The sequence below is a fragment of the Agelaius phoeniceus genome, chromosome Z, assembly GCF_051311805.1.
Source record: "Agelaius phoeniceus isolate bAgePho1 chromosome Z, bAgePho1.hap1, whole genome shotgun sequence".
NCBI classification, from domain to species: Eukaryota; Metazoa; Chordata; class Aves; order Passeriformes; family Icteridae; genus Agelaius; species Agelaius phoeniceus.
Window position 1 is genome coordinate 29,513,047 of NC_135303.1, and position 144,179 is coordinate 29,657,225.

The 144,179-nt window shown below is 39.2% G+C and overlaps 2 protein-coding genes across 6 annotated transcripts; both read right to left on the reverse strand.

The window, feature by feature from the left end:
* Positions 1-3,883: 3,883 nt before the first annotated feature.
* Positions 3,884-92,023, reverse strand: SNCAIP (synuclein alpha interacting protein). Of its 5 annotated transcripts, none has more exons than XM_077171033.1 (13): positions 91,883-92,023; positions 90,560-90,676; positions 56,100-56,202; positions 46,172-46,244; positions 34,986-35,848; positions 33,165-33,344; positions 31,610-31,723; positions 26,066-26,191; positions 20,597-20,766; positions 14,027-14,119; positions 10,527-11,595; positions 8,675-8,742; positions 3,884-4,452 (listed from the first exon to the last, which is right to left on the reverse strand). In XM_077171033.1, the coding sequence occupies exons 3-13, from the start codon at positions 56,154-56,156 to the stop codon at positions 4,368-4,370; spliced, it is 2,898 nt and encodes a 965-aa protein (XP_077027148.1). In that variant the 5' UTR covers positions 56,157-56,202; positions 90,560-90,676; positions 91,883-92,023; the 3' UTR covers positions 3,884-4,367. The 5 variants fall into 5 exon arrangements, with proteins under 5 accessions (XP_077027148.1, XP_077027149.1, XP_054508080.2 ...); XM_077171034.1 differs by lacking the exon at positions 91,883-92,023 and adding an exon at positions 91,423-91,654; XM_054652105.2 differs by lacking the exon at positions 90,560-90,676 and having other exon boundaries at positions 91,883-92,021.
* A 36,906-nt stretch (positions 92,024-128,929) lies between these two features.
* On the reverse strand, positions 128,930-142,232 carry ZNF475 (zinc finger protein 475). The gene is made up of 3 exons (XM_054652840.2): positions 141,352-142,232; positions 134,502-134,682; positions 128,930-131,191 (listed from the first exon to the last, which is right to left on the reverse strand). Exons 1-3 carry the CDS (start codon positions 141,805-141,807, stop codon positions 131,040-131,042), a joined length of 789 nt encoding a protein of 262 aa, XP_054508815.2. The 5' UTR covers positions 141,808-142,232; the 3' UTR covers positions 128,930-131,039.
* Positions 142,233-144,179: the final 1,947 nt, after the last annotated feature.

Sequence of the window (144,179 nt, forward strand, 5' to 3'; positions counted from 1 at the left end):
AGGGTAATCCCCTGCATGGGCTTTTACACTTGGGCGTGGGGTGCTCACCATAGTTCTATGTCTGAAAGATATTTTGGTTACAGAGCATGTGCTGTACTTTTCCTGCACAACTGTTTGCTTACTTGCAACCTCAAAATGCAGAGAAAAAAAAGTTATACAAAAGCTAACTAAGTAACAGCCCATACTTGAGCACAGCTGTACAGCGGGAAAGACATTTCAGAACATAGAATAGGAAATGAAATATATTTTGAGAAATTATTCCTACTATGTCATTGAAAAACCATTTCACGACAGACAATTAAGCCTTGTAGTTTGATGCTACAAATGCAGGGACTACTTTTAAAACAAATCTTTCTGTTGATTTTTTATTAAGTAGGTTTTTAAAAGGCTAAGAAATATTTCAAGCCTATGAGGAGGTGAATTTTAGTCTACATCCAAAGTTGTCTCACCTTTGAGATCCCTTCTCTAATCCATTAATTCATACCTGGCATATGATGTGCTGACATTTTTACTTTAGTTTTGATTGTGTTGCATGATCATATTCTGATGTTTCTTGTGATGGTAGGTGATGAAACATGCAACAAATCAGCTCTCAGCATATTTCTGAGACAGTTACCATCTTGTTATAATAAATGGATGTTGGAGTGTTTTTTTTACTGTTATGCTGTCAGTCATATTTTGTTATGCCATTGATCTTTTGCCAGCTAGATGTTACAAAAAGGTTTCTGAGTGACAGTTACAGTGAAGCAAACATTAAATCTGAACTGTCTAACTAATCCCTTCCATCCACTTCATACAACTATGCTGACTATAGTTTATTTATTAATACCTTACTAAACCAATAAATTTGACCTCTCAATTGGACACTGAAAGGCAGACAAATGGAGTATTATGAAAATGCTCCTTTGCTAATGCAGAACAAAGCACAGCCTACCATTCTGTTGATGAAATTAAAGCACCATTCCTGCAGTTTTGATGCTGCATGTGTGTCCATATGCTGCTTGTCTCAAGTACCAGAACCAAAGAAATCAGTCAACCATGAAAAAATCACAAGGCTCTTAGCAAATTATTTTCATTTTTCCAAAAAGGAGTCAGAGATTACCTGAAATTGGGAATTCACTACAGCTCTCTGGCACTCTGTTTATCACCTTTGGTACAGAACTGCAGGATAAACACCAGGAGGTTTATTTTGACATCTTCTGGGTGAAGTTATTCTTTGTATCTGTGGTGTCCACAGGTACAGTTTTACTAGGACACACATTGGTTCATTAGCAAATCACTGACTTCTTGGTTCAAAAACTTCTGGGTGGGTGGAGGAGGATCTTTTATGTAAGAGTTGTAATCATAAGGGGTTTATGTTCCTGCTAAAAGCTTTGGTAGGTGATATTTTCTGAAGATGTTTGATGGAAATTCCCTGATCGTCTCTTCTGCCTCTAGGAAATGCTTATGCTTTGCTGACAGAAGCCTGACTTAGACTCATGCCAGAAGGGATATGCTTAGAGGATTATAAACTAAACAGGAGAAGTAAAAGCACCTGGATTTTATAGCTACTCAGGATACAAATACACAAAGCACACAGGCATCAGCCAGTTGAAGACCATAGAATAAGCATTTCTCTATAAGGCATGACATCAGATGTACCATGTGCAGGCTTTGGGGCCCTGGGTAGGAAAGAGACTAGAAATAAGGAACAATAAAATCAGCAGTTTATACAACACAAGTTCACCTTAAGCCTTCCAGACACTACTTTTCATGCTTACATCAAGCTGGCCTCTCTTCTGCACCAGCTTGCCCCAAAATATCTTTCTGTTGCAATGTGCTCAGGAGCCACGGATATCTTTAACCACACATCCCAAACAGCTCCTGGCATCATATTGTCTCTTGCAGTAATCTGCATTGCCCTAGCATACTTGCATTATACAGCAGATTCTCCACATGGTGTATAAGAATACACTTTGTAAATTGCTACATTGCAGAGAGCGGATAACTTTTAAATCCTCAAGACTCTAGAGTAAGCAGTTTCTTATTTCCAGGATTTGACAATATTTACATCTTGATCTGCTTCAAATCCTTTCACTGAAATTCAGTTTTATCCCCTGTTTCAGCTAGGAACAACAGACTGTGGCAGACTTCACACATCTCCAGTCAGTCAAGATCATTCAGCAGGACTGCTGCTTCTGCCATTCACATGAACACGGTCAACTCTCTTCACATTCTCAAAAATGCACATTGCCAGTTGGTTTTAAGCCCCTCCACCAGACACAGAATTTCTCTTTTTTAACTCTCTTTCACCTCTCTGGCAATTGTAGCACATATGTCTCTTCTTATTCTGCTTTCAGATTTTTCATATGCACACAGATGACAGGAGGCCCAGTTAGAGGTATTGCTGTTCCTGACTCACAGATATTTTTGGAGGTTTGGTTGTTTCTTTAAACAGGTCAGCTAGCGTGCGAGGTTTATCACTTTAGCTAAAAAATCAGAGTGCTGCCAAGTGGCAGATAAGAACTGTGGAAAGAATTTCTGAGTTTCATTTCTGCAAGTACAGGCTTTTATTTTTTAATATTGGCTTTGGGGTGGGTTTTTTGTGTGTAGTGTGGTTTTGTTTGTTTTGGTTATGTTTGGGGGGGGTTGTTTGTTTGGGGTTTGTTTGTTTGTTTTCCTGATGTCTCAGGCCCTGTATTTCCTGTATTTATCCAGCAGTATTCTGTGCTTACCCAAGGTGCCTGAGGCATTCAGGCATCCTGGCCCATGCAAGCTGTGTGGCCAAATGTGACATCGCCCTGAAGACTGACACAAAAAAAGACATTTATCACACCTAATTAAAGGCATCCAAATAGTAAGTAACTATTCCTATAGCTTTACTATCGCAGCTCCCCTGTAGTAAGTAGGAAGGGATTAGCTAATTCTCTGGGCAAATACGACATATCTAATAGGCAGAATGAATCCTAATCAGGAAGTTTTTCTCTCCTCACTGACCATAAATGAAGCCCTATAGTCAAGAAAAACACCAAAAAAAGGCAAGAGAAACTGCACAGAAATCCACTGCATTGTACTTAATCAAAATCCTCACATGCCCACATTTTTTTTAGTTACTAGTTCTGCATTTGCAGGAATTTAATTATCACAAGATCATAATTTTTATGTCCCTGCCCACTACTGGGAGATTGGAGCTCAATGATCTATAAAAGTCCTGTCCAGCCCAAACCACTTCATGATTCTATGACTGTCTTCGTGACAAAGAAAAAATTTCCTTGGCAAACTTTTTTTGACTTCCCTGTGTTATATTAGAACAGTCAGCAAAACAAAACCTCATGACTTTGAATCTTTCTCAGAAAATTGTAGCAGTCTTCAAATGGAAATAAATCAACATAATCAAAACAAAATAAAGCAAATGTATACACACATATTTGCTATAAATAAATGTGACAAGGAAAGATTGCCTAGCAGTCAGCTTTTGGATGTTGTGCTGTAGGATACATTTGAAGAATGTACTCATAGTTTACCATAAACAAAGTGAATTAATTCATTTTCTCTGAAAAGTTAAAAGAACATTCAATAAAGGGATCATGACAGCTTTGAGAGAATGTGGATTAGAGTTTCAGCAGATTATGCAGTAACTTCAGCAAAGCTGAGCACACTGCCAGTGCTTGGCAAGAAGCAGTAATTGGTAACTTAAAACTGCATTTACACTTTTTTTTTTTTTTTCTACATGTTTTAAAGCTGATAAAGGACTACTAAATATTAAAGCAACTTTTGACACAACTAATTGACTGAAATCCAGAAACTGGATGTTGTCTAATTATCAAATGAACATCAAAAAGAACAAAAAAACCTTACCGCTCAAAAGAGGAAATGAATTACAGGACTATCTGCACTCAGTGTATCCTATTAACACCGTCTTTATTTCCTTTTTACAAAAAATAGAAATAGCAACAGACAAAACATACTAAAAAGAAAAATCAATGCTTTTGCCTTGATCTCACTGAGGAGCTGCTCAGGCAGAGTCCTGGATGAAACTTTGACAGTATATGCTGTTGACAAAGGGAAATAAAGATATATGACAATATATCTATGCAAGACACAAAGTACAAAACGTGTTCCGTGGCCTAACAAACATTTTGGAGGTTGCAAGTGTCATAACAATTTTCAAATTGTTACTTCTGCTCACCCATGCCTTTACACAGCACAGCTTACAAACAAGTTACATATACACATATATAATAAAAAAGATTTGTATATGGTATAACTGATACAAATTAAGGCATCCTAACAGCTGCTGTTTTGCTGGTGAGGGGTATGTCTCATAAAAGTGTTTCAAAAGGCTATATTTCAGGTATTTCAAACAAAGTGAGACATCATGACATGTTTTAGAGGAAGAATTCCTGCAGCTCTGGCTCTTCAATACTCTTTTGACTGTCAGATTTCTGGATTTTCCAGTTGATGTCATCATGCCTGGAGAAAAAAACGGAGAAAATTACTCAGTGGTAACATTAAAAATATAAAGGGGTTGGCAATGTGTTTATTTACCCTGTTTTGTTCCACTTGTATGTATTCAAATCTGAATTAATCTTTCTGTCTGTACTCATTTTCTAGACACATGCTAAACATTGTGGATTTTTTCTGAGTTATAACTTCATTCTGAAATCAAACCTGAAAACCAATGAGATGATGAGAAGCTTTTTAAGTCACAGCACTAACTAGTGTGCTGTTGTCATGTTCTGGTAATAATGCGAAGAATATAAAAAAAAATTCCTTGTACTTTAGAGGATGGTATCACAGTGACAGAAGGATCCACCACAATCAACATTAGTCATATCCTATTGGTTTCTGACTCTGTGTGAAATAGGATTATCTTATCACTGTTAATAATCATCAGAGAGAAATGAACCTCTCTATCTATTGTGTAGGAGATTTGAATGAAGCTTGCCAATAAGAGTAGAAAAATGAAGCACAACATATCTGTAGCACTCATTTTTTTCACTTCCTTTCATATGCTCTTGCTCTGAATTCCCAGTATGTTCACCTTCTCTTCAATTAATCCTTCTAACTGACTGTTCACTAAACATGTAATCCACAGCAATTTTCAAACCTGTTAAGACCCTCACTTTTAGTTATTAGTACTGAAGAGCAAAACTCCTACAATACAACCATGACTAGCTGGTTTGCTGCTGCAAAGGACAGACACTAGAGTGAGACCAAGAGTGTGCATGAAGGAGTTTGCCTTTAACTCAAACTCATAAGCCTGACTCTTGTAAGCTAGAATAGCTTTATTTCAATCTACAACCATCACAAAGAATCAATATTCCCAATAAACTTACACTTAGGATGGTTAGTTAACCTGGTGGTTACTTCAGGGTTTAAGAAGCTGAGCTCATGGTTTTGGGTCCTAATAAGAAACGCATGAGGGATCATTCTATTTTAAACCCCTCTTTATTCATCTAAATTACAGCTGTCACATACCCAAGGCAAGATCAAAAGGCACAGAATTGAGCCAGACCAGACAGATTTTGCAGAACTGAGTCTGAGGAGATAAAAGAGGAGCTTAACTCTTTGCCATACCTACATGTTGGCATTTCAGGTGCATTGCTGTTATCATAGCATTACCTGTGTACCTTTACTAAAGGATGCTTTATAAGGCTAAGACTAACCTGCTGCATTGGCCCAGGCTTGCAGGGTTGAAAGACTCTGTGGGTGAGTTCCCCATGTAGAGGCTCACTAGGCGCACCAAAGAGCCCTTTGGCAGCTCTACAGTTGCAGTGTGACCTCAAAGAAAATTTTTGGCTAATGCAGATGTCTCTAGGTGACAATACTGAACAGATATGCTTTTTACAACTGGAAAAAATGTATCACTAATATTGCTAATTAGTAACCAAATTTCTAATTAAATTTCTAACAGATTCCAGTGCCCATATCGCCACTGATACATCCTCTCATGCAACAAGCAGCGACACATGATCACAACAGATCACCACAGAACAAATGTAAATCTTCTGTGACAAAGTTACTTTCACATTCATGTTACACTCTTCTAGTATAGTTACTAGCTACTGGTTAGTAATTAGTTAATGGTTACTATTTTGTTGGACACAGAGATAAGCATTCTTTTCCTGGAGAATATATTTGAAGTTGTAATTTATCCATATTAGGCCTAGCAGTGGGATATGTATTAGGTTAGACCCACTTGCTGTTTTAGAAGCATGCCCATTTTACTATCTGACAGACATGATGATGGATTCTGCTGAGTGCCCCCATGTAGGAAGCAATTTTTGCTGTTCATAGCTGTACCTATGTACAGGGTTTTATATTGATATGGTGAGTTACTGTTCATTTTAAGTAATGCAGATCTCAGTTGACTTAAAGTGTGGGAAGGAACTGTTCATTGGCATACAGGTAAGATGGAAAAAGACTACAAATATCTGCTTGGAGTTGTAATATGCAAAAATAATCCTTCCAAAAGAGGAAAAAATATTCCAAACCATCTTGCACATCCAAAATTTCCTCCAAGACTTTTAAGAAAAATAGGGTGTGCCAAATTTAAATAGGCCACTAAAAATTTAGCACAGTCTTCTACTATTAAGCTGTGACCAACCAGAAAAAGTAAACTACAAGCCCTTAGTGTACTTTGGGGTATTTTGAATGAAAACAAAAATAAAAAAAAAACAAATCAAAAGAACAGAAGCTGAAGAAAAAGCGCTGGAAACTAGCTGGCAGGAATGCAATCTCACTGAAAGCAGATTTTGTATAATAACTTCAGATTTCAGAAAATGCTAATGAAATCCCCTATTATAAGGCTGCAGTGTCACAATGGGCTTGGGACAGTGTTTAGAAATATAACTTCCCAATGTAAAAATCTGTGAAGTTTTTAACCACCAAAGACTGTCCTGTTTTCCAAAAAAGTTCTTTATTTTTTTCAAAATAGTTCTGAAATGCTAATTATGTAGTGTGCCCAGACTATCCAGGTAAAATTCAAATAGTGTCCAGGAGGTTGTAATGCATAAAATGGTGATTTTTTTTAAGATTTAAATGTCACTACTGGGCATCATGTAGCTGACAAATGACAGGCACCCATTTTGCTATTCAAAAATCACAACATATGCTATAGGTCATTACAAAGGCTAACTTAGAAGTTCTGAGAACCTTCAGTCTGTGTTCTGATTTCTGAAAAGCAAAATACAACTCCCATTCTTTTGTGATGTTTGGAAATCTCATGCCACAGACTTGCGCACACAGTTTGCCCACCTCCTGATTTCTGGGCACTGTAACACCTCCTCAGGCTGTGCCAGTCGTGCATTCTGCTCCTTGCTTCCCACTCCCTGGTTGTCCAAGTGTCTGTGGTAACGGGGGCTTTAGGACATGCTGCCTGGACCAGCAGTGCCTGGAGCAATAGCCAGGAGTTCGTGCCCAACCATCACCCTCCCAGCAAGGGACTCCACAGCCCTGCAGTGGCTGCCAGACATTCCCTGTCTCTCATTTCTGGGAAAATGCCACATTGCCATTCTCACAAGAGCAGTACACAAGGAAAGTGACAAATTACAACAACTGCCTACACCTAGGAGATGGCTCTAACATAAGAATAAATTAATCATTTTGTACTCCTCTACAAGCAGCTGGATGTTTTGACTGGAAGCTTCACATTGATGCTCCCTCAGACTGCTGCTATCCAGTTTTCTGCACAAAAGTTTCCCTCTTTGTTTTCAGGAGAGAATGAAACCTCTTGGAAATCTTACAGTTTCTGGTTTCACATACACTGTGCCAGTGGCTTCTGAACAAGACTCACATTTCCGTTACAGAAACTGAGTTTTTAAGTATGGGAAGGTCCTGGCAATAGAAAAATAGTGAATGGACCCCCCTTCCTCCATGTATTAGATATTTAGAAAACACTAACTTTAAAGTTAGGAAACTTAGGGTCTTGAACTGCAGAATAACTAATATAACTAATATCAAACTAACTTTACATCTCATTTTAACAGAAAAAGAAAAAAGGAATTTGTGAGTGTTAAGAGTTAAGTGAAAATGACAGGTCATTTTTAGAGAGCATTTGCTTATAAAATAAACATTTTATCAAGTATTGTTTCTTCCAACATATCTTTATGTAATTGAGGGACTGGTTTCTATCTGCCCGAATAATCTTGAGGGAACGGAACTAAATTAAGGAGTTTGAATACAGTCAGAGTTAATCTGATATTAAAAAGAGTTAAAAAACAGATTTAACTTCAAAGTCTAAGGGAAAGTAAGGAAAATGTGTGAAAATAGAAGAGCACATATTCTTAGAGTAAAGCATTCTGCTTCATGTTCTCTGTATTCTCTTTAGAGATGAACTGTGGTCTTTTTGCTCTTCTCATGAGGGGAAATTTAATTTCCATTCTCATCTGGTACTTGACTTTTATTCAACAGAGGTAGAATACTCAGCCAAAGTCTGCTATATACCCTGCTGGATTTATGAGCATGAATACTTTCTGTACTTGCTTGGAACTGAAATCCTGTAGCCAGTTCAATGGTGACATCAGCAGAAATCCATCATAAATTTTTGCTTTTCTAGGAATTTATATGTTCGTCTACTTCCTCTCTTGTGAATCAATCAGTTGAGTGCTTCAGTTCCAATGTTAAAAAACACACACAATTTGAGAAAAGAAGGCAACAGAGATGCTAAACATTACCATGCAAAAGCACATACCAAGCATAATTACCCAGCTCTTCATTCAACGTGCTAGAAGAAAGACTGGTGTAGCTGAAGTAAGGATCCTAAAGAAGTATAACATCATAACAATTAAGAGCATGCACAGAGCTTCCCACATGCATAACATGGAAATCAACTAAAACATGCAGTCAGATAGCCACAGTAACAATTTAACAGATTTTTTTTTTGTACCTGAATCTGTTACCTCTTTGAGATATGTGCTGTTGCTCTTTGGGTTGGTATAAAAATTTATTCTTTCCACAGTTCTGATGCTGGCAGCAGTAACATGCAAACATGCTCTCTTCACAGAACAAGCATTTTATATTGCAAGCATCAATACTGTTACAATTACCTCATACAATCCTTCAAATTTCTTAGGGAACTACAAAAAATGCTCATGGACCTGCAACCTATCAGAACATCTTTGAAAACAGACTGTCTTTTCTCCTGTCACTATGAAATCTGAATCACCCATTAAAAAAAAGGCATTGTGTTGTAAAACTACTTTGTTAAACTGGCTGTTCAATGAGATGGTGGATGTCTTTAAAGACTCAAATCAGTAGTTCATACTGTGATTCTAAGTAGACTAAGAAATGCAGTCCCACTTTTATTAAGCCCTTTAGGTCTCCTTTGAATTTTTCCATTCAGTTTCATTTAATTTGATTTCAGTTTGCAATAGCAATAGCTATGAATGGTCTAATAGCACCCACTAATATGGACTATTCACTATTTCCCAGTTCTCTCTTTCCATTCTTTCTTTTGCCTCCTCTTTGCCTAAGATTTCCCTGTATTTTTCTCCCATTAACTTGTCATACTTTTTACAGTACATAATTCACTACTGCCCCTCCTCCTATTAGCCTGCTTTATGTATTTTTTTATTTTGAAATTATTGTTTCGCCTGATGTCTTTCTATCTACTGCTTCCCTCCCTGCTTGTCTTCCACAGTGGATTAAGTCATCTACAATTCCCTCTCATTCATCTCTATTGTATCTCCAGATGCTCGCCCTGCACTCCAAAAACATACTGCACCCACAGTATTTCCTACATCTGTCTCTTCTATTCAGTACAAAATCACAGAATCACACAAGTAACTAGGCTGGAAAAGATCTTTGAGATCATCAAGTTCAACCTACGACCTAAAACCTTGAAAGATGCATTTGCTCCAAGTATTTTCTCCTTATCTTTTAAACAAGAGGACCAGTCTTTAAAGTGCACACATCCCTCTTTCCCTTAGGTTCCCAGAAAAGGCACTCTGTTTGCTGTAGAGAGGGAAAGATCTGAACCAGTATGTTTTCTGACAGGCCAACCATATGCTCTGACACAAGAAGACTCTGTGCTATAAGAAGAAGGTGGCCAAGGAAGACTTGCTGCTGACAGCTTCAACACCTAGGGTTGGCTGTAGCTCCCAGAAGCATGAAGGACCATTTCTGCAATATTTCCTGTTATTTTTCTTATTTGGTTGGCTCATCAGTCTTTACAGGACAGGACAGGGCTAGTCCTTCATTATTTACTCCTAAGAAAATGCATGGTTTCAAGACTGGCATTCTCATTGTATGTTTTGTCACTCACTGAAGCACCAAACATCATTTCCATGTGAATTACATCTCTGTGGAAAGCTTTCAACACAGAACATGGGAATCATGTGCCCTAAGAGCATAGACTCTATACATAAGCAATACCTGCCACTCCTTGGAAAATTCTTCCAAAACTGAAAAGTGGATGGGCTTTCTGTAGGTCAAATACAAAAAAGTATTTTTGTGTATTGTTTTGCAATAGAAAGGCAGAAGGAAGAAGTATTACTTAATGAGACAAGAAAAAAAAAGGCCCCTCCTTCTTTCAGTGTACTCACTGGCTTGTTTCTTCCTTTTGAGACAACTGCTGGATTTCCCTTGCTTTCTGTGGTCTTTCTTCCTAGTGAGGTAAAAGGTAGCGTTGAGGAGGTTTTGATGAGGTTTGCTGTTTGACAGTTGTTGTTGTTATTTTGGTTGCCACTCAGTGTCTCCATTATGGACCGAAAGGCTCCAAAAGGCCTTTTCAGCTGCTCCCCTGCATGCTCCCCAGAGCTGGCTGGAGCCCGCACGACTCCTTTGCTCCGGTCTTTATCCTTTTCCTCATTCAGTTCTGATTCTGCTAGCTCCACCTGCACCACAGGCTCCTCGAAAGTTACTCGAAGTTTCAAATTTTGAGAGGTTCTGCGCTTTGAGGATGGAGACTTGAGAGCACTCTTTGGGCTGGTGGCAACCTTCTGGGCAGCAGCACTGTCGGTGCTAGATGGAGAGCTGTCTGCACAGAACTGGTTCTGAGGGACGGTACCAGACTGATATGGGGCTTCATTATCCGCATCGCTGCTCTCCGAAGTAGGGGAAGGACTGTGGCCGTCCACAGACTTAGAGACCCTGATGCCAAAAGGAAAACGCCGTCCTGCTGTGGAAGTGTGCTTCTTAAGCATCATGTTCAAACTCTCTGCACTCTCAACACTCTCCACTATAGGCTGAGGCCTTGGTTTGTCAGTTCTTTTCACAGGGGTGTTCTTGTGGTCCTCAGAATTAGCTGAATCTGTATCAGACTCGCTGAGAGACCGCTGCATCAGCTGCCTCAGTCGGGCTAACTTCAACTCCCTTTTCTCTGGCAAAATCTTCTTCACATTCTTGGAGGATGCATGAGCATCCTGAAATTCCAAAGTCAGCTTTTCCTGCATACAGACATTTTCAGAGATTTCCTTCCCCAGCAACTGGCGCAAGATTTTATCGGAGTCCTCATCTTTTATCTTAGCTCGAGCACGACAAGATGTACTCGTTCCCAAGCTGCCAAGAATCTGAATCCCATCTTGGGTGTTCAATTTACTTTTTGGGGGAGACAATTCATCTGCTTCAGATGGTTTCCACTGGGGTTTGCCAGAAGCAGGAGATGACGGCAAGCTTAAAGAAAAAAAAGAGGAAATGTCACAGCAAAATTAAGGCATATCTAAAATGTGAAAGTGGCATTTCCAATATATGTGTCTGTCTCAGTTTATTGTTACTTATCCTTTTCATTGCTACTCATATGGAATTCATTACTGTGATGCCACAGCAAAGATTCCATAGAGAAGGATGTAATACTGTTTTTACTCCTATGTAGAGTTTGAGTGCCTTCATTTTCTCTTACCAAAAAAAAAAAAAAAAACCAAACCAACAAAACCAAAACCTCCTTAAAATCAAAACTTAGAATGGCTAATCAGACATCAAATATGACTTTGAGGAAAACTCTAGAGAAATTACACCTATTTGTGAGAGCTGACAGGCAAAAAATCTCCACAAGGCCAAATGCCTGCTATTCAAGTCACATCATAATACAAAACTAGCTTATTTAAGGTCCTATTTAAGTACCACCTCTCTGCATAGCATTGATTTCATAAATCTAAACTGCATCTGGTATTAATAATAATAACCATTCAAGAGCTCATAAAAAATCAGGGCAATTTTCACTGAAAACCTTTTCAGATATGAAATATTGAAAAGCAAGAGAAAGGTGACATGAATGTATTTCATACTAATAGAATAATAAATTAAATTTAGAACTCCAACTCTTTTACAGAAAGAAACAGCAATTTCAACAATGTCTGATTTGTGAAGAATGTAAATTGCAGAGACCTTTTCTTTTCCCGTGACATATGCTAGAGCTCATAACACTTCACATTCTGACTTTAAACCACTTTTCCTCTAAGCAAGGATAAGGTGACAAAATTTAGGTCTTGTGAGGTTGGTAAGCACATCCTGCTTTGATGAGTCCGTAGTTCTCACAATGTAAAAAATTCACATGCCTATACTAAACACCTAATTTTCAATTAATTTTATGCCTTTTTTTTTTCTTGAGGCAAACCTACACACTCTGAAGAACATGCATTTATCTACAGTGCACATTCCTAATAAAAGGGATATGTTCTCTTAGATCTGCTACTTCCTCCTTGGATGATGAAAATATCTACAAGTGAGTTCCAACTAGAAGGAAAAGTAGTAGCCAACTATGAAATAAAATAAATAGAGTGTAATTTTCAGACTTGGTGACTTAACCAAAATGAAGTTGAAGCCTACCCTTTTACAGGAATAACGAATGATGAGGGATTTGCTTTCACCTGATCTTATCTGGTGCTGAAAGTAAAACAGTCCTGGTGCGCACTAGAACTCAGATGAGAGACCACTTGGAAAGATCAGGCAGCAAAAATCACAGAAACCAAATGAGCTGGAAAATGGCTTTTGGTCCCATTGTCCCTGTTGAGCTGGCAGACAGGGAAGACAAAGATTCCTAAAAAAAAGGCAAACCCCCCTTTTTCTAGTGTATTTTTCTACTTCAGCAGGAGTTCAGAGCTTACAACCCTTTCCTAGCTGAAGTTCCTTTACACAAGTGCATCTCCAAACCTAATGTCTTTGTTATCTACAACTGCAATTGTTTGCACATTGTCTGAAATAGTGACACATGAAATTCAGGACCTTGGAGCATTGGTACAGGAAAATGCTCAGGATTCTATGAGAATTGAAAAAAAGCAGTCACTGACTCTACAAGTTCATACTTGATGGCCACAGCTCTGAATGTCAGTGGCTGCAGAAGCTTTTATGCCAGCTTTACATTTTCACATACATGTCGCCCCCTAACAACTCTGAAATAGGGAAAGCACTATATATGGCTTCCAGAGAGGAAAATACATTAAAAAATAAGGATAAACCAAGCTCTATTTGCATGTTTTATTTCTTTCAAAATCATCTTCAGATTGCTGTGAGAGTGAAGTCATGCTTGCTTCATGTGCTTCCATGCAGACCTCTCACTGTCAGAGAGACAGTTCTCTGTCTCCCTCTTTAATGTCTGAAACTTGTGTTTCTTTCTGTGACTTCTGACAGGATACATAAACAATAGCTTCCAGAGATTTGACTTTTTACACAATCTAGAGCAGGTAGAAGATTTAATGAGTATAAGGAACTGTATTAATAAGAAAGCAGCGTTTTTTGGTGACTTTTTATAACTTCCTGATAAAAGTAATGTATGATAGACCAAGAAAACATCAACCTTTACATCTTTCCTAGAGTTTCTAGGCCCTTCTGCTGTTCATCTAATTTAAAACATACTACATTCCACTGTAAAATTGGCTTTCTCTCTATTGGAAAGCAGGGACTATTTAGTTTATACTCAGAAATTTCCAATATTTACCAGTATTACTTACTGTCAAACTCTAGAAGCTCAGTTTGAAGTCCACGAGGTGGCCCCACATTTTCTTTACAGAACACATCTACTATTTAGCCAGATCACAGCTTCTCCTGATAACTGGTATATTATGAAAATATGCAAATCCAGGCTGCAGTACAGTTCCAGTCACCTTACCTTGGGGATGTGGGCAGTGACTTGCCCTCTGACCGCTGGGCTTCTAAAAGCTGCTGGAGCTGGTTCTGTAACGTCACACGTTCCACAGTCTGCCTGCAAGAAAATGCAAGACTGTTTACCTCAAATTGTAAAACTGACTAACTTACATAAGTAAGTTACAGGAAAACTGATACTACCCTTTGAATTAAAGAAAGAAGTCCCCTTCACCAGTACTTTATATAATAAATAGAGAACTTATAAATAAGAACATAGAGAGTTTGTGCTTCTGTCTGAATTTCTGCTGACATTTTGGGATCACTGTAAAAGAACAACTGAGAAAAACTTATTTGTCAGATCCAATTATTATACTTCATATAAGGACAAGTGTATGATTATAAACACCAGTGAATTTAAACTGACTCACAGACACAAAAATATGGTAAACTTAGGGCATTTGTTTCTTACTTGTTTATGGAAAAGAACAGAAAGCACACAGATTAAGCAGTCACTTCGTATGTTTGGTGGATGGCCTTCATCATCTGAGCAACAGCTCAGGAAACTGCTCTCTCCCTTCCTATTTGCAAATGAGCTCAGAGAAAAGTTTCTGACCACTGGAAAGGATTGGTCCAAACTACAGCTGTAGGATGGAGTTGGCTGTTTGATGTTTGTACCACATCAGCTTGTTGTGCAAACTTTTCAAAGGTCCTACCTGAGCTCTGCATCCACCTTATTCCCTGTACTATACCTACCCAAGTGTATCACTTTCAGTGTGGTGTTCTGATCTACACTGTTTTCCAGATAACTTTAGAGACCAGCACTTAAAAATTGCAATAGTACCTAAAAATTGTTAATGAGAGTGATATCCACAGTACAAACTCCATTTTCCATTTGTTACCTGTAATCACATCTGTTTGTCCTGCAACATACCTATTTTTCTGGGATGGTCTCAGTTGAGCATTATAACCTGCAAACCCTCAAGTACAAGAATGGCAGATTAATTTGCACAAAAAGATAATCTTTTTCCTGCTTCCATACAATTCAGACATTCCATTCTTACATCAGAATACCCCTTTTTGTTGACCACCACAGGTAACATCTGTTTAGTCGTCTCTAATTTACAATGCATCTAAACACTGCACAGAGAGAATTATTTGAAAACTTATAGAAAATTAGAGATTTGGAGGTTTTTATTCCATGGTCCTGACCAAATAACCATGGGAAAATCACTTTTTATCATGTTCCCCTAGGCTCTGCTTCTGTTCCTGTCTATGTTTTTAGTACTTTTATTCTTATTGGATTTGCAGAACTAAGGCAGTTCTCTACCAACGAGCTAGACCCTTTCCTAGCTCACATGCCATCAGCAAAAGATTTAGCTGTGTTCCAAATGCAGTCCTTATAACTGGCCATGTTAAGGTCAGAAAGAATCCAGATCACTTTTTAGAGGTTGTACTTACAGGGCTGGCAGAAAAAAAAATATGTTTTACTTTTAATATATCAATGTCAAAGAATTTGAAAAGTGAAATAGAAATAAAGGTGTGATCTTGACATACTGCCTTGCATTTTACAACACAGCCATGCTTTATGTAGATCCTTTCTTCCTTTAATTTTCCATCTTTCTTCCTCTGGCCTACACACTTCCTTAGACTATTTTAAAATTACTTCTACCGTCTGTCAACATTAGCTTATATTGCAGATCACCAGATACTCTCCTACAAGAGCCAGTGAAATTCTTTTTAGGTTGTGATGCAATTCATCTGTTTTCTTTTCCTTTTATTATTCCTTCAATTTCTTTTTCTAAATAATGCAGCTAACAGTTTTTTAAGTTTTTAGTTTCAGTGGAGATCTATGACATGTCTACCTCTTGAGGTAATGCTCATTCCCCTTTAACAAAATATTGTGCTAAAAGAGTTGAAGTTTACTCCATTTTCACAGTTTAACTAGTTAGTACATAAGTCACAGACACCCACACTTCTTGCCAGCACTATCCCTAAAGACAAATAACATGCACATATATATTCCAAGGTAACAATGGAAACGAGATCACAACTTTTTGGAATAGCAATAGTGCAAAGTATTAAAGCCAGACTGATTTAGGAGACAAGACCACTGTAGCTTCAGAGGTAAGAGGATATACTCATTTTATTATAATTGATGGCCAAATTCTGGGGATCTTAGCTTAGCCAATGCTCCCAGTGAGTAATATGTAAGGACTCTTCAGTGTCAAGTTAGACATCTGGGGACCCCAGATAGGTCCTTAGGGAATCAGAGAGCTCAGTAACTGCAGAAGGAATAGGCTGAGGCACTGGGCTCTGTAAGAGTATCTCTCATAGCATGTTTTTTTTAAATTTCTTTTTATTTCTCAGTTTTTAGGGTTTTTTTTTTTTTCAAATAACACAAGAATGACTATGCTACAAAGCAGAACACAAATGGCTTAACTAAGTGAAAAAGATGAACATTTAAAAGTTTATATTCGGTTTCTTACTATATGTCTAGATACCATGATCTACCCCAGAAAAAAACCCACGCAATGAAAAACCACACCAACCTGCACACACTTTACCATACCACTATGGAAATTTTTTATTCAGTTATTTTTACAGCTGCTCCTAAGATGTTCCAGAAAATAATGGATTTCTTTCATACAACACAGAAAAGTGCCTACAAAAGAGAATATTAAATTATCCTCTCAACTTCATCTTTTGACTCATGGTTTGTTTTGATCTTTTGCTTGACAGCATATTAGAAGAATCCGTAGGTGTCTCACTCATTAATTGACTTGCCCATGCAGGTCCATAAATGTAGGACAGTACCATCTGGAAATGCAGGTCCATTTTCAGGCAGCATTGCAAAAGAAGTCTATAGAAGGACTCACTTTATGTCATTAATTCTGACATGGTCTTCAGACCAGGAAAGCCCAAATAATACAAGTTATACTGCAAGTAGGAATTTTTTACATTGCAACTACGGATTTTTTTGGGCAGGTGAAGTCAGTGAGAGAATAACTAATATTGTAAGACCTGTGAAGACCTCAGGAAGTAAAATGAAAGCAAATTACTTTGTAGAGCCTCTACAGGAAACTTTTGTGACTGTCCTAAGTATTGTGTTTAGCTCAGAAAGTCATACTGGATTGAAAAAAATTCTGTAATTAGCAAGAGATTTAAAGCAAAACTTGCATTTTGAAGCCAGTAACACCAGGTCTTTGTGGGCCACTTTCCTTTCTACCTATGGAAAGAATTGCTTGATTTTTTCCCTTTTAGGGGAAACCCTCAGCTAATCCTCTTGTGAAGATTTGATGGAACATTTGTAATTTCCACTTATTTCCTTCTTCCAAAAATATACAGGCTTTTGCCCCTGAATGGAGAATATTTTTCTTTACTCCTCTGAATTTGTCATCTGAGCTGCTTTGGTTCAAAGAGCTGCAAGATGTGAAAACTAGAAAAAAAATGATGCTATTATTTTGATTTTATGTCTTCTGTTAATAAATAGCTCCAAACAGTATGATGGTTTGGAATAACTTCTCCCTGGAACTCCTCTTTGTTGTCTGATGACTGGAAGAACTCATAACAAGAGAATGGAAGATGACACATCTTTCTTTGGGTTAAAATCTTTGAAGATTTAGGTCTTGATAAGTACTTGTCTAAGAGAGTTTCTGCACTGTTTTTCTTCTTGCAGAATATCAAGAAGATATATCAAGAAAAATATCAAGAACCTTTCTTAGGTTGGGGGAATAGTATTACCAGATGAGGCTCCTTTATTTCATCAATAAAGCACTCAAAAAAAAGAAGATTGCATGATCAGCTCATGCTTATGGAAGCTTAGGGAAGGCTGGGAAACACATAAGAGCCCTCAGTGTTTTGACCCTTCAGGTATTCCATCATGATACAGTCATACCTCTTCTGTCTCTAGAGCAATGTTTTCATTAACCCTGGGAGAAGTACTGGTGAAAATCCAGGAAAGCCAGCTCAGGTTGCAGTTATTCCTACGTAACAGCTATGTTACGTACATTTCAAAGAATGAGATAGCAAACTTGACTCCCATCTGTTGACATCTAATGTCTTCAGGATATTCTTAACTTCTTTCAGGATCTTCAGAGGTGTTGCAGACAGCGAATTATCCTGCCATGAATAAGGCCCCCTTGTCAAGGTGTTCCATGGATACACTTTGTACTGTCCTTGGATTTTTCAGAAGGATGACAACTGCAAAACAGGGCAAGTGTCTTCTTCCATCATCCCTTCTGGCTCCTGAGCATGAGCCTCTGAACATGGTCCATTGCATTTATCAAAACCTCCTGTGGCCTAAGGCCTGCAGCCCAAATAGCCATGCAGAAGCTGCTCCTTCAAGCAGAAAACAGATTATTTCACTGCCTCAGTAAACTGCAACAGGGTTCCACAAGAGAAATATCTCTGTAGAAGAGGGAGAAAAGGCTGCTGCTGCACTTACTGAAACTAATCTGAAGCCTGAAAAAGAGGCTGCTTTAGGGAAGGAGATTTAACTCCAGCTGAAACAAGCAAAGAAACTCCTCAGGACCCAGATAAGAATAATTTCAATTATTTCCTAGGGATGCAGTCTGTGAGACAACAGGGATACTTGGTAAAGTATTAATGCTTTTGTCATGAAAGTCACAACTAGAGTATTTCTGTGGGAGTAAGCAGCCTGCTGACTCACATAACAACTCGTTTCTTTCCAAACGAGATGCAAAACTTTTATCAAGGACTGGGTGAGAACAGAGACATGGGTATTCTGTGGCTGCTACCTCTACTTCCTGGTATGTGTGTGTTTGTGTGGTTTTTTTTTTCCTACTGAATTATGGAGAAAATATATTCCATCATATTACTCGTGACAGGAGTCAGCTGCTAATTCTGTCTTCTAGAGAAATGCCTTATGTTTATTTTTTTCCTTTATGTTAGATTATAGTATTTTTCAGCAAATGGACCAAGTGCAACCAGGTACATTGAAATATCCAGGGGACATTTTCAGGTTACAAAATGATGGAAATGGTAAATATTATAATGATCCTCAGATCAATGTTTGTATTTTTGACAGTATAAATGTAATAGCATGAAAATATTGCAAAGGGAAAATGTAAACATAAAGACAGAGTTCACTTCCCTGTTACTGTCATGGACAAAAGAGATTCAACATCAGGGATTTAACTTAATTCATGGTTTATTAGCATAAATATTTCACTACTGGTTCAGGTACTAGGAAACAAAGAAGGAAGACATTTAAAACATCTATCCTCCCCTTTTCCAAGCTCAACTTCTCTCCCAGATTCACCTGCACACCTAGCTCCTCTTCACCATTCCCAGGCTTTACTCCAGACACCTCTCTTCCCCTCTTGTCATTGCTGGAGGTTACCCCCAGTCTTTTCAGTAAGCCAACATGCAGCACCGGTCAGGGTTCATGTGCAGCACTTTCTCTCTGTTACTCCCTTCCTCCCACCCTTTCCTGTTCTCTAGTGTAGGTCTTTGACAGGTTGCATTCCAATCAGGATATCACTGGCTCTGGGCTTGTCCATGGGCTGCAGCCCTTTCTACCTGTTCTATCACAGGTACTCCAGGGACCACTTGGGGGTATGCCTTCTCCACTCCAGCTCCTCTGGCCTTGCTGTTCCCTCTGATTGTCACTCTTCTGTTTCCTTCATCTCTCTGGCATTTCCTGCTCTTTTTTAGGTATGTTTATGACCAGTGGGGCTTAGCTGTGTCCTGCATTGGGTCTGTTTCAGAGAGTTCTGTCTACCAAAGGGAAAACCCTCACTCATTCTCACTGAGGCCACTCTGCAGCTCCCCTGCTAGCTCCCCTGTAATTCATACCCAATGCAATTAGCTACATTTATCACCACAGAATTATATGGTCTCCTTGAAACATGGGGTTATTAGAAGTCATTTTCATGGACTGTGATAGCTGACATCTTGATCACATATCTGTGCTGGAACAATGTCACATCAGTGCTGATGGTTTCTAAGAGTCTTATGAGGATACTGACATGTTAAGCCACAGTAACTGTACCCACAATTAAATCAAGCAACTAGAATTGTTTGTGTTACAAAATAATAGGCTCTTTACAGAATATTTAATAAAAAACATACCAAAATATTAAAACCAGTTCATATGAAGAAATATAGAACAGAAGATATTTCCTGAGTAGCTATTGTAAGTTTTGGTGACTTTTCAAGACCAAAAAAAAATCCTTGCATTTATTGTCTCTACTATTCCTCCCAACATCAACACCCAGCACTGTAACCTGTAGATAAAAGCATGCTATATGAGCAGAAACAATGATCTGTAATGATGTGATTGCCAGATATGCAAAGGGAAAAGGGACTGGATTTCTTCATACATACCCTTTTTAGCTTCCACTCTTTTAATGTATGTCCACACCAAACTGCCACAAAAAGAACAGCTGAAAAACTAAGGTGCTAAAGGTGAAGGGACAAATACTCGAGAGCAGAAAAGAGTGGAGAAATAAGGTAGAAATCCAACTTTAAAATGTCATATATAGGAAGAAGAAAATAGACACTGCTAATAAACTGAAGGCGAATTAGAGTATTGTTTTGAGATAACCCCTCTTGCTAACAATGAAACACTTACTCCTTCAGCTGCTTAGTCAGCTTGACAACCTGAGAGGCCAGTGACATACATGTCTCCACAACAACTAAGTAGCGGGAACACATGGTGTGCCCATGTCGCTCAGCACTTTGAGAGGGTTTCTCTCCCACATGGTTTTGCATGGTGACATTTGCTCCATATTCAACCAATGTCTGTAAAAACATAAAAGGGAACAGTGACATCTGTAAGTGTAAATCTCTGCTATGACTTCTGATCAGCACAAGAATGGTTGGACAAAAAGCACTCCTGAATAAAATGTTTGAAAAACATTAATCTAAGCCAGTAATTTTTAAAATTCAGTCACTGACAAATCTGTTTGCAGCTTGAATTCATGCCACATACCAATAAAATCTACCACTCAGGTGCAACAGTAACACAGAAGAGTGAGAGCTGCAGTTCCGAAGAGCTATAAAGAGACTATGTTTTATATGTCCTTCCTTCCTCTCCCCTCGAAGTTCTACTAAATGAATTTTTTTCTGTTCATTCATTTTCATGTTCATTCATTTCATCCTGAATGTACTTGTAGCATTCATACAGGTGAGTGGGACTACCAAATGAGAACAGAGGACTTTTGTTTGGCCACCTATTGATTCTCTCCTGCACCACAGTAACAAACTTTTGCAGATGCACCTATCTATGCATTACAGAACATTGTGATAACTTTACACATGGCAGACCTAGAAAAAAAGACACAGGACACCTGTTCTTGATGGCATCTGGGTCCAGAGCAGCAGCAGAATGAACACATTGCTAGCCAGTTTATAGTGGGTAGTGATGAGCTGTAATAGCTTACCAGGTCTTTTCTTAGGATCTCCACAGTGCAAGGTATTGTAACACACCCTTAGAATCTCATTTTAGTAATGTCTTTGCTACAATATTTGCTGACTCCTTTTGTTGTTTAATTCTCCATTTTCTACCACAGCAGAATCCCTATGTTTAAAACACTCCTTAGGGAAGTCTCAGTGTCCTGACTCCTTAACTAAGTAATGCTTAGATATGAAAGACATGGCAGATGCTTTAGGTCAGATAGGCACAAATTTCTTATTGCACATAAAGAACTGTACAATGACTATACCAATCTAGTTGGAATTTTGGTGGGGGGGTTAGATCACTGTGGCTTTTTAATGCTGAGAGAATCTCATTGCTTTGTACTTGCTTGGTTAGTCACTATTTTCTTTTGAAGACATACTGAAATATGTGTCAGCTTTTAATCTTCAAGAAAAATAAGATCTTAGACTCTGATGTATATCCCTGTGTTACTCACGGCACCAGCAGAGTGCTGATGGTTTCTAAGAGTTGGTTCTAGATGGTTCTAGCTTGCTGCTGGAGAACTATCCATGTTGTAAGCATGACATTTGAGTTATTCTGAGACTAGAGTAAAGAGTGTTCTATGTGCAAAAAAGCTCCGTCTGGCTGACTTCAAGACATCCAATAACTGAAGCAAGATTTGAGACCAAATCTTCCCTCTTTACGATCTGTTTGTGATAATCAGAGTTAGGAGCTATTTGCATAGATGGAGTAGGTAAAATAGGACCTAAATATTCTCAGCAATGCTTTGACACGCATTGATACCAACCCCTAGGAAAACCTGTGATCCTGTACAGCCAGAAACTACAGCATCATTAACTTTATGCATACACATGCAGAAGAGGAATTGCAAGCAGAGCTGGTAAACCACTGAGGGCTGGAGTGACTTGGCTGACGACAAACAGCACATACAGAGAGCTCAGCATCTGCTGGGAGAGAAGTGGAATGGGTGGTCTGTCTGATCTGCTAAAACCATACAGAAAGGAAAGTTACACACTCTTGCACTGCATCTCCTATCAATAGGTTGGGCTTAATTTGTCAAGAAAGAAAACAAAGGAGAGTTATAACCTTGCAGAAAGTAATCATATAGTTTGAAACATAATAGGAGCATCATATGCTCATAAACACAGTGAGTAAGCGGGCCAGGGAATCACTGACAGCCTGTGATTCTTCATTTTTTATGCTGCTGCCTATAATTTCTCTGCTTTCTTTATCACTTCTTTCTTCTTACCAGATTATTCATAGTACTTTATTTTAAATTAGACTCCAAGTTACTGGGCACAGAGCTTATTTTGTTTCACAGCCCAAAATATCAACTACATGTAAGACTGTGAGGTGTTAGTGAAGTGACATTACTGACATTGCGTATTTTTATCACCACTAGATATTTTCATAACTTACTTCTCATGGCCTCACTTCAACAAAAAGCACTTGTTGAATTGCATATTTACCTAAAATAAAATAATCTTTAAAATTCTAAGCCATTTATTAAGGTTTGTTCTTAACAGGGAAAGCAGGGCTAGTTTCTTCTTTGTTTAGTTTTATCCATGAGAACAGCCTGCAGATGTCACCACTCTGTCCAAAGTAATCCATACCCATTTCTCCTTCAAATGCACTGCACATCTTGATGAGGCACTGTTGAGATAGCAACCCTAAACACACACTCCATAGGAACCCTAAGCACACCCTCTACCACAACAGTGCCCCCCACCAACAAATCATAAACATTTCTTCTATCCATTTTTTCCAACTGATCATAGCAATTGGCTACAATACAATAGTAAACCCACCAGATTCAGCATGGATGTGATGGTTTGTTTATTTTATTGTCATATGAGTTTTTACAGGATCCATTCCTCAAGTCTTTAAGAAAAAAGACATGTTCCCTCAGCAAGAAAATGCAGAGATGGTCATGTCCGCCAAATCTATTTGACTGTCTCCTTTTCAAGTCTATTCACTCAGGTCAACCTGTTTTTGTTTTTTTTTTATGCGATACTCTCAAACTGGCTTTTTTACAGAAGTATGTATTCTGGGTGACCAAATATATAAATAGACTGTAATAATAACAACAATAATAATGATAATAATAATAATAATAATATTAATAATAATAGTAGCAGCAGCAGCTCTGCAGCTGTAGATCCAACATAATAGTGTGCACAAATATACTTAGCTCTCTGGAGAGGTTAGCTAATGAAAATTAACTCTCCTATTTCTTTTAGGGTTGGAGTAATGCAAATGTTCTGTATTTGCAGTGGCCTGAAGAGTGGATTGGTTCATGTGTGGTTGCAGGAATAACATGTTTACTGATTACTGATAAATATCTGAGTCCTCAGAGAATTACTGCTCCTTCTTAGACTTTCCTCCCTAACTTGACTTAATAACTTTAATTTTTATTTCTTGTCTTTCTGCCAAGAGATTATTTATTTTTTTATCTGTTCTTCTGCAATGACTTGTTTATTTATCAAATATCTCTCTGCAATTTCCTGGAATAATTTTATTATTATTTTTTCTTCTCCAAAAAATTTTTGCTCAAAGTGCCGACAACACAAACACTGAAATGTACTCCTATGACTAATGGTTCTAGCAAATTTGATGGACAGAGGGTACATCTGCAATTAACACGTTAGTTGCTTCACCTTCAATAATTTACCAGAAGTGCTGATCAACCAGGGAGGCTCCAGTGACTGGAAGCTGCCAGACTTGGCACCCATGTATAACAAGGGCTTGAAGAAGGAAGGATTTAGGGAAAAACAGGCCTGTCAGCCTGATCTCAGTGCCAGGCAGGTTCATAGAGCAGATTATCTTGACCATCCTCATGCAACTATACAGGACAACCAGGGGATCTCACCTGTACCATGGGTTTATGAAAGGCAGGTTCTGCTTGACCAACCTGACCTCATTCTATGACAAAGTGATCTGCCTAATGGATGAGGAAAAGGTTGTGGATGTGTTTATCTGGATTTTAACAAAGCCTATGATATGGTTTCCCACAGTATTCTCCTGGAGACTCTGGCTGCCTATGGTGTTCACTGAGAAAAAAACTGGCTGGATGGCAGAGCTCTGAGAGCAGTGGTGAGTGTATTTACCTCCAGATTGTGGCTGGTCAGTGGTGGTGTTCCCCAGGGCTCAGGGCTGGGGCCAGTCCTGTTTAATGTAATCAACAATATGGACAAGGGGATCAAGTGCATCATCAGTAAATTCACAGATATATCAAGTTGGGCAGGAGAGTTGATCTGCTGGAAGGCAGGAAAGCTCTGCAGAGGGATCTGCACAGACTGGATCGAAAGGCTGAGGCCAACTGGATGAGATCCAACTGCACTTGAAGGCCCAGGGCATCCTGGCCTGTGTCCATAGTGTGGCCAGCAGGACGAGGGCAGTGACCGTACCCCTGTACTGGGCACTGGTGAAGCCACACCTCAAGCCCTGTGACCAGTTCTGGGCCCCTCACAACAAAAAAGACATTTTGATGCTGGAGCAAATCCAGGGAAGGGCAGCAGAGCTGGGAAAGGGTGTGGGACAAAAGTCCTGTGAGGCTGAGGGAGCTGGGGTTGTTTAGCCTGGAGAAAAGGACACTGAGGAGGGACATTGCTCTCTACAATTGCCTGATGAGAGATTGTAGACATGTAGGAATTGGCCTCTTCTCACAGGTAAAAGTTAACAGGATGAGAGGAAATAGCCTCAAGTTGTGCCAGGAGAAGTTTAGAACAGTTATTAGGAAAAAAAATTTCACAGAAAGGGTTGTTAAGCACTGGAACAGACTGACCATTGAAGTGGTGGAGTCATTGTCCCTGGAAGTGGACAAAAAAACCGGTGTGGATGTGGCATTTGAAGACATATGCTTTAATGGTGAACATGATGGTAGTGCTAGTTTGATCAGACTTGATGATCTTTGTGGTCATTTCCAGCCTTAATGGTCCAATGGTTCTATGACTCTGTGACCAGCCATCCAGTTCAACTCCATGACTTTTTTGGTATATCTAACTGAACACAGGTATTGGATGGAGGTATCCAAACTGGTTTATTCTGGCTCCTGTAAGTACTGTAGATGTGTAAGCCTTTGCAGCTGGACAAATTACCATTTTTAGCACCTCTATAAACAGAACTATATTGTTTTCAGTGGCCAAGATGATTTACTGAAACTTAGTTAGAAGTCAGCATCACTCTTCATTGTATAGCACAGATTCATTTCAGGATGATAAGTCTCAGAAGGATTGTTTTTTCAAGTGTAAATTGTTCAACAAACCTATATTTTATACTTCCCCTGAGCTGGATAGCTAAAAAGATCCTTTTTCAATGGAAAAAGAAACAGAAGGAAAATATCAGAGTAATGAGAAAAGTATGCATATCTGCACTGGCTGCCCTTTTGTAACACAAAAACATACACACTAGCTGCTTATATGTAAACAATATAATCATGCTTTCATCTTGCAATACAAGTTAGTTTAGGCTTACAACAGGATACTCGAGAATAGAATCAAAACCCAGAGATTTTCAGTATTTCAGTCTGACTCCTACTGGTTTAAAAAGTTCTTCCTTCTGATATATTTTAATGTATCAATAATTTTTCCCACTTAGATTTCTAATATTTTTTTGTCATTCAAGCTTGAAGTTTAGAGGTTTCTGCTATTGCTATCACTCTACCTGTATGCATCCCAGATAGCCATGTTGAGCAGCTATGTGAACAGCAGTATTTCCATCCTGGTCAACTTCATCCAGCGAAATCCCTTGTTCTTGCATAAACTGAAGAAGCCACAGAAGGATTTTCTCCTAAGGGCAAAGAAATGTCACAAAAGATAAGAAATAATGAAAAGGAATACTGGTGCTGTCATCCATTACTAATACTATCCAATAATTCCTTGTTTTCAGTCTTTCTTAACTTTGTAGGCTTAGTACACCATGGAACTCTGGTTTGTCTTTTTGGGGGTTTTGGGTTTCTTTTTTTCCCCCAAGGAAAAAAGCTGAAATACTTTATTTTATAAAAAGAAATAAAAAATATGAGTACTGTAACACATTCTGAGAAATTGTACATGAAGATTGTGCGAGCCTCTGGGTTGGTGATGAAACCTGAAGAAGAATAACCCATATATAAAGCTGAAAATCAGGTTGAGAAATTTGGTCAGACTTCACAAAAGCCTCTCTGGAAAATCAAAATAGGATTATGCTCAGATGACAGAGCTGAGCAGTTAGATTCTTCAAATCTATAATCATTCCCCATCTCTGTGTGGTTGTGCTAAAGACAAAGCAGCACAACTAAAAGCAGAAAATAAAGCTACCCTAAGAACTCAATACATTGACTCATGGACCATTTGTATGCCCTGCATGTTGGGAAGGAGGGGGAGACTTGGACTGCAAAAACTTGTCACTGGAGGTCTGGAAGCCAAAACTGAAGCAGAAGCTTTTTTTTTCAACATCACTTTTTTTGTGTGTATGTAGGTGCATTGTACACTTATTTGGGTATTCTTTTCTAACAATGGAGAGCTACATATGTGCACTAAGCTTTTTTGACTTCTTATTTTCCCCAGGGAGTTTATTTGGAAAAAAAATTCTTCTCTCTAGGAACTTCCAATGCCACTCCAGATTAAATTTCATTTCGTCATACTGAATATGATACATATTGAAAATCTAGAATAAATCTATAGATTGTATAGAAAAGTGGGTTCCATGAAAGCAGACTACAGCTGCTTTCCCAGTTTTTCTACCTGAAAAGGTGAAAAGACTAAAATTAAATTACTTCCTAGCATACAGTTTTTTATTTAAATGTGTATTTTTTAATACCTTGTGTTGATACCTATCATGTTATACTGGCTCTGAGCTCCAGTTCAAAGGGGCTTTGTGGATTCTAGCGTTGCTGAGGCAAAAGCTGATCCACAGACTTGACCTGCAGCACCTCAGTAGCTTCAGTGACACATAAATACGTAATCATCCAAAATTAGAAATGTGGAAAACTAAAGTAGACCTAAATAAAAAAGTACCAAGAGCACATATAGGACTGTGACCAGTAATTAGTAGAAAAGAGAAAGAATAAAAACTAAGAAAGAAAAGTCTAAAAAGGTTGAATATAAACTTGCAGTTTTTGTGTAAAAGTACTACAGAAATTTTAATCTCAATGAAAAGAAGAGGACCCTTCTAGAGCTACTCCAGGATGATTCTGCCTTTCATGTGTCTGGGTCTCTGCTTACTGCTTCAGAGGGCTACTCTGTATGATGCTTATCTTCTTCATATCTTCACTTTAGCAGCAATTTTGTTCTTACTACAGGGTGAAGGCATAGGTATTTTGACTTCTCCTTGGCTGAATGCCCAACACAGCCGACAGCCAGCATGGAGAGATGACTACAGATCACATATCTCTTTAAAAATACTTTTGAGCATTTCTCAATATGCCAGTGGTGTTGGCCAGCAAGGAAGAAGGATTATAGTACTCCTAGGAATTGCCCCTATGTTTTGATAATTAAAAGAAAAATATTTTAGCAAAACATATCTGCAGAATTGGAAGACAACTATAGCTTTGAAATCATATATTTCTTTGGAACATATTAGGGACCAGAATGTTAAGCATGTTCTGTAATTTTATGATCACAATCAGCATGGAGCAAATGATGCTTTCTAGTCATTTATCTTATCAACGAGGAAATCAAGTGGCTGGGTGGCCCTATTCAGTCATCTGTACTTAGGACTACCTGTGCACTGAGTGATCACAGGCACAACATCATAGTTCTACTCAAACAGTTTGTGTTTCAACAAATTTATCCTTGATCAAAAAACCCAAGAAAACAAGTATTTTTTTTCACTTAAAACTAGGGAAAACAAAACCATCATATATCAAAATAAGCCACATTTCTGTTTATTAACACTCATATTTAAAGGAAATACATATTTAAAGGAAAAATGTATTCAGGAATAGATTTATAGTCTTCAATTTGTTCAGAACCAAAGGAAAGATAACAAGAAAATTCATCAGATGAAGGCAATGAAAAATAATCACTTTTTTTGTGAAGTAATAGGAACTGATAAATGCTGATAAATTATTCAGTATATCTGTTACCTTAAGACCTACAATGCTTATGCTCTAGCAGTTATTAACACCTCCCTGGCATATTCTAGATCTACAATAATTCAAATCTCTCTACAAGTAGATTTCAGGAAAATTTGGGACAGCTGACTTTGGTTCCATCAGATGACTTTTGGGGAAGAAACTAGAACTAACATGGACCACTTAAATGATTACATGGTCTACAAAAGGAAGAGTTAGCATGCTGAAGAGTACTGACTCTACAGCTAATACTAGATCCATCACTTGATATTAATTAAATAAGCTGGCCTTCCCAGTATCCCTTCACAGTAGAGGAGTAGGAGTGCATGAAAACAACACATTGCCTTTGTAATAATGACATTAGACAGGAAGGCAAATATCCTGAGGTGTAAAACACAGGTGTTTTGTTAGCTATCTGCATATCTGAATGTCATACACCCTTCCCACTGTGCTCTCTAGAACTGTACCACCATCAAGGCGTGCACAGGATCCCCTCTAGATAACCAGCATGCTTCAGGCTGGTTGACCAAAGTCTCCCTAGATTCTCCAAAGTTCAGAAACCACAAATCCTTGACATTCCCCACCCTCTGCACCCACCTGTGCAGTCCATACTACCACAACATCCCTGACAGAAAGATATGCCAGCCCCATGAAGCTCTAAGTCAGGACTAGGACAATGTGCATCCAGGACTGCACCACCACCTTCCTGTGACTGGTGACTAGACACAGCTAGCAGCCCTGTATTCATGACTTATGCCCAGTGTGAAAAGGCCTGCCAGCCAGCATGGTTTCTCTTGCATAATATCATGCTTAAAGAAACCCTTGCTAGGAGCTATGCTGACCAGGCTATATGTTGACTTTGAGCTTTTGTTCTCTTCAATCAGATTACCTTATGCGGTCCCCTCTCCCACTGGAAAAATAAAATGTTGTTGACATGTCCTTGGAGGCAGATCATGACTGTAGTTTGATGACCTTTAACATAGGAACTTTGCTATGAACTCCCTTCTGCTGCCCATTCTAAATTATAATTCTTGAAGAAAAACATGGCGTGCATGTTTAATGCCTGGAGAAACAATGGATGGACTGACTCTTTTAGTAAGGATTCAATAATAGGTCTTCCTTGTAAAAATATTACTCTTGTAATTCTGCCAAGACCAGTGTTTACATGGATTATCTCTTGTGTAAGTAATGGTAAAATAAATTAAAGCTTCCAGGACAGTGCCAAGTAAGCATTTAAATTTCTCAAAGGTTTTTTTTTTCTTAACACAATTAGGTAAGATAGTCTGGCACCTCTTCAGCCTCAATATTCCCTCACGTTTGAAGGTTGTTTATGGATTATTAAAAAAAAGATAATCGGCATTACATATGAACTTTGCTTGGCATTCAGCTAAGAAAATTTGGCAGCAATTTATATATCACCTTTTCAAATTTCATGGGTGGCTGACTGTGGCTGGTGTTTCTTAAGTGGTAGAGCTTCCGTTCTGCTTTGAAAAGAATCTAGATAAAGTGTGCCAGATCTGTTTCTGGCAGTAGATAGCATAGCTCACAGAAAAAACTCCAAAACTTCATTGGCTTTAGTTTATATAAATATCTTTAGAGATGAGGACAAAATCAGATTAATCAAGTGAAGATATGAATTTAAGTTCACATGCAACTTTCTCTTCCAAACTTTGTCTTCCTAGTAGAAAGTACTCTTTTCTCTGTTCCAGTTCTGATCTGGCTCACATATTCTCTATCCTCAGTGCTGGGTTTACAGCAAGCTTGCTAACACCAGCAATCTATATATCCAGCAGGGTCCTGTCTCACACCAGTAACATCTGTATAGTAGGAAAGTGCAGAAAAAAGGAGATCTTTGCACAGCATGAAAACAAGGGCGTCTCTGTGCCTATGGACACAGCAGGAGAAAAAGTAGACTCCCAGCTCCATAGCTGTCCAAACCTGCCTCGTCTCCTTCCCTACCCTTACAATAAATTCATGCTTGGACAGAAGCAGTTAGCAGCAGAATTATGCCACAATAATTGTATGGCATTTAATGAGACAACCACACACAGCAAAGACTACTGATTTTCTTAGTGGTTATATTTTGTTTGCTGTCTCTTAAGAAGAGTAAAAAGCATTAGCACAAAATCAGTAAGGTTTGGTGTCTGTGCCAATGTCTGGGGAGTTGGAACTGGATGATCTTTAAGGTCCCAACCAAAACCAGACTATGATTCTGTGATTCCATTATTTATCTTAAATGTCTGTCAAAGAAACTGTGGGATAAAACGATCCATCTGCCAAAGAGGTTAGAGAAGAATAACTGATCACAATTTCTTTCACAGTAGATCCTGGAGAAGGTCCCTTGAACATGGGTAATTGCAAGATCTACTTAGGAGAAAACAGACATTGTGGGAAGAGAATGTAGTGTAAGTAAGTGGCATATATGTTCCTCCAGATATTAGCAAAGCACTAGAATGCTATACTTCTGTGCTGTCTCACTGTAATATTAATAGCCAAGTTAGATGTGAAACAGGATTGATTTACAATTGGTTCAGCTGGCTAGAGCAAGCTTATGGGATCAAGCCCTGTATGGGCCATTTATTTAAGAGCTCAACTAGATGATCCTTGTGGGTCCCTTCCAAATCAGAATATTCCGTGAATCTACAGATATTCTGTGAATCTACAGAATCTACTACCTACTTTTGTATGTAGTTTTCAACTAAAGTGGCTAAAGCTAGACAGATGATGTTCAAGTTCTACCATACTTCACTGCCAATACAATGAATTCTTAAATTGCAGAATTTTGTTGCTCTTCTGATGTATCCTATGAGTCCTCTAGACAACAGCTAATTTCTGTAGACATTCTTAGGATTTACTGGTTGACCTAATATGCCAGCTAATCTTCTCCTTGCCATTATTCAAACCTTATAAAACAAAACCCAAAGAACCAAAAAATGAAACCCAAACAACCAAAAAACAAACAAACAAACAAACAAACAAATTTATAGGGGAAAATGCTGAAAAAATTTTGCAGGTTAAGTTAGGAAAGATTTTGCTATACTTCAACTAATTCAGAACACCTTAATTAAAAGCCACAAAATGACATACACACTGTAATTCAAATTCTTGTACAAGCATCTAAATAATCTATTTGAAAAAGAAAAAGTAAGTCATACCTGGCCATAGCAACCTGCATAATGAATAAGGCTTGGGTGGTCTTTCGAGCAGCTGAGTTCTGCAATAGCTTCTGTTTCGCTCACCATCCACCGAACACACTCCAGCTGACCATTCTAAACAAGCAAAAAAAACCAGTCTAGATTCCATTCTAAAGTCTAGCTGTTTCCATTCTAAACACATTTGCTAGAGAGCAAAAAGTTTATCAGAATTATTAGAACTTTCCAGTTTGTTTAAGAATTTAAAGAATAAGCCAATAACACCTTTTGTCTTTTTCTGCAGAAAGGCCGGTTTATTTAACAATTGGTTCCTTTACTTCCAATAATACTTGAACATTCTTTGTCATTTACAGAAAACAGTATGAATGTGTTGGAGTTCTTCCTGCAAGTGAGGGTGCCCCAGCACAAGTATTTCTACTGATGACTTACATAACTGGACATGTCCTGGGTCATTGCAAAATTCTGTAAGAGCCTTTAAGTCATCTGGCTTAACTAAACCTTGTGGCTCCTTATTCTTACTTCCAGAGTGGTCTTCAACACTGGTACAATGATATTTATTTTTCTTGCTCTTCCTTCATACCAGTGTAACTCCCATAATCTTGTACTATGTGGGGTGTGCACCTCTTTTCCACAAAAGTGATAAGTATCAGAATTTACTGGCTTACAAATACATTATATACCTACCTTGAATAAACAAGAAAGAAAATTGCAAAAATTTTCTGAGACTTTAAACTGGCAGTCCGTAAATATACAGTTTGATACAGGCCAAGATTTCAGAGCATTTCATTAGTACAACTAGGATCAGTTTAATTTTCTAATTATATAGCTTGGCCCAGAAAAATAAAAAACCCCAACCCTGACAACTGCACTAGGGCCCTAGGTCATTGAAATGATGCTTTAAATATGCAAAACTACAGGTTGGAATCCACCAGTCTTCTCAGCTTCCAAACCTTTCCCAGGAAGCAAGTAACAATAAACCCCCTCAAAGAAACAGAAACTCTTGTATTATGTTTCACTCCTTCCCTTCTTTGTCCCTAAGGTATTTAGAGGATAAAAGGAATGACATTTAACCATTCACTCTCACTAAAGAACCCGAACCACTATGGTTAAATCATCAACTGCTTTGGACAACTGGGAATTTTCACCTCAAGGTGCTTTTATGCTTTGTAAACTTGTTCTCACACTTATCTTACAAGATTATACCAGTACTTGTAAAAAAACAAGAAACTGTTATGCTCCCTAAAGAAGCAACTGAATCCAAGTTAAGTGAAAGCTGCTTGAAATATAACGAATAGTCTCTAGATTCAGTAGACTGATTTAAAAATTAATGCATATGCACTGATAACAATGTAAAAACTGTCACTATTATACAGTGGATATTACATCTTGTGTAGTAATCCATTTTACTTTGCTTATATAGTACCAGCCAACAGGGGTTTTTTTCCTCTCACTTAAAAAGCCTGAAAAATAACATCCTGCTGGATGCATTTCTTACTGCCATCACAGGAGGAAACTAAACGACCTTTATGTCACTTAGAGTAGAGAAAGGGCCTGTTACCTTTATTGCTAGCCCAGCTGGAGTTAGCTGCTCAATGTTTCGTTCGTTCAAACAGTCTTCACCCATCAAAGAAGTGAGATGCTGCAGGCATTCTGCATGTCCCTTTGATGCTGCTACATGCAACAGATTGTTGTCACATTCATCATGGATCTTATCCAGATTATCTGCTGCTAAATGTGGCTGTTAAAAAAAGCCCTATGTTAGTTACAACTAAGGATAAAAAGATACATTTATCCTCACAGCCCCAGACACAAGCTAAACACAAGGAGGTTTCCCAATAGGCATGCTCTTTCATAAGTAAAAATCCACAGCTTTTCATTTCACTGTACAGAACCTGGATACTATTAGCATAAGGACAGAAGTGGGATGTTCAGTGGCTTAATTGTGAAGTTTCTCTCCTTTTCATGTAAATGTCATGCAACAGTGCAAGATCTTAAGTGCCTTCAATTCTTTGCACTAGTGTAGTCAATAAGGTAACTGCAAAAATACCCATATATTAATAATTTCTATTTTGAGTTTTCTTTCCTTTTAAATTTTTTGGCATTATATAGATATATAATTGAAGAGAAAATATTCATAACTTCTGAAAGACATTCCTGATTAATTTTGCTCATCACAAAACTGACAGCTTATGCTAAGCACCATTTAAAACATAGTTAAAGCACATGACATAAGACTTTTGTGTGATAGCTTTTTTCCATGAAAAAAACTGTCAAGATACTTACTCAAAGTTCAACAACACTATGATGTAATACATTATTTCTGCCCAATTCTAATTTAAAGACAAAATAATTGGATTGAGAAACTCCAAAAGAAAAACAGATGATTGAAGACAGAGTCAAGAAGTAGCAATAACAAAGTTCCTAGAGTTATGCAGTCTTGCCAGAGTGTTGTTCCATGAGTGTACTTCATGAAGGGGTTTCAATCATTTTGGAAAAAATACATATTTTCTTACCTATGATGTCCTCTTTTTTCCCCCCAGTTTCTATTTCAGGACAAATTTATCTTGCTTTTATTTCTTAATGAGTAATCTAATATTCTCTTCTGCCTCTGTCTAGTTTTGAATATCTTCCTTTGTCCTTGTTTCTATGTTAATGGCATGCCTTTGTGCTTGAGTTAGACTGCTAAACAGAGAAGCTAAACAAAAATCTAACAAAAACAGTTTTTATACATACACTGTGCCTTCACCAGCTGTTCCATGTGGAGATCACATGCTCTGCATCATTGTGCTAAGTTGCAGCCAGTTACTTTGGAAACCATCATTGACAGTGCCTAATCACAGTGCTAGAATTTACTAAAAAAACCTTCATATGGGTCAGAGGCCAACAAAGCTTTACAGAAAGCTCCTCCCTGAGAATGCTGCTGCAACAAGACAGCATAAACACTCCTGAATAATAATCAGAATACAACAGAAGCCTCTCTGTTCCCATCATCAACTTCTACATAACAATAATGGTAAACCAGCAGTAACTGAGCAAAGTGACCCACAAATGTGAAAGGCAAAACTCAGTTAGGATTTAAATTTGATCTTTAAATGATCCTATTAGTTAAAATGTCTGCCTTCTTTATAATTTCAGTGTACTGCATAAAACAGCAATCTTGGCCATGCATACATAAACCTAGTATCTTGGTTTTGCTACATATTTTATTCAAATATTAATACTTTCAATTTGGAAGCCCATAAGCTAAATTTCTAAGGAGTAAGGAGTCTACAAGATAAAAAGGGCAGTGATTCAAAATATGAACATCAGCTTAGCTAGCCTAATAAACCACATCATAGATCACTTTTATCCTGTTTGTTACGAAAAAGATGATACTTACCAGTAAAGATATTTGGCCTTCCTTTACAATGTTTAAAATGCTCTTAATTTTTTTCACCTCTTCACTCCTCTCTTCTGGGCCCCCTGCACTGCTCCAGTTCATACTCAGCTCCTCTAGCTGCTTGCTTTCTGCCACTGCTGTCTGCAGGTGGAAAGTCCTCCGGTGGCAGTTTGGCATGGTCTTCTCAGCTTTGTGACCAAGAGGATCAGCAAGTGTCCTGCTGAAGAAGCCCTTGCCTTGGGCTTCAGATTCATGGGCTGAGCTACACTTAACTAAAGGCTGAGAAAGCTCTAATTCTTCTGCTGAATGCTTGTGCTGATCAAGGACAATGGGCTGTGTTTTTCTCAGCTGAGTGCCTTTTACAGGAGACAGCACACAGAACTGCGTCCCGCCAGCAGGCGAGCTCTCTGTGCTCCCTGCAGGACAGGTCTTGACACTTAGACCATTCACAGTTGAACACACACTTAATAGTTTTTTCTCAGGAGCTACCTTTGTAAAAGGAACAGGTTGCTGACTTGATTTAATATAAGGCACATCCAAAATTTCATCCATATCCAGATCATAGTGCTCCAGCTCCCCAAGCAGAACAGCAGGCTCAGTGCCTTTGCTTTTAAGGCTCTCTCCTTCTCCTGGACTCTGGTCATCATTTGGAGGTGCAGACTGAGAATCACTGCCTTTCTGGTAGTCTCCCTTCTGGTTCTTCTGGTCATCACTTTCATTGTTCTCAGAGCTTTCTGGCTGGTGCTTTAATGGAGAAACCCTCTTCACTGGTCTGAATTTATTGCACGCATCTGCAATTCCTGTTGGTTTCTGTGCATTTCCAAGAAGAGTTGAGACCCCACAGTTCCAGCTGCTGCTGGAAACTAGAGAAATAAAGGAATTTGATTTAGCAGTGAGTGCTACCTGACATGTGACATGATGGCATGCTTTTAAAGACACACCTGGCCAAATACCAGAAACAAGAATCATATGATAACATGCCAGATTCATATCTAAACAGATTTAATGGCAACTCTATCTGAAGAATTTTACATTCCTAAAACAAACTTTTCTCAAGGATATATAATGTAATAATTACAAATAGTTAGTTCTAATCAAGTTCTAACCAAGAAAATAAGTTGTCTGTGAGCCAGTGATGTGTGCTGGTACCCAAGAAGGCCAATAACATTCTGGGGTGCATCAGGAGAAGTATTCCCAGCAATGATCTAGAAGTGTTCCTCACCCTTTACTTGGCCCTTATGAGGCCACATCTGGAGTGCTGTGTCCAGTTCTGGGCTCCTCAGTACAAGAGAAACATGGAGCTCCTGGAGTGGGTCCAGGCTGTCCCTGTTATCAAGGGACCACCTCTCTTCACAGGAAAGGCTGAGGGAGCTGTGCCTGCTCAGCCTTGAGAAGAGACAACTGGGGCAGGACCTCATCAATGTCTATGAGTATCTGAAGGGAGGGATTCACAAGGAGGGACCAGGCTCTGCTCAGGGGTGCCCAGCAATAGCAGGAGAGGCAATGGGCAGACACTGAGGCTGTGCCACCCAAACTCGAGGAAGAGCTCCTTTACTGTGCAGGTGACTGAGTACTGGAATTGGTTACCCAGAGAGGTTCTGGAATCTCCTTCACTGTAGATATTCAAGAACTACCTGGACACAATCCTGTGCCACATGCCCTGGGATGGCTCTGCTTGAGCAGGGAGATTGGACCACATAACCTGCTGTGGTCCCTTCCAACCTGACCCATTCTGCGAGTAACAACCTAGTGGCATTTACAGGGGTCTGGTCCAACTATGTTAGTTTGTTTTTGTAGGTCCAACTATGTTGTTTGCCTCTCTGCTCTGCACTGAGAGGCATCATAAGAGTAGGATGATTTTCTGAGAGGGCAACAAAAGAGTTAGCCAAAGCTTTTTAGTGGATTTGTTTTAGCACCAATAACAACAACTCAGTTTTTAAGGCCTGTTTCCTCTGGAAGATGTATTTTTCTTACAAGAACTAGAAATTCATGAACATCGACTGAGAGCAGGGACTGTTCAGCTTGGGAAAGGAAAGGGTCAGAAGGAATCTCATTATTAAGAAGAGGTAACAAGGCTCTTTTCCATGACAGGACAAGAGGCAGCCAGCACCAAGTGAAATATAAGAAATTCTATCTGAGCACAAGAAAACACTTTTTAAATTGTGTGGCTGGTCAAATACTGGCATAGTTGTCCAGGGATTTTTGAAAGCTCCATCATTAGAGGTAGAGTTCAACTGGACACAGACCTGGCTTAACCTGCTCTAGCCAACCTAAACAATTCTGTGATTCTCTGATCTAAAAATCAAGCCTACTTATTGAGATGTGATGTTCCTTCTGAACTTCTCCTCTCTATGTTGGCTTCTCTGTCAAACTTTCCATCCCTTATATCTATAACTTGTGTACACTCACACCCACATCCACATCCATATCTATAGCTCTGGACCTTTCCAGGCAATTATTTCAGAGCACTGCAGGATAGTTTGAGTAGTGAATCTGACTTGAGAGAAGGGAAGGAGCTCAAGTCAACTGAACTCTTAATTCTACTGAACTTGAACTCAATCCTACTGAATTTGTACTCTTTCAGAAATAGTCCCATCTGGTAATATGGATGATCTTCACAGTAAGTGGAATTCTGGCAAATGGTTTTCTTTCTCTTGGTATTTTCAGTTGAGGGACAGCACTAAAACCACAAAAGCATTTAGGCAGTTACTACGCCCCTTTCAATGTACACTAAGAGTTAATGCAGTCTGAAAGTCAAGAACACTGTTTAAACAAAGCAGATTTATAACATGTGCTAACTGCATATCAGTGGGATCTAATTTGTGGTCAAAACACACAATTTGCCATGAACACCTTCCTAAGGAAACAGATATATACACTTTCAGTGCAACATTAATATCTGAAGCAAAAGATTAGTATGGCTTAGTAGTTATGCATGTCTGAAAATTACAGTAATACTTTTGGAAGTGCTTAAGAAAACATTTCTGAAGAAGAAATAAAAATAATAATAATCAAAAGGCATGTAACTTAGTGGGCCAATACAAAGAATGCACTGTACTGACTTATTTATGTATTGTATAAGATTCTAGGTTCAAAGGCCTACACTTTTATGTTGGTTTTATTTACATGTGAAATTTTTTCCAAGTGATACTGGGAAATGGATACCATATGTTTCCCAGCTGTTTTGTTCTGACAGGAACTATTAAGCACTCAGTATGGAAATGAATTCTGTCTGAGTTTTATGAAAACACTGCTTTCAACACAGGGGTCTAGACAGAGGAAAAGGCATCAGCATTTTGTTTGTCGTCACTTTATTTAAGTTTACATTTATTTTGCTGCTTCACTTTCCCTGCTTTTTACTTTAATAACATGCATTTACATAAACCACTGGTGACCAAACTGTAAAATCAGGCACTGAGAAGAAGCAATGATGTTTGTTACAAATCTGCCTCAGACAATTGTGAAGTCATGTACTTCTCCTTTCTTTCATTAAAGTTAGAGCAGAGTATGGTACTTCCATTTTTCATTGTATTTTTTATCAACATCTCCTTACAAACACAGCTTTTCCAGGGAAAAAGAACTAAACTGGAACACCAAAACCAGTTAGCAATATTTTTACTGACTTAAAATCATCCTCTTCACTTAACTGAGATGATGAATTTCCACTATTTTTAATAAAGGATTAGAACATAGCATTTAATCATATAGCTGAAGGGACGAAAGAAAGTCAGACTAGCAGACACAGTATTTCTTTGTGCCATTTACTCCTTGGAGCTGCATCAGTCCTTAGGCTGTTAGAGCATGATTTCCCTCTCCATGACACTGCAGCCATAGCCTGGAGTGGACTGGGACATGGCTTGAATCTCTTTCTTTCTGCTTTCAGATGCTTGTTCCCTGAAGAAGCAAAAGCAAATGTTGCCTATAGCTCCCAAAGCATCAGCACAGCAGGAGTTATGCTGAGTAGTCTTAAACAGCTGCTCCAGAGGAAAAGCCTCTTGCTCATCCCTCCATACTTATGAACTCAGACAGGGGCCATTAAAAGTCTGGGTCAAATAAATACTGTTTGATTGTTTTATAAACAACAGTAAAAGATGGCCTGAGTTTAAGGCAGGGGGCTAGAATGTGGAGCAGCTAGTTTGATTCCAGAATCTGACAAATAATTCTGGTATACTCCTAAAAAGTGATGAAAATCTTTTTCCCCCAACTATGTGTCAAAATTATTTCCCAAACTTTTACTCATTAATATATGAGACTTGGATAATTCTACTGTTGTATTACTGAGGCAAAAAGAGCGAGCAATACAGAAACTGCAGACTTCTTTTGCATTGGTAAAGAAGTGTTAGCTGCCTGATAGACCTGAGGTGTCAAAGTATTTCTTTGTCACAAAAAAAAAACTTTATCTGGCAAAAACCTGCAAGGGCCCAAGGGCCAAATTTGCAGATATAGTTCCTCACCATACATTGTGTTCTATTTTTTTTTCTGAGGAAGACAAAATGCAAATGACTCTAGAGGCCTGCAGGCTTATTTATAGGTTTTCTTATATATTTATTTACTTACAGATGTCCTAGAACTACTGTGGGCAAATAAGCAGAAAAGGGGGCAACTAGGAAGCAACTTATATTTCAATTTAATCCCCACCTGATTCTACTTCCAGGAATCAAAATTGATCCTTATAACATGTTTCCAGTAGGAAGCATCTGTTGACTTCAGAGTATTTTTCAATCACCTCTGTATCTAGAGCATGGTGAGAGGTGGAGTATCTGGTATACAAGCATCTGTAGAACTACAGGGTAATTGAGTTTTCTCCAATCATCAAGATAACCTCCTGCACAGATGAAATTTTACACTTGTGACAGGCAGTTTCTGTGATACTTACAGTCTAATGGCAAACACCAAAATGCCTCTAAATTGTCCTGAGTTTAATGAAAATACCAGTATTATGTTTTACTTTAAGAAAGCTTATGAACAGCATTGTCAACTGCTCATACTTTTTAAAATGCAGTATTTCAACTTAATGCTCATACAATATTAGGAGGGGACCTGCAGCAAATCTACACAAAGTTTCATATTTGGAGTTTTACTGTCATCTGAAAGAAATGCCTGAGCTTCTTCCTTGTGATATGCCTTCAGCAGAGACTTGAATCAAATAAGACCCACATTAATTCAGGTAAGATAAAGCATTGTGATTCTGACTTTGTATACAGGTGTTGACTACACTAGGAAAACTTTCCAAAAATTCATTTTTGTAATCACCAATGTGGGCTCCAAGTGATAGAGGAACGGGTGTCTCTTACAAATCAGTGGATAATCAGAGCCAGAACCAAGGATCTATTTACTCCTTTATTAATATCACAAAATTCATATTTAACTGAATTCATTTTGACTGAAGGTGGCACTGTTTTACAGTTTTAATATATCAATAACCTGTACCAGGAATACATACTGGAGTTCTTTAACATAAACTCTTATAGCATGAGAACCTCAATTAAAGAACAACCCTGCACAGATAAAAATGGAGAGTGTTTGCTCCCATTTAAGTGGAATTTCAAGTCACTCTAAAGAAAAAAGGAAGAGTATACAGGGTAAATAATAATTAATGCTTTTAAATAACAGTGCATCTTTTCCAGGTAATTCAAACAATTTGTGTCTCAATGAATGAATATTTTTTTCTTATCTTGGCTTGAGGAAGAATAACACAAAAGCTGTCATTCTCGAATAGATAATAAAGAAAAAGCGAAGAAAATTTTGAAATTTATAAATTTGAATTACTCTTGTATAGAGTGATCTATGGACGTAAAAGGAAGACAGCAAACAAAGTTCTAATGAAAAATCAGAAGAGGTCGTTCTGGCACACAATGTGTGAAAAAAGAAGAGGGAGGACGCAAAAATTTGGTAGGAAAATAACTTATATGCAGCTAGCACAATTGTTTTTTACTAAGAAAATTCTTCAGTATTCTACCAAGGAATGATCCAATCAGTATTTTATTGTTTCAGATGTATTTACCTGGGAGATATTTGGAGAGTATAGTCTTGAATATAGAAGATAGAATACAAGTCTGTGAAATTGATGGTTTTAACACTGCTTCCAAATCAAATTTTACTTTATTTTCTCATACAACTAAAAATTACCAAGAGCATGAGACAGAAATTGAGACAGAAATTTTCTGCTCATTGATTTATCTTTGTCAATTAGAAAACTAATATTTTGAATAATTTTTCAAATGGCAGTTTCTTTGGGAATGAATCAAGCAGTGCAGAAAGATAACTGCTGGACATTAAAAGTGAATTTGTTTTTACCAATCAGTGAATAAAGATCTAGAGTAGTATATTGCCTTCATTTGAAACAGCCATTTAATGACAACTGAAAGTCATCACAGATGACAGAATATACTTCAACAATGACATGGTTCAGTGAAGCTTGTTTAACACTGTTGTCTTGAACCATTGTTCAAGTGTCCTTAGAAAATTTGTCCAGAAAGAATACAACGAATTTCATGCTTAGTAACAAAAGCATAAAGGACTGATTTCTGTTTCAGTTCATCAGTCTATATTAAACAATGCTGGAAATCAACAGGCACTCAGGCTAACACTTCATTTCAGGAAAAATGTGCTAGCTTGGTCCATTTCTAAACCACACTCTTTAATTTTTTATCTTTGAAGATAAAAAAATCGCAGAATCACAGAATATTCTGAATTGGAAGGGATCCACATGGATCATTGAGTCCAGTTCTTAAGTGAATGGCCTGTACAGGGTTTAAACCCACAGTCTTGGAGTTAATTAGCACCATGCTCTAAACAGCTGAGATAATGTCCACCTTAGTGGTTATTATGCTACCTAAAAGATCATTTTCTTGATGCACAATTGTAGAAAAAACAATTACCCTTAATCACTTTATTGTGAATAAACCATGATTTTCCCTGCAATTTTTTGCCAATACTATATCTCTTTCCTTGTAATCTGGGGGTACTGACACATATACTGGGTCCAAGGATCCCTTGGAACTTTCCTGAGTCAGAATTCCCTAAATCCAAGAAGGACTCTGAGAAGTCTTAAGGGACTTGGATGCAGGACTTGAAGGAATACTAAGGAAGTTTGCAGATGATACCAAATTAGGAGTAGCTGGTTACTCCCTCTGAAGACAAGAGGCCCTGCAGAGACACCTTGACAGATCAGAGGCCTGGGCAATCACCAACTGTATGAAGCTTAAGAAAGGAAAGTGATGCATTCTGCTCCTCAGATGGGGAAACCCTGGATGAATGGACAGACTGGGGAATGAGAGGCTGGAGAGCAGAGCCATGGAAAGGGACCTGGGGGTCCTGGTCAATGGCAAGCTGAACATGAGCCAGCAGTGCCCTGGCAGCCAGAAGGGCCCTGTGTCCTGGGGGGCATCAGGCACAGCATGACCAGCTGTGCCTGATGCAAGGGACAGTCCCCAAGGGAGGGGATTGTCCTGCTCTGCTCTGCTCTGGGACAGCCTCGCCTCGAGTGCCAGGGGCAGTTCTGGGTGCCACAACACAAAAAAGACATTGAGCTGTTAGAGAGGGTCCAAAGGAGGGTAACAAGGACGGTGAAGGGCTTTGAGGGGAAACCGTGTGAGGAGTGGCTGAGGTCCCTTGGTCTGTTCAGGCTGGAGGAGACTGAGGGGAGACCTCAATCCAGTTCTGCAGTTCCCCCATGAGGGGAAGCAGAGAGGCAGGCACTGATCTTCTTCTCTGTGGTGACAGTGACAGGATTCAGGAGAATGGCATGAAACTCGGTCAGGGGAGGTTTAGGTTTGATATCAGGAAAAGTTCTTCACCCAGAGGGTGGCTGGGCACTGGAACAGCTCCCCAGGGAAGTGGTCATAACACTAACCTGACAGAGCTCAAGAACTGTTTGGGCAATGCTCTCAGGCACATGGGGTGACTCTTGGGGTGTCCCATACAGGGCCAGGAGTTGGACTTTGATGATCCTTGTGGGCATCCTCCAAGTCAGAATATTTTGTGATTCTTTGATTCTGAGACAGGACGGAGACTCTGCTGCTTCATGGCTGTCATGCACATCTTGCAAAAGAGCAAGGCAGGAACAGGACCTTCCCAACAATACACTGCACCTGCCAGTGCTCTCCAATAAAGGGAGGCAATGGTGGCATTTCAAGGAGGAAAAACTACACATTGGGAAAACTTTCTAACACCTCCCTTTCCAAAGGAACAAATAATCTGAGCAAAAGTTACAGGCCATCAGAAATAGTTAAAAAACCCAAAAAGTCTGCTGAAGGAATTATGTGAAATACTAGAGAAGACACACTGACTTCTAAACACAGTACTTGACTAGGATTAAAAGTGCTTGGAGTAATTTGAAAACAATGTAACCAAATACTTTCATATGTTACTAACTTATTATTCAGTGTTTACATGAAAGGGGGAAAGAAAATCGGAATGACAGGGAATTTACCCAACTTATCTGCAAACAATGAATAGTAACACTTCCATATTGTTAGACATATAGTTAAGAAATGTAATTCCATAATAAGAAATGGGTCTGGTTTATATCTGTTCCAACAATCCTGCTGGTGAAAATTGTTGCCTATGTATATATGTATATATACATATATATAATTATTTTTTCAAGTATTTGAATTTGAATCTTACTTTCTCCACAATTTTTTCTTAACTGTATTAGTGAACTAAATATTTTCCTAAGAGAAAGATGAACAGACAATTTTTTTTTAGATTATGACATGTCTTATCTATGGTTAACATTTGCTTAACTTTTAGTTCTTCTGAAAAAAGAATTATTGGACAGCTACTTTCATAGTCCTCTCTGTTTTAAAGGAGAAATGCAACATCTAAGTAAGCAGGAGTCAGTAAGAGGTAAAAAGCTAGATCAGCACTTTGTAAAACCTCTGAGTTTTTCTATTTGTAACTACTTGAGTTAACAGTGGAATGCAGATATAAATTAGTATGAATGCTTCATGCTATAGTATGAAAGATTTATTATATAATCCATTTTCATTAAAAATAGCACACATCATCAATACTTTGGCATCATTATTTCAATGATCTACAGTATAGGGAAGGCAAAACACTGTGTCGAAAGCAACTATGAAAAGTTATCAAATGGAGCCTTATATAATGTTGACTAATCCAGCTATGTTGATATTTCAAGATACTTGAGATATTCAAATCTGTACAGACATGTAAAGTGATACACTCCTGTTCAGCACTATATTATTACTCAGTAAATAAACAGAGTAAAAATAAAAATATTTCAGTACTATCTCCAAGTCACCAAAATAAGTGTTGACTAGCAAGAAAACTCAGCTTTTAGTACTATTTCCACTTTTCCAATACTACTATCAGTGCAAATGACCTCTTTTTTACTCTGTACTTTTAACCAATCTGCAACTAACTTCTACTGGTGGACTCCCCAGAGCTACTACTGTCTTCCAGCAAACCCTGTATTTGCTTATGTCAACCCCTTTTTAAGGGAATAGATGAGTACTGATTTAATTAAAATCGTAATCAAAAAATGTCCATCTGCAGAGGCAACCACGGAACAAGAGAGATACACGGGATGCTGTCAGCATCCCACAATCTAAAGGAAGAGCTCATAACCAATATTTCATCCTTCCTATTGGATTACATTTCACTTTATGACTACTACCTTAATTTTAAATGGAGAAAGAAGAATGGGAGGAGGAATATGGGAGAGAATGGTGGGAGCATGTGGGGAGCAATGAGGGATTGCTATAGAGTATGGCAGGGAAGAATGATGAGCAGAAGGGGGAAGAAGTGGGTGAAAACAAGGAAGGGGGAAAGAAGGAGGCAGGAGGAATGAGAGAAGAGTGGGAGAAGAACAGTGTGGAGCAACAGTGTGACAATAGGAAAACGGGGAGAGTGGAAGTAAGAATGGGTAAGAAAGGAGAAGGAAGTACCATCAAGAAGGAAGGAAGAAGACAGAATTAAAGGGATAGGGATGAGACAGGGATAGGGGAAGGATAGAAGGGTGTAAAGGGGTAGGATGGGAAGAAAGAGGGGAATATGCAAGGGAGGATGGAGGGGAGAATGGGGTGAGACTGGGGTAAAAAGAGATAGGGTAATTTGAGAGGGGTGCATCAAGAGTCTTCACCCATTACACTTCTGCCCTGCTCTTGCTTGCAACAAGTAATACTGTGTGTGCAACCACTGCTGTGCCCTGTGCAAGCAAGTAAGTATTGTGAAAGTAATATTCAAGTAAGTATTGTAAGGAGAGGTTTGCTCCTCTTTATTGCCAAGGACAGTGGCATGTGGTGACCTGGCCTCTAATAACTCTGTTAGAAGAAGTAGCAATCAGAAAGTTTTCATTTAAGTTAAACACAGTAGAAATTTTAAAAAGTCTGAAAGAAAATATAGAAATAAAAGTTGCTGAAATATAGCATGGTTCTTAAGCCCTTGTATCATCCCATCAATTCCAGATCTCCTGCTTCTGTTATAAAAGTACTTGATGAAACAATATTAACAAAAGTTCAATTAAAAGATCAAAAAAGCACAATAAACTTTTCATAGCTCAACAAAAATGCTTCTCTTACCAATTCATTTCTCCTCCATCAGGAAGAGAAAAATAAAAGCAGATTAATCTGATTTACAGAGTGAAAAACAACGCTGAATGCACTTTTTGTCAGGGGGCAGGGGGAACGTCTCCAGCTGGTTCTCATCTATATGCCATGATTCTTCATTTAGTTTACACTATTAAACTAAAAAACTCTGCTTTAATCTTAACTATTACAGTATGCCTTAGAGTAGATTCTATCATGTAGCATCCTTGATACAGTTTCAGACTCTGGCAAAACATCATCCCTCAGACTGGTCGTGGCCATATGGGTAGTAAATGTATCCAACATTTTTTCATTGGCGCCTACATTATTACGTCTTGTCACCAATGGTTTCTCGGGTTTTCAAGTAAATTGTTGCACATACTGTGGTTTGGAGCTGCTGAGATGAAGCCCTACATTTATCTGTATACAGCCAAATCCTTTTTTGGAACTTTCTTTCCTTCTAATGAACTAACATCTGTTGAAAAAAAAGAAACTCATGTTTCCAGAACACTGTACGTAAATGAGAAAAAACAAAACAACAGGACACTGCCAAGAAGTTATTGTTGCCAAACTGTACATGATTTAAACAAAGCCTAGAATAGTATGGGTGGACAAAAATGGGCATCATACCTGATCTGTCTTCATTTTGTGAATCACACCTTCTACATAATTCTGGGATGGTCTTGAGAGAAGTTACAGAATACTGTAAAAAAGGAAAACAAAATGTATAGAGGTAATAATTAAAAAAAGACAAAAAGTAAGATTTCCAAGAGATTCAAATATCATGGACACTAACTAAATCTACAAACCAAGGCTGCTTCTGGCAGTCTGATGGTCTTAGGTTGCATGAGAAAAGCAAAAGGCACCTGCTTTTGTTTCCCACCCGGAGACATCCGAAACAGACTTTCAAAGCCAGAGCAAATCATCTCCTCACCTCAGATTTCTCCTTCCTGCAGGTCACCACTACTCAAGGCACAAACACAATGTGAGATACATCGGAGATCAGACCACATGCAGGCTTCAAGGGTCTCACTTTGCCCACCTGTGCACCTTTATGGTGCTGCAGTGCAACAATTACCATGCTCAAAAATTACAATTCAAGCTGTCACAATCTGATACGTAAAAGGGATGCAGAATATCTGCACTGCAGAGATTTTATTCCAGAGAGGAGGGTGTGTACCCAAACATATCAGACAACAGGCTCATTTCTCTAACCCGGGCTTTATTAAAGCAAACTTGTACTATTATTTTGATGTAAATAAAATATTTACAAAATAAACCACATCTAATATGAATCAGCATGTTATTCTCCACATTAACTATTCAAAAATGGAAAATAAAAAACCCAGAGGTGCATAGGTATTTTACTAAACAGAATTTTTTAGTTTATATACTTGTGGAATACCTTTAGAAAGACATAGAATCCAGAGTTATAACATATATTCTGATATAGTTGCTTTATAGCAAGTCTTTCTTAATCAAATGCTTAAATGTTATAGGAATCTCCATTTAAACAAATGAAAATCATTAAGATTTTCATTTGAAAGAAATGAAAGAAATATCAATTACTTTGCTTATACTAAAAAAGACCCTATAAAACAGTATTTTGGAAACTTAAATAGAAAAAAAAGCATTTAGGATTAGCACAACTGGAATTTTTCTAAGAATACATAAACACCATATGTTTTCAAAGAAACAGACATTTTAGTTGGTGTGCTGTTGACCAATGAAGCAAAACAACTACATATGAAACCATATAAACTTTCCACACAAAAAAAAGAAATAGTGATACATTGTCTTGGGTTTTGCTGACAGTTAGTCATTCGGTGTTTGACATGTTTCTAAAGCACAGCTGGCAATCTCATTCAAAATAATCTAAATTCAAGCTCATGTGACCAATTGCAGAGTAATGTACTTTTCTGGTGCAAGTTTAAGACTGTTACTCAAATAACTGTAGTTACTTCATTAAGCCTAGAAAACCTCCCAGGCCCTACTTTTTCCCTTGCCGACCTAATTCAGGGATGTATTGAGAAACCTCAACCACAAGAAGAAACTCTCGTAAGTATTCCCAGGATCAACACTGAACTTATTAATTAAAATGTGAAGCAGCACTCCAGAACTACCCAGTGATTCCAATCCCCACTAAACAAGGGGCTGTCTATAAGGCTGTGACTGTTTCAGGATATGACAGCCTAAAGCAAAAAAGAACAGAGCTGAGACAGTGAGAAGGATGCTACTAAAGACAAATTAATACATGGACAAACACCATGTGCTGTCCTTCACTTTAGTTATTGTTTAATAAAGCCTGAGCTGTTAAGCTATACATCTTGCTATTTCAGCACAAAGACTTAGAATGCAATGTTGAACTGGTCTAGTAAGACTCTCAAAAGAATCCAAGAGCATGTCTCCAAGGAATATGGTAGCTTCATAAGACCAGCTGTTGCAGTTTAAACTATTACACAGTTTGTAATTCAATTAGAAAGAGGCCTTTTGTATTCTATTGCTATGTATTTTGTCAGACAACTTCAAAAACAGAAAGCCGTCTTTCTTTTTGTCTTTTTCCTGCTCTTTCTTGGAAAACCAGATTTTTTTTCTGTTTCAGCATTGCTCTAAAATGTATTCAGTTAGTAATCCCACCACCAAAAATCTATCGAATGTTTATAAATTTGTTATTCATTTTTATAATATTGGTTTGATTTCATTAACAGATTTCCTCCTACTTACCTCTGTTCTCAAAGATACTTCTGCAAATTTACATTTTTACCTTCTGTATTTTGTGGTTAAAATGTAAAGAACCAGCTTTTGGTTCATGAAAAAAATAAAATTACTTTTTCAAGAGGACCTTTCCCAACCATAAAAACAATCGATTTCGCACATATCTAAGCTCCAGTTCTAATAATCAGTAATGTCTTCTGGCTTTTCTTCAACTGCAAATTTCAAGGTTAAACAGGACATCAAAAGAAGTTGAGACTGCAATCCTTCCTTGGAACAGAATTTAAGACTTAATACGTATTCAACTGCATTTAAAATTAATAACTTTCAACTCTTCATCTAATAATTTCAATTTTTTTTGCATGCAAAATTAAACACAACTTCTCACGTTTCACCACTGGAGTAACCACTTCAGCCAGAGCTGAGGACCATGACCAAGGGCGGAACTGACAATTTAAGAGCTGAGCACATCCTGTTACTTCCTCAGCCAATGCTTACTGTGATCTTTGGTATTTAATTAAAGTCTGTTGTGGTTGATGGTGACATTCAGTAACAAACTAAGAGCTTGTTCCTAAGATAACATATGTAATGGAATTTTTGATCACTGTTTGAGGTCTGAGCTCCTTTTCAGCATTTAAGGCCTGCCGAAATAGTGAATTCTAATAAGCCTCTAAAGAATGCAATGTATGTATGCAGAATACTATGTTGTATGCAGAATACTAGGTTGTATGCATAGTGTGACTTTGTAAGATGGAAGAGCAGTATCAACAGCAAATGAGACAAGAAGCAGTAGCAAGCATTCCATGCAAATGCAAGATAGTCCCACATATTTTTCCAACGGACACTGGTAATTCAAGCAAAAATGGGACTTCCCTTATAATACAATACATTTGTTCATTATGTAACACTGCACTACAGAATCTGAATTAATGCCAAGATTAACCTTTCAAATTTCACATGGTTTTCAAATTTTAATGCAATGAATTTCAAACAATACACACAAGAAAAAAAATATCTTTAATAGGACTGTTCTGCTCTGTGCCACTTGTCCACCACTTGCACACACACTTATGTTCCAGAAGTATCAACTGATCATAGGTAGTAGCAGAGAAATATTACAGAAAATAGTAAAAACCCCAAGTAAATTAAGAATCAAAAGTTACTTTTCCACATTCTGCTGTATCCTAAATGGAGTCAAAGTGCAAAGTTGTCTGCATAGTGTGACTCTCAGACCACATTGTCACAACCATGACACCCCCAAAGCATGAAGGACCACATCCAACTGTTTGCAGTATCAGAACTCAAATAATTTACTGCCACCAGTGACTCTGTCCTGATCCTAAATGCAGAGTTCTGTTTTCATTTTGGTACTGAAAAGAGACACCGTCCTCCATTACAGCAGCTTTTCTCAAGTGTGTCCAAGTAAATAGTCTCATTTCAGTTTATTTGTGGTAGTGGAAAAAAAAAAGTTTCATTGATATTAAAAACCTATTAAATTAGTGACTTTACAATGCATCTTCTTAATCATTTAACTGTGCAATGTCATTGTATTTCTGAGACATTTATTTGGGAATAGCAAGATATATTGAGAAAAAGTAAAGGAAAAATATTTGGCCTGATGTTACAGGAAGATTTTTCTCAATAGTAGTATCAATTTAAGCAGCTTCCAAACAAAAAACAGAGAAGGAAAGAGATTAGACTGGTATGGTGCATGTGGGAAATATCACCTCCTCAAACTAAGTGTCTTTCTTACAGCTGTGAAGAACATCTTTGGAGCACTAGTTAGGTTATTTGTGCTATGTGTTGTGCATTTTATATAGACATGTTATGTTATTATGTTATTTATATAGACATGTTATAACAAATTATAACATAACAAATTATGTTATTTATATAGACATGTTATGTTATTCTTCCCTTTAGCTTAAAAGGGGACCTATATAAACACTACTTACACAATTACGGGTACAAAATGTCTGTCTGAAACTAACACTTCCACCCAGTGGACATCTGCATTTTGCTTCATTCTGAAATGGGAGACAGGAAGAAAAGAGCTTCAGCTGGATGGTAAATGAATCAATGCTGCAGCAATGATCGTGCCTGCACGGTGATTTAGGACCCTGCACACTGAGCCCAGCAGGGTTGGTGGCTGGGTAGGCAAAGTTTGGCTGTGTGTGAGCCTGAGGGGTGATCCAGCTCTTCCTGTGGCCAAGGAAGGGTGCAGCAGGCTCAGGAGGGGCCCTCTGTCGAGTAAATTGGAGGCTAGCAGCTTGGGCATACTCCTGACCACACATAGGAAAATGCACATCTGCATCTTCCCTGCCAGGCAAGGATTCACAAGAAGTTTTTTAAGCTGTCCCAAAATTCTTGATGATTCAACAGCTGTTTACTTAGATTGGAACTCAATTACTGCACTTTCATTTCACAAACCTTTAAATCAGGAGCAGTCTCACACTGGCACCACTGAGCCTGGCTTTCATTCATACAGAGCTAAGAAAATGATCAGAGCAATTATCTATACACTCAATCTCTAACAGTTTACAAGTATCTTAGCATGAGGAACTCTGGTTATGATGAGGTTATCTTGTACTATTTCTGTAAACCAAAAAATAAAATTGTTTCAATTTCCTCAATTTGCCAGTGCAATATAAATCCTGCATTCCAACCAAAGGGTTAGGAAACCTTCAGGTAACCATACCAAGCATACCAAGCACAAAACTTCAGAGCAGGAATAAATTTATATTCAAAATCACAAGAAATAGCAAAAAGGTGAAAGCATAAAACATAAATTTGACAATGGATCTATCATTTAATGCAACCTAAAGGTCTTTTATTTCCCCTTTCCTTTCTGTAAGCAGTTATTAATGAGAAATAAATGAAAACATTCAGCTGGGTTGCTTAATGCTATTGCATACAGATTATTACTTTTGTTTAACATAAACAAGAGCCCCAGAAACCTATTCTGCTGTCTGAATTACAGTCAAATATACTATACCATTTAGATCAGGAATGGAACCATCTTAGTTTATAAAATGAGCACCACATTTACATTCCAGGACCCTGATGGAGTTGGTAGATGTAGCTGCTAAGCCATGCTCAATAATATTTTAACAGTCATAGCAGTCAGTCTCCAATGACTGGATAAAAGTGGTATCACATTCTCCTTTAAAAAGGATGAAAAGAAGGCCTCCAGGAACTACTAGTAGGTCAGCCATGCCTCAGTGCCCAGTAAAAGCATGGAACAGGTCCTCTTGGAATTTATGCTGAAACATATGGATGGCAGAGGGGTGATTAGAGACAGCCAGCGTGGCTTCACAAAGGGAAAATTGTGCCTGACTAAGATAGTAGTCTCCTACAATGGAGTGAGAGAGCTACAGAGAGAGCCTCAGCTTCTGTAATGTCTTTGGCACACGGTATCCAAGTACAACTTCCTTGCCTCTAATTTGGAGAGACATGGGTTTGACGGATAGATGGACAAGGAATTGGCCATGTCCAATGAGTTATAATCAGCAGCTCAGTCTCCAAGTGAAACTCAGCAATGAGTGGTGTCCCTCAAGGATGCATACTGCAACCAGAAGCATTTAATATCTTTGTCAAGGACATAGATGATGGGATCAGGGGCAAGTTTTCACATGACACCAAGCTGAGTGGTTAATTTGCTGGAGAGATGGAATGCCATCCAGAGGGACCTTGGGACAGGTTGTGGTGTGGGCCCACATGAACACCATAAAGTTCAATAACGTCAGGATCCTGTGCCTATGTGTCAGAGCTATGCCCAGTATCCATACAAACTTAGATATTGAGAGCAGCCCTGCAGAGAAGGACTTGGCATACTGGAGGATAAACAATTTGACATAAACTGGAAATGCTCACTTTCAGACCAGAAAATCAGTCATATCCTGGGCTGCACAAAAAGTCTGGCCAGCAGAGTAAGGGAGGCGGTCCTCCCACGGACTTCGTTCTTGGGAGAATCCACCAGGAGTACTGTCTCCACTGGGACAAAAATGACATGGACCTGTGCAGTGTGTCCAGAAAAAGATCATGAAAATAGCCAGGGGCCTGGGCCACCCTCTTCTGTGAAGTAAGGCTGAGAGAGAGTTTGGATTCTTCATCCTGGAGAACAGGTGGCTGCAGGGAGACTTTCTTACAGCCTTCCAATACATACAGGAGGCTTATAAGAAAAATGCAGATTGTTTTCCAGGGCCTGTAGTGACAGGACAAGGGGCAAATGAGAAAACATCAATTTAGATTGAATACAACAAGGACATTTTTTACAATGAGGGTAGTGAGACACTGCAACAGGCTGCCCAGAGAAGTTGTGGATGCCCACCACACATGATTGTATTTGGTTTAGGTGGGAAACTAAGAGTGGAGGCTGCTTCCATGTAGGAGGGGCTGCTGGCAAAGGCTGAGCCCATCAGAAATGTTGATAGCACCTCTGGGATAACAGACTTAAGAAAGGGTAAGAACTACTGCATAAAAGCTGGGAGAGAGGAACAATAAAATGTGAGATACCAAGGTCAGTGAAGAAGTAGGGGAAGGAAGGCAGAGTTCCAGATGCTGTGGCAGACATTCCCCTGCAGTCACAGGAGAATACCATAATGGAGCCCATATCACAGTCATCCAGCCTTCAGCCCACAGAGGACCTCACACTGGAGTGTGTGGAGTGCCCTGAAGAAATCTGCAGCTTGCAGAAAGACAGTGCTGGAACAGGGTCCTGGCAGGAACTAATACTTATGCAGAGGAGACCACATTGTAGCAGGTTTTCTAGCAGGAACTGTGACCCTTTGTGAGACCCATGCTGGAGCAGTCTGCTCCTGAAGGATTCTGTCTCATGGAAAGGATGCATGCTGGTGCAGTCCATGAAGAATGCTGGTCCTTGGGAAGAATTCACACTGGAGAAGTTCACAGAGGACTGCCTTCCATGGGTAGGACCCCACACTAGTGCAAGCATGAAGAGGACGAGGAGGGAACAGCAGAGACATTCTGTGATAACCTGTCTTAGGTTACAATGTAAGATGCACCCAGAAGTATATATTCTATCACCATCTTCATAAGCTGTTAAAACCAGATAGGGCAGTGCTCCTTATCTACTTCATGACTCATCCCTGATAACTCGTGGGGATATCTTCTGCTAATGGGCCATTGAGTCTCACTGCAAGACTGATAAAATTACATCATCCATTGTGAGATGCTCCACCCAGCAGGAGGATCCAAGGATTCCTACCTGGATATGATCAGAAGTTTGGAACATAACAGGCAGCTTTATCCACTGAATTCCCAGAGGACAAGAGCTCCACAACCACCACTGGATCTTTGGAAGAAGATCAAGCCCTTCTACAGGATCACTGCTTCACAGAACTACATCTATCACTTCAAGAGGACTGCAGCTACCATTTAATCAGATACTACCAACACCCTGATGCACAGGGTGTCAGGTCACATTCAGACTCTGTCAGTGTCAGTGTTTCTGTAATATTGCATTTACTTTAATTTTCCTATTAAATTGTACTTCTGACTTGGGATGTCCCACTGGTTTGCCTTCAAACTAGTACCTGAATGCAAACCCCATCATCCCCCATCCCCCTGTGCTTATCCAGGTGGTAAAGCAAAGCACTCAGGAGTGAAGTTGACACTGCGGAGAGGGAGGAGAGGGGAAAAGGTGCTTTTAGATTTGTCCTTGCTTCTCATCATCCTGTGCTTTTTGATTGGCAATAAATTAATATCACCAAGAAGAGTCTTTTTTTTGCAATTACACTAATTGCTGAGTGGTGTCCCTCTCCCTAAACCACAAGTTTCTTGATGGAGTAGGGAGTGGCTTGGTGGGTACCTGATGACCAATCAATGTCAACCCATCACAATGAGCCTTGGAACAACCTGATCTAGTGGAAGGTATCCCTACCTATGACAGGGAGACTGGAACTCAATGACCTTCCAATCTCTCTTCCAACCAAAATCTTCTAGGATTCCATGATATTGGAGAAATGTGGTTTCCTTTTCTCATGTACAAATGTAACATAAAAACAAACCAACAAACCAACAAAAACCCCAAAAAAAAACCAAACAAAAAACCAACCAACCAAAACCAAACAAAACAAACAAAAATAAAGTAAGAACCCAAACACACTTTCCCCACCCCCTTTCCCTTACTTCCTTATATATTTGCCTTTTAAATCAAATTCCTGTCTTTCTGTCTATCTTTTTTTTGATTATTACATTTTGGTCAATTTTGCTGAAATGGATGAGAAGGGTCTGGACTACAAACAGTGGCTTTCTAAATGAGGTACATTTGTAAGTGCATCATTTTAACAGCCTTCTTGCTGCCATTATTATTAGTCACTTTTCTGCACTGGATTAGAACCAGAGGGCTAACATGAATAATATAATTTGCTAATACAGATGCTGTGCAGCTGCTCTTACCAGAGCAGGCTAATGATAAAAGGTGAAGGTCAGGTATTTCTAAACTGTGTATGATGAGATATGAGCAGAGCACTAGAGTAACCATGAATTGTCTTGTTGATCTGGGTTCTGGCAACAAATCCTTTGTCCTCTTAGTTGTTAAAGCAGGGAGTAAACCTGCTACCTCAATCACTTGTGATGATTTTTTATTTAATGTTCAGCATCCCCTGAAAGAACAGCCTATGAAAGCAGGCAGCCTGAGCTGTTCAGCAGTGAGTAACCTAACCCACCAGTATGCAGCAACAGCCACAATGGGAGGGACATGGAAAGGTTACATCTATTATGTTTTACAGTTTTACTAAACTGAGTATAGAAACAGATACCAGGACATAATCTGGCATATAACAGTAATATAAAGAAAGTTGCCCATAATAAGGTATTCACTCAAGATTGGCTTATTGTCTTGTAATATTTTGGGCATTTGCCATATTCTTCTTTAATAAAAATTCAACAGTACAATAGGTAGAAAAAAAAATTCTCTTCAAAAGGAATTTGTCAGTGAATAAAGCATCTGGAATGGTTTAAAATGAATCAGGAGTCCCAAATGCTAACGGGAAAACCAGGACCTTTGTGGAAAAAAAACTATAAAACTATGAAACATGGGAGGAGATGGTGGCATACTTTAATCTGAAAATTGAATTAATAAATTCTCTTACAGGAGATTTAATTTATGTATTCAAGTCTATTTTTTATCAAACATTGAACATATGAACCAACTCCATTGCACAAAAAGCAGAAACACTGGCAGTAGGAGTAGTGTTATGAGTAATAGAGAAATACACAGTACCAGTGCCTCCTATAAAAACACTAAAAATGAGAAAGTATTTTTGCTTGTAATTAGGCTGATTTATTTGTGACACTAAGGATCACTGCTGCCTATGAATCCCTAGAAGTCTTTCTATCTCTTACTGTACACTACCACATCACACCTAAGGATAAAATCAAGGATAAAAATCAAGCTGTCCTGGGAAATGGCTCCTCATGAAAAAGGGAAAGGTGAGAGAAACAGGTTTTCTACAACTGAAATACATTTAATTAAAAAAAGTAAACTTAAAATGTTGGTGTCTAAGGCTAGCACTACAGCATATATAGCTCATTCAGGACAAAACAGGAGAGAAGCAACCCAGAAATGAAACTAATTTATTAATTTTGTCTACTAGTAATTTTTACTGCCTGAAGGAGAGGAATCAAGTTTTCATTCCAAGCTTTTTAGAGAGACTTCCTTTACAAAACATCTGATTTTTATTCTAGATTCAACCTATCTAAACATTCCCTTAAATGAAATAAAAAGAAGTGTGGCTTTTGACAAGAGTATTGCCTTTTATATCAGGACTGAGATATCGAAGGTTGTCTCAACTTGAACAAATAAAATAAGATGTGTACTTACCGATATATCATCGCTAAAATCTATTTCATCCAAATCAAGGTATTCAGGAGCTTCCATTATTCTCTTATGGACATTTTGGGTGAGTCAGCACATTAGTAAAGACCTAATTAAGAAAAGAGAAATGTGTTGTCTTTAGAGAGCCAAAATCACACAGAAGAGTTTTCATATAGTTGCTACAATACTGAAACATTTAACTTGAATAGTAAAGTACTAACTTAATCTTAGAATATAAATACAATTTGCCACCTCTACTCTGCATATTGTAAAGCAGACATTCCAATTTTCTGGGAGAACAGTTAAGTGCTACTTGAAGTAGAAGTAAAAAATACTTGGTTTAGCATCACTCAGTCCCTCTAGAAGTTCAATACAGGTATAAAGACCTAAGCTGTTGAACACCCTCATGACCTTGCAACAACCATAGCTGTGTTAATGATGTGCCTTCTCATGAGAATAAGATTTACTCACAGCAACTCCTGTTACTGTAGTTTTCCTCTTCCCAAGATGGCAGAAAAAAACTGAGATTCCTGCTGTGCACAGACAGCAAAGTCCTATCACACCTTATCTCTGCTTACAAGCAGACTAACACACAATGCAGCCAGTGCTTTACAGATTAATGGTTTACCACCCCTCAGGCTCTGAGTGCACATCAACAAATTCAATACCAGAATTATATCATGTGCACTAATTATCAGAGGCATTAACCATTTTCTTACAGCAAGAGGAAAAGAAGAGCAAATTCTCTTGCAAAGCAAGAAATTTGTCTGGAAAAGTCAGTATTAGATCTGAATAAATTGGAGCGTCAACAGTCAGAAGACCAAAGACAATAAACCCCTCATTGTCAATCCTAACTACAATGAAGGTGTGTATTATCACTACAGACAAGTGCCACAGAAAAGTAGAAAAGGAAGGTATTTTAAAGGAAGCAGAAAAACAAAAGCACAATGCATTTTTCAATAGTGTGAGTCACCACATAAGGATTAAGTATTATTATAGGAGAAAATTAAATCCTCCAGTACTTGTACATAGCAAAGGAAACATCCTAAGGAAAAAAAAAAAAGACACAAACCCAATTTATTCCTATGACAACTACCAAGAAATATGTTTATGAATAATGAAATCAGCTCTGTAGGCCTAAATAAAATCACTGTGTGAAACTTCCACATGCATTTAAAAATGTCCTAGGATATGGGGTCTGAAAAAAAAAGCTTTACTGTAAGTGTCAGACAAAACCTCAGTAATTTATCTCCCTAATAACACACTATCCAAGCACAAAGCTGACCTTAACACACCTGTTCTTGAGAAGCTATTAGAAAGAGAACCAGTAGGCAAAACTCCAGTAATACCCTAAAACAGACAGAAAAGCAAATTTTTGTTTCTCACTGAAGCTCTATCAGCATCATTTTCTCATTAAGTGTACGTTCCAGTTTTGGCTGGGGTGGAGTTAATTTTCTTCACAGCAGATAGTATGGGGCTGGGAATGGGACTTGTGCTGGAAACAGAGTTGATAATTCCGGGATGCTTTCATTACTGCTGAGCAGGGCTTACATAGAGCTAAAGACACTTCTGCTCCTTATCCCTCCCCACCTGTGAGCAGGCTGCGGATGCTAAAGGAGTTGGGACAGCCAGGACAGATGATCCCAACTAACTCAATGAGATATTCCACAGCAGATGACATCATGATCTGCATAGAAAGCTGGAGGAAAGAAAAAGGAGGGTGTTTGGAGTGATTTTGTGTCTTCCAGGTCAGCAATATGCATGATAGGGCCCTGCTCTCCTGGAGATGGCTGGCCTGCCCACATAAAATGGTGAATGAATTCCTTTTGTTGCTCTGCTTGCATGCACACCTTTTGCCCTTCCCTACTAAACTGTCTTGATCTCAACTCAAGGTTTTTCTCACTTCTACTCTCCAAGCAACTGTGTGGTGACACTGTGGAGAAGAGCAGCATGTAAGAACAACCTCAACTACCTACAATTTTCTCTCACTGTGACTGTTAGACTTGAGTGAAGCAGTGGGAAAAGGCTACAGAAAGTAAAACCGCAAGTATCTCTATTGTGAAACTGATCAGAAGCTTTTTATTTTGCAAATGCTAAGTTTATGCTCAGAGGGACCCACTAAAATCAGGCAAAAGCCTGACAATGAAAGGAAATAGCTATTGTAAAAAGGCATGACACATTCAAGTCTACAAATTTCTGCACTTCAGATTTTCCTTTACCGAAACACAAAGTGTCGGTATATTTTTTAAAGATTTATGTATTTCATAGACATTTCAGCTTAATTGTGCACTGGTAATATATTGCAGTGATTGGCAAAGCAAAGTTTTGGTAGTGGGAGAGTTACAGGGTTGGCTTCTGAGAGATGCTAGAAGTTTCTGCTGTGTCTGACGGAGCCAGTTCCAGACAGAGCACTCCAAGACAGTTCCAGTGCTGATCAGACCTGAGCCTCTGTGGTGGCACCTCTGGGATAACAGTTTTAGGAGAGGGAAAAAGTCACTGTGCAACAGCAGCCAGGAGAGGGGAGTAAGAATACGAGAGCAACGGCCCTGCAGACACTAAGGTCAGTGAAGGAGTGGGACAAGGTGGTCCGGGTGCCAGAGCTGGAATTCCCCTGTAGCTTGTGATGAAGGCCATGGCAGGGCAGCTGTGTGCCTGCAGCCCACGGAGGAGCCTGTGGAAGTCCCCATGTCAGAGCAGTTGGAAGCCCAAAGGAGGCTGTGATCCCAGAGAAAGTCCATGCTGAAGCGGCGTCTTTATCACTGTGACTACTGACACCAGCTCAAACCAAATGATTATTAGTTTTCGAAGCAAGACAAAGGCTGACTGTCTATGCCAAATGTATTTGACAAATTTTAGCTCTATATGCCAGCTACCAGGGGGTGGACACTACAGCTACCCTGGGCACTGGAACAGGCTTCCCAGGGAAGTGGTCACAGCACCAAGCCTGACAGAGTTCAAGGTTTATTTGGACAATGTGCTCAGACACACGGTGTGACTCTTGGGGCTTTCTGTGTAGAAAGCTGGGTTCTATGATCCTTTTTTGGTCCCCTTCCAACTCAGAATATTTGCATGATTCTGTACGTACTGTCCTAGACAAGTGAAAGGACTGTGTTACTACATAAGTTGATAAATGTATGAAGAAGGAATGAGCATTAAAACATAAGTTTGAGGGTTGAAAAAATATATGGGCCATATAACATCAAAGTAGGCTGAAATCAAACCAAAGCTCCAATGAGTTTCTGTTTTTCACTGGAATTAAATGGATTAAAATCTGCCCACTCACTATATTTAAAAGTCAACAGAAGAGATAAATAAAGCTACTTTAAACATGTCACGTAAGGAAGAATCAAGAAGTGATCCAGAGTTTTTATTTTCTATTAAGACTGAAGTCATTACGTTAAAATTAAATTACAATTTTTTTTAAATAAAATGTTGAAATAGTTTTTTAAAAGTAAAATTAAGTAGTCACTTTAAAAATGATTAATTAAAAACTCCAGTAAAAAAAAACTCCACAGCCTTAGTAATATAACAATTATTCCTGGTTACCACATATCTCAAGATTTAGAGCAGAAAGGTCCCAACCTTTCAAACTTATTTTTTCATTCCAAATTGGAAGAAACCATTGAAGCAAAGAAATGCGCTGTATCCATGCACAGCTGACAAAAGGACTTCATTCCACCTAGTGATATACAGAACCCATGAAGTCAGTCCACAATCCCACATCATTACTTCCCCAAAATGTTATCTTCTGTCTTCAAAACTTAAAGACTATGAAACACGCAAAGGCTGAAGAGGAAGTTAATAACCAAAACAAAGACATTTTCTCTATGGAATGCTTTCTGAAAATAGTATTCAGTTATATGAAAAGAAAGGGCAAGAGATTAATGAATTCACTTTGCTACAAGATTTTCATTTTTTTCTTAACAAAGTAAAATTGAACAGCATGTCAATTCAATTATTATGACTAAATAAGATTTCTCATGACTATACTTGGGAGTTTTATGCAAAAGGTGACTTTTTGGATACAATTTAACACAGTAAAACACCACCGTGCATAATCCAAACCATATGGTAAGGATGGTACTCAGAACTGTGACTATTCTGAGAGCTTTGTGATGGCTGAATCCAGCACAACACAAGAAGCAGAAAGAATCTGAATAAGATTCACAGGAGGATCATAAGCACAACTGGTAAAATTCAAGGTAGAAATAATTGCAACCAAAATTACAGCTGCTAGCAGTGGCTGACATGAGAAGAATAATGTGCTTCCAGTACCAACATCAAAGCAATACAAATGACTGTCTCTAGCTTGTCAGCAGAAATGTCTGACATTTAACCTATAAATGTTCCTAGCTGTATTTTGGAAGCTAGTAATTTAATATTCCACAAAATTTTAACCCCAAAAAGGGCATTTCCTTTCTGGCAATTTGACTTGCAGAGTGTCATATGCACACACATGTATGTTTTATACAGGTTAATGTAATTCGATTGGCTCACAGAATTCACAGTTAAAAGAAGAAAACCACATAAACATCACCCATATGTACTTGGGGAAAAAAGCATCTTGTTACAACTTTGTGATCCACTTCACCAGGAGAAAACAAGCTAAAAACTGCTACAAAGAAATGGGGAAATACTAGGATTATCAGTACAATAACATATTGCATATGTTGCATTGCAACAGATATTACTAGTATTTGGAACCAAACTCATCCTTCTCCTTTTCAAACACTGTTTTTATAAAACAGATTTCCTCTGCTGTTTTTCTTCCCAGCTAAAACTAGACACCTCACAAATCCTGTTGCTAACATTCAGTACAATCAGATGAATTAGGAAAAAAGGGGACAAAAGGGGGCAATTCTAGAATAATACTAATATTACTAATAGTAGTAGCAATGAAGTATTAGATGCAGCGAATGAATCCATCAACTCCTACAAACACTAAAAACCCACTCTGGGCTGATGGTACATATCGCCAAGATGTAATGTTTACAGTTGTTCACAGATTTAGTTTCTAAGGTAGATCAAGCCTTGGATTTTTCTCTCCACATAGTCTCAAACAGTCACACCACCAGCAATCCCTAGGGCCTGGTATGCCTTTTGAGGATGAAGTAGGCTCAATGCAGGAATGTCAGGAATGCTTTAAGAGTCAGATCAGCCCCATCACATAACCCTTGCTAGTGCTTGTGGGCAAGAACAAGGCCCTACAGGTGAGCATCTGCTGTCAGGCAATTAACTGAGTGAATGAGGAGACTGACCTAGGAGGCAGGATATGTGCAAACATCAGGTTCAGGCTCTTGTTCTGACTGCTCAATGCAAAACTGTGGAACAAAACAGCACAACTGATTTGTAGAGACGCCTTTGCCACAAGCCTATAGTGAATCCAGTAGCTTTGAGAGCAAACTGATCCTTTCAGACAAAAACAGTCTCAGTGCAGCATGTGAAAGGCTAAATCCAAGAGGGAGCACAGGGAAAATGTCGTTTACTGAGCCAAAATAAAACATGTAATTGAAAATACATAATTTTAATTATTTATGGATACATAAAAACCAAAAACACATAACAATAAAAGATCTGCTGTCAATTAAATCTTTATTTCAGTTGTAACTCAAAGAAATCCTGCTAAATGCCACATGGGATTTTATTTTCCACAAGTCAGAACTACTTTAACAAAATATTTGGGGATTTACTTAAACTTTCAAGCAAATACAAAGTGTATCAGATGTAAAATACTTTTAAGTTTCCTTTAGCACAGTTAATATTAAAGATTTAGGCTTTAAATGCCAGAATGCCATGACAGTTGCTTTTTAATTAGGGGATACGGTTACATTTTTCAATTATAGGTCTAAGATAACAAAATAAACATATGGTCATTTCCTAAGCATCAGGGGCTATAGTAGCTCAAGATGAACAAAATCTGTGGGCTGAAATGAAAGACACTATATCTTTAATTTAAGCACACAGTATGCGTTTCAACTAATGCTTGAACTATGGTAAGTGTCTGACTTTTGTTCCCTACCATTAAGAAATACCAAGATCATAACTCCAAATTTTTTCACTTTCAAACAAACACAACAGTGTAACATTACATTATGTTACATCTATTCAGCATACAATGAAAAGCCCAGCACACAATTAAAATCTACTGTTGAGGAAGGGACGTCAGCTAGGAAATGCCTAAAACTGAATTCAGTTCCTCCATCCTCATATTCTACTGTAACATGCAAGTTCTACCAAAAAATTAATTTGGCCTTCCACCTCTATTTAATACACAATGTGCAGAAAGCAGTACAGTAAGTCCATGAGCACTGCCACAGCTGGGGGATGTGAGAACTGGACTGCTGAATGAAGGCAAGAAAGCTTAGCTGCTCTGGGCTACACTACCACCTCTCTAGCCATCCCATCATTTCTTATGCTCCCTGGTACCTGGCTGTGTGTTGTCTCCTATTAAAGATTACATGTTCTTTGAGACAGGGATCGCATGGTCACTCTACATTTGTCTGGCTTTTCCTATAGCTGGTGTCCTTGTCCATTAATAGAGCTTTGTGGTGCAAGAGTAATCCAGCTAAATATAAACATAATGCAAATACACTGGAGTGGGCCCTGAAAGAGGGCACATTTGAAGCTATGTAGACAACATGCAATATTTTATTCACTAAATACAGATGGTGCCTTTGCAGGTGATAAATGCAAAAGTCGTCAAACACATGAAAACATCAAACACACAGAAAGCATACAGTTTCATCAGAATAGAAAAGAATAGTTTAGTTGGAAGGGAACTACCATGATCATTCAGGTATGAGTAATTGTTTAAATTTAACACTATACATACATGCACTCTTAGAAGACCCCAGCTTCCAACTCATATTTCTATTATCTCCATCATCTCTAAAGGGGAAATTACATGGATACAATCAATAATTTTTTGAGCAGTGATTTTAGAAATATAAAGAGTGACAATAAAGCTCAAATGGAGATTGATTTCCTTTGCAAGCATACTACTTTAACTTCATGCATTCAAATAAAATGGCAACATGATAAATGGTTAGACTATGTCGGTATTTTAAAGTCATATAAGGGTTTGTGATAATATAATGTACTCTGAACTGCATTTGCAACCATTTTTGTTACCCCCTAGATTTCCCAAAGTATTTTTTCTGATTATACAAGGTAACATTTTTTCTACAACTTGTCAGTGAAATTACCTATCAAGTCAGATCTTAAACATAAAAATATATTTAAGAAGGCTCAATAGGAGTGGTAGGAGATATTAAAGAATTAAGATGAATTTTAAATAACAATTTATTGGAAAAAAAAAGAAGTAACAGCGAAGCTGAAAAATTATGTGATTTATTTCAGTGAAGGAATGTATTCTGCAACTAAGATTACCTAATCCCTTATCACATTTATTCAGGAATAGTTCTGAGTTTAAAAGTTCACAACAGAAATTCATAATAGTATGATACCTCTAAGGCAAGTAAAAATAAAAGCACTGTTTTTAATCACCATTCAAGTACTATCAGCACACAAGCTATACAGATAGAACAGGAAGAGAGAAGTCAGCAAATTTCCCAATACCAAAAGATGCCGTTTGCAAAATTTTACTTCAGAAAAATTCTGTATTCCAGACATACAGAAACTATCCACCTACAGCCCTGAACAGTCCCAAACACTAAGCCTAGTTCTGTTCCTAATGAAGCCAGCAGAGGCTTCATTAGGAATAGAACTGTTACAACAGAGGACTGGTTTGAGATAAGAACAAATGTATTTATTCCTGGCCAAATGTAGCTGAACTTCTCCTGGACATATATACCCAGACCTTGAGAACACGTGCTCTTCCATATTGGTTGCATATAAAGGGCAGGTCTGTCCCACCCTGCTCAGCACTGGGGCAACCTCACCTTGAGGCCTGTGTGCACTTTTGGGCACCACAATATAAGAAGGATCTAAAGCTATTAGAAAACATTCAAAGCAGAGGTATAAAGATGGTCAAGGGCCTTGAGAGGAAGCCATAGGAGGTGCAGCTGAGGTCACTTGGTCTTGTTCAGGCTGGAGAAGAGGAGACTGAGGGAAGACTTCATTCCAGTTCTGCAGTTTCCCTGTGAGGGGAAGCAGGGGCAGGCACTGATCACTCTGAGGTGACCAGTGACAGGACTCGAGAGAATGGCATGAAACTCCTCCAGGGGAGGTTTACGTTCAATATCAGGAAAAGGTTTTTCACCCAGAGGGTGGTTAGGCACTAAACAGGCTCCCCAGAGAAATGGTCACAGCACCAAGCCTGACAGAGCTCAAGAATTGTTTGGACAGTGTCACAGACATCTTTTATGAAAAATCCTTTCCTTAGGATTTTTCCTCCTGAGAAAAAGGAGGAAAAATTGTTTACATTTTGTTCCTAAGAGGCCTCAGGAACAAAATGTAAACAGTGGTTATCTGCTGCTGTGGAATGCAACAGGTGGATCTGTGATTGGTCTCATGTGGTTGTTTCTAATTAATGGCCAATCACAGTGAGATGGCTCAGACAGAGAGTCTGAGCCACAAGCCTTCGTTATCATTCTTTCTTTTTCTATTCTTAGCTAGCCTTCTGATGAAATCCTTTCTTCTTTTAGTATAGTTTTAATATAATATATATCATAAAATAACAAATAAAGCCTTCTGAAATGGAGTCAGATCCTCGTCTCTTCCCTCATCCTAAGACCCCTGTGAACATGGTCACAGGACAGTGCTCTCAGCTACAGGCTGCAATTCTTGGAGCAGTCCTGTGGAAGGCCTGGAGCTGGATTTTGATGATTCTCATGCTTATCTACTGACTTGAGATTTTCTACACTTCTATGATTCTATTATTCAATCCCATGGAGCCTTAAGAGAGATGCACAGTTTGCACAATTTCTGCCAGCCCAGAAAGCCAAACATGTCCAAACCAAAAGCAGAGTGACCACCAGGTGAAGGGAGGAGATTCTGCCCCTCTACTCTGCTCTCATGAGATTTCAGCTCAAATAGTGTGACCAGTTCTAGGATCCTCAGGACAGGAAAGGACCCATTGGAGAGGGTCTACAGGAGGGCGAACTAGAGGGAGGGGAAAACTTTCTTACAAGGAAAGACTGAGAGAGTCAGGGGTGTTCAATCTGAAGAAGAGAAGGTCCAAGGAGACCTTACTGCAGCTTTTCAATACTTCAGAGGGGGCTTACAAGAAAGATGGGTACAGATTTTTAGTAGGGACTATAGATATTGAACAAAACATAACAGTTGGTTAAACTAGAATAGGGAATAATTTTTTTGCAATGTGGGTGGTGAAACACTGGAACAAGTTGACAACTTGTCATCTGCCAACTACTCCTGCCAACATTCAAGGTCAGGTTGGACTGGGCTCTCAGCAACTACTGATCTGGTTGAAAATACAGATCTGGTAGCAAATATAGATCTGGTTGAAGATGTCCCTGCTTATTGCAAGGGATTTAGACTAGATGACCTTTCAAAATCCCTATGATTCTATGATTTTGAAGAAGTCATGGAAGTAGGTAATAATATATGGATCACCTACTCTTCTACTTCCACCAAATGAATGGAAAATTCATCACAACTCCAGGCACTTTAACATCAAACATATTTAACTTCTACAAAGACTGACATCTGCAAGGTGTGTGTCAGCATACACAGAGTGAAGATAAAGCATGCTTATTAAGATAGAGTTCCTCATGCTTTTGGGTGTTTTTTAGCACACTGAATAATACTTCAGATAACTTCCTGCAAGTATTACCCTAAGGATGACATCTGAGCTGCAGTAACATACAAGCAAGCTTTGCCATTGATATCTAAGACACTACCCACCTTAGCACAAGGAGTGTCTATCTGTCTGCTGGAAGCATCTCCTGGCTTTTTTAATTCTGGTCCATTTAGTTGTCTCATCAACAACCATTACATTAGTATTAAAAGAGAGTGATTCTACTCCTTCATTTCCAAAATAATGCAGCAACATAGCAAGAAGAAACTAATATTCAGGCTACTGAGTGATCTGACAAACCGAAGAGTTGTTTTTACTGTAACCCATCTAGAAAGGCATCTGTTCACTGCAAACCACCTCAGGTGTCTTATTAAAAAACCATTCTTCCCACTCAATAGTTTTATATTCCTTCAATATTCAAACATAAAGAAATGGGGACTCTAAGCATTCAGCCAGAAATATGCACTTCAGCATTTTGGAGTGAGGCTTAGAAAAATAAAGTTGTTTATTTCACTTAGCCTTGAAAGAGAAACCTTAGGAGTTGAAAATTAATAGCTTTTATTTCCAAACTACCACAGCATATGATTCAAGCACTGTAAAAAAGCTAATACATTGTCAGCTTAACTTTGATGACAGGATCAAAACAAATAAGAGGTCAACTGATCTGTTCAAGAATATTTAATTGGCTGAAGTTGATTAATTTATGGTTTTATTCCCTTTGAAGTACTACATGGTTCTTTGTTCTTAATATGAAATATCCCACAGTCATGCAAAATTAATATGCTTATCTCATTGCAATCTTGCTTACATGGCAACTGTTTCAGTTATTTCAGACCAGCTAACTCCTTCTATATGCTTTAGGATTTACTGACATGCAGATCAAATCCAGATCAAACCCTTTGTAAATAATGTATGTACATATATGTGTAAAAGCAGGGAAAGACAGGGCAAAAACCTCAGTAGAAGACAGAGCAAGAATAAATGCTACTCCATTATCATAACTTGTTTCTACAGTACCACTGTTGGTAATGATCTCCAGTGGGACAGTGGCCACACTGGACACTCTGTGTTTGGAATGCAACACAGCTGCTGCCTCGGATGTAGTCCCAGACAAACTGTAAGAAAAGCAGGTGGTGGGATTTACTTCAATTTCTAATGTCTTAACTTTTGGACTGGAAGTGGAATCGGGTCTGGCTTTGCCACTTTCCAGTTGTCAGCTGATGCCAGTAGGAAAAGCATTGCTTTATTCAGGTACCACACAGAGAGGTACAGCTTCTGCTGAGTGTGCTGCAGCAGCACGCTCTCCTCTTCACTGTGACATGCTGTTATATTTGCACACAGGGACCACAGAGTAACTTTAACTGTTAATGTAATTTCTTTTTTAGTAATTTTCCATATTAAAAAAGAGGCTCTACCTGTGAGGAGAGATTAAATGAAACAATGCACTATTCATTCTTAGCCATTTTTTTGTTAACAGCCATTAAACTAGTCAATAATGGAAAATAGCCTGTAGTTCTACTTATTTCTACTGCTGCTTTCATGATACTTACCTAAGATGTGGAGTACTACTTCCTGCCAGCCACTGACCCTACTTGGACTTGAGGGCTGCTCTCTTCATTTGTTTAAAAATGGTCTTTAAATAGTAATGAACTTCTGCTTCTTCCTTTATACTGCCCTGTGAATATGTATTGTCATGCTATCTTCAGTTACTATTTGTTCTCAAATTGGATTTGTTCAGTCTTCCCATTAAACATTTTTGTGACAGCATGACTCTAAAATAACAAAGTATTTCTACTTAGCACAGAAAATAACAATTCTCAAATCTTTATTACAAGAAAAATAATAATGTCCATTTGAAATTAACTACTTGTAAATTTAAAAACCTGTCACCCAGAGGAATAAGAAATAGTTGCAAATAAAGCAATCTGCTTAAAGTGTGAAATTTTTATCATTCATGTATGAAATGGCCACTTCCCACAAAAAAGACCAGCATCATCTCCATGAAATATAATTTAGTTCTCAAATGAAATGTTCCTGTAATATCAAAAAGGACACATTGCATTTACAAGAAAAAACTGTAACAGCAAAAACTCAATTAAAAATTATTTTCCATCAACAAAAATCAATTTTTATAAAAGAGAAAATTAATTTTCTCAAAGAAAAAAATTTTAAAATTAGCAAAGACATTTTTAATAGCTTTATATATCCTCAAAAATAGCCAGCAATAGATTAACATTATCACCCAAAACAGCAGCATGAAATAGGCTGAAAGGGTTTGCCTGAGTTCATTTAGTTCAACCCCCTCTGCTCACACAAGGTCAGGTTTAAATCCAGGACTGCAACCAATCTGGTTTCTGAATATCTCTAAGAATGGACACTCCAAAATTTCCTTGGGCAACCTGGTCCAGTGTGTGACCAGCCTCACAGTGAAAAAGCATTTCCTTGTGTTTAGATGGAATTTCATGTGCTTCACTTGGTGCCAATGGCCTCTTAATCTGTCAGCATGCACTGCAGAAGTCTTCATGGAGAAGAGCCTCACTCTTCTTCACTCTATCTCAACCTGGAAGAGAGAAGGCTTAGGGGTTACCTTATTGTGGCCTTCTAGTTCCTGAAGGGAGCCTACAAGAATGATGGAGAGGAACTATTATTAAGTTAATGACAGGAGAAGAGCAATGATTTCAAACTGAAAGAGGGTAGGTTTAGATTAGATATTAGGAAGAAATTCTTTAATGTGAGGGTGGTGAAGCACTAGAACGGGTTGAGAAAAGAAGTGGTGGATGCCCCATCCCTGGAATGCTCAAGGCCTAGTTGTATGGGAAGAATCTCAGGTAGTGAAAGCTGTCCCTCCCCATCACTGGGGGGCAGAAAACCATCAAGGTGGAAGAGACCTTTAAGATCTTCAAGTACAACCATCAACCCAGCACCACTACAGTAATTCCTAAACCACTAAACCACATGATCCAGTGCCTAATCCAGATCCCTCCTAAACACCTCCAGGGATGACGACTGCACCACATCCCCGGGCAACTTATCCCAATGCCTGACCCTGCTAATAAGGAAAGAAATTTCTAATATCTAAGCTAAATCTCCTTTGTCTCAGTTTAAGGCCATTTCCTCTGGTCCTGTCACTGGACGCATGGGAATGGACCAGGCCCACCTCACCACAACCTCCAGGGAGTTGTAGAGACCCATGAGGTTTCCCTCTCTCCTCAAGACTAAACAAACCCATCTCCCTCAGGAGTTCCTCATAAGACATGCTTTCTTTTCACCTTCCAAGATCCTCACTGCCTGTCACTGGATGTGCTCCAGCACCTTCATGTCCTTTTTAAAGTGAGGGGCCCAGAAATGAACTCCAGGTGTGGCCTCACCACCACTGAGTACAGGAGATGAGCCTGACTGATCAAACAGCACCCAAGGTCCCCTTCTGCTGAGCAGCTTTCAAGACTCTTCTGCACAAGTCTGTGGTTCTACAGGGGATTATTGCAACCCCAGTGCAGAATCTGGCATTGGGGTTGCAGCTGAACATCCTGCAGTATCCTCAGCCCACTGACCGAGCCTGTTCAGGTCTCCCTGCAGAGCTTTCCAAGCCTCCAGCAGATCAACACACCCACACAACTTGGTGCCATCTGCAAATTCACTGAGAATACCCTCAATCCCCACATCCAGGTCATCAATAAAGATGTTAAACAGGACTGGCCCTAAAACTGAGCCCTGGGGAACACTGCTAGGGACAAAGTGACAACTGGATTTGCTCCATTCACCACAGCTCTCTGGGCCCAGCCAGACTGTTTTTTAGTCATTGAAGAATACACCCATCCAAGCCAGCTTTTCTAGGAGGATACGGTGGGAGATGGAGAATGCTTTACTGAAGTCTAGATAGACGACATCCACATCTTTCCCTTCAACTTTGTCTTAGAAGGTGAATCAGGTTGGCCAAGCAGTAGCTTCATTTCTTAACTCCATGCTGGCTGGGCTTGATTCCCTGCTTGTCCTGCATGTGCCATGCAAGAGCACTCAGGATGATCTCTTCCATGACCTTACCCAGGACCAAAGTTAGGATGTGTAGCACGATGCTCTGCCCTGGAATGTGGTTCAGCCACTGGACAATATCCTTTTTGCAAGGCTCTCAGTAGTGGATTGAGAGGGGGAATCATGTGCTGCTTTTGGTGTTGAATTATGCTAAAACCAGTCTGGTTCACTAAACCCAAATTAACATCCTGATTACTGAGACAACTGGAGACGTGTGACTGGCAATCAATCACTTGATACTATAAAAGTCCAGTCCACTCTCATGTGGTTAGGTTCTTCCAACATATTCCTTCTTGCAGTATGTATGAAGTTTCCTCCTCTAAAGTGGGAATGCCCCTTCAAAGATACTCCTCGAGGCTGAAAGAGATCTGCCCACAAGCATTGGTATAGTGAGTTACATCAATCTCTACTTAATAATTGTTTCTTTTTGCTAATTTTAATGTAATTCCTTTGATATAGTGCAGTATCCTATCTTACACTATATGCTACTAGTAGTTTTAGATTTTATACTGCGTACTAAGTGATTCTGACTAAGATATTTTGTCTGATTATTTGTCATCAAAATAATACATTTTATACATATACATCTGATGCACCACCTTTTATTCTGTGAGACAAAATTATTTAAACTGTTGACAAAAGACTGGGGCTAAGATTGGATTCAGCTGCACTCAGGCCCCTCTAATGAGGAGTTTAGAAACCTAGAAGGTCCTTTCTGCACCTCATGTTTCAATGGGACAGCTTCTCTAATAAACTTCATCTGAAGCTCCCACTCTCCCCCATGACAGGCTGACAGGGCTATAGTTCTCTGGATTATCTTGCAAATGGGCACTGTATTTGCTAATTTCCAGTCAGCTGGAACTTCTCCACTAAAACAGGACTGCTGTTAAATGATTGAGAGTGATTTGGCAAGTTCTTTTCCCAGTTCCCTCATTATTCTGGGGTGTATCCCACCACGGCCCATATTCCTTAAGGTCCCTCCCAACCCAGACCTTTCTATGATTCTATGATCAACAAGTGCCTTCCAACTCTTCTTTCCAGGGCTGTACCCATGGGATTCTTTCAAGCAGGTCTCTGAGGTTATGTAGGGAATAGTATTGGTGGCTTTTACACTAACAATGACTAAATGCTTCCTCTAAGCATTTATTTCCTATTATTTTGCTAGTTTGTAAATGTGTGTGAAACTCAGTAATAGAAAATTTATATTTCAAACACAGGATATCATAACACGAGTAATGTAAGATACACAACACTGAGAACTAAATCCAAGGCAGAAATGAGGACTAATTTTGGATTTTTTCAGCTTGGCAGGGTTTCAATGCTTTTTCATTCTCATATCCTTTTTATATATTGAAGTATTTAGCAGAGATAAGAACAAAAAAGAGATAATGCTGTTTAAAGGCTTTTTAGCATATGCAGAAACAGAAATACCTATCAAAATAATTGTTTGCATAATCATGACATAAACAAGCTGCAATTAGACTGTACTTATAATTTCATTATGCTGCTCATTATGACCAAGCTATCCTGTTTGTTCTGCCTGTTCAAACAGAAAAAAATGCAATGCTTCATGAAAGCAATTCTTTAATAGTGTTTCAGAAGGAAGCTGTAGCTGGTAAACACATGTTCTTATGGGAAATTGCCATAATCCTGACTATATCCCAGCAGGCTCTGAAAATATTTCTCACAAAGTCTCTTACATAAAATCTACAACATATGTAGAGCTGACTGTGCTTCACATCCTTTTAAGGAACTTGCAAGATTAATGAAGAGGACATTGTCTTGCTTTTCCTTCCAAATGTCTACCTCTTGCAACAGGTATTCTGTAATATTTATTTTCTCTCCTATTTTCACAGTTTCTGCACTACCATGAATCTGTAAAAGAGGCTGTGAAAGTTTACAACTAGACCTCCTATTGACAGTGTCTTACTGTCGGCTTCTTATGCAGCCTATCCAACATACCAACTATTGATAAATGCATTTCATTACGTTTGTACCACTAAGCTCCAGCCATTCTTCCAGGGCAATTATCAGAGAAATCAATAGAGTTGCTATTTTTTATGTGGTTGCTAAGAAGTTTTGAAAATCAATACAGTAGTTATGTTTTATATGGTTGCTAAGAGGTTTTGAAATTGAACTCACTTTTTTTCTTTTTTTTTTTTTTTATTACTATTGACTGATTTGTCAAAAAGAACACAAAGAGACCAATACAGCTCCCTTACTAATTGTCATTCAGCTAAATACCTATAAGCCATTAGGGACATATAAAAGTCACAAATTTCTGGATGAGGAACACTAACATTGATGAAAATTTTAATAAACTTCACCATTTGAAAAATGTAGATCACTCTTCACAATCTAAAAAAAAAAAAACCAGAATGGTTTTTTCAACTATTTTTTCTTCACTACTTCTTAACTGAAGTTTGCCCTCTTGCATCAAACAAGACAATTCAGTTAGAGAAAATGAGACCACATTATAGACATGGAAAAATTCTCAGTGAAACCAGAGAAAAATTCAAGAAGTATTTGGGGCTTTTTATTTTAAATATAGTTTCTTTGATATTTCAAATCACAAACCTAGCAATTAGTCTTTCTGAAAAGCTCTGTGATCCAGTATCACCTACTGTAATTATCTATTTTTATCAAAACCAGAATCAGTCGCAATGAGAAGTCTGCCAGGACTACTGTGCTGTCTCATCTTCTTTTTCGACAGCTGTTTTTTCAGGAATTGTTTACCAGACAGATGAACAGTCATGCCTCATTGTCTTCTTCTCACTGGAACAAAACTGACCTTTACAATTTGTGCAACTTGAAATTGTGTTCAAAAGACAGTATGGATAAGAAAGGGGTGGTACACTTCTGATCTGTGTAATTTACTAAATCTGTAAAAAGTGGATTTACAACCCCTCTATTCTGATTTACCAGAATAATGCTCACACTTAGGCAGCATTTGTAGAAATAGCTGCAGAAAATGCAGGAGGGAAAGAAAAAAGTCAGACCTTTAATGAACATACAGAAACTTACAACCAATGTCCTCCACATTGAAATATCACAGACAGTAAGATTAATTTTTAAATGATTGTGCTTTCCTTTACCACATGCAAAAATATTGCACTAGTATTTTTAACTTTCTGGATGTTAGTTGGCCACAATGACTTGCTACTACAGTTGGAAACCAGACCACAAACGTTCTACCACTAAAGTTTAAATCTATCTCTTGGTTTTGACTCCACACTATAAATTACTAAAATAAACAGGAAAACTTTTCATTTGCACTTCTGTTACTTTCCATCCAGGACTCTAATCTCCAGAAACTATTCAGACTCCTCTCCTTCTCCCTCTCCCTCTCCTTTCCCCTGTGTTACATGTTACTCTTTAAAGCCCAAGGTTTTAAGTGCTCTGCCTAGAGTACTCTAGCTACTTCTGTGGGTGTCACTGTTAATCAATGACACATGGAAAGGAAATGAAGGAGCCAAAAAGCAGCCTTGTTGTCTGGAAAAACCTCAGAATACATGGACATGGGTGACAACGGTAGGAAAAATCAGAGCTGGATAACAGGAAATGTTTGCAGCTTACTGAAACAGTTTAATTAGAGCCTCATTTTAAAGCATATGAAGCTGAATGAACAAAATTTAGCTGCCAATAAATGGAAAAATGGGGCAATGACCTCAAAATTACAAATGTATCCAAACCCCTCAAGACATTATAAGGATGAGCCTATCACAACTGTTAGAAGAAATTTTATTTACTTTTTACACAGTCTATGCAAATTAAAACATATTTTGTTTTCTTCTATATGTCCTACTCAAACTTCACTAAACCTGTAGTCATTTGCAAACCTACCAAAACATGTATTCAGCTATAAAGAGTGAATTAGGATGTTTAATGGCTAAAGATGATCAGATAGGCCCCTGCAGTAAACCGGTAGGGAGTAACAGAGACACACTTATTTACTGACTGATTTGAAATTAAGCTTTTTCCTCTGTGGTAGCCTCATTTTTGATCCACATCAACTACATTTCTGTTCTCAGCAACAAGAAAAGCATGCCAAAACCAGGTGATTCTGATCTCTGTTTATTTTAACTAATACCCCATTCCGGTTTCTAGCTGCTGGCTTTCATAAGTGAAACAAACATATAGCTTAGGATGACCTCTGGAAAGGTCTGCAATTTAAAATAGATAAGCTTCACACATAAACAGCTTATCATACATAGTGAAGAACTGATCTTTCCCCACTGAACTATCATCTTCATTTCCAGACCCTCTCAAGTCCTTCACCTCCACTGTAATGGCCTGAACTACACTCACAAACTCTTTTCTAGTCATGACTCTTGGGCCCACCAAGAACAGCTATTACATTTAGCACAATCTCTGGACAGGGATTTGAAAGAATGTATGGCCAAATACCACACTCTCTTATTTTTTTCCACTCAAAAATTATGCCAACCAACATTTCTACTCCTAGTTCTAGGAGGATGTAAAAAAATAAAAACTAGGAATAGAAGAACCGCCCCCCCATCCCAAATTGACAATATTTGTCAAACAGCAGCTTAGCATGACAAGTAAGTATTTGGTTGTCTGCAACTGAGAAGTAAGCAGAAACACTGATTGGCTAGACTTGGTTCAAAAATCTACGCAAACAACTAAGAATCAATGTTAGAATGTTTAGTTCTCCAGTAAACAATATTGTCATAGGAAAGCTTGTGCTCATGGATTACTATGCTACACTATAATTTGTAGTTTTATTAATATAACTTTCAGCATCTATAAAACAAATCATTAGTCTTGGCATGTGACCAAGGTACAAGTGTAGTCGCTTCACTGGGAATAAATGCAGTTGGCTAGGCAGTGTTGTAAGACTGTTATTCCATTTTTTCCCAACAGAGGAGTACTTTTACTGCCTCTTTTTCATGCATATATACACTGAAACAAGCAACCAGTTAGGATCTCTCCCAGTTTCGGGAAGGGAAAACAGCTTTAACACTACTTAGAGCAAATCAGCGCCAGTTGCAACTGTTTAAGAGATTATTCCTTTTAAAAAGCTCCAATCCTTTCCATTCACTTGTTGCAAGGTAAAGGGGCATTACATCTGGTGAGAAAGAGGAACAAGGATTTCCTGCTTTGTATATCCTACTACACAGAAGAAAGCATTGCCAATACCAGAAATTGAATTTTGGAATACTGACAAAATTATGAACCTTTTGTGGTCCAGGATGTTCATATGGTGTTTCAATTACACAGATGATTCACTGATATTTATCATAGCCATACAGTCTGAAAAGGAACTTTGGATAGCTATGTCAGTTAAGCAGTTAGCTGCTACTGAAGAATATGATCTTATGCTGCTTGTTATCTAGCAAATCTGTCTTTGAAAAGGTATAGTCTTGCTATTCAAAAGTCAGTAGTTACTCTTACAAATGCTCTTAGGAGATAAGAGATGGTGCCTTACAATTCCAGCAGAACCATGCTGGGCAAAGAAAAGAGTATATTGTCTGCAGCTGTCAGAGTCCAATCCATCTGAAATCCCAAAACCAACTGTTTCCAGCCCTCAGAGCCAAGTTCTCAAAGTTCTGACCATTAATGAAGAATTTCATCCTCTTTGGCTGTTCAAACACTCACAGATCCAGCACTCTCACAAATGCAGACCAGGAAAACTGAGGTTGTAGCAGTGCCGTTCTTTGAGGATTTGCAGAAATGCATGCAGAGCCATAAAGTGCTAGAGAGTCACACAAAGAAACTACTAAGCAGCTTATGAAAGTGTTTCCACAAGAGATCAGGCACATCTGTAGAGCTGCAAGCGATAAAGACACTAATCTCTCCCTTAACTGATAGATCCAAAGAGCCTATCACCAAAATACTTAGGAAGCTACATTCTTCCCTGCAAGATCACAGCACTTTCCTTTTGCCTGTGAGTTATTTAATGCTTGTACAAATTCTTTAAAGCCCTAGCAGGACCTTTTAAGCAAGAAATGCTTAATCCTTTAATGCTGAGGAGAGTGGCTCTTTCCTTAAGGAAAGCCAGGTATAAGTAAGATCTTTCAGAATCAGCTGGGAGTCTCACTGAGACAGAAAATACACTGCTGCATACTTCTGTACATACAGAAACCAGGACTGAATATAACAAGCAATTCTACAGAATATCCCACTCTACCTAATCTACCACAGAACCTAAAATTCAGATTTATACTGAAGAAGGCAGGAATTGCTCTTAATGTAAAAGATTCATCACTCACTTGAAATCCAGAGTTGCTGCATCAGCCAGTCTCCAAAAATGAACTTAAGTGAACTTGTAACATATACGTACTTTCCAATTCAGATATTTGAAAAGCTCCCTTTGAGCCTAGAAAAGAGCAAGCACTGACTACTCTTCCACTTTCACCAGTGAATGATATAGAAGTTCTATAAGCAGCTGTGCTGACTCCAAACCATCACCACTTCCATCAACCTGGACAGGGAACCTTAAAGTATGCCAGAGGGTTTGAGGGATGCAAAACAATTATTACTAAATCTTTTTTTAATGTACACTAGATTTAGTTTACAAAGCAAGAAAGAGAATTACTTCATTTGCTCTGCAGAATTACAATGATGTAAACACCACCATTGGAGATTTTTTACATTCTCAATTTTATGAAAGCCATCTCTCTTAAAGCAATTTATATATTACTTTGCCATTCTGCAAGCCCATGTCTAGAAAATTGTAATTTTTAAAATTTTTAAAATATTTTGCAAGTGCTGTAATTTTTCAAGGATCTGATTGGTTTAAACCACTCCATTTATGGGAAAAGAATATTTATTTCTGTTGGTCCTGGTGAAATTTGTATTTTCCATGTTGCAGTTGGAGATCTAAAATTCAGTTAGGGAACATTTTATTATCCTATACCCATAATTAAAATATTGGTTTTTCTTTCTTCCCCATCACAACCATGAGCCTTAACATGTTTTAAAATATTAATAAAATAAGAAAAAAAAGGCTTTTTTTTTTCTTTCTAAATTTGAATTCAAAACTGTTTCAAGAGCCAATATTACAGCAATGAATTGATAGTGCAGTACTTTCTTATGGAGGTTCCATAAAAAGGATTGAATTTATGATTTATCACACTGTACTACCCCATAATCAACACAACCTCTGAAACTGCAAGATCGCAGCAACATGTAAAAAGCAGTTCTGTCAGGGTCTATGAAAGGGCTTTTTCCTTTGTTTTTGAATCGTGAAAACCATAAAGGATATCATATCAATGAGTGGACTAAACCGAAACAAAAGCAACTGAAACAAAGGGAAAAAATTACATATCCTATCAAGCCAGGAATAATGTTAAATTAGACCAAAAGCAGAATCTGGAGAAACCAGTAATAAAACAGAACATACACAACACTGGGAAACCTGCCATTGATATATTTTGTAGCACTGAATGTACAAAGGCTCAAGTATAAATTGTGCAGCTAGTAACTAGTTCATTGTACTTCCTCTGAGCTTTAAAAATATTTTCTTAAGCAGAACTAGCCAAAGAGTCTTCAAATACATTTGTTTTGAGTACTGGTAATTCAATGCTAACACCAAACCCAGGTTAAAATAACACATTCACATACAGATCTGGAGATTATGTATGACATAATTTTCCATAGAAAATTATGATTGAGCAGAACATCAGGAATTTAACAAATCTGTTCTTCAGTCATTTTAGAAGTGAAATCTGACCAGAAAAGCTTTCTTTACAAACTAATCTTAAAAGACATTCATCTTTTTTCTCTACTTCCTGCAAAATTTCAGGAAAAAAACCCCACTACTATTCCAAAGTGTGACTCCCTGGAGAAAATGTATACACAATGTTTGCAATTACTAGGAAAAGTCCACTGCAAATTGAATTTATTACTTTACTAGTGGAAATTCAGCAGCTGAACTAACAAAATCAGGTTGAGTGTTGATTCTTTTTAATAACTGCCTCTTATATCACTAAATTCTATGGCAGAAATAAATTTTATTTCATGTTACCTCTCTGTTCTGCCAATGCCAATGCAGGAAGTTCATAAATGTGAATCCTCAGGAGGCTTACACGCATCACTGAGAACAGTAAAATGAATGGTTACACATCTGCAGTCTGAACTTTGAGATGAATACAAGCAAATAGTGAATGCGCATTTTTCAAATGATTGCGCCCATTATTTTCCACTGACTCATGACTGTTGGCAGAAATGAATAATACATTTTAATATGCAGAGGTTCAACAACCACAAGTACAGAGAGTAAGCATGTGTATATATCCATCTTCTCTGCATACATAATATTAAAGCTATAGGTTTTCATCTGTTTTTTATACTTAAACATCAAATAATTTACAATGCAGAACTGTAAAATACATATAGAACACTGCATCAATCATGTGAAAGTACAAGTGCTGTTCAGCATTTCTGTAAATCCTTCATTAAACCTAGATTTGAGACTGAACCAAAGACTTATATGGATCAAGTCATGGTCAGTTGGAACACTGAGAGACATAAAATGCTGTGTTGCTTCATGTCAAGATTATTTGCAGCTCTATTCATTATTTCAAAGAATATTAGTGACAAATACAGTGCATTCCACAATAAAGCCAGTGCTTATGCTCTTAAATTCAGGAGGCAACTGCTAAAAAAGGACTGGGAAATCAGCTGACCTGTGTCCTGAGTTATTTTACATAACTAGTACACTGCTAACATACACACAGAAAACACAGACCTGTAACTAACTTTCAGTAACATCGTCAAATAAGAAGGAATTAACTATGTGAATACTGATAATGTCTTGCTCTGCATCTCTACAATCCCTATCAGGCTTTGTAACATACCGTACGCAACTTCTCAAGACATCAATCACAACATGTATTGCATAGAAATACACAGAAAAAATGAAAATTCAACCATCCTAAATGGTGGCTGAAAGTGTAAAGCACATATGTCACCTAGAACCACTCAAAGCAGCACAATACTTTACTGACATTTACTACAATACTGTAACTGCTTTTTACATGTTAAAGTAAATAAACAGCATAGAAGAAAATGCGTGTGTACACTGCCCTCATACTTACTTGAGCAAGACTTTGGAGATGTGCATTTGAGGAGAATTAAGCAGAACATTCAAGAAATTAATGGTTCAATATGGTTCCAAATCAACTCGAGAAGAAGCTGATACATAAAAATATCCACGATATTTTGATTTAACAACTTTTTACTCCAGGTACAATTTGAAAAGTACTGTGCTGTCAAAGCACTCACAACTTCTAGTCTTTTGGCAAAGGCAATGAATATTGAACATCTGCAGGGCTGTTGTGAGTTCATGAACTACAGAAATAAAAAATATGCCTTCTTTTGGTAGCCTAGTTCTTATGTAAAAATCCAAAAATAATATACCCTAGTAACCACATCCACAAGGAACCAGATACTTGGCCCCAAAGTAAGACAGAGCAACATAGGGCTTATGGCAACTACCACTGCTAATGTAGGCTCCAGCACTTATGTTAGGATGAAATCAAGCATAGCAGAGCTCAGCCTTTCCAAATCATGCCTTGGTTTAGGGGGAGGTGGAGGATTCTGTGTCAACATCTTTAATAAAGCAGATGTGACTCACTGCACTCTTGTTTCAAACCATAAACTGAGGTTTCTCTTCTTTCTCTGAATTAGTGGCAGCAGCACTGGGGGCAGTAGCACTGGGGCAGCAATCCTACAGAAGTTTTTGCTCAGTACAATAATTTAAAGTAAATTATATTATTTGATACTTAAGTTTGGCTACACAAATCCTGACTTTAGTTTCTCTCCTTAGTACTTTGCATCTTTATTCACCTTATCTTCTTCAGGTACTGATCATAGAAAAATATGGAACCAATTTAACCAGTATATCATCCCCATAAATCTTCCTATGCTGCATTTTCTTTTTGCTGAAGAACACATTTAATTTACAAGTTTTGTTTCAATAAAACCAAGCAATTGAAAATATATTTGTTTAATATACTTTTAATGTTGAAAGCATGTGTTAGGTCATGTTAGGGTTTGAAGTAATTTTAATTATTATTATTTTTACACAGATGAGTAAAAGGAATTTTTCAAGCACTTCCTTGCATCTTTCTTTGTTCCATTTAAATTACTCAGCCTAAATTCAATAATAGTCCCGTCGAATTTCAACACCTTGTAGCCCCATAGTGGCCTGCTAAATAATTTCTAGAAATATCCTGGAAAAGAATTAATGCCAAACACTGCTCTTAAGTTTGCAACATTCAAATGCTGTGCTTGAAGTTAGAAATTTAGAACGTGCCTTATTTACATTTCCCTGCTAAAATCCTGCATTCAGTCCCATGATGATTTTTTCTTCATGTGAGCTTTAATTATAAAGTCAAGAGAAAACTCCTACATAAGTAGATTCTCTGTTCAAGGGTCAGAATATGCCAAGTGTATCCACCATTTGTGTGAAGCCTCTGCACTGTCCTGCTCTCTTGTGGGAGGCCTGTTTTCTCTGCAACCACTTTCCTGTGGTTCCAGTCTTCCAACTACACCCTTTTTTATTTTCTTCTTTTTTATTTTTGGGCTGTCAATTCCGCTATCCTATCCTTTATGCCCTGAAACTGGCTAGAATATGTAAGAGCTACACTCTAGCAAATTCTGACACTCCAAATTCCAAAGCTGAATTTTCCATTGACACAAGGTGAATTCCATTAGCAGTCAGGGCTGAGGGGCAGCAGTGGGTAACCAGCATTACACTTCAATTTGGGATGTGAGCCAGCCTTACACAGGGCATGTCACACAGAGCATATATCTGTGCACATGGTGCCCATGGACCAAAAGAACCAAACCTCCTACTCAAAAAAACAAACTTTGAACTGAAAAAACTCAGAACTCACACTCCTTGTCACTCAGACCAGCCCACTTTCATTTGACACTACATGATGAATAAAATAAATTTGACAAGTACTATATGCATGTATTGTAGGTTTTACTTTTACTATATTTACTTTTAAAGCAAAAAAGCATTGAAAATAATTTTAAAAAATATTATCACTTCTACTATGAACATCAACTTTCCTCTGACTTAGAAATGACACTTGACCACTAACATCTATGCAAATATTTTCATTTTGATAAAATTAAAATTAGGACAATAGAGAAACTGTAGAGTTTTTCATACTTTATTCCATAGACATAGACTATGATGTTGTTTGCAAAACTTCTTAAAAATTAAACAGTGCAAACTACTGTAAATTTAAGCACCGTCAAAAATGAACATTTTATTTCCATTATAGTTTGGTGGAAATTGGAATATTCAATGAAAAACAACTAAATTATTCCTGAGAGACATCTATGCCCCTGAAACCAGAATGCTGTCTTCTGAAACTGTCATTATTTTCTCCTTTGAGAAATAGACTGCAACTGCAGCTCTGCAGCTATATAATGCCATTCTATGTGGAATACTGCTGTCCAATATTATTTGTTTAAAATGTTATGGGCAGCAGATACAACCAGCACTAGTGTTCAGCTGTGCAGCTATTAGTGCTGTAATAAACTGCGGGATGAGGGGGCAGAAATGCCAATTAGAAGTAGTACTATTATTTTAAACTGAAATTTTGTAGTATCTTCAGAGATTCCTAAAACTCTTCACTTAAAAAAAAATGGAACTTTGTTAAAGAAATGAACCTCACTAACTCACTACATCAAAACCCACAATGTTACAAAATTTAGGCATGAGCACATTTCTTGCTTGTACTGATTTTGATGCAGGGACTAACTGAAGGATCCCACTTCAATGCTTTGCAAAAGGTGATCTGCCTTACACAGAGCACACCCGAACTACTCAGAAATATCAGGTGTGCATTTTCATTTCCTGTGTTCCCCCATCCAGCATTTAACTAGTCTAAATTTATTTAAAATTTTAGACGGCCATAGCCCTATAGCAAGCAGAAGATATCCTTGTAGCTTTTTTTATAGTTACTCATCAGTAATGCCCAAGTGTTTCACAAACACTCTTCAATTCATTCACAGTCTTCCAGTATTACAGGATAGAAAGCATTATTATCCCCATCCAGAGGCTGGAAACAAAGGGGCTTACAGAAAACCACAGCAGAAAGGCCAGAAAGATGCATGGGAGCACACGGGGGGGTGTTCCTGTGTATCTGTCCACATCCCCAAACTGTACTGATCCCTGCCAGAAGTGGGAGGTGGCTCTCACTGCAGTTCACTTACCCCATATACCTGACACCAAAAGGCTCAACAAATGGAACCTAAATAAGAAAGCACACATCTTTCCTGGCTACAGCCAGGCCATATTTTGGGTTGTGCTTAGCTGCGTGCAAAGCCACCATCACTGAGCCAGATACACACAAGGCTACAAGGAATAGCCTGTGTATTAATTATAACAATGTTTCTTCTTTTCACAGTGCTTCACAGAACCACAAAATAGATGAGGATGGAAAGGAGTTCTGGAGATCATCCAGTCCAACCCCTTGCCCATGCCTCAGCTAGAGCCCGCTGCCCAGGACGGCATCCATGTGGCTGTCGTGTATCTCCAAGGATGGAGAGAGACTCCACCACCTCTGAGAAACCTGCGCCAGCTCTCGGCCACCGTGACAAACTGTTTCCTCAGCAAGGCTGAGGATGACATCAAGCTCACAGCGCAGCTGACACTCCTGAAGGGTGGGGTGTCATCCAAAGGGAGCTGGACAGGCTCAAGATGAGGGCACAAGGGCTCGAGATGAGGTCCAACAAGATCAAGCACAAGGCGCTACACCTGGATTGGGGCAATTCCCAGTATCAATCCAGGCTGGAGAATGAAGGGATTGAAAGCAGCCCCAAGGAGAAGGACTTGAGGGTGCTGGTGGGTGAGAGGCTGGACATGACCCAGCCATGGGCACTCACAGCCCACAAAGCCAGACGTGTCCTGGGCTGCAACCAAAGCAGGGTGGGCAGCAGGGTGAGGGAGGGGATTCTGCCCCTCTGCTCTGCTCTGGTGAGAGCCCATTGCAGTGTCCAGCTCTGGGGTCCCACCACAGGAAGGACATGGACCTTCTGTATCAAGCCCAGAAGGGGACCATGAAGATGATAAAAGGGATAGAACATGTCTCCTGAGAGAATTGGGATGGTTCAGCTTGGAGAAGGCTCTGAGGAAACCTCATTGAAGAAGGCCTACAGCAAAGTTGGAGAGGCATTTTATACCATGATTTGTGGAAATAAAACCCGAGGCAATAGTTTCAAACTAAAAAACAGCCAGTTTAGTTTGGGTATTAGGAACAAATCCTAATTTGTGGGACTGGTGGAGGCACTGGAATGGGTTGTCCAGAGAAGTGATGCATGTCCCATTCTCTGTCCCACACTCTGAACCTCAGAGCTTGAAGGTGCTGGAGCTGTTTAACATAAAGAATTATTCTTTTCATAACAAAAATATTAGGCATTGTTTGATTGCCATATTACAAAAAGATGTTGCTACTGTCAATTTGAAGTTCTCTACTATATTTTCTTCTCATAAGTGAAAAGAATCAGATAATTTATTCAAGACCACATGAGGCAGAAGCCAGGCTTAGCTTGCATTCTTGTGCAGCATCCAGTGAACTAAGGCTGTTCTTCTTCCCTTAGAAAGGTGTCAAGGACAGGAGTAAGAAACACTTATTTTAAAGAATTGTTTGATGAAAGATAAAAGAATATTTTATTTATTTCAGTTTAACCATTTATCTAGGAACTAAATATTTTCTTGGCAGACATGTAAGCTGTAGCATTCTACCAGGCTGAAAAGCTCAGTTTCACCTTACTCCTCTACAGCATATCTCATGTCACTGTAACAAACGAGAGTCTATTTTGTATTCCTCTTTGACAGTACTGATTTTATGTGAAATATTTTTTTTTGGCATGAAAAAAAATTGCACTAACTAATTCTTTTATGATCTAATTTTTAAGCCATGTATCTTTGTTAAATAGCAAGGAAAGTGCACGGTGCAAGAATTAGACACTTGACAGATGTTTTCAGACTATATCCTTAGATACAGATCAGGTTTTTGGGGTTTTTTTTGGTTCATTGGTTGATTGGTTCTTAATGCAGAAAGAAAATCAATTTCTGCATTAAAAAATTACTAAAATCTGATGTACGACTATACCTGTTGTCAAACTTTACTCATACAATATAGTACCTTCATAAGAAGGTTCTCTGATTTCATTTTCAAGCAGATGGAGTAACTTAACAATTAATCTGACAAACCAAAAATAACCCTCACTACATAAATTTAAAAAAAAAAAATCCCCAGCCAACAATAAAATCCTCACAAACCAAAACAAGAAATTCCTAGCAGTGCAAGGATCTTCCTTGAAATATTGAAAAAACATAGACAGTCCTTCTCTTTTTAAAAAACATTCCAAATCCTTTTAACAGAGTTGGATTGTGTTTTATATATTATAGTGACCTTACTGTTATTGCTGATATTTCTTATCATTTATATAATTCCACTTTTTTTTTCCCTCCATAATTGTGTTCTAGATTCAATGTTTTGATACAGAACATTTTTAAATGCTCACTTTCTAACATAGCTCCTTTAACCTGGTCTCTCATCTGGATTTTAACACTAGCAAAAATGTATGGCCTGGATATGATGGTTCTTTAAGGCTGAACTTAACAATCAAATCTATATATAGGGAATAGGGACTATAAAATTAACTTTTGGAGTGGAAATTTGCCAGAAGTCTCTCTGACACTCTTCTGCCCTTTCTATAATTCCTTACAGAGGGGAATTAAATAGTGAGACAGTCAGTTAAACTCCATAGAAAACCAGACTGTCTCAGTACAAAGAATAAGGGATACACACCCAGATGCAGAGCATCCTCCAGCGATGCTGCAGGAGGCATGAAGTGGGCAGGCAGTCCTGAGTTTATGTCAGCACGTGTAGGCATATCCACAAGAGTGCAAATCTAGAGAGGACAGTTAAAAATAGCAGTGGAGACAGATGAAAGTAGACTTCAGCATGGTTTAATAATCTGTCCAGAAGGCTTGGAAAGCCCTCTCTTAAGTCTAGGCTGGCATGTCTTCACATCACATACTGATCAAAGCAATTACAGAGCTGTCTGCATGTCCTGCAATCACACTTCTTGATTGCAGTGTAGACACGTCCAGAAACAGTGCTACCGTAGATAAATTCATCTAAAAACTGCATTTGCAAAAAGAAAAGCCTGGAAGCATACTGTAAAGCATATGGGACCTGATGAGGAACATATGCTGGAGAGAGTGTCCATTTTGCTAAATTCCATTAGCTGGAATTGTGGAGAACTTCCCTTAATACTCCTTACCATGTGTTGGTTGGCCTCTCCTGTGGGGATTTACAGAGTCATGCCAGATTACCCTGAACCTTCAAGGACAGCAATTCACCCAGCTTTACTGTCTACAGAAGAGACACCATACACACTACAGGCAGCTGGCAGAAACCTTGTGACATGTAAACAGCACTCATTCCTCTCCATTCCAAAGCAGTGCCTGGGTTCTGAACCCTTAACCCAGGCAGGCACATTAGCTACCTACTGATTCAAGGACAGTAATTTCAGAAGAACATCAAGACACTAATACCTTTATCTATTAGTGCTGCCAACAAGGGCAGAACTTACTGTGATGCAGAAACCCAGAGCTAATAAGATCCTTCAAATTCAGGAACTCCTCTCCTCCAACAGCAGTTCACTGCATGGCAGCAACACTACAACTATTCCACTGGCTCTAGCCTCCACTGGATACAAAAAACAAATCATGACATCCTCTCAAGGATGGCTTACTATCTTTTGTCCAGCAAGTGACCAAAGGGATCCACGCGTGTTCTTAAACTGACTGCACAGTGAATGATTCACTCTGAGGAGATTTCGTGTGCATTTTGCTAAATCACAACCAGAAGTTAAGAAGGAATGCAGTTTTTCTGCATATTTTGCTGCCTTACTGGGAGAGTATAAAGACACACAAGAGCTAATGTTGACTCAGACAATTAAAGACCTGGGAGGAATTGGATCACAGCAGCAGGGATTACATACAAGCCAATTTACCATGGGAAGAAGCAAGCTAGTAAAATACATAAAGTTTTGGGTGCAGGGATAAACATTCTGCTGCCTGTCTCTTTGTGGAAACCCTGAGCACATGCACAGTTGTGTTGCAATTAGTTTTCTAGACCTGAGCATCTCAGCACTCAAAGACAGCAAAACCTCCAGTCACCAGGCAGCGCCATTCCAGCAGATTCCACTAAACTGGGAGAATCTACTGACTCCATTGAAGAGATGCACTGCAGACACCTTGACAAATTATAAGGCTGGGCAAACACCATGCATATGAAGCATAACAAGGGCAAGAGCCATGTTCTGCACCTGGGACAGGGCACTCCTGGCTGTAAGGACAGACTGAGAGGCTGGAGAAAGAATTAAAGGTCCCATGGAAGAGGATCTGGTGGTTTGGATCAAGAGCAAGTTGACTATGAGTCAACAGTATGCTTTGGCAGTCAAAAGGCCCAACCGTATCCTGGGGTGCATCAAGCACATGGAAGAATTCCTCTGTCTTATAAATGTGAATTTTTAAGAACTGCTCCCAGTTCTTGTCAACAAAAGTGCAACAGCCCACATCCTGGGGTGCATCAGGCACAGCATCACCAGCCAGGCAAGGGAGGGGATTGTCCTTCTCTGCTCTGCTCTGGGACAGCCTAACCTCAAGTACTGGGGGCAATTTTGGGTGTCACAACACAAAAAAGACATTGAGCTGTTAGAGAGTGTCCAAAGGAGGGCCACAAGGATGGTGAAGGGCCTTGGGGTGAAGCTGTGTGAGGAGTGGCTGAGGTCACTTGGTCTGTTCAGACTGGAGGAGAGGACACTGAGGGGAGACCTCACTGCAGTTACAGCTTCCTTGTGAGGGGAAGAGGAGGGGCAGGCACTGATCTCTACTCACTGACAGGGCCCAAGGAAATGGCTTGAAATTGTGTTAGGGGAAGTTTAGACTGGATATTAGGAAAAAGTTCTTCACACAGAGGGTGAAGGTTCTTTACCCAGGGAAGTGGTCACAGCACCAAACCTGTCAGAGTTTTAATGTTAATGAGAAGCAAATAATTAATGATGTAAGTGTAACTCACTTTCCTGGTGATTCCATTCTGTAACTCAAGGTAAATTTTTGGCCATGTCCTAGCAACAACCACAAATATTGTGCTTTATCCAGACCTCAGCATATGAGTTTGCAAAATGGTAATATCCTAGACATTAACATAATTTGGACACATAACTGAAGACTCTTTCCATGTAACAAGAGGAGAAATGAGTACACTTATACTTAGCACAGTAGAATGTGGGTCAGGGAAAATGACACAGCTCATTTACCTTACCAGCACTCTTCTGCTTCTGTGTGCAGTATATTTCCAAGATATAGTTTGCTCCATTTTGTTTGGCCCTTTTTTTTTTTTTGTTTGCTTTTAAAAGCATCTTGGAGACAGCATTTACATATATTCAAATAAGTGTCTCAACAGGCTGACAACTTCAATATTCAAAACCTTAAGCCCATACAAAAGCAGCTCATGGGATCTTCATAAATTTACTACTGTGACTCAACTGGAACTGACAGCATAGCATACAAAAGGCAGAATATTTGCATCTGAATTTTAGTTAAAGAGAACATGAGGAATGTACATGCACATATAAGCAGTTAAAGGTATTTCCTAATTCTATAAGAAAAAGAGGCCAGTCAGTATGGTAAGATCCTGCAAAAGAACTACATGGATGAATAACCCACAGAGATCCACAGCTCCAAATCACAATCTCATGCATGCCCCCGTCATGCACATCACAGATTCACAGAATGGCAGGGGTTGGAAGAGAACTCTGGAGATCATTGAATCCAACCCCCTGATAAAGCAGGCTCACGCACAGCAGGCTGCACAGGATCATGTCCAGGCTGGTCCAGGAAGGAGACTTCCCAACCTCTCTGGGCAGCCCGCTCCAAGAAAGCTAATGCAGCACAGCCTGATTTTTAGTCACAGATGTAAACAAGTTGGTTAAAATAGGGGGGGTTGAAGGGAAGTGCTAAGTTCCTGATTAGAATTTCATTTTAAAAGGAAAGCTCCAGATTGATTCAGTAACAATAAAACAGAAGGGGGAAGAAGGGGGAGGATTTATATATAAAAGTGGTCATGTAGTACACTGTATTGAGTTTAAAAGATAAGTTAGACAATGCTTTTTAATCTGGTATAAACAAAAATAATGCCAGCAGTCTGACTGCAAACAAGAACTGAGGAGGAAATTAAACCAAAAAGGAAATGATTACAGCAAATCTCACAAACCCAATGCTATGTTTTAACCAGAAAAAATACACTTTCAAGTGCTGCTTCGTAATTCTTCATGAAGTGCAAATCAGCCATACTCATATTCAAAATAAGCTTTTGTAAACACTCCTTAACACACAAGAAAACACACCTAACGAAGGATTTCCCCAATTGCCAAATTGTGGCGGCTGAACTGTACTTTTCTTTGATAACTCTAAGACCTTCAGACCTCTGAATCACTTGCTGCTTTATTGTAGAAGATGAAATCGCAGTTCCACTTTAGACAGGTAAATAGTAGACAATATTTCTACCACAAAAATTAATTAATTATTTCTCCCCCTCAGTTTAGAACTCTCTTAGGGACTTAAATCAATAAAGTATCTGATGCATATGTTCTATCTTCTTGTTTCCAATGGTTCCACTGTGCATATAAATCTATTGTAGAACCACATTTGCATTTAAAGAGAAATTCCCTTGTGTTTACTATGCACCTGCTTCATGTAAGCCTATCTTTTCTACCTCCCTTGAGAAACAACAGATCTGCCAGAAAAATAGGGAGCTCAGACACAACACTACTCCAAGTCCTCTTGCCAATTATCTAAGCACCATTTCCTTCAGTTTAGTTTAGTTATGGTACTATTCAGACAAGAGCTGAAAAGAATTACTATTTGCCCTTCCACAATCCAATGTTTCTCAACTTTTTCTAACATATTTTTCATTTTGACAGTGATCATAGATTTCAACTGTAAAAAAAACTGTATTTGCTAAGCAACACAGAGTAAAGCACTGGCAAATAGATTACTTACAGACTAGCACAAAAATATAAACTTTTCTTTATTCTACTTGGCATTAATTTTAATTATCATGGCTGCATAAGGAAGGATGAGAATATTCTCCTCGTGACATCTACCTGAAAAGAGATGCAGGTTTATTCTAAAATTGAAATAAAAAATAATTGTTCCCTGCCTCCTTAGGCATGATTCATGGATTGCCTCTGGAGCTTCACACACACAATCAGAGACAGACAAGGGTGCAGATAAAGCTCTGCTACACACCTTATCTAGTCAGCTGAAGCATTTAAACACCAGATGAGGGAGATAACTTGCTGCATCCCACAAAGGCTGCTGAACTACTGTCTTTGTGCTCATGAGGTGTGCAGCATCACCACTTCAGGACCATCATCCCTGCACCACTGCCAACACGACTTTTGTGCTGCTGTCTGTGACAGATGAGCCACCCCAAGGGGCTGCCTGTGGCTGGCTGCTCCCCCTTTCTTGCTGGCATATCTGGCACGTGGAGGCAGCACTACTTGTGTGTCTCCATCTCAGAGGAGAGAAGCTACAGCAGCTGCAGTGGGGCTGTCATGCTTTCCCCTTCCTGCTTCTAATCAGACAAGTGTCCAAGGACAGAGCTGCCTGAGGAATTAGGTACAGGTCTGAGACATCCTGGAAGAACACTGTGAGAAAGAGAGCTGTGCCAATGCAGGTGGTATTCCAGCTCAGGTGTGTGTGGGATGAACACTTCTTACACCTATGGAGTCCACATGGGAACAGATTTCAGCTGCCAGGAAAAATGGACAATTGGGAAGCAGAGGAACACTTCATCATTTTTTAAGCTCTGTTGATGCCCAGTCAAGAAACAGTTACAAAATACCTAATATTTGGGATCATGGTTTTGTGATTATGAAAAAAGTGACTTATCACTGATTCACAGTACTCCGTGAAGGGACTGAATCTTCAAGGGTACCTTCAAGTCACCTTGTCCAAGAAGTCTAATTTTACATGCAGCTCTTTGTAAACTTGGAAGCTGGCCCCAAAGAACTCATGACATACTTACTTTCCATGTTGCTGTCATTCCAGAATGAGATATTAAGACAAGCAGCTTCGAGCTAATGTAATCTACTATCTTCTACAGAACTTCCTCACCCAAAAGACTATCCAGCTCCTTGTTCCAAAATGACACTTAAAAGCATTTTGAGTAGCCTGTACTGGACTGCTTGCTCAAAAAAGAAGGAGATTTTTTTAACCAGTCTCCTTGAATTTGGAGGTAACTCTACACTGGGCCAATACTCTGGTGTAGTTTTCTTTTACTCACTTTTTCTACAAGCTGCAAGTCACACACGTGCTTTCTGCAGCCCACTGAATCAATGACACAGACCAGAAATCACGAACACCTGAAAAGTAAGTGAACTGCCAGTTTAAGACAGTGTGACTGTATTGAGCAAAATGGCCAGTCTGCACAAGTCAAGCTTTATACCACATACCCCTTACAAAGGGAGCCTTTTCATTACAGGCCTTTTCACAAATTGCCTATAGTGATGAGGCAAGTGTCTCTTTGACTACTGAACAGGTCAAATTCTAATTGTTTCATTCAGATGAAAAGTGCTTCTCATTGTGTCTGAACTACCTCTTGAGCAATCCCCCAAGCCTGCTCCCGGAACCAGTTTTTCAGCTTACCTGCCAAATCTTCAAAATATGGCTCCAGTATTCCACACGGCATATTTGCAGGCTTAGCAGTCTGGAGACTGAAGTGGTTTACCAAGTTCACCAACCATGAGCTCACACATGAGCGAGCTGCAGAGGATTTTAGGGTGAAGAATCTCATGTTTATGGGTGGTAGTAAGGCAACAGGTCATGCTTTTTATGGCTTGCTGGAAGCACATGCAGTGCACATAACTCCTAAATTCAGTAAGGGCAGGACACCATTAAAAGTCTGCTACAGCATGTTACACAAGGCTAAATGCATGCACACCATTCAATGTAATTTCTGGCTGCAGGATCAGTGCTACTTGCACAAAATATAAAATTATTTTGATTTCCCAGTGGTATGACTGTATATCTTTCTTCAGCCATTAAATACTAGAAAAGGGTCCAACAGTCAAGTGATTTGCTTCAGAATTTTTTTAACATTTTTTTCAGCTTCCTTTTGCTGGTGGAATGCTGAGGTATAAAAGGAGGCTAAGATGCTAAGATTTTCCATGGAAAACACAGGCACCAGCAGTTTTTTGCTGGGTTTTCGGGTGAGGGGACTTTCCGAGGACCAGTTGTGACTGATTAATATCTCTGTAAGAGATGTGGCTTTAAGCCAACCATCTTCTTTATATATCCAGTACCATCGGAACCTGATCCTCGAGCTCTTCTTTATATAACTACATCTGCTCACATAAAGCACTCATTGATGCGGGTAGGAAAAAGGTTTGATCCCCGCTGCTGCACAAACACGATTTTGGACTGACCCAAGCAAGTATAAGCCTTGGAGCATGTTTCTACCAGACAACTTGGCATTTGTTTCCCCACAGTTACAAACATGCAACTCCTACTTGATTTTCTTCCAGATTTCGGCTTGCCCGGCGGGACAGGAGGGTGCCGACGGCGAGGTGCCCGCCCGGACGCCCGGCTCCGAGCAGAGCAGCGGCAGATCCGCGGCGGGGGCGAGTGTTACTGCGCGACCAGGGCTTCGCGGCGGCACTTCGCGCGGCTGACATCACGTACGTGCTCAGCCCCAGCGAAACCCCCCGCGTTCAGCCCTGATTTCATGCGGAAAGCACTTCTCCGGGGCGGGCTGGCGGGGGCCGGGCCGGGGCTCGCCCCCCGCTCCCGCCCGCCGCCCGGCAGCCCCGCTCCGCGCCCCCGGGGACGCCTCAGCGGGGGAAGCGCCTCCAGCGCCACCCGCGGGGCACCCCGGGCTCGGCTCCGCGCCCCCTCTCCCACCGCTCCGGGGGCAGCGCCGTCGGCGGCAACAAAGCCCCCGTCCGCTCCTCTCCGCTCCGCTCTGCTCACCTCACCCCTGCGCTCCGCTCGGCCGCGGCCGTTCCACGGCGGCCGGGGTGATGGAGACGGGGGAAGGACCCAGGTGCCGCCTCTCGGCTGCCGCCCCCCGCCACTCCCCGCCGGTGCAGGCAGCGCTCCGCCAGCGGCCCGGCTCCCGCCGCCCCGCCCTCCGCCTCTGCCCTGCCACCGGGCAGCGGCCAGAGAAGCGAGAGGAGGAGGAGGAGAGGGAGAGGGAAGGAGGGAGCGAGGGACGGAGGCAGCGAGGGGAGGGGGCGGCTCCGCCCGGCCCTGCTGCGTCACAATGCGGGGGGCGCTGCCACGTGACCGGCGGCGCGGGGCGGGGGCTGCGCGGGACCCCGCGCTGAGGCGGCGGGAGCGGCGGGCCCGGCCCACGGCCGCGGAGCTGCCCCGGAGCTGCTGCTCCGCCGCCCCGGGGGTCCCGCGGCGTCTGAAAACGCTGCTCCGGCGTGACCAGTGCGAAGCGCGTGGTACGCCGCTGCGCTAAAAATAATGGAAATGCAGAGCTCGAGCCTGAAAATGCTGAGTTCAATCCGCTCGCATCTGTTTAAAATAAAACTCCGTGGGGTTGGGGTGGATTTTTTTTTTTTTTAATCTGCTATAAAGCCTGGAAAGCCTCGCTGCTTCACTCTTGTTCACAGGTTCACGAGGTCAGAGGCGGTGGCATCCTTGCACGCCTTCCCATCGAGCTGGTCCCTCCTGCCTCGGCAAGAAACCAGCGTTTTCTCAGACAGGGCTGCTAAAGGTGCCTCTGCTCCCCGCCGCTGCAGGTGCTTGATGAGCCGGGCCGAAAGCCGCCGGCTGTCCCTCAGGCACTGCAGGGGTGGCGGGTGCACGAAGCAGGTTAGCCCGGGTAGCGCCCTGCCACCCGGGCATCCGGTGGCAGCACGAGGAGAGCAGAAAAGTGAACCCTTTGGCTGGGTTTTTCTCTTTGCAATTTAGCCTGGTTCGTTTCCCCCTTACTTTTCATAGGCACATTTTCCATCCTGTGTCTTAAAGTGTATCCCTTTATATACCTTTCCACCTTCCACTGCTTTTGTGTGCTTTTGCCTTTCAAACACAGAGCATCTTAAATTTCATTTGCTCGAATGACTGAGGAGTGCAAAAGCCCGAGAGATGCATATAGGAAATTTAAGTGAATTTATGCTCGTTTGGCATTGTGGAAAACTACTGCCCACGGAGCACGCTCAGCACAGCCACAAGCATGCCCACATCAGTCAGCACGTAGCACTGCTCTGGACGACTGTCTCTGGAAACGGGGAAAATGCTCTAGTCTCCAGCTAAGTAGGTCTCTGCTCTTCCTGTAGGGATTTCTAGTGAAAGTGCCTAAACCCCCCTCCTCCCCTCCTTTTAGTTCTGCTTAGTCCTGAGACAAAGTCATTAGACTAACAACCTTGAGAAGCTTGTCATCTGAACCCAGCAACATGGACATGAAAGGAAATACAGCCCTCCATGATACATTACTTGAGCTGCAGCATTACGCATTTTCAGTTTATTTAACATACTTGCCCAGAAGTGGAAAGCTGTTATATTTCTTTCTTTTTAAACTACATTTTTAAGATGTGTAGAAAACAAATTGAATATGAATTACAGTGATGGATTCTAGTGCTTATGTGCAAAGACAACTACGTGGTGCAATAGTATCTTAACCACCTGGGCATATTGAACATGGAGAAGGGAGTTCTTTGGACAGGTCTTCTGCTTTTATGTAATTCACTTTTAGGAAAAGGATATTTGGATACTGCACATTTCACACTTGTACATATATGGAGATTAGTAACCATTTGGGGTATTTGTAATGCACTTGATTAGGTGGTTTTATCCAGGAATGTTGGTCAGCTGTGTATAATTAAATGGTTTGAAAGGAATGCATGTCAGCTCCAGAATACAATGTTATATAGGAGTATGACCCGCCTGACAGTGTTGATGAAAAAACAAAACCAAAAAAAATATTATTTTTATTTAGAATCTATAAAGACCATTCATATGCAAATACAATTTGTAAGATAAAAGCTTGCCAAGTGTCTTTGTATATGTATATATATTATACATATATAGTTTATGTATATATATATATTAGTGTCTCAATTAGTACTGATAACGTACGTTTGTGTACGTACTTCTGAAATCATTGCTGAAAATAGTGTTTCAATAAGAAGTGCTGATTAGACTGTATGACTGTAAAAATCCTTATGATACACAGCTTCAGTTCTTGTAAGAACTTCAGGATGGATTTTTACTGCAAGCTGTATGGCCCCATCATTATTTTTTGTCTAAAATAAAATCACAGAATGTTAGCTCTCTTCTTGCTGTGTGTGCAGATACAAACATTTTCTGAAACAGTAAAAAGCTTGTCATTGATAATCCTATTCCAAATGGAGTAAAGTGATTAAAAAATATGTTGCCTGTTGTTTTTCTAGTATGTCTCTGCAGGATCATTTAGTGGCGCGGTGAAGCCAGGGCCAGTATTTGTGTCAGCTGCAGAGTATGGCTGGATGCACGTGAGAACAGACTGATCTGTGACCCACATCAAGGGCCCATGGCAGTTAGCAGCAATCACAGCATCCATCAGTGATCACATACATTGACTTTAATAAACACAAGACAAAACCTTCCATTACTTTTGAAATTCTTCTAATAAATGAGTTTGAGACTTAAAAGTTGGTTCTTGCTGACACTGCTCATGAAGACACAACCACATAATACTTAAGGCACAAAGCCCATGGAGACATTTCCTGCAGGAGATTTTTCTATTCCTATGCAGGACCAATGGTAGTGTCTCTGTATTTGCTCCTGGGTATGTGCAGCAGTCTTGTGAAGCAAAAGGTAGGCAGGAACAGAAAGGAGGCAGCAGAAGCCTAGAAGAGATGAGCCCAGGAACATACAGTATATTGCCATTTTTTCCTGAGCATTAAGGCTGGAAAAGGCTAATCAGTGTTGTACAGGTAACTCTTAGCAGTGGGTAACCTTAGGGACTTTATGTAATGAATACATACAGGCACATGGTGACCTAGGACTGCTGATGTATAGTATCTCCACCAAGGAACATCACCAACAGTATCATATTAGCAAAACCTAGCAATTACAGTGTAAGAGTAATTCAGTATCTCCTGAAATAACAAAGAACAAGCTTTAGTTCAGTCAAATTATGAACCATGATGACTCACAGTCATTCAAGGCAGTCATCAGGGCACTTAGAAGTTCTCTAAAAAAAAAAATTAAAAATATTAAAAACACATTTAGCTTTGAGAAACAGTAAGAGCGTTTTTGGAGCATGACAAAATTTATCTACTGATTTCAAAGGAGTCCAAACCAGGTGAATTGCTCCTGGCTTCACCTTTCAGATTCTGATTGGATGTAAACAGGACGTGGATCAAGTCAACCTTGCATCTAACTCTCTAAAAGCATCATTCTTTATTTTTCCCACCTTCAGTCTACCCTGCCATAAATACATAAAATATTTTGCTCAATTTGGAAAAACCATTTTAATTCTTAGAAGCATATAGGAATATAGCAAATAATGGTATAGGCACAATTCTCTTAGGCAGAGAAAATGATGACAATATTTCATAGACTTCTAGAAGTAATGACTTACTGTTTCACCTTGATTATGACAAACACATACACACATATGCTGATGAGTAAGTTGACCATCTGAGATTCATGGAACTGCTGCATCTGAAGGAAAATTGAGACTACATAGCTAGGACTGCAATAAAATAATTGTTTTTCTGCTGTGTTTTTGCATTGTTTTCAGTACTTGTAATGCCTGAACCTGATCTGTTAGCCCACAGTGGGCCAATCTCACATCAGCAGAATTCAGAAAGCAAGAGTTTGCCTTGAAAAGAATGCAGATTGGTTCCTCATCCATAAGAAGAGAGAGGCTTACAAAACCAGAAATAATTAGTTCAAAACCGTCTTTCAGTGCATATAGCTTTATTTCTGGGATTGGGCAGAAAGTATTTTCTGCAACCTTAAGAGGCCGTTTAGTTGGCAGCATCGTGGGCGGAGAGGAGACTCAAGCCTGGACTTTATTAAATGCTTATTTATTTGATCTATTCTGCTGGATAAATCACACAGAGAATTTCACAATGTGACATCCAAGGTCCTGCTCACACATTTGGCACAGCTGTGCAGAAGAACTGAACATTGTATGGTTGGAAAGCTAGTACATGGCATTACTGTATCAAAGGGTCAGGGACAATTACCATAATCAGCTACTATGATTTCTGGCATAAAGCCCCACAATTCCTGGTTGAACTAGAGAATGTTTTTCAGAAAGTGATCTAATCTTGATTACTTTACTCCTAACAATGTTGTTGTAATATATCATTAGCTTCACTGTTAAATTATGTATATTTTGTTCATCTTCTCATTCAGCTTGTTTGAGTTTTGAGATTCTGACTTTGCCCAATATAAATAGGAAGCTGTCCATTCTTATAGGTTTTCTTACCACAACATCTCTGTATTTACAGTATGTTTTCAAGCCCCCTTCCAAAAATTTTTTGGACAGATTATAAAGGATTTCTTAAAACTTCCCTCATATTTTGACAGTAATACAAGCCCACAGCTTTGAATTTGTGAATATTTGATGTCACAGATTTTCATTCTGAAAATTAATTTTGGCAAATTGGAAAGCTTCTAAGTGTGAACCTCACAACAAATTACAGATAATAATAAATCTTTCTCTTTTTTTTTTCTTTCATTATTCCTCTGCTTTATGTACCAAGACCGCCTTTGAATATGGCCACATTAGCAAGTTGCCACAAGGCAAGACAGAATTTGTAGCAAGGGATTACATGTCTGCTCCTTAACTGCCCTGGTGTAGCTCCTTCTCCCTCCCATGCTGAAGTCAGATCACTTGCTAGGGGAATGCTCCTGTTTAAGGGGTGGGTGAATTTGCAGTCTTCAGAGGATGAGAGCATGTACAGAAGCAGATCCCACAAAGCAGCTGAACCCGACCGGTTTTTGCATTATCTTACAGCATTAGAGCTTTGTGGGATTACTTGGCTACTGTTTTGTACTGGGAATACAGAGGGTTGCCTGTCCAGAATTACACTCCAGTTTTCTCCCATCCTCTATATATGACACACATTCTGTGATGTGACCTCATTAGGCAAGAAAAACAAGGAAAAAGAGTTGGTTTTTTTTTTTTTTTTAATGTGACTAGAATGTAAAGATGTTGTATGGTGCCAATCCAGAGATAAGAGAAAAAGTCAAAAGCCTTGGAGTTTAGGTTCAATGTCAATTTACACATATCCTTTTCAATTCATTAGGGGTATGAATGAGTCATTAGAGGAAATCCTGACTGGGGAACACATTAACTTGGATTAAGACCAAATATTATGTTTCACTTGAGCCTCAAGCAAAATCTGTACCGCCATAAACTTATTGTAAGAGCCAGAAGTGAATTCCGGTCACAGCAACCCTGTGAATTAATAAAAAACTTTATAGCTTTAACCAGTACACCACTACGGATTTGACTGTTTTGAAGATGCCCCAATTAATAACATTATTTTGAGAAAGTTTAAATCTGTGCTTACTGTCAATCCCTTGGCAGAAGATTCTATTTCCTGAATTAGATCAAAGCAAGACATTTCAAACAGTCTTTAAGTAATTGCTAAAATAATGATTAAAAAACACTCTAGAGAAAACAATCTGTAAACCAGCTGACTGTAATAAAGGCCTAAAAGGAAGGCAAATTCCCATTATAAACTTAGGGCAGAAAAGCTTCAGCTTTGGGGGTTGACCAGTGTATTGGGGCCTGTTACTTCTCTGCTGAGTTGAAGAGTTCTACAATAACTCTCTGTGGAGGGAACTCGGGGATGCAGAGGAAAACAAAGTGTTTCTAAGCAGTTGGAGAGGTGGCTGCTTCCTGTTCTCTTGTCTTTCTGAATCTCAGGCAACATGTGCAGACATGCAGTTGCACGCAGACACAGACATCTATCTGCATGTCTACCTACATGAAAAGAACTTGACACAATGACAGCTAAAACTAGCCCTGAAATTATTCCTTGGAAAGTAAATATCAGTTCTTTATCCTTCTGAGTTCACTTAGAAGAGAGGGTTCTTTTGCTGGGTTAGCTCAACAAATGAGAATACACAGTGGTCTGCTTCGGATCTTAAAAAAGTAAAGGTGCAAACAGTGGCCACACTACTCCCATTATGGACCACTCTCATTGTGATGCCTTCTTAACCTCTCAGAAGAAGTTTTTCATTAACAAAGGCACTATTTTGGGCAAAAATAGTAACAGAGTTTCAACATATGGAGAGAGATGACAGCAAAAAAATGTGGCATTTACAGAGATGGTTGAGTACAGGGATTTTGTGTGCGAGCATCAATACAAGGATACAGCTACCTTTAGTAAAGGTGTTGCTTTGTCCTGGAAGAAGACCATGTCACCTGTAGCATCTGATCATTGCTGTGATCAGATGTTGAGAGTTTCCACCTTCTCAGGTGACAAGATGCTTCAGAACATTAATGTTCACATAAGGAATAAAAATTCCCATTCACATGACTTCTTATTTGGCAAATCTGTGTTTACTAGAGCTTACTAAAACCACCTGTCTGCCTGAGCTTCCATCTGTAAGATTGGAAATAGTTCTGTGAACAAAGAAAAACATGGGAGAATTCTGCTTTCCTTTACCATAATTAACATTTAGAATTAAAGATTTTTATATATTACTATACATTCCTACTGGAAAAGGGGAGGTGTCTTGTTAATCTTCAAGCTGACTTAACCTGACTGCTTTAAGGTTTAGAAATCAGGTTTCAGGCTGATTTCTGTACAATCACAGAATCATAGAATGGACTGGGTTTGAAGGGACCTTAAAGATCCTCTAGTTTCTTCCATGGGCAGGGACACCTCCCACTAGACCATGTTGCTCAGGACCATCCAGCCCAGTCTTGAGCATTTCCAGGGACAGGGCATCCACAACTGCTTTGAGCAACCTGTTCCAGTGCCTCATCACCCTCACAGCAAAGAGTTTTTTCTTCATACCTAAAATAAACCTGCTCTCTTTCAATCTGAAACCATTATCCCTTCTCCTGTCAATACATGTTCTTGGAAAACATTCCTCTCCATTAGGCTCTCTTCAGGTATGGGAAGGCTCTGCAATTCAGTCACCCTGAAGCCTTCTCCCCTTCAGGCTGAGCAAACACAGTTCTCTCAGCCTTCCCATGTGGGAGAGGTGCTGCATCCCTCTGATCAACCTGGTGGCCCCTGCACTGGACTCACTCCAACAGGCTGATGTGCTGGGGACCCCAGAGCTGGATGCAGCATGCCAGGGAGTCTCACCAGAGCAGAGCAGAGGGCAGAACCACAGGAAAACCTGCTTGTCTTACCTTGTATAGAGGCAGTTATAAACAAGCTTATTTCAGACAGAATTTTCCTTTGGCTCTTCTGTGTTCTGTCCCACTGTTGTTTTCTTCCACTGTTGTAATTACCTATCTCTTTGCCATCTTTGATATCTAACAGATACCTATTTCAAGTATTGGGAACTAAGGAGAAAACTATTTATGTTCTTTTTTCTGTACTACTCTGCCGTTGCTAGTAAGTATTATTTCTCTGCAATAAATAATTCATAAAAGAATCACAATTATAAAGGCATATTGCACTATGGTACTCTTTGTAAATACCCTTGACAAGAAGATAAAGACTGTGGGTAAAATAGACCAAAACCTAATAAAGAAACAACATATTGTTCTTCATGAGGAAGAGGGCATATTTTCAAAGCACAAGCAGAACTGAAGTCTAAACTAAATCCCTCCAAACTCAGGATACTCTCTAAACCTGGAATACAAGTTCTCCCCACATGGAGAAAACTTCTCAACACAGAATCAACTTTTCCCTCTCCCAACACTCACACATGCAATTATGAATCAGCAATACCACAATTTGGTAATTATCATTTGAAGGCATCATTTAGTTGCTCTATACCAAATAGGGTTTTTGCCAAAGAAAACTTTGTTAGTTATTCAAGTAGCATTGTATTAAGCATTCAAAAGACTTTGAAAACTCAAAACAGCAGTCATGCCCCATGGGATTCACAGTTCGTATTGTCAATCCCTCCTCTGTCCCGTGATCACTGCTGTGATTTACAAAAAAAAAGACCAGAAAAAAAGTCTAAAAACAATATGGGCCAAATAACAGCTGTTCTAAATTGTCATAACTTTTCTAAGCAAAGAAGAATGATGTTGATTTACACCCGTGAAGATTCCAACTCTGATCTTTTCTTCCTTCCAATATGTCATAAGGAGGATAGTAGTAGCCAATGATAACACATCTTGCATGGAATTCCTATTCTCTTTGTATTTGTCCTACTAGTATTGTGTACTACACTAGTGTTATTCTTCTCTTTCTCCAGCTGTTTCTGTTTCTCCTCCTCTTTCTTTTGTGTCTTTTTCCTTGATATATTATTGTTATTTGAAATGGCAAAGAAACAGGTTCCAATTTTTTTTTCTCCAGAAGAAAACAGGCTTATTTGAATCTCTGTTGGCAGCATGTTCCCCGCTCATGGGCCACCATGCAAGTACCAGCCTCTGCACTTTGTGACAACTCCATTGTTCTAGATACTGGTTGTTATTGTGGTGTGCCTGCATAATGAGAAAAAAATCCAGAATACTTAGCCTCTTGAGAGCTTGGAAAATGAAGATGTGAAATCATATCATCTCTTTCTTCTACACTCTTAGCAATATGACAGGATTACCAAGGGGTTTGAAACTTATAATCTGCTAGAACAGAATTTCCTAATTTCCAAGGAAGCCTTATATTAGCATCTAGGTGGATCCTTAGAATTTGTCCTCCCAGTCCAAGAACTGGAAGCTGGCATGTTTGGTTGGCAGTGGGATATGCCAACCTGGCAGATGTTTCCTCCAGAGCTACTATCAGCTGGCATAGTTTAGAAATGCCTTTTGGTCACTTAGAATGGTGTGGGAGCTGGCCTTGGATCAACATGAGGACCAAGCTATTCAGCCCTCCTTCCCTCACACAGCTTTGTGTGATTGACAAGACCAAATTGCAGACAATCTGCACCAAAAATTAGAGTTTAACCCAGAATCCTACTCAGTCAGATGCTCTATCTATCACTATCACTAGTGTCTATCACACTATCAGAATTTGTACAGCAATAGGCTATCACATCCCTCAGTCTTTGGGAGATTATCCCGGGCCAGGGATGGTACATTGCAGTTATGAATGAAGCCTGAAGGGTCACAGGGTCATGGGTCATCCTCCATTAGCCACAACAGGCTGTCTCCTGGCCAGGCAAAAATCCCAAGGTGGTTTTTTTTTGCCAGCTGCTGCTTTTGGATGTCTGTTTTAAATAGTGAAACATGAAAAGGCAAAGTTTAGAGCCGGTCCTAAGGGTGTGAAGTTAGTTCTTCACTTAAGGATGATATCAGCAAAAATAAAATGTAAGTGGAAGTTTGAGCACTTGAGATCATGGAGGTAACTGTGACTTAGCTAGAAAGGATTTGTGAACTTCAAGGATAAAATAAACAAAAAGAAAGCAATTGTGATCTGACACTGATGTGTGCCAAAACCCCGCATCTACATTTGAAGCCACACAATTTAAGAAAAGCTGTAGAATTTGCACTCTCAACACCTGTCAAGATTACAGGCTGACTTCATCATTTTTTTCCAAACACAGGTTAAAACAAGAAATGGAAGGATTTCTGAAAGCAGGAAAAGGAAGGCACAATTAGAAATATACAAAACAATTAAGAAAAGATTTTACTTGGTGCAGTGTGACTGGGTGAGAATTTGATTACAGCATGTAAGAGGGTTTGGGAACACAGTCAGCAGATTCAGAGAGAAAATAGGTCAGAGCAGTGTTAACTGCAACAGAAATTCGTTTAAGGAATTTCAGGCCATATGGAGTAATTATAAAATGTATTCACAGAATTATAGAGTGCCATGAGTTGAAAGGAGTCCATAAGGATAGTCAAGTCCAGCTGCTAGGCCTGCACAGGATAACCCCCAAAACCACACCATATACCTGAGAGCATTGTCCAAACCCTCTTAAACTCTGTCAGGTTAGTGTTATGACCACTTCTCCCAGGAGCCTGTTCCAGTGCCCAGCCACCCTCTGGGTGAAGAACTTTTCCTGATATCAAACCTAAACCTCCCCTGACCGAGTTTCATGCCATTCTCCTGAATCCTGTCACTGTCACCACAGAGAAAATCAGTGCCTGCCTCTCTGCTTCCGCTCATGGGGGAACTGCAGAACTGGATTGAGGTCTCCCCTCAGTCTCCTCCAGCCTGAACAGACCAAGTGACCTCAGCCACTCCTCACACGGCTTCACCCCAAGGCCCTTCACCATCCTCATGGCCTCCTTTGGACCCTCTCTAACAGCTCAATGTCTTTTTTGTGTTGTGGCACCCAAAACTGCCCCCAGCACTCGAGGTGAGGCTGCCCCTCACCTCAAGTAGAAGAATTCTTCCACATGCTTCTTTACACAAAAATCCAAAACTGTTGCCAGTGTCAGATTTTTCTCAATTTTCTGCTGTGACATTGCATAGAAATAGCAGATGTTCCTGCATTGATGGATGATTTTTCAATGCCTTATTGACTTAAAGGAAATGGTAAAATATTTCATGCAGTTGAGTATGAAATAATCCTGACCCAGCAGTGAGATGCCTATCTCTGGCATTGATTTTCTCCTTGCCAAACATTGTCTCAGCCAGCTGCTATTTTAGATTTAGTATCCTTGACTTGACATATCCCTTCTGTTAGCATTATTTTCTTCTTTTTTTCTAGTTTGTGTCATTCTCCTGTATGGAATAAATAACTTAAAAAAACCCTACCTCAATAAGACTATTATCAGGAAAAAGATAATGAGCAGAATAACCTCATCTGACCCAACATAACCATGCAGATAGTTGCTGTTGAAATGAAACAAAAATTTATTTGCCACGCTTGATTTCCCTGATAATTTTCCTAATAGACATGATCTATTTATCACTCATCTTGTATCTCCTTCTCCTACTTTAGCTCCTTTCATTTTGATGTATAATTTATGGAATCCTGCGTTTCCATACTTTCACTCCATATTTATCCTGCATTTCCCATCATGGTCAGAATCACAAACACTCTGGCAAGAAATGATAACGTAGACAAGCCACTTAGAGCTGAGTTTCTACTTCATTCTCATTGCAGAATGGCTGAGACTAAATGTGCTAGGGAAGCATAGTGTGTTTGGTGGGCATCCTGCAGAAGAATTAATTTAACTTCTAACCAACTTCAATTATTCCATCAACTACTCCATCAATGACAGCCAAGACAAATTATATGCTTAGATATTCACATTCATTAGAAAGCACTGTATATCAGAGTTAGAGTCCAACTAGATTTCCAAAATAAGGAGTCAGAAATAAGAAGGTATTACATATATTGTGAACATCATGATACACTGAAAAACTCTCCCACTAGCTGAGTGGAAGAAGGTTTGTATTCAAAGTTATTGGCTACAGAGACCTCACTATTTTTTAAGGAAAAATGTTATACAGAAATAAGAGATATCCTCTTTGAGTTCTCTTCATCTGCCATCTGCCAGTTGGAGAATTTTACTTTGCCCTGTTGGAATATTTTTTGTGCTTTAAGATAATGGAATAATGATTTCTTTTTTTTTTTTTTTTGATGGGTGAAACATACAGTAACAGCTCCAACTTCTGCAATGTAAAGTAGCAATTCAATGTCTCAAATAATTCTCACTAGTAATATTATGTTGCTAGTTCTTGTTTTGTTTTGTTGTTTTGACATAGCTCTTCAGAGTAAACAGCACACTGTCAGTAAATCCATGATTAAGAGGAGTGGCTTAACTAAGTTAAAATAATCCTTTTTAGCATGCTTCTCTCTCTCATATAATATATTTTAAGAAGACATACAGGATTCAAAGTAATTTGTTGAAGTGTTGAAGGATGCAACACAGTATGTAATTCTGGCTCTAGTAAAAAGGAAAAAAAAAAAACAACAAAATTTTCACTGGCTTCACTGGGGTCAGGATTTTGAAAGATGTCATGTTTCCATATTGCAAAAGTCAACTCATTTGGCCCTTAATCTGTGCTTGCTTTTTGCATATCCTGTGAAACAGACCCATAAAGTTTTTTATTGAGGGATTCAGTGTGTGCAAAACCTGCTAAAAAAAAAGTGTTTTATTTGATAAAGTTCTATACTTCTGAAATTAGGCTTTTGCCACTGTTTACAATAAGATACATTCAGGTTTGTAGTAATGGGGTTAGATTTCAGGTTACTCTGGTAGTATCAGGTCTCTCAATTCAGCTATCCAGATAGTCTTAAAAACAGTGCTTTATTTCAGAGTGGAATAAGCCTAGGCTTGTTTATTTTCCTTTAAATTTATGGAGGAAATTATGTGGAAGACATAAAAATGCAGATCGTTAATGACAAAAAAATGCAGATAGTTGATGGGAATGCAGACTTACTTATTCTACCAATGTGTCATTATTAAAAACCAAGAAATAAGTTCATCACCACTGTTTTTTTTTTTTGTTTGTTTTTTGTGGTGGCTTTGGTTTTGGTTTTGTGGTTGGATTGGTTTTGGTTTTATTTTTTTCATGTTTGTGACATTAGGGCATATTTTCAATCTACATAAAGCAGCATACCATCCCAGACAACTAGAGGTATAAATACCTATGAGTGGGCCATGTTTAGCCAAGGCAAATTATTTAAAACACATATCCTTATGAAATTTAAGAGGACATAAAGGAATAGGTGGGTGCTGTTCAATGAGGTGAGTGTTGGAGAAATGCTGACTGATTTTTAGCTACAGAAGTATTAGGGACCCATTCCATGGTAATAGTATAAGCTGTGCAAAGAGAGGATTAAGCTGGGTAAACCTTTCTCCTTATGCATGAAAGAACACCTTTATAAGTCAGTGTTTTTCTCAGTCATAATCCTTGAAGTCTAATTCATGAAAAGTTTATCACGTAAGATTTTCAGTCAAGGAGATTAGCAGTCTAAAAAGTAGGGCAGGAGTTAGACCTACCAGCTCATGTTTGAACATGCAAGTACATTCATTTGCTTTAAAAAGGAATCTTTGTGGTAAATAAAGGACAATACATCAGACCAGTCTTCTCTTTACTGCAATGATTTTTGCTTTTACATTAGAAGAGCAAATGCAAGCACCTGTACTCTATGATGAGCTGAAAATTTGGAGACCCTAAATGCCCTAATGGTTGGTGTGCATTGCACATGTTTTTACTGGGGGTGACTACAAACAGCAAAAGGAAGATACTTACTTGCTCTTCCAGCTTCCCTCCTGAAACATTGATACGCCTCAGCGCATTAAGGGATTGCAAGCACAGAATTTTCGTACTTTCTGGTCAGCTGTAACAATCACAGCAAACTGGTCTACCTCAGGAAAACAAAAACACCATGAAAATACCATGGAAAGTTCACCTGTCCTTTGCATTCATCTTTTCTGAAATTATAAATATCCAGCAACATTTTCCAAAAAGTCACTCATATCTTTCACTATATTCTTGGTGAAATTTGATTCAAAGTGAGAAATCCATGGAGAAAGCAGTAACAAGTATATTATTTTGGACTAGAGAAGAAGGACTCTGTGCACAGGATGGTGGAGAAGACTGAAGGGGTAACTAGCCAAAGTAAGCAGGCCACAGGCAAAATGGGCAGCAAAATGAAGGAAAAGATACCAAATTAGAAATGCATTATAGAAGAACTCAAATCAAGGTTGGACAGTATGGAGATAAAAATATCCACATTGCTGTTTCTGTGCTACCGTTTGGCATGGGGAATAAGTCTTGACTGAGGCATGGAGATTTATTCTCTTTTTCTGCCACCGCTCTGCTTAATGCCTGTAACTGGAATGAGTAAAGCTCTTCCATATATCAGAACCAAAATATTTTGTCTTCTAGGAGTCTTTGACAACAAGTTTTCTTTTTAAATTAAATCTCTTGTGTTACTTCCCCATTTACAACTCTAAATTTACTGTGATTTTTTCCTGTAAAGATTGTCATGCTACCTCCTTTATATCCATGAAGAAAAGATGATGAAGTTTGTCTTCTGCTGCTGCTGGATACTCTCCATTATTTATTTATAACAAATAACCATCAAATTGAGCTCTTTTTTGTTGCTGTTAGTTTCCTATTAAAAAAACATACATGGGAAAAAATCTGTGGTGGAATAAGTTGGAATTTCTTAAATATATCGAAAGAAATGCAAAATAAGAGGTCAGTTTCTGAGTGTGACTCTGAGAGCATGCCTGTGTGAGAGGCTGCTATTGGCTGGCTGAAGCTACAATGCCTTGGCATTGCAGTGGGCCTGGTGTAGCACGTTTGCCCTTCAGCAAAACTCTCAGCAGGTCCTACTGAATTACAGCATTTGATTGTCACTACTGAGGTCACTTCCAGGTGGGAACAGGCAGTGGGACTTGCACCTGTGAAGGAAGACACTCTTCCAGCAAGCTTTAGGGACATCTACCATTGGAAGATTCTTCTTTAGCATACAGTATCACAACACTTACTTTACAGCAAACAATATTTAAAACATATCATGCAGTTTGACTACTGTGTTTCCTGTCATAATATTCATTAAAGATATTTTTTTATGTAAAAAGCAAAATTATTTTAAAGGAGTCAGAGTTTCAGCTAATATAATTTCATTAATTATGAGGACCATGAAGAAGGAAGTGGCAGAAAAGCCTAAGAGCAAGCAACTGATCCAGCTATTGCTGACTCTTTCCAAAATGTTGACCCTGAAATAATTTCATTATTTAGGAGTGATGTTAAGAATTCTTATTTAACACTTAAACATGGAATTCTCAAATTATTCTTTCTTGACACAGGGCTGCACTGTTAGCTTAGTTTTCTTCTATTTCTGTAATACTTAATTTCAGGTATTCCAGTTCAGAATATGTCATTGCTTAAGTAAGTAGGTCAACGAACAAGATGAATATAACATCATTTCCTAATGTCCAGTATAGTACCAAAAATCTGATTTCTTTTGAAAAATTGAAGAGCTGACTTAGGACAATAGCCACAAAATCAGTTGCTAGTTCATCTATGTAAGACAGAATTCACAGTTTCACTCTTTAAGCCATATTTTTAGGGCTACTCCTCTGGTCATAGGTGACTTGTGCATTTCAGTCTTACATGAGTGACACAACAAGTATATCAAGTGAACTGTAAGGACAAAGGCCTCCATTTTCTGCTGACTAGTCTCTGCCAAAGTCTTTTCACTTGGCACAGAGAAAGCAATGAGTGCCTGGACTTTGATGCTTGCAAAGGTGGCAAAGCTTTCTACAATAGGGTTTATACAGCCAGGTGGTGTCCATAAGCTATTCCCAATCACTGGAAAGTCTCCTTTTTGGCCTCTTGCTTTATCTTCAGAGACCATCGTTATAAAGTAGACAGCCCCTGTCACCAAGAGTATCATATAAGAAACAACTGACCAGCTTCAGCTTGGGTTACTCAAAGCCATGGATGCTTTGGTGCCATGGATTCTGAAGGAAAAAAAACCATACAGACCCAGACTACATCCAGAAATAACATGCTTTGTTTGAGTTCCTGGAGAAAGGGAACGTGGGGGAAAACCATGACCTACTGCTTTGCCTGCTTTTGTAGAACCTAAATTCAATGTATAAGAAGGAATGAAACAGTCAGCTTTTCAGAAGCTTACCAAATAAATTACTAGTGCCATGTCTATTTGTAATTATAGGTCAGTTCTTAATACTGCTGTAAACCACACATTCCAGGGCTTTGCAGGCACTTAAGAGCATATTTTAATCTCTTTGGATAAAAGAAGCAGCCATTGGCAACAATAAAAGAAATGCAGACTAAGCCCCTTGGTTCTTACTACAAAATTATGTTTTTCACTACTTTAAACAACTCCCAGCACACAAGCTGCATGCCCTCACGTACCACCCATGCTAAGCTATTTCTTGTGACAGTTTCAGCTACATTATGGAAAAACTTCATGTCATACTGTATCAGAGCCCCACACTGAGAGCGCTCTCATGATATAATGTCTGGGGAGTATGATAAAAATATCAGAGGCAGTTTCTCATAAAAGACACTCACTGCTAATGGCTCCACAGATGTGTCAGATCCAAATGTATCAGGTTCAAAGAAACTGCAGGCAAGTGTCAATGGCAGAGGGTTTGCTTCCTATGGATTTAATTGATCCTTTTGGATTTTGGAAGGTGTACAAGGACAGTAAGAGTTGTCTTTTTCTACTGTATGTGCAGTGTTCAAAATTAAGGAAAAACTACATAAATTACCCTTTTTATCAGATGTATGGGAAGCACGCAACAACAGCAACAAATTCCTGCCAGTACACCGAGACATTCCTTTGCCCTGAAAACCTTTACTTCCCAAAACGAGGTACAGGAGGCCACAAGGATTACTTGTTCTGGCTTCTCTGGCTCTGTCAGATGCTGTTGTTACTGGCAGGGAGGGAAGGGTGGGAGCTGCTCCTTGGGCCCACCAGCTTAATCAGGGCTCAGGATCCACAGCGCAGCTCTTTCTGATGCTCTGGCTCCTGCCTTGTCCAGAAGCTCGGTGCTGTGCTCTGTGTCTGTCACCAAGGCTTTCAGCTGTCCCACTAATCGTGGTGTGATTCAGCATCCCAGATGGGCCTGGCTGGCAGGCAGGCCTTAATCAAGACCCTAAATATTTTCCTTTGTGTTGAGAGAAAGAAGCGCTAAGCTGATGTTCTGGCTCTTATGTCAGACCTATTGAAGCACTGGCCTCAGGAAATGAAAGACAAGTCAGACCTTAATATTTTAAACATCCACTTTATCTGGTCAGTGTATATTTGATAATAAAAATTAAAAAACAGACATTTTCAACTGTGTCTGAGTTCATGCAAAATCAGAAGGCAAAAAAAAGCTAAGTAATTTTCTACCCTTTGTTCACTCCCCATTTCCAACGTTTGCTGTCCTGCTGATGAACATCCAGCATCCTGCTGATGTTAATGACTAGTAGGCCAAATTTTGAAGATTTCATCAGTGGTTGCAGTGTCACAATCTAAATGGTGTGGCATTAAGTGAGCAGTACTATCCTTTTCCATCAAATATGATAGAGCTCATCCTGAAATGATTGACAAGCTCAGCTTGACACTATTCAGGCTGCAAATAGATTTGAATTTCAGGTCACTTCAGAAAGGTTTAGACAAACAAGAAAGTTCCTCTACTTCTAAGAGAGATTATTCGTGTTGCATGAAGTGCTTTTTATTTTTTGTGGAGGAGGATGCAGATGCTCTTTGCATCGATGAATGCTTTTGACATTCTCTGGGGAGGAAAAACTTGTGTCTTCCAAGAACTATTTTGTTCATTATACAAAGTGGAAGACTTTAAAACAAAACAGTTCACAAGCCCATTTCTAGACTTCCCAGGTATCGGATTGCATGGTGACTGGAATACACTAAAGGAACTGTTAACGTCCCCAAAGGAAGGCAATGTGACTGAATCTGGAATTGGCAAGTCTTGGTGTCTTTTCTCATAACTGAATTGCCATGAAAAAGGGTTGCTGTCAGCTTGCTCAGCCTGTCATATCTTTTCCTGTTTTATTATTTTTTAAAAGTACTCCAAAATGAAAGTACATTGTTTCTGACAAGTGTGAGTTTTCGCGTGCCCTGATTTGGTTTTAAGCATGAAACAGGCTCTGAAATATTAAATGCCCAGTATGAAGGTGTTTTTGTTTGCTTGTTTTACTGCAAGAAAACTCAATATATATTTGTCCTCTTTTTAGTTTTATTTATTTTAGGCGTATACAGGCTGTGATGATCAAGTCTTGACTAATATTTTGGACTAGGATTTTTTAATAAGCTATAGCAGCTTTAGAGGTATTTTGTGTCAGTACTTTTATACACAGAAGCTGCAGGACAGGTTTTACTGTCTTATGCAGTAAGCAGATTCTGTTCACAGAAAATGGCATTGCTTCTCAAGGAGAAGCCAGTAGCTGGGATAAAGGTACCTGCCTATGTTTTGTAGCTTAATGAAGGTCATAGCAATAATGTAAATTCTCATCTAGCAGTATTGGAACTGCTTTCAAAGTCGAGGTGAAAAAACCCTTAATTTATTTCTGTGAATTATTTTTGATATCATTCTTATTGAAAGTTTTCAACATGCAGACATTAGTCGCAATTACAAAACCTTTTATTCATACACTGTAAATTAGCTGTTTAAAATGTGACACTTTAGTGTAGGTAAACAATACCACATATAGAGAAAAAGGATGTTGTGACTTCTGCTGTGGAGATGTTTGCTGGTGGGTTGGTATGGGAACACATGGAGAGGACTGCAGAACTGAGGTCTCAGTGGGCATAAATTCAAATCAGAAGGAACATTTGGTCAGGAGGACTGAACAGTGAAATCTGGTACTTTCCACATGATGTTTGTATTTTTATTTTTGTTGATGCTGCTTTCTAGAAAAATGATGTTGATTAGTTTGCCTACTTCACTGAGGGAAGGGCCTAATGCCATTATCCTTTGGAACAAGTATGCTTTGGAGAAACATTCCAAGACAGTGTAAACACTGTATAAGCACAAAAAGAAAAGAAAAAGTATCTTTTCTTTTCCAAACCTTTAATGAAAGCAGTTCCTATATGCACTGGCAAATTAGGAATATAAAAAAACCCAATAAAAAGGATAAAATCAGAGCTCCATTTTAAAGGCTGGCATGAGTTATGTGGAGCACTTGTGCATTAGGAGAATGATGAGATAATCTTTCACCACCTCTTTTCTTGTTTTGCCTTTTAAGAATGTTCTTTTTGAAGCATCTTATTGTGCCACAAAACAATTTCTATACAGACCAGTACTTTACATTTACTTCACACATCAGTGACTCCTTTTTTTGTGTTTTCCTACAAAGCACTTAAGGGATTATAACTGCACAGCATCACCAGTTTTATTCCTTTGCCATGAAGGAGAGAAAACTGATGTACATTAAATACATTAGGCAATAAAGAGAAGAAATGAAGAATGATCAAAGGCACTGAAAAACCTCTTGCATAAAAGGCCAGAGAATAATTAATGGAACTCATCATTTTCTAATAAAGAAAAAAGCATGAAATTTGATTTGATTTGATTTGATTTGATTTGATTTGATTTGATTTGATGTGAAAAGTATAGGTGAATTTATGCTGCTAAAATTTGAAATCATGGCTCAAAGGAATGAATTATTAACTTATTATTATCAACCACTTAGATTAAAAAAAATTACAGCAAGCCATCCATCAATCTAAATAAATTGTCTTTTAGAGGTCAGATAACTACAGCAATTTTTAAAAAGGTTGAAAAGATATGGTAAGAAATTTGGATCTACAGGAAAAAGCAGAATTTTCAAAACCACCCAGATTATGGGTATTGTTTTGAAAATCTAGAGTTGCTTCACTTAAGCATTTATTGCTAACACATCATAATTTTTTTTTTGTGTGTGTTCAATGAGCCAAAACTGTTTTGCAACTCTCTGCCACAGAAGAAAATAATGGCTACTTCTCTGATAAAAAGACAGAAAATTCTACCATTCAGAGCATAATCAATTAATATACTTCAACTCATTTAAAGAACTATGTCAGGTAAATGTCCCAGAATCTTTTGCCTGCACCAAAATCAATTGCAATTTTTTGGCTTTGGCTTCAGGGTCAGGATTTTAGCTTTAGGACCTTCTTGCTACAAAGACTTTACCCAAATTTACACAAAGGCACAGCAGACACAAAGATAAAATCCAAGGCCCTAAAGAAAGGAAAAGGTCATTTCAGTGGCACAAGAAAGCAGTTAGTCTTTAGTTTGTTATGCTTTGTGACTAACAACAGCAGCACTGTAAACTGAACTTCTGCAATCCCCTCATTGAAGTGCATGCCTGAGACAGAGAAACAACATCCCTGGGAAAACTAAGTAGCAGTATCCCACTTGGAAACTGAAGCACTCCATGGCTGTGCATGGCATACTAGTGATAGAGCTGAGATCAGACCCTCTGGAGTGCTCCAGACATCAGCAAATAGTCTTTTGCTGCTCGTCACAAGATTTTGTCCTCGTTTTTAAAGCAGAGTATCCTCTTCCAGCAACAGGATTTGGCTCGTGTTCCAACAGAGCAAAAATAAAATGGAGCTGGTATGGTAAAAATGAAACCACCAGGGAATTATAATCTTTTGGCTACTGATGCCTTTCAACTTGCCAGGTTTGCCCAGCCCGTTTTTTGATAAAATCCATCCCTGTGGATTTTAAAATAAAATCCATACCTGTTTCCTGGTACTCTAAATCAACTTTTAAACAATGACACATTTGCATTGCACCCAGAATTGTGAACTAATTTCACACTTTGTGAAAATCCAGTAAATTAGCTATAGAACAAACAGCCTTGGAAATGCTGAAACAAAAAGTCTTCCATATGTATTTCATCTCCTTAGATCACTTCTGAAGTAGTCCTTTGTTCTTCCTGTTCTTTGCCTAATTTTTTTCCACAGACACACAGAGGCACACTACCATTGTATATTGGCTTGTTTGTAGAGATATAACTATAAATTCTGGAAGTTGGTTGTTCTTCTCTTTAAATATTTAGTAACTAATAAATATTTTTTAAAAAATTGTACAACTAAAAAATTTAAATATTTTTCAAGCCTGCGATAGAGAACAGAAAATAATACTTGCATGAATTTCAAAGTATTTAGTGTTAATTTTTCCATATACCTGTCAGGCATTAATTACATTAGTGATGCACAGTACTTGCACTTTTTTATTATTGTTCCTAGAACAATTTATAGATACAGAGATTGGAATTCAGAGCTTGTGATATAAACAAAGATAAAAGACAAGTGTTTGGCAAAAGCTAACCCATCATTCAGCTTCTTAATATCCGGTCTCCCTCTCAGTTGATCCTTTGTAAAATATTTAACTGGTTATCACTTGTAAAACCCTGACATTGCCCCTTACATTTGTAGCTGTGATTTTCTTCAGGAATGCTTCTGATGAGTTGAGTTAGAAGTATTCCTCTCCACATTAGATGATAGGTTTTGTTTTCAAATGTTTTTTGTACTGATTAAGTCACATATAGTTAATTCTTCTGGAGGAAAAGGATGCATTTTATGAAATCACTTTCAGATTTTATAGCCCTTTCTTTTGTCTCCACCCCTCAGCCTGACCTAAAAGCTCTATTCCCAGGCTGGGCCATCACAAGAACACATGGAGAGTCACTGCTGGAGATTGTTCCTGACAGAGCCTGGTGAGGAAAGAAACCCAGCTGAAACTGAGGTAGTGGTTGATGCAGCAGATCAAGGAGGGTGTTAGTTCTTCAGACACCTGGTGAGCAAGGGAAACATCATCTCCCTATGGGAGACCCTGGCACGGAGACAGAGGTTGGCCATTCTTGCCGTTGAAAACTGGATTGGATCTCAGAAGTAGAGTTGGTTAACACATCCACCTCCAGGAGCTGCAGCTGCTCCTCCTGGCATCCTGAGATACTGCAGAGGAAGGGAATACAGAGGGATTGTTGGGAATCACTTCTAACATACCAGCTAGCAGTTATTTCTTCAATGAAGATAATCATCCAGGATCTAGCATGGTCCTCTCCACAACCAGGTTCAGGGGTTCTCTTTGTACATGCTCAGCATTTTAAGAAATCTGAGTCTATATTCTTGGAAGCAGCATCTGTGGGGACCTTCACTGGCCCTACCCTGTTCTAATACACAACAGGAACCCCATCTTCCACTCCTCTCATCAGTAAGGAAATGGGGCAGAAATTAGGAAGGCTGTCTTTTAAATGTAGCTTTTACCACTCTTTAAAATAATACTCAGCTTGGGATTTCCTGTACGTATTTAGGTGTATTATATTACCAGGATAAAAATCTGTACTCTTCTGTACAATGCAAGCCTTTTCTCTTTGTCATTGCTGCAGAAAATGTGCTGTGTTTCTAGTAGCAACTGAGACCTTGTAGAAGCAAATATCTGGTGCATGTAAGAAACAGCTGAAATTGGGTCATCTTTGATTCTACCCAGTTGCTAAAGGAGGAGGTACTTCTTTAAATGCAATTTTGTACTGGCTTGCATCAAGCTGCAGTATGTCACATCAGATATTTACAGTAGTTTATGTACTGAAAAAGGATGAGGTGAATTCAAGGTCAGGAGGATTCTGTAAACGCTATTCCTGCTGTTCTCTGTAATCCTACATGCACGTGTGGGGAATAGTCCCATTTCTTTTTACACTTGTGTGCACTCACACTGGACCCTACCTAGGTGGGTGCTGAGCACCTGCAGGCATTGGCAGATGCCTAACACCTTCCCCAATCCATCACTTCTCCACAGTGATTAGATGAAACCTTATAACCATACCTTCCAGCCCAGCCACAGCTCTTACAATGATCCAGTCTAGATTTGACTTCTGTGGCTCATTGCTGATTTTGACCATTAATTTCTTCCTTGTTACAAAACACTTCATAAAGGCTGGAAAGTCTGCAGATCTAGTAAGTTAGATACTCAGGGAGAAAAAACACATGATATAACAATGCACCACCTGCACCGGAAAGACAGCCTGGTGGTTATAATTAATCAATATCCCAAAGGTGACCGTGGTCTTCTGCCTTTGACAAAATACATGGCTTCAGCCAAAGTCTGGTCTCAATTACATGCATAGAAATCAAAAACAATTTCACTACATTCTCTGATATAAACAAGACCAAAGTTCAGGCTTCAGTTTCTTTCCTTTTTTTTTTTTTTTTCTCTCCAAAATATGATATTCCATCAAGTTTCTGATCCACAGAAATTTTGAGTCTGTGGCATATGCAGACATACACAATGAAATTCTACCCACCAGATTTGGTAACATGTAAAGTATATCTGCTGAAACTTAAAGCAGGATAATATAGACATGTTCAGATATATAGACAATAAATTAAATAGGAGAGAGGGGAAAAAAAGAGATGAAACAGAAGGGCTTCAAGAAAATAAAATGCTAGAATCCAAAAGGCTCGCCTTTTCACCTTCATGACTAGTATGTCTTTTATTTTTGACACCCAGGTTTTTAAACAAATGTAGCTTGGGCAGCAAGAGACTTCAGCCCTCTTGACACTCCACTGATGAGCATGATGTGTACTTCCCCTTGGTAGGAAAAGTAACCTAAGGACCATTATAATCCTTCAATATATTTCAAAACTTGGGAATCCAAATCTCTTAGAGATGTTCATCCAGTCCTTTGTGACAGGTCACTGTGACTCTCCCACGTGTACCAGGTCTGCAGCAGACTGTGGACACCTGGCAGGGCTGTCAGGGAGACCAGCAGGCAATGGAATCACTTCTGTCACCATGTGCATTACTCAGTGAGGGGGGCGACACCGTGGTGGCAATTCTGGGCATGGGAAGCTGCCACTAAGCCAATGAGCTCCTCTATGCAGCCTGTGGGTGGTACACAGCAGGGAGGAGTGATGTGGGAAAGGGCTGGAAGCTGCTGACAGTTCCCATGTTCCACCCAGCAACTCCCAAATGTGCTCCTTCTCCCAGCCACCTCCCACATCTCTTTCCCCAGGTCGAAGCATGTCAGGCAGAGGGCACCATGCAATGTTCAATATCTGGGGAGAGGGGGTGCCAGTGCCCAATGCTTAACAGGTCGCCTTGCCTCTGAGTTGTTTTCATCAAGCCCAGATGGTGATGGTGTGCCACAGTCCTGGTGCTTTTTTTCCACATGGGTCTGTGTCTGAAGGCTGTGCCCCAAGGCTAGGGAGTCACAGACCACAAGCAGCACTGTGACACAGCGCTGGGACTTGCTTGTCAGACTGTGGTCTCTTCTTATGGGAGTCTGTCAGACAGTCTGACTTGGAGAGGAAATGGTCTTCATCTCTCTCACTGACAGTGCTTCAGCTCCTGTCACAGCCAGCAGAAGCAACCTGCTGAGGTTCCTGTTGTTGCCTCTGGGAAAAAATCTTAACTTGAAAATCATGAGTCCTCTTGAGGTACAGCCTGGTTAGAAGGCAGACAGTGATCTCCCCTGAGCCCCTAGTGTGTGTGACTAGGACTGTGACAGGGCCTGAGAGAGCATATTTTGAAAGGTTTATGTCCTTATTTTTTCCTTTTAAAAATTTACTTATTTTATTATTTTTTGAAAACAAAAGAGCAAAAAAACCAAAAACATAATTAGAGCCCAAAGTGCAAATAATATACCAGAAAGCTAAGTTCCTAAATATTAAGAAAATACTGTGCAGCATGTCAGATGAGTGTGTTTGTAGCATCCTCTGAATTGCTCTCATACAGCATAAGGATCCTGGCACAGGGTGCTTTGAGAAGTTACTGAAGGATTCCTTCTTGAGCAGGGCCTCTGGGAGTCGGGAGGAATGCTGGGAGTGAACTGTCCTTCACACATTGCTGGTCTCTAGTGTGTGCATCTTTCACTCCAGACACGTAACAGAAGTGTGAGTAGCAGTTATTAGATCAATATTAATGAAGAATAAAAGACCTGGGATTGAGCAGGTTGCTCAACAGATTTCTCATGCAACAGTACTGCTATGAGCAGAAGCAACCAGTTCTGTTCTCCATAATCCCTGCTTGGGAATGCATTTGCAAAGACTTGTTTCTCATCAGCATTACAGAAAATGCCAAAGATTTTAGATAGTCATATTGGTCTATCTGCATCTGACTTCTTCTAGAACTGGTTTGCAACATTAAATATTAATTTTAGCTTCTACATTGTCTGCTACAGTTCAGAAGATCAGGCTTCCAGCAAGCTTCAAGTTCCTAGTAAACTATTGAGTCAGGTTAAGAGTGAACCATTTCTTGGAGGTTAGAGTGGGCAGAGGAAAACAGGGCTGAGCTGTAATGTTGCACTCCAGCAATCAGTTTCATCAGCTGTAGAGTGGTGGTAATGAGCCTTGCCTGGCAAAGGCTCTAAGCCTGAACTAATGGCTGGTTTTAAGGCACTTAGAGAGGCCTGAAGAGAAGGTGCAGTGCTAGTGCAAAGTACTACTTTTCTTAAAGGCTGTCAGATGCCTTAGCAATCCCTGTGGAGTTCCTAGTGGCTCTCCAGCACTCTTGGTTCTTAGCTTCACCCTGGGGAACTCTCCAGTTACATCAGTCCCCAGAAGCCTGGAAGAGAACTGGATGTCCACTAAAACTCATTTTCTCAATATATTTCTCTATGCTTACACAGATAATCAGCACACTTCAAGAGAGTAGTTTATGGCTATAAACATCTTTCAGTATATCATTTGTGCCCTTCACATGCCTTTGCACATAAAGTCTGTGTTTGAGTCTTTTTAGAAGTAAAACATTCTAGTCCAATCTCAAGTAATTTCACTCCTCTTTAAACAGTACATTTATGTACAAGAAGAGCTGGAAATCAGTGTTAGCCACCAGGAGACATGATCTTGAAGTCATACTGCAGAAGGAGGTCATGGTTTTGAAGGAAGCTGATTAATTGCAGATAGAGCAAACCTTTTGAAACCTTAACCATATGAGAATATGTACTTCATGTTGACTCATATGTAAAACCTGCTTAGAACAGCACTTTAGGAGAAATTTCTGGTCAGAGCTCATTCTTTCAACATACAGAAATAAAATATCTGAGGTGTGTTTCTAGATGTAATCTGGTCACAGCTACATGACACTGTTGAAGCTGAGACGAATGGAACAGTACTTGGTAAATTCCAAAGACACAAGAAGGATCCAGAAATGGAAAGAATGCCAGACGCTCACACGTGGAATTTGCATTATTTCAGTGAATAGAATCACCTTCAGTGTTGAAGCTTGTTTTCCATGCAAGTCAGACCTATGAAAGACTAAATCATAATGCTATTGGATTACAAGAGTTCAACGATTTCAAATTAGCAGAAGTGCTTATATTGCCACCTGCTGGGCTTCGTTGCTTCACAAGCACACAAGCAAGCACACTGTTTCTCAAGTGTCTCTTGCAGATCTGAGGTTGCCAATAATTTAAAGTTGAATGAACAAAGAGCGTCACAGAAAAAAAAAAATTAAAAAAACCTATCAGTGTTAATGTGCTTACAGTTCCAACAGACTACTTCTCACTAATCCCCAAACCCCTTGTCAGAAAACTAACTATACAAGCTGGTTTTTGTTAAAATACAAGTAAATCCATTTTTAAGGTCCATGTTTGGTCACTCCTACCACATGTGAAAGTACCTGTTTACAAGACAGGACAAAAATATATTTGAGATATTGAACAGGGGGGCTGTTTTGCTACAATGTGGCATCTACTACAAAGACAGGGCAACAATAAGTATTTGAATGTTTTTAAATAGAATAATTTACATCTCTTCTATGCTGACTGTTTTAGTCACTTCTGTTGTTGTACAGATACTGTAGAGGGCCGTGTCTGCTACTGTGAGACTGTATCAGTTCCCAGCTGTAGTCAGTGCAGCCATCCTGTTTTATGTCCTGTTTTATGCAATGCGGTTCATCTACAAGATGATGCAGCATCCTTGGTGTAGATGTGAGTGATAGCCCAAGCTGGTGACAAGTTTGCAGCAAGCACAGTGCTTCCTGAACACCTTTTCTCTCTGTAGATTTAGAAAAGTCATGAGAATGGGAACTAGTAGAAAATTGCGGCATATGAGACTTTGCAATTAAAGTGTCATACATTCTGTGAAAATCGTATTCTTTCTTCCACAAAAACAAATCTTAGGAAACTATGGAAATTGAATCTAAGACCACAAAATATTTGGGGGATTTTTGAATCTAAAAATTTTTTGGATTAAATCAAAAATGAGGTGGAAAAAATACTTTTAAAAATTCAAAATCAAACTTAAGGTTGTGGTTTGGCCCTTTACTTTTACTCCTAAACAGATTTTGGTCCCTTGACCACTATGCTATTGAACAAGGACAAACAACTCCCTAAAACAAGCAAAAGACCCAACCCTAAAAATGCTTGATTTTCACCTGCATGTTAGCTTTATTCTTTCCACTTCCAGGTCAGAGGATTTATGGCTGTTTAATCAAGTTTTTCTTGGAAAACATGAAATTGAAAAACATTCTTCACACGTATGTTTGGCATTCATCAAAGGATTCTAACCGTCTATTTCTCTTAGACTTTGAGTGAGACACTCTGAGAAATACAACATGAGTGGAAGTAGCTGGGGTTTTTCTTAGGCAGTTCAGCCATGTGCAGCTCAGAGCAAGGGACATCACACATGCTGCAAAATCTGTCTGCAAATAGAATGTGTTAGCCTATTTGGATCATCATGGATAGAATGTTATCAAGGTGGTGAGTTGAACTAAGCTGGATGTTTAAATGCAGTGCTGCAGACTGTAGCATGGCAGCATGGTTGGACAGCTTCAGTTGCAGCTTGTCCTCTCAGAAAGGCAAAAACCTCCTCACTGACCAAAGCAGAACAGATCAGAAACATCTGTATTACCACAATGTGGAAAAGCACTGGGTATGTACTGTAACTCTGCTCTCAACAGTTGGTCTCCTTTTCCTGCTCTTTATTCATGACAAACATCTTGCTTGCATTGGAAACTGCCACTCCCAATACCAGCTATGCTGGGTTTTCATAACCGTTTTCACTTATGAGAGGAGTGATACTTTGACATATCTTCATGTTGATTTTATCCATAAAAAATATCTCTACATGGTTCTGCAAGGGCTGCTTCATTTTACTAGGATGATACTGCAGCTTTTGGATGACAAAAGAATAGCTACTTCATGAGGCTGTTTGAAACTAATTACCTATATCAGAGTAATTTTAATGTATAGAATTTTATTACATTATTTTATATGAATGAATGAAAACACATGATGAAAATAAATTTGAAAAGAGAATACAAAAGTCATAAATGAACCAATTAAGTCGCAAGCAAAACAACCATCTACAAAGAGAGGTGTTGTAAACAGGTTTTTGGCATGAAAAAAATGCAGACTCAAACTGTGGATAATAGAGACAGATGGAGGCTATAAACTGGATTAAGGACACTCTCAAGAAACAGAAAAAAACCAGAAAAAGGGCTGTGTTTTATTAAACTTTGACTTCAAATGACTGTGTTTATCTTTCCATTTATTTCGGGCTGGATTGCTGGAACTGTAAGGGTCAGAGTTGTCCTCCCTGATCTTTCCTTTCTGGTGTGCTGTGAAACTCCTGGGCTTGCCTAGAACACACTGACATTTAGTGTGCCCCCTAGACTAGGAAGTTAGTCTGTAGTCACTGAATAAGGACCTTGGGACTTGGTTACCAACTCCCCTTCTCCATAGACAAGTTTTCCCTTAGAATAGCAGACTACTAATATTTGAGAGGATCACATTCAGGGAAAAAATCAAACTATAGATCTAATTAGACTACAGAAATTTTTGCTTAGTCCTAATAAAAAACCCTCAATACATTCATAGCACCTACATATAATTGCTGGAACTCTACTGGGTAGAAGCTCTCTTCAGTCTTAGAAATACTACGCTGCCTGACATTGTACTTGTCCTGTACTCAACATCAAGCCCGCAGACCTTCTTCAGATCCTTCCTAATATGTGACAAACTTCTGTACAAGCCAACAGCTCATTCCAGCTTCCAAATACTAGTACAGTTCTCTAGTTAAACAGAGCTAGATCTCTCAAGGTATGTAGGCAAATAACTCCTTTGACCACAGATGCTCAGAAGGAGAAAGACCTCTTACCTCCACTGAAAATAAACTGCCTGTCCAGACCACTTCATACCATAGCCACATTTCTGACAACTCTCTATTCTCTCTGGCATTCAGGTCAGCTTCACAGACCAAACTGAATGGGAAACACTAGAGAACCTGCTGATATTTTCCACAGACTTTTTCAAAAATGCCAAGACAAGACAACATGGGTGTCCTCCTTTGTATTTTCAGAAGTCTAAATGTTGCTAAAGCTAATACTCTGGAAGTTGTACTGGGTATTTTTAGTGTGACATCAATGAGTATTCTAGTATCTAGTCTGCTATGTTACCTACATGAGATGAAGTTTGTAAAGCATCCTTGGGATCCTGGGCATGTCAAGGTTAAGTATGCAGAAGTGGAATTCTGTGAGTGCTCACTTCTCCCCTTGTACTTGGTTTATGAAAATTCAGAGCTGAAATATGGCATGTAAGATAGATCAAACAGCCTGTCTTGTCTTTGAGAAGCTGAACAGACTGAGCCTCTTTATTCTCGTAGCCACAACTGTGTTTTTCAAGATGCATAACCCTTCTACATCTTATCTTCTGCATGATAAAATGTAAATATTTCTTATTAAGGGCTTAAAAACCCTCCATGTGGCTCTGCTGTATTGTTTGAATGTATCCAGAATATGGCCTTGTAACATGGAGTGTAGCATGTGATCCATGTTTCTGACTCTGGCTTCTTCCACGCTTCACACATTTTGCAGCCTCATGGCAATACACTGAGAAGTTTAACTGTTCTCCAAGAGGTATTTAGAGAAGATACCTCTGTCTGAATGCATCAAATAAGCCTAAATGGTAGACCAGGGGACACAGGGAGGAAAACAACTACAGGGAATGCTATGGTGGCTAACAAACCAGCATTTGTTACAATGAGGGAGTAGACTGGAGAAAGAGGTCTTGGAAATCTGCTTTTATCAGAAGCTGTATCTGGCAGAGCCCTTATTTTACATCTTTCCAGCCTTTAAACCTGGTATAAATAGACAGTAAGTATGACTTGTTTTGAATTGGATGTATTACAACAATAAAGTGTGAAACTAACCCGAAACAGCCAGTTTCCTAACTATTGAGATTTCCAAGTCCTATGAGCTAACTTAGGTAAATCTTTTTCCCTTTGAGGTGCCAGAGAAAACAAGGAAGGCAGAGCACCTAATTGTTTTGAAATCAAACTCCTCTTTCTGATGAGACTGGCAGTTTATCTTCCATTTGAGACTGTATCCTATAAATTTTTTGTCCAGATATCTCTTATTGCTGCTCTAAATACCTCTTTATCACAGTCTGACTTGGCAGCCTGATTCAGCTTCAAATACAGGTACAAATCCTAACCCAATTCAAACACTTTTACCTTAAGAAGCCTTGTTATTTACATGTTTCACAGGTGAGGGCCCACATTCTTGTAGAGATAGCGCTATTTTTAAAATATATGCATCTTTCTGTTTCTTCTTTTAGTTTGCTAACTCTGAATTCTTGAATACATACCCTAGAGATACCACATCATAGCAACAGGCTATAAACAGGTCCCCAGGCAGTCCATGTGTTCGGGCCTGGAGCATGAAAACACTAGAAAGCTGATGAAGGATGGTGTTGGGAGGGGTTCTTGCTTGAAAATCTGAATGCTGGTTTATTGAAAAACAGGATATAGGGCAGAGCAATGCAGTAAAACAAGACCAATGGCGATTCAGGGAAGGGAGAACATTCTAAAGTATATACATAAACAGAAATGGGGACTGAACAGGGGTGATCAGAGCCAACAGGGCAATGGGACAACAGAACTCAGAGGGAATTAACATATGAACACAGAGGCCTGTGGAAAAGAGGCTTCTGTCACCCTAACATTGGGATGTATTACTTATTGCAACCTTTCAAAGGCTGAGGGTCTGATTTTAGTAACTGGCCCTTGGGCCTCCATGACTCTCCCTTTTTGTTTTACTAAAAAAGCCTCTCTCACAGACCTGCGCAAAGAGCAAACAAAACAGGAAAACATAACTAATACAGTGACAATAAGAATTGTAACCCACAAGACAGGTTCAACTAGCAACAAGAGCCAACCTGTGAGCCCCCAACCACCAGGGAGTCCATCAATCCAGTCTCCGCCACTTTCTGCTTGCATCTTCTTTATTTCATCTTGTAGAGACTGGATGCTCTGATTAATAGACTCGTTGTGTGAGAATAGATTTAAACAACACATGCCCTCAAATTCCTGACAGCTCTGCCTTGAGGTGAGCAGCAGGTAGTCAACAGCTGCTCTGTTCTGCAAGGTACCATACCAGACGGTCTCAGCATCTTCAAGCAGGCTGCTTAATGCGATGGAAGTAGCATTGGACTGCTTGCTAAGCCAACACCCTAAAGCATTTAACTCTCCGAGAGCTTCGGCAGCAGCCACCCAAGGTAACAAAAGGGAGTCTGTGACTCTCTTACCTTTGCTCCAATTCGTAATTTGGCTATCACAATTTTCGTCAAATTCATTGAGTGTTCTCCTTTTGGGGGCCAACTGACTCTTCCAGTCTTGAATCAGGGCAATGTCGGGGTCAGGAGAGTGAGCCGCCCAAGACTAGAGAGACCCCCCTGGAGGCAGGATGGAATTCTGGGCCATGCTCGGTCCCTGCAGACAAGAAACACACCCTTAGGTAACCTTTTGGGATGCAAGCTGGACCAGGAGGTAATGGGAAATGTGTAATTACACCAATTCTTTTTCCTTTTATAAAGTGAATGATGGGGAGTGACAATCACACTTTTTTCATCAGGCCTAACCATTCTGCTGTCCCATTCTCCCCATCTGAGCTTATAATAAAACTTAACAAAGTAATTCATTTTTGAGGATCCCGACAGATCTAATTCTTGGGGTTCCTCTGGTGCATGCTCAAGTCCCTCAGTCCAGGTGTCCCAGGTATCCACTGATCTAGGCTTCTTGTGGGTGTTGTTGGGGGAGTTACCTTGCCTTCTGTGGAGGGCATCCACAGTTACCGGCCATTCATCCATAGGTAGCCCTACGAGGCATGTAGAAAGGGGATTGTAAGGGCTTTCCATGGACAGACACATGCTGTCTTGTTTCAGTGTCCTGGCGAGGGTGACCCAAACATTGTGGTTGGCTGGCGGGATCACCCAGCTAAGGGCATATGGCACAGTGAGGAGCATCCAGAATCCTTTTCTGGCGGCTATACGCAGAGGTCTCCTGGTCATAGGTGGTCCTGACTTCTGGGGACACGGGTTAGCCTGCAAACAAAAGCAACAGCAGTTGAAATGTCAGGATTGGTAGTGGGGATAAACTTGCTGAAAATGAGTACTTTGTCTCCATGCCTTGTCACTGATGGGCACAATAGATACAGTTTATCAAACTGGTTTATGGCTTCCTTGGGAAAATCTAGGGGAAAGTTCCTGTGTATCTGGGATAAAGTCCTGTTGTGCAACTACAAAGCTGTCCAGGGGATTTTCTTCCCTCACTCAATGTCTGCAAAGCCAAGGCTGGGGATCATCCCATCAGGTGTTTGGATTAGAGCAGTTTTTGCAGCACTTTTGATGAACTCCAAGACAGCCTGGGGAAGGTCAATGGCCTGATCTTCAGGCTTAGAGTAGTCCCCCTTCCCCAGCTAAGTGCTCTAAGGTAAGGCATGCTCACCCCTCTTCATTTGCATAGTCTTCTATGATTTTTCAAAGTTGCCTTTTCCATACTCCCTCCCATAATATATATTCAGTGGGAGAAAGTAGGACAGGCACTGTATGTTTTAAATCATGTGGCACTAAAACATGCATTGTCAAAGTTGCAGACAAAACGTTGTTAAAATAAGGTGACCATCTCTAAAATCCTTGGCTGTTTTGCAATGTTCTTTCATCTCCCCATAGGATAAACACTCCCACTTGGGATTAGCTCCCCTCTGGTATTGCACTGGGGCTGCTTGAATTTTAGCAGCCATTGTCCAGTCCTGTTCCTTGACTGTTTGCCTCTGCCCTTTCTGCCAATGGTCATCACACTCACCCTCATAACTGGACGAGCCTTCACCATCCTCCTCCTCTGAGGAGGATGGATATGGCTTGGCAGAGGGGTGTGATGGCTGGCTGACCGGCACGGCCTGCTGGTGTGGGCTGTCGGTAGCCAGGATGGCTGCCTTCCACTCAGCATCATTTCCAGGTCTGGAAACCGGGTGACCAGAAGAGGCTGGGTCAGGGGTATGAAGGGAAGTGGGGCCCTCAATGGGAAGGGGTTTCTCCCCAAAAGGGGAGGCTCCTGATGCAGGGGCAATGCCCAGCACAGGAGTGTCACAGGTCACGGGAGAGGAACTCATGGAAGGCTGGGAAACGGGGAGGGCAGTGGGAGACAGTCACTCAAGATGTTGGTTCCCCCTACAGGGCCACTGCCTTTTTGTGAAGGGTGGTAAGAAAGAAAAGGAATAAAGGATGCTGGAGCATGGATTAGGGTAGGACCCAAAACATCCAGGCTAACACTGTCTTGGGTAGGAGATGGAAAGGGAGGGGAGATGGCAGAAGGCAGGTGGCTCATCTGCAACCATAGGGAGTTTCCATCTCCTGTCCTACTCTCCAGGACAAAGAGATTAGGAACACGGGGGGAGGAACACAAGAACTGGGAAGCAGGGTTCAAATATAAACTTTGAACTGCATCATAAATTAAATGAAAAAGAGTGCAGAACTTAGCAACTTTTTACTTTTCCTCTGTTTGCAGAACATAAAGTTTTGCCCCAACAGAGTCCCAAAAACCCAATGAATTAACAGAGTCTTTAGAAATGACAGGAACATTCTTAAACAACCAACAAATGAATTGTTGCAGATCCCTCTTTGTAAATTATTTCTCCCTAAGAATTAAAAACTTCCCTAACCTGCATATATACATCCTTTTCAGCCACGCTAAGCACATTCCCCATGGCTGTTCCCCCTCACCCACATGACCTCTAATGGAAAAGCACCCAGATTCTGGGCAGGCTCCCTGCTGCCCACCCTCCTGTGTGTCTGGGCAGGGGTCAGGCACACCATGTCCTGCGGGGGCTCACCAACAGAGCCGGTCCCCCTGCTGCACCAAGGGTGCTGCCTCTCCTGGCAGCCTCGCCCAAAAACACTCAGGCTTAGTGTCCGGGTCAGGCTAACCTGAACGTGTCTTCTTCCCAATGACAGCTGTCCAGCAGGTGATCGCCTGCTGCTCTCAGGGACTTCACTGAGAAAGTCCCTGCCCGGGAGGCAGACATAGCAACAATAGCAACACGCTAAAACAGGTCCCCAGGCAGGCCACCTGTGTGGGCCTGGAGCACAAGGCCACCAGAAGGCTGACAAAGGATAGTGTTGGGACAGGTTCTTGCTTGAAAATCCAAAAAACCAGGATACAGCTTCAAATACACTCCAAGAACAAGAACCAGGATGGCTTCAGGGTCCAGGACAATATCTGAGGTGAGGAGGCAGTCCGGAGGGTTAGGGCCCAATGGGAGCAGGGCAAAATGGTGCAAAGGCAGGCTTAGGGACAGCGAGAGCCATTGGGATTGACAGGGCTGAGCAATGCAGTAAAACAGGACCAACGGGGATTCAGGGAAGGGACAACATTCTAGAGGATATACATAAACAGAAATGAGGGCTGAACAGGGGTGGTCAAAGCCAATTTGCAATGGGACAACAGAACTCGGAGGGAATTAACACATGAACACAAAGGCCTGTGGGAAAGAGGCTTCTCTTGCCTTAATATTGGGATGTATTACTTATTGCACCTTTCCAAGGCTGAGGTATGATTTTATTAAATGGTCCTTGAGTCTCCAAAACTAGTTACTTGCAATATTTTTCTTAGACTTCTACAAACTGTCCTGAAAAATATATGTTAATTATTATATTTCATGATCATCTGGAAAAATCTTAGAGTCCAGTGTTCTACAAGCTATACTGTAATACAAAGCTGGCCTAAATTTATTCATATTATACCTATACACAACTTTTTTTTTATTATTTTATTTGTAAATATCCTGCCACAGACATAGACATTCTACTGAAAATCTCAGTAAACTGCTTGAAAGTTCTGGGTTTCTTCCTTCTGAGTTTGACTAGCAACAAATTCCTGCTTGGAAATTGTTCAAGACTGGAAAGAAGTCTCTTTAGTCTGGATATGTACAGGCTATCAGGGAGGCACTTTATGGGTTTTTTGAGAAGTTAAACAGTCTGGCCTCCTGGAGGCTCTCTTGTCAGGTACAATTTCCTGCTCTGCTGTCAACTCTTTCTTCTCAACTCTGTGAAGATTATAAAATTTTTTCTTCAACTGAAAATGACGGAAGTTTTTTTTAAGAAATATATATTTAGGAGGAGTACCTCATTCTTGTGTTCTCCAGAGTCATCAATACTGTGTATGTCAGTTATGTTATTGACCAAGGAATAAACAGTAACAGCATGCAAGAATTTAGACAGTCCCTCAGGTGACTTCTTGGAGGGTTTTCCAGGCTTGCAGGTTTTGTTTTTTGGTGGACTTCACACCCCTGTTGAATCCTGCTTTTGCACAATCCTACCATGTTGCTAGGGGTGGCATGTCTCCACATACAGCAAACTCATTTGTACCCACTGTGGTTAACACAGTTCAGAAATACAGAATTCAGAAGCCTTATCCCCACTGACAGCAAAGCAAAATTAGGCACAGGACCCTCAAAGAAAATATTAATTCAGAGAGAAGACCACCTAGAATTCCTTCTTCATGGACCAGCTCTGTGCACTGGGTAATAAACACAAAATTCTCAACTATGAGAATTTGTTATTGTTAAGCAAACATAGTCTTTGAAAGCTTGTGTGCTATCATAAAAAACTGTACTATATAATTGGATTAAGACATACACGTGTCAACATCTGATCATCCTCTACTGATACAGTACAGTATATACATACATACAGTACAATAAATGTAGGATTTGTTTCAGTGAGCACAGGATCAAAAATCCTGTTTACAAATCCTGGACTACAGCTTAAGCATTCAAATTGTCAGTAGTCAGTACTGAAAACATCCTTTCTACATGGTGCTATATGCTTTCTAGGTCTGTGGCCTGCAAAGAGAATTCACAGATCCATAAAAGTGCTCACTATCTTCAATTAGAAACTGACATTACATTTACAAATGTTTTTATTCCTCAAGTTGTGGTCCATTCTCTCCCAGTAGCCTTTCAGAAAAAAGGTCCATGAAACTGTCTTGTTCAAGCCTATCAGGCATTTTTAACTACTGCCCTTAAAGATGCAGGACCTTTTGAAGTTTGTATGGTAACTGAGGCATTCCCAACTCAAGAGATTATAACCCTTTACATATAATACTTAACTACAGTTATGGATTCATTAATGCCCAATTTTTCAAGTCTGCAGTTAAATGCTTCTAGCTTGACTATGATCTTCTGATTTGCTTTTATAAAATGCCTCTTTTTTTAATTTGAAATTGGTAGGTTCAAATGGCTGAACTAAAACGTAAGTCATGGCTTTTATTTATGATCAGAAAGTGCATGCTCATTTGTTTAATGTGATTAAATTCTGCTTGTCAATCCATGTCCTGACTTTCTGAATACTTTGTCCAGGAATATTTTTAGCTGCTCTCAGCACAATTGTGGGAAACTAAATGAAATGTCACTGGTTTTGAAGTATCAGAAGATATTTTTCAGCTCTTTAAATGTGCTGTGGCAGTAGGAAACATGGGATTCAACTGGAAATAACATTGAGCCAACAGTGGATGAGATAAGGTTAAATGACAAATCACTAAAGTATGGAAACAAAGGAAGGAAAGTAGCTCAATTTCTCATTTCCTTTTCTTCTTCTGCAAAATAAGTCAAAATTATACATGGCAAGCAATACTTGTAATGCTCCTAAGATCTCATTTTAACTCTGCTGAGAGCAAGCCATGAAGGCACTCTCAGTGCTTCTCCCAGTAAACAAAGCTTGCTTTGACCTCACTGTCATCGTCAGCAAACACACCAGCACTGGTGAGCTCAGCAGAAAAGCTTGTGACAGAGTAACCTTGGGATGTGAGTGACATCTGAAATGGAACAATATGCACTCCTATGTCAATGATTTTTATATTTCTACATATTTTGGAAATCATTGTTCCCATGAAGTTGTGGAGGGAAGGGAATGCTACAACCCTTGAGATCTTTCCAAGGGCTGTTGGCTCCAGCTGGGCTTCTGCATGCTCTGGTCTCACCATCAGCCCTCACAGCCCAATGCTGACTTTACTCTCTGAGTGGTAAGGCTCACCATTTCTCAAATCCCACATTGAATTCAGAACTCAGCAGCAATCACCAGCTAGCGGAGACAGCTCTTAATTTGACAGATCCTCATTTCCTTTTTTAAAAGATGATGTGGAAAACATACTCTAGGCTTATGGCTTCAGGAGTTCCCCTACAGTAGTATTTCTGGATAAGACACAACATACACTTAATATTGGTACTTTTTTATTGTTCATAAACATTCAGCTCATCAGACAGATTTTACCGCTTTTTGAGAAAAAATTCCAGAAACCAAAACATATCCAAGTGTAGAGCTGACAATGAAACACAGAAAACATGTTCTGGGTGAAATCTCTGACAGCTTTAGAACCATCAAGATACTAAGTCCAACTTTCAGAATTACACAGGGACTCCAATATATGAATTCCACTAAGAGGCAGAGCTGAATTTTTAATGCCAAACATTGCAGTGACTCTGCAAAGGCTTACTTTCTTTAAAATATGTTTTTGCTCTGGAAGTGGATGTAGATGAATCTCGATGACCCAATGAGGCAGATGTAACCAAAAAATGCTTATTGTGTCTAAGAAAAGAGAGCATTCCAAGAAGAGCAAGAGGGGACATAAAGGTGAGATTGTATGATATCCATAATCCTCCAGTTACCAAACCACTTGTCAGTGGGCCAGCACTTGGTGTGACCTCAGGAGCTCGCAGTATATGTTGCCAGCCAGCAGCTCCTAGGAGCCAGTCTAGCAATCACAAACTAGTGCCCCCATTCTTCTGTCCTCAGGCCACATGCCTTCTCCCAGCCAAAAGAAGGAGGGGTGGCACTGGTCCAGCTCCGACAGCACCTCTTCTTATGCTGGAGACACTAAGAACAGATCTGCAGGGTTTACACAGCTTTGTTCTGTAGAACAGGAACTGAACCTTTGACTCCTGAAGATATCTATCTTCAGACTATACAATCCTCATTCCAAAGATGAAAGGGCTGCTGAGGTACCATTGATTGTTTTGGAAATTATTTTCACCAAAGAATGCTGGTACTTCTCCAGTCTGAATTAACAGCCCGCCAGGGCTGGAGTCAGGAGCGTTTCTCTAATAACAGAACAAAGATATTGCTTCTTGTTTCACTTACTCCACAAATCACACAGCTTGATCGCTTGGAAAAGTTGTTGGTACCCATATTTCATTTTAGTGTATATAAAAGCACTCGCTTCCTCTGATTTGTAAGTCCAATAGTAAGTGTGAATGCTCTGAGAAAAGTCACATCAATCACATAATACATAACAGACAACTCTAGGCCTTAAGCCCATACATGATGTACAGTTTCCTTCATGATATCAGGAAGCCTACATTGCTAGTTCACAACCTGTACTAGATTTTGTCATACCTTTTGAATAACCTCACCACTTAATAAAAGGCTTCAGAGTAAGTAAAATAATTATTGCTCTCTGCTGTACCTTGTAAAAGGGAGTATTGCATCCTTCATGTGTTTAGCCTATTCCTATACTGATGTGTTTTGGCACTCATTCCTCTACATAAGGTAACAGCATTTTTCAAAATAGCACCTTCAAACACCTTCCCCATGGCTTTCTTGTATAATAACCATTCTTCCAGCCAGCACTGGCTCTGTTATGGCCACAATTGGTACAGAAGGCAGGGTGGTATTTTATGCCAGCCATCTGGCACATCATGATCATTTTGTCTTGACATTAAAATGTTTTCTTTTACAAAGTTCATGACCAAGATGTGCTTCCCTGACTTACAAATTTTTTGGCATGATGAGTTTACTGAGCTGAGGATAAATCACATGGTCATCATCATTCTTAAACAAAACAAGGGCACTTCTGGGTGTTTTTTTAAAAACAGCCTGTGTCCGCTTCTACCACATGAATGGATTCCTTTACATGAGAAGGTTTCACTTGTAGCAGTCAAGAGATTCATGAGATGCAGTTACACATGAATGTGAACACTGGAGTGCTCCAAACAAAAAAACCCCAAAAACTGGAAAACCCAAACAAAAATGAACAAACTTAAAGGAGCTACATGGTTTCTCTGGTTAGTCAAGTTCGGCTAAAGGTCTTTACACCAACCAGAGAGTCTTTGAAAGAGGAGAAGCAGAATTTTGTTTTCAATGAAGTAATTTTCTCTATTTAACTTTACGCTTTGATTTTTACTCTGGAGACTTTGGAGCACATGATATCATTACAAAATAAAGTTTTGGTGACCATGTCTCTCCGGATGAATTTTATTTCTCTCATGGTTTGTCTGAAAGGCATGGACACACACACCACACACACACTTTATTTAGCTTAGGATAAATGTGTGTCTGTCTGTCTGCGTATGTGTGAGCAGACATGCATTTGTATGCATGTGTGTTACTCCACTTCACTTTGCAGGTTTCGGTTTACAGGACCTCTGGTGGACGATCAGTCTGTCTGGAAGAAAAGTACGCCCACAAATATCACATGGAACTAGCTGGGCTTGGGCACTGGTCCAGGCAGCCTCATTTAGAGCATCAAGATCATAGAAACCTTTGGCTGGAAAATTAGAAAAAGAAAGTATCAGTTTTCATTCTGGAGACCCACATTCAACTCTTTATGGAAAATATTTTCAGGAAATACCTGTTGACTGAGCCTTTCAGTTTAAGCAAAACATATTGCTTTTGCAAATGAAAAAGAAAAGAAAGAAGCAAAAGAGTAAAAAGTATATTAAAAAGGCTGTTTTCTGTCCCAAGGGTTGAATTAAATTAACTTCAAACTGAATAATTTTGTATTGTATGAGAGTACAGAGAAAACATCATGCTGTGTGTTATGATCTGCATTTTCAGATAATTATTAACATCTTTGCATACGTACTATTATCAGCAAATTCACTTTTTGGCATTGCTTCAAGCTCTGTTTAACAAGCATGTGTTATCTGACCATGGCTATGGGTGGGAGCATATCATACTTGAGAATAGGCTCTTTGTACTGCTCTGGACAAGGGGCCCAATTTTCTTCCTGTTAGAGTCTATGTGAGTTATACTAAAAAGTGGAGTAAATCTTAGATAAGCCTAAAACCTTACAGACAAAAACTACAGTACTTTAAAGCCACAACTTCCTGTGAAGTCATTGCAGCGATGCATCTATTGTCATCTAAACACTAATCCAGCCCTACCCTCAGTTATTTTCCACTGCGGGAAGAATGACTGCTCTGAAAATTCGGAAGCATTCTTCAAACAGTCAGATGTGTTTTCAAGATTTAATTTGGGTAAAAAAAATAATCTTGTTTACTTTCATCTTGAAATGGACTTTCCTTTTGAAATGGATTTTCACATAGTGTTGTTTCAAACTGATTTGCAAAAAGGCCAGGCAGGTTGCTTAATACCTGGATTTAGATCTTAAGGATTTTCATTTGAAGTGCATGCAGAAAAAAGTCTACAAAGTCTACATGGCTCAAATTAAATACGTATTTGCTTCACCCTTCTTATTTGGTATGACAATATAGAAAAAAGATTTTAAAATCTGGTTTTTTTCTTTGAACTATTTGCTTCACCCTTCTTATTTGGTATGACAATATAGAAAAAGATTTTAAAATCTGTTTTTTTTCTTTGAACTGTTAGCAGTGGACAATTTTTGAAAGAAAAGGATTTTTGCATTTAAAAATATTCCATGGTTTCTGTCATTGGCACATGATAGAGCTCTTCATTAAAGGCCCATACAATTTTAATATGAATCATATCCAATGGTTCACATAACCACAATAAGCCTTAGATCTCTTAATATGCCTGTTCCTAATGTTCTTTTTGTTAGAAGAGCAACCAAGTAGTGTTTCTTTTCTTGGCTGAGACAAATATCCCCTCTGCTTGCAGGAAATGAATGTGTATTTTCTGTACTTTGGAAAGTTTATGGAATATTAAAAAAAAAAAAAAAAAGAGGAGAGGGAGAAAGAGAGATGACTTTCTCCTTGCAGGCATGTGTTAGGCATTCCACAAACAAAACACTGTGTAATGAAGGCAGTGGTTGTCTTCCCATGACACTTGAGTTTTCAGAAAAAGATTTATATAAGTTATAAAAAGTTTTATGTAAGCAGTTAATATTTCTGAGCTTTTTTTGAACATTGTCTATTTCATTCAACAACAGGGGTAATCCCTCCCCCCCTGAGCTAAGAAACTGTGAGACATGCAGTACATGCATGTGGTCTGAAGGTCAGTTATAGCATTTACCACATGATCAAGAGTAAGTCTTATGGAAAAAGAGCAACACTGAGATTATTTTCTCAAAGCCAGGAATATGAGGCAGCTGCAGGGGGAACAACAGTTTTAGCTCAAGCTACAGAACTGATCAGTCTTGCATCAGCAGGCATTTAGGGACAGATGCTGGAAGCAGGTCAGTATCCCCAGAGGAACTGTGGGCACACACCTCACAGGAGATTGGAGGCGCCTGTGATATGACTCATTGAGTAAATGAGACAACTTTCTGATTCATATCTGGGAGCCTTCTGCTAGATTGTTTTCTCAAAGAGTGGTTGTCTTTCTGCTTTCACTCCTTCAAAATAAGAATAGTGTATTTCAAAATAACCTGATTTGCCTTTTTGCATCCCCCTCTTTCACATGGAATTCTCATTTTCTCCATCTGTTTTACCACACAATGTGTAATAATTAAAAAGTGCTTAACATCTTAAAAGGCAAATACAATGAAGATGTCTTTTGAACACATCTTTTACTGCAGATTCAAGTATGCCACTTGGCATCTGTTAACCAAGTTCCGGTTTTATATTAATTCACTTTAATTAACTTTGATTATTATTTTGAACATCTGGTTAGTGTTCTCAGTGATCCTACTCTCTTCAGCATGTCTTCTGAGGACATATTTCTTTGTACTGCTGTAAACTGATCTAGTGTACGACTCTTTTACAAGTGACTTGTAGGAGACTTTGTCTACTTTTCCAGACATTTTGGGAAGCTGAGGGAAATTGTGGGGAATTAAAAAAAAAAGTGTGTGTGAATTAAATGCCTGTGAGGAAGTGGTCCAAACTTGGCCCAAAGTAGCTCAGACCAGCTGGCAGGGCCAGGGAAAGCATCCAGCAAGAAAGATGAAATAACTTTATGTGGGAATGGGAAGTCCTGGAAACAGCTTCCAGGCAAAGCATGGATAGGATTTCCTTTACATCCTAGAGTGAACATACGACCCTCAGATACATATGACAGCCCATCTGTGGGGATGCTGGGGATCATCAGTGTTCATTGACTTGAAGAAGTGGAATCTTAGGAAACAGAACCCACAGCACAAACACGTAAAATTGGAAAAAATTAATTGTTTACTTTGTACTACATATATATTTTTCTCCACTGAGTTTATATTACAGTGTCTCAAAATGAAAGCTTCTCAGACCTGTAAATAAAAAGGGATCAATACGGGCTGTTGACTGTAGAAGAATCTGGCTGAAGTATCTACACCTATGTTGCCTGAGGCTATTTTATTTTAATGATTCTGTGTCATGTCTGCATGTTATTCTTGGATGTTTTTGCTCGTTTTAAGAAATGCCTGTGTTAAAAGAAGTCAAAAAGTAGTAGTGTAGCTGTGAAGCAGGTTGCTAATCTATTTGTGTTTTGATTCAGGACACATTGGCACATGGAGGGGAATGTCCCAGGAGCCATGTTCCATAGATAATGACTACTTTTACTTTCAAGACTTTATTATTATTTTTAAGGTTTCCTTCTGTGAAGCAGAAGGAAAGCTTAAAACAAGATCTTGACAGTAAACTGGAGAACAAAGTACTTGCAAACTGTTTACCTATTGCTTTAAAATATTTTTTTAATTCCTCACACTTTTTTGCTCATCTCTCTTAATTTGGTCTGTAGCTTACCTTGCACAGTTCTGACTTCAGGTTTTTTGGGTTCTGGCCTTCTCAAGGGCTTGGGAAGGTTTTCATTCTCCTGGTGCCATTTTTTCAGGCATTGTGGCTCATGTATACTAATAGATTTTGTTCCATACTCACGGCCACATATGTAGCAAATCACTGTTGGTGGCCGTCTTATCACTTTTGCCTGCAAATAACAACCATGAAGAAGAATAAACATTGTTTTCAATATTCATTTTGAATCAGAATGACTTTGTATGAAAGCAATCATGTAGATAAGGAATGTGTTATCTGTGAAATCTGTGTAACTGGTTTTTTCAGTCTGGTATCGTTGGGAATCAGTCCTGAGGCTTGTACGAGATACTGCCTCATTAAGTGGGCACCTGGAACAGGCAGGTTTCTTATGCAGATGCTGGGATGACTGATGGGTGTGACTAATCTATACTTAGCTGTGTTAAGTTTCCTCTCTTTTATTTTCATACCTGCAAGTTCATGAAAATGCTAAGTCTTCACATGCAGAAACAACAGCTCTGCTTCATCAGGTTGCAATGCAATATCCATCTTAAATGGCTGAAGCCATTTTTTACTTACAAAGTAGACGTAAAATGGAAAGCAGCAACAGAAGCTTCATCTGCTGAACTCTTGATGTCTAGTACAATAACAGAAAGACTCCATCTTCTACCAGAACACAGCTCAAAGCGCTGTGTCCAGCCTTAGTATCGCTCTTAAGCAGGACAGTGAGGGCAGCACTCCCAAGAGATGATTGTGGATCTTTACATCACTTTTGACAGAGATTAGTTATCTGGTGGAATTCTTGGCCTTCAAAGATTAAAACCAAGCCAGGATATTTCAGGATGAGGGGCAAAAAAGAAACTGCTGTTTGTTTATCCCAAAGGCCTTAGTGTGAACCTTGCCAGTGACTGCAGCAAGGGCAGAACTGGACTCTAAGCAAGTCATTGTTTCCACACTGAAGATCTGCTTTTGTTCTCAGAGGAAAACAGCTCAACAACAGAAGAAAAAGATTCCTAAACCCCAAACCTCACAAATACATAATCTAAGGCTGAAAAATGTATAATTACTGTGGTATTGCAGATTATGGACTCAGCTGTGTCCTTAGGCGTGTCTTGGGCTACGCGTGGTGTCAGTACCAGCCGTGCTCAGGAAGTAGGATAAAAACATGCTGCAGAGAAGAACTCTGAGGCACACAGATGGGTTTCACAACTGCCAGCACTTCCTACACTTCTGACTGCAGAATACCAGTAAGAGATGAGCTATCCCTGCCCTCCTCAAGTTAGACAGACAGCCATGCCAGACCAAATACAGGAAACCTTTCTCACTCAAACAAGAGTAGTGGGGGTTTCATTTTTTCCTCTGCTGCTGTGTAAGACAAAGCATAACCTGTTCCCGTATTTATGACTCTTTCTGTCAGCCCATCAATGTGTTCACGAAATTCTGGGCAGCTCTTCTTGTATTTATGTTACAGTCTGAAAATGTCATTAGTGAACGATCTGCATAAGATTGCCTTCCTGTATCACACATGTAATCTCACTTACATGAAAGAAATACTACTCTATAAAGTGTATTTTTTCTGGGAAAAGTTGGACTTCATCTGGAAAGTTCTCACAATGTCTTGCAACATAACATCCAAAGACGGGCTCTCCAAGGACATTTTCACATCCTCTTGACTTACAAATGGAATTTCCTTGCTATCTTTGATAACACAGTATTTTATATAAGCATATTTTCTAATATATATAAAAATACAGCCTTCTTCTCCTATTTTTTTGATGAATACAACAACAGCTATTTTAAAAACATCTTATAACTTTTCATTATCAAATTTCAGTTACTTCTTTACTTCAAGTTGTGAGCTAGAACTTGTCTGATTTTAAAGTACAACTCTGGGTCCAGATACGAAGTCTTCTGAAGACACTATATGTTTATTTGTAGGCTCTGGAGAGTTTTAGATAAGGAAACTACAATCGAAACTCCTGAGGTCAGAGAACTCTTTTTAGTGTGCATGCCTGCTGTGAGTATGGTTATACTATTTTAGAAATTTCTTAAAAAATGCTAGGTGTAAAATCATTGGGAACACACTTTCCCCATGAGTTCTCATTAGCTGGGTTCCTGCCATTCATTTAAACAGTTACTTATTGGCTACAAACTAGGAAAGAGCAATTTGACTTATATTCAGATTGTAGGGACTCTTCTATGGTAACATAATAAGAAAAAGGAATCCTAGTGCAAATGCAGAAATCTTTTCAAGTAGAAATATCTGTCTTTTGCAATTGCCACAATTAAAACTGGTACAGAATCAACAGGAGAAAGCAGAATTAATTAAAAGAAATCAGATCACTCTTAGGATAGAATTATTTTTATTCCAGAAAAATACTGAGATTGACCCATCACCACACATACAATTATATACACAAATTTTTCTCTGCACACATGTTTAAAACCTGAAAGAGATTAGCCTAACAATTGGTAGTAACAGATTTTTCTTTTTTTAACTGTGGAATCCAAGATATGATAAGCTTTACTTGGAATTTCTGCAGCTGATGATATTTACCCTTCATTTCTTTTTGTTTTCAGTGTGTCTATCCCAAATGTAACATCTGGAGGCCTGCAGTTTGAAACTAAACTATTTTTGGAAACACCACAATTTTCCAACCCAAACTACTCACAGGCCAGTGGCTAGGCTGTCTGTTCACTGCTTTGTTTTTAACTTTCAAAAAGGGTTGTAGGGAAGGTCTGTTCCTGAGGATATGTGTTATTATAAAAATACCTACAAATACCTAACAGCGTAGTTAGGCTTTCCTCTGGTGTCTCAGTATTTTCTTTTTTACTCCAAGACTGCTAAGTATGTCTGCGTGACTATGAATGAAGTTATTTAGTTCAGAGGGCTATGCAACTATGTATTTTCAATAGACCTGACATTACTTAAGGTTAGCCCCAGGCTGCTGTTATGGTGTTACATGAGGTCAAATCCTTCCATACTGCACAAAGCTTTTTATTTCTTCTTAAGTACACACAATAAGACTGAATCCCAAACTTCCCTACATAAATATTTATCATCCAGGACTGCACACACCTCTTCCCTTCTTATTTGTTTAATTATCCATTTATTTTAATGGGAAGGGGGGGGCATCCTGCTCTGCTATGGAGCTCTTGTCATAGACTTGAACTGCCCATGGATTAGAGGCTCAGGAAAAGAATGGTGCAAGCACTTAGCAGCAGCAGTCTATTGTATGAAAGCAACCCTTTCCACACATTCCTCTCAGCCAAGTAAAAGACGTTTTGCATAAGGATCACGGACAAGGTATATGGTTCTCATGACTATCCAAAGCTGTCACTCCACTTCACAGCCTACAATAGCACTCATGTTAGGATCATATGCCTTGAACAGCAAGGTAATTCTGCAAGATTATGCATACAATTAAAAATATTACTCCACTGGAAGCATGAAATATCCCATTTTGCTCCTGATGTGCTTTTTTTAAAATTGAGTACGTCAGTACAATGAATAGCGCATCCATGTACAAGCAAAGGAAGGAAGGACACAGTCATTCCCAATGATAACACTCAGTAAGCTTCATTCAAACCACCCATTCACTGTCCATTCTCATCTACATTTCTATATTTGCAAATTTATTTGTCAGTATTCTCTAGGAAGGTATTGAAAACCACTGCAATGAGGCAAAAAAAGCTCATCATTGACTTTCCAAGTTCATTAGAATTATAGTGCACCTGAAGAAGCCTTCCCTTTACCAAGATGCTACATGGCTTTAGGCTAGAGCAAAATACAACATCAAAGCTCTTGCTACACAATTTTTCAAGACTTGCACTGTGTTAAAATGCATTACAATTCAGCAAAGGAACATCAGTGAAATCTTTTTAGGTAGTTAAGCAGATAAGAAGAAAACAGCAGATGGCAGCACCATCTAATAGGCTTTTAAGATCAGCATTATCTATTGTCAAAAACCCCATAACTCATATACATACAGCAAGTTATCGGCGCTCACTTACACATATCACATATTTTTGTCTATGACTTGCACTAAAACAGAGTCTGTGTTCTACAATAGAACACAGACTCCGTTTTAGTGCAAGTCTGAGTTTCAGTAGCTGCAGACACCACTTCCATTGTTTGGGGTATCACAGCAGAGTCCAAAGCAGAATTTCTGAGCTGATGTGACCCTTGAGAGTCTCTAAGCAAATGCTGTTATTCTACACAGCCAGATGTGATTAACTCAGATGTGTTCATTGATTCTGAGAGCGAGGACAGGTACTGGAGGAGATAGCTTACAGAGGCTGTTCAGTCTCCACCTCTAAAGACATTTAATGCAGAACTGAGAAAGAGTTTGTCAGTAATGATACTGGCATACTTGATGCCACACTTGCTGAAGGGGAGAGAGTCCAGGGTGTACAGGCAGAGGCATACAGGGAGAAGTGCTTGCAGTTGTAAAGTTAAAATGCACTTTACATGATATATCACTAAATCAGTCAGAACTTTATTTTGAAAATAAGGAAAATCCAGGTTTTTCGTTTAGGGCATTTTTCACTGCATAAATTTATTTAACAGTAGCACTAATTCTCTTAAATACATAAGGGCTGGGTGGTTTTTTTCAGTTATTGCTTTCCTCTGATGTTCTGCTGAATCAGGACTTTAGGCAAGTACTTAAATAATTCACTGTCACAGTGAGTAAGTCTGTTAGATGAGACAGGGACTGCCCCAAATGCTTTCCAGCCAGGACCAGAACAGTAGCCATTTCACTCCACCACTAGTGTAGCACTATTTTTTAACAGTATTAATAAGCAGCTGAGTAGCTGGTAAGGTGAGCAAAATGAAAACCATATGCTGGAAAAAGAGGAAGACTTTAGTGGAGACACAGACCTTGACCATGTTCATAATTAATCTGCAGTTATTCCATAAGCCTAATGCTTTTCCACATCCTTCAATGTGTGTTTTCCATACCTTTCAAAATGTTCAACAGGAAATGAGGATTCTCTCACAGAGAATTTAAATCTACAGGAAAGTGGCTTCCTTTGACAGCTTCTTATAAGTTGTCTGCAAGTCCTGAGGAACCCCTTGGATCACAGGACATTTCTTTCAATCTTCCCATCACATCTGTACCTTTAATGCATAATTCTGTACTAAAGAATAGACCTCAAGAGATGTAAAATTCATTATCTCTTCCTGAAAGTCATTGTTAATAATAAAGTCCTTCAAAGTCAATTACAAACTGCAAGCTGTACAGCCTCATTAGTTCTGCTGCAACTGATGAACTGTAACTGCTTGAAAGTAAATGAGGAAACCTGTTGTTCACACAGAAGGAAGAACAGATTTTAACAGATTTCATTTTGGCTCTGCAGAGCTCACAGAAGTAAAAAGTGGCAATAATGTTGTTGTTCAACAAGTCAGCAGATGTGAGTGAATCCACAAGGGGAGCAGATACGTTGTGCAAGAGGGTAACATTTTTTACAGATCACTGTCAGTGCCAAACCACACTCTAAACTTTTTTTTTTATGGGACCATAATGATAGAAAATTGCCCTCACCTTCTGTTTTATAATCTACAGAATTATGTGTGATAGATTAAACTCTCTGCTTCACACCCATGCCTTTCATTGAACAATCACCTTTAGAGCAATGACAGTTCTTTGGGAAAGAGCACAATGTAGTATAAACAGCATCATTTTTCCTACAACTATAAATGCAGCTGTGTAGCACTTTGAACTGCTTGTGGATAATGTAAAATTTGCTGATAAAAGCAAATTTGCCAAATATATATCAATTTTCCAAAATGTATCAATCAGTGGCCTCATAGACCATAATAAATATATTCACCAAAATATATCAATTAGTGGCTTCATATAGCATAATAAAAAGGGACTCCTGAAGTCTTTAGTCTCATGTGAGCTAGGGTAATGCTATTATCTTAATTTTACTCAGCAGCTGGTAAACTGACATGTTACACACTTTGCCTTCTAAAGCATCTTAAGAAATGCTCTGCATAGCATTGCATTCCTTTGGTGACTGAGAGATCTAAATCCCATTTTCGAAAGTAATGTAGGCAATCAGGATTCCAGCCCACATTAAAAAAAAAAAAAAAAAAAGAAAAAAAAAGGCCATTTAATTTGGACACTGGGCCTAAATTTAGACAACTATCTTACAAAACTCCTGGCCAAAAGACAGCTTGTGCAGAAACAAATGCAAAAAAAAATATCCAATTTTCCAAAACTCTATGTAGCTTTTGGATAATGTGAATCAGCTTCTTTATTCTTGGATCCTGAATCAAATTCAGTGGAAAAAAATGTGCAGTCTTATTTATTTTGTTGTTGTTATACCCAGAACTGCTGCCTTTGAACATGCAGTCCTCAGTAAACTGGTGTTGCATGCCAAGGTTAAGAATAACAGTAGAATATGAAAATCATGTTTTGAAGAGCTTGCAGGACAATGAAACACTGCATTTCATGTTAACTCAAGAAAAATACCTAACATCTCCTAAAACATACGACATCCAAACCTTGCCTGATCTGCTCAGTAGAATCTCCTAGGGAACTAAATCAAGCAATGGTCCCTCTTGAGGATATAACTCTTAAACTCCCAAAGATAACCCAATTACTCCCATTCAAAAGGAAAATCAGAATAAATAGGAATAAGTAGTTTCCCTTATTCCCTTCCCAGTATTTCTCTTTTCTTTATCCTCTATTTAGCAGAGAAAAATTTGCATGCAGTTAAAAGCTCCTTCTGAAGAAAAGTGATTTTAAATTTGATGGCAAGCCAATCTCCCCTGTAATGCCAAGCATCAAGATGCATGCACACCCTTTCATACAGCACATGGTTAGCAATTTACCTGGTCTGATACAGCTGGTGCAGCCCTGCTCATTCCTTGACGGGCCTCAGATGGATCACCATTTGCTGGGCCAGGTCCAGATCTTGGTGCTTTACCAGATTTACTAGCAGCAGCACTTGGTAGCCTCGCACTGCTGCCACCTCCTTTGCAGCACCTTTCGTGCACAGGGAGACGGTCAGGAAAAAAGGTTCGGCCACACTTCCTACAGGGCACCAGCTGGGCTTGAGCACTATAATAAGCTGCTTCATTTTCATCTGCAAGTGTATAGGAACCAGAACCAGTAAGGACCTCAGGTTTCCTGGGCTCTGGCCTTCTAAGGTGCTTTGGTAGCTGATTGTTCTCAATACGCCACTTCTCTAGGCACTTAGGTTCATGTATAGCAATAGACTGTGACCCAAATTCTCTGCCACAGATATAGCATACCTTGAAGGGAGGTCTTCTTGGTGTTTGAGACATGTCTGAAGAATTTGACTGTTGTGATATTATTGCAGTGCCTGGTCACCTTTTCTGGGATCCAGATTCCTAGATGTACTACTTTGGGAAAAATTCTGGGAAGATCTGGAACATAAGATCGTGAAACTTGCTCTAAAGGCAAGGTGTTAGAGATAATAATAGGGGCTTCTTCAGCACTTGATAGACTACTACAAGTTTTGTTCACATTGTTTTTCTTGACATATGTTTCCATGAAGAGTATCACATTTCAGGAAACTTCTCTCTCTCCTACACATAAAGAGCTTGGGAAAGTCTGGTATTCAGAATGATTCTACATCTTCTTAATCCATTTTCATGAGCCAAAATATATTAGGGACTTCAAAGCTGGAACACTGAACCTTATGCCTGCTTCAGTAGAGAAGGGGGTTTCTGTGTGTTATCCTTTTGTCTTTTGTTCTACACGACCCTGAAACAAATGAAATTAGTATAAATTAATAAATGCATTCTCTCTAGTTGAGGTTACCAACCACTGGTTTTATCACAAGGCACAATTAACCTTACTAATCTATTGTATTTTTAAATAGGAGATATATAACATCAAATATATTCTTATCTGTAGTGATCAGCTGAACAATGTAAATCTGAAATCCTGGTCCCAGAGGATTGTAAAATCACAAAGGACATGAAATAAGATGTGTTTGCACAAACTGAAACTGATGACATGCAAGTGGTTTGGTGTATCACCAATATGCTTTATTTTCAGTTTCTGATAGAACTGGTATTTCTGACAGTCTTCGAAGTCGATACTTAAATATCATTTCCCTGTATCCAGAGACGTAAGAAAAAGTCTCTCAGTAGAGAGATGTCAATGTCCAATCTACAAAGGGACAGTAAGAAAGGAAAGTGTTACCAGTCAATCTATTGGTTGAAAGAGATAATTTAGCCCCTTAATTCAGCACTTGTGGTGTCACAAACTCTGTGACCAGTCTTGATTGTCCTAGTACAAGAGTGATATTAATGAAACGGAGCAGGTTTCTTAATAAGGCTTACTGAGGTGCTTTGGGGGCTGACGTACGTGCTGGATGAGAGAGAAAGGACACTGCATTTGTTCAGTCTCCAGATATTACTAAATATGTTTCAGTTTTTCAATGTCCAGTCTATCCCTGTAAACAGATAAATTTGTGCTTTATCCCTTAAATGTTCATTTCTTACAGTATTTTGGGCTGGTCCTCCAAAGACTAGAAAATATAATTTAGACCATACACATGTACTGCAGAGGCTACTGTTTAAATTGCATGGTAAAATAAAAAAACAAACTAGCACATCACATAGATAGGTAACTGCCAAGGACAGTCTACTTCATCTGTGATAGAAGAAATATGTGGCTGAAGTCATCTTGCCCTTACTGAATATTCCAGACTTTATCTCAATCCTTCCAAAATTGTGGGGGATTCATAATACACAAACATATCCACACCGGCAGCCTTGGTGTCTTGGTTCACTTCCTTTGCTGCAACCTGGATGTTTTTACTGCTTTTTTTGCCATGTCACCTTTCAAGACTCTGTTTCCACTCAACAGCCTTTTCACCCTCCTCTGTCCCACCTCTAAACCCATGGGCTGACTTTTACTATACCCAACTGCAATGACACAGTTTTGTCATTAATTTTGAGATGACAAACTTAAACTTTGTCTGTGTTACTAAGAAGCAATTGAGCTTATTCTAGTCTCTTACAAATATTCTAGGGGGTACCTTAAGTATGGGGGCAACAGTGAGAAAACAAGTTGTCATCAGGTTCATGTGAGTAGTCATCCTTTTGCCTAGCACACAAAGATGTTTAGATTGCTGCATTGACACTGCTTGCTTAAATACTTACAAAGCTGGATATTTCTGGGACACTTGGGATACTTTCTTATTTTACAGATAATTCCTGTGAAGCTTGTATTTATTTGTAGGAAAACTGGAAAATGTGAAGATCATCAGACCCAGTCTGTGATTTGTGCTGGAACAAATCTGTGAGCAAGTATGTTGTAGCTAGCTGTTAAAAATAAAATTTTTGAGGACCATTATACTTGGTGCATTCAAAGCTAACACCTCATCCAAAACCGTATTAGATAACCGCAGTCAGCTGAAAAACAGGCTAAAGTGTGTGCCTGTCGTATCCTCTCATGTCTGAAGCTATCAGGTGTATCAGGTGCACATAATATACGCTGATGGTTACACAGAACTACAGCACCGGAATTTTTAGTTCAGATATCAAAATAACGGGTTCAGCAGTATGTGAAATTTAAATATGCAAACTAGTATTTAGGCTACTGTACTGCAAGGCTGTTTGAAAGACTGGGAGAGTTTCCAAGGAGGGTGGCCCGTTGGATGAATCCAAGTTGGGAAACAGCC

Coding starts and splice junctions, on each gene's coding strand:
- SNCAIP (XM_077171033.1), bottom strand. CDS start 56,156: ATGGAAGCTCCTGAATACCTTGATTTGGATGAAATAGATTTTAGCGAT. Junction 31,724..33,164: donor CAGCTGGGCTAGCAATAAAG/GTAACAGGCCCT, acceptor TTGCTTGTTTAG/AATGGTCAGCTGGAGTGTGT. Junction 20,767..26,065: donor GCTATCTGGGATGCATACAG/GTAGAGTGATAG, acceptor ATGTTTTTACAG/ACATTGGTTGAATATGGAGC.
- ZNF475 (XM_054652840.2), bottom strand. CDS start 141,807: ATGTCTCAAACACCAAGAAGACCTCCCTTCAAGGTATGCTATATCTGT. Junction 134,683..141,351: donor CACCAGCTGTATCAGACCAG/GTAAATTGCTAA, acceptor TGTTATTTGCAG/GCAAAAGTGATAAGACGGCC. Junction 131,192..134,501: donor TGAAGTCAGAACTGTGCAAG/GTAAGCTACAGA, acceptor CTAATTTTCCAG/CCAAAGGTTTCTATGATCTT.